Source organism: Cimex lectularius, unplaced genomic scaffold, assembly GCF_000648675.2.
Source record: "Cimex lectularius strain Harlan isolate CLEC.00 unplaced genomic scaffold, Clec_2.1 scaffold5, whole genome shotgun sequence".
NCBI classification, from domain to species: domain Eukaryota; kingdom Metazoa; phylum Arthropoda; class Insecta; order Hemiptera; family Cimicidae; genus Cimex; species Cimex lectularius.
This window is the reverse complement of record NW_019392993.1, coordinates 348,609-492,787: the sequence shown is the minus strand read 5'-3', so window position 1 is coordinate 492,787 and position 144,179 is coordinate 348,609. Positions and strand designations below refer to the sequence as shown.

At 35.4% G+C, this 144,179-nt stretch overlaps 9 protein-coding genes, 1 long non-coding RNA gene and 1 other non-coding gene across 22 annotated transcripts in view; 7 read left to right on the top strand and 4 right to left on the bottom strand.

Moving 5' to 3' along the window:
• The window catches only part of LOC106663517 (proton-coupled amino acid transporter-like protein CG1139), a 31,318-nt gene extending 26,177 nt beyond the window's left edge, over window positions 1-5,141 (top strand). For all 3 annotated transcript variants that reach the window (XM_014388399.2, XM_014388401.2, XM_024229665.1), the window contains one exon: window positions 4,179-5,141. In XM_014388399.2, coding sequence (XP_014243885.1) covers window positions 4,179-4,420 — 242 coding nt within the window. In that variant the 3' untranslated portion in view covers window positions 4,421-5,141. The remainder of the gene's footprint in view (window positions 1-4,178) is intronic.
• A 2,005-nt stretch (window positions 5,142-7,146) lies between these two features.
• Window positions 7,147-26,931, top strand: LOC106663448 (proton-coupled amino acid transporter-like protein CG1139). 4 transcript variants are annotated; one of them, XM_014388287.2, is made up of 9 exons: window positions 7,147-7,208; window positions 24,537-24,621; window positions 24,682-24,765; window positions 24,845-24,995; window positions 25,067-25,188; window positions 25,272-25,356; window positions 25,449-25,903; window positions 25,969-26,141; window positions 26,204-26,445. In XM_014388287.2, the coding sequence occupies exons 2-9, from the start codon at window positions 24,572-24,574 to the stop codon at window positions 26,443-26,445; spliced, it is 1,362 nt and encodes a 453-aa protein (XP_014243773.1). In that variant the 5' UTR covers window positions 7,147-7,208; window positions 24,537-24,571. The 4 variants fall into 4 exon arrangements, with proteins under 4 accessions (XP_014243773.1, XP_014243774.1, XP_014243772.1 ...); XM_014388288.2 differs by having other exon boundaries at window positions 7,166-7,208; window positions 24,540-24,621; XM_014388286.2 differs by lacking the exon at window positions 7,147-7,208 and adding an exon at window positions 14,908-14,996 and having other exon boundaries at window positions 26,204-26,931.
• On the bottom strand, window positions 14,516-29,918 carry LOC112127972. Its single transcript, XR_002910806.1, has 2 exons — window positions 29,813-29,918; window positions 14,516-15,055 (listed from the first exon to the last, which is right to left on the bottom strand). It is a non-coding gene; the product is annotated as an uncharacterized LOC112127972 (long non-coding RNA).
• LOC106663449 (proton-coupled amino acid transporter-like protein CG1139) lies at window positions 28,711-35,539 on the top strand. Of its 4 annotated transcripts, none has more exons than XM_014388290.2 (8): window positions 28,711-28,877; window positions 29,841-29,991; window positions 30,050-30,171; window positions 33,094-33,178; window positions 34,415-34,690; window positions 34,758-34,936; window positions 34,996-35,168; window positions 35,233-35,539. In XM_014388290.2, exons 1-8 carry the CDS (start codon window positions 28,828-28,830, stop codon window positions 35,490-35,492), a joined length of 1,296 nt encoding a protein of 431 aa, XP_014243776.1. In that variant the 5' UTR covers window positions 28,711-28,827; the 3' UTR covers window positions 35,493-35,539. The 4 variants fall into 4 exon arrangements, with proteins under 4 accessions (XP_014243776.1, XP_014243779.1, XP_014243778.1 ...); XM_014388293.2 differs by having other exon boundaries at window positions 35,323-35,486; XM_014388292.2 differs by lacking the exon at window positions 33,094-33,178.
• Window positions 35,540-42,158: 6,619 nt separating this feature from the next.
• Window positions 42,159-48,204, top strand: LOC106663483. Of its 2 annotated transcripts, none has more exons than XM_014388345.2 (9): window positions 42,159-42,297; window positions 42,371-42,591; window positions 45,007-45,157; window positions 45,222-45,340; window positions 45,473-45,557; window positions 45,615-45,887; window positions 45,953-46,125; window positions 46,184-46,353; window positions 47,658-48,204. In XM_014388345.2, exons 1-9 carry the CDS (start codon window positions 42,265-42,267, stop codon window positions 47,939-47,941), a joined length of 1,509 nt encoding a protein of 502 aa, XP_014243831.1. In that variant the 5' UTR covers window positions 42,159-42,264; the 3' UTR covers window positions 47,942-48,204. The 2 variants fall into 2 exon arrangements, with proteins under 2 accessions (XP_014243831.1, XP_014243832.1); XM_014388346.2 differs by having other exon boundaries at window positions 42,160-42,311.
• LOC106663484 (probable proline--tRNA ligase, mitochondrial) lies at window positions 46,984-51,829 on the bottom strand. The gene is made up of 7 exons (XM_014388347.2): window positions 51,586-51,829; window positions 51,343-51,520; window positions 51,214-51,287; window positions 49,634-49,895; window positions 49,385-49,563; window positions 48,323-48,538; window positions 46,984-48,261 (listed from the first exon to the last, which is right to left on the bottom strand). The coding sequence occupies exons 1-7, from the start codon at window positions 51,700-51,702 to the stop codon at window positions 47,947-47,949; spliced, it is 1,341 nt and encodes a 446-aa protein (XP_014243833.1). The 5' UTR covers window positions 51,703-51,829; the 3' UTR covers window positions 46,984-47,946.
• Window positions 51,830-57,092: 5,263 nt separating this feature from the next.
• LOC106663511 (palmitoyltransferase ZDHHC3) lies at window positions 57,093-63,054 on the bottom strand. The gene is made up of 6 exons (XM_014388392.2): window positions 62,469-63,054; window positions 60,088-60,273; window positions 59,889-60,025; window positions 59,633-59,717; window positions 59,344-59,556; window positions 57,093-57,355 (listed from the first exon to the last, which is right to left on the bottom strand). The coding sequence occupies exons 1-6, from the start codon at window positions 62,544-62,546 to the stop codon at window positions 57,197-57,199; spliced, it is 858 nt and encodes a 285-aa protein (XP_014243878.1). The 5' UTR covers window positions 62,547-63,054; the 3' UTR covers window positions 57,093-57,196.
• Window positions 63,055-65,324: 2,270 nt separating this feature from the next.
• Window positions 65,325-69,683, top strand: LOC106663531 (transmembrane protein 208). Its single transcript, XM_014388424.2, has 5 exons — window positions 65,325-65,502; window positions 65,621-65,776; window positions 68,964-69,100; window positions 69,168-69,252; window positions 69,315-69,683. The coding sequence occupies exons 1-5, from the start codon at window positions 65,497-65,499 to the stop codon at window positions 69,447-69,449; spliced, it is 519 nt and encodes a 172-aa protein (XP_014243910.1). The 5' UTR covers window positions 65,325-65,496; the 3' UTR covers window positions 69,450-69,683.
• A 1,474-nt stretch (window positions 69,684-71,157) lies between these two features.
• Window positions 71,158-92,721, bottom strand: LOC106663487 (carboxypeptidase B-like). Of its 3 annotated transcripts, XM_014388352.1 has the most exons (8): window positions 92,478-92,720; window positions 81,685-81,757; window positions 81,319-81,627; window positions 80,783-80,870; window positions 79,485-79,693; window positions 72,454-72,538; window positions 72,202-72,393; window positions 72,006-72,124 (listed from the first exon to the last, which is right to left on the bottom strand). In XM_014388352.1, the coding sequence occupies exons 1-8, from the start codon at window positions 92,504-92,506 to the stop codon at window positions 72,078-72,080; spliced, it is 1,032 nt and encodes a 343-aa protein (XP_014243838.1). In that variant the 5' UTR covers window positions 92,507-92,720; the 3' UTR covers window positions 72,006-72,077. The 3 variants fall into 3 exon arrangements, with proteins under 3 accessions (XP_014243836.1, XP_014243837.1, XP_014243838.1); XM_014388350.2 differs by having other exon boundaries at window positions 71,158-72,393; window positions 92,478-92,721; XM_014388351.2 differs by having other exon boundaries at window positions 71,158-72,393; window positions 92,474-92,715.
• A 21,569-nt stretch (window positions 92,722-114,290) lies between these two features.
• On the top strand, window positions 114,291-139,310 carry LOC106663543 (clavesin-2). Its single transcript, XM_014388441.2, has 8 exons — window positions 114,291-114,429; window positions 128,209-128,454; window positions 131,997-132,156; window positions 132,219-132,280; window positions 135,791-135,984; window positions 138,434-138,550; window positions 138,613-138,706; window positions 138,776-139,310. The coding sequence occupies exons 2-8, from the start codon at window positions 128,220-128,222 to the stop codon at window positions 138,931-138,933; spliced, it is 1,020 nt and encodes a 339-aa protein (XP_014243927.1). The 5' UTR covers window positions 114,291-114,429; window positions 128,209-128,219; the 3' UTR covers window positions 138,934-139,310.
• On the top strand, window positions 138,019-138,091 carry Trnas-acu. The gene has a single exon. It is a non-coding gene; the product is annotated as a tRNA-Ser (tRNA).
• Window positions 139,311-144,179: the final 4,869 nt, after the last annotated feature.

Sequence of the window (144,179 nt, the reverse complement as noted above, 5' to 3'; positions counted from 1 at the left end):
GCACTAAAAGGTCCATTCAAATCCTTCAAAAGAATCCCACAGGGAGGAATCCTCAGCCCCCTGTTGTACGCAGTATAAGTTGCGGACTTACCAGGTATTGTTCCTCCCAACATCCGGATAGTTCAGTATGCAGACGACATTTATTTGCATGCAAGAGGGAAAAACATTCTGGAATAAGTTAGCCGAGTTCATTCCCGAATTTAAGAAATGGCTAGATATCAAAGGCCTGGACATCTCACAGGAAAAATCGTACTTATGCCCATTCACGCGAAAGCGAGAGCACAGTTAAAACAGGCGGGTACAGTTTTCCAGTTAAGTCGTCAGCTAAGTTTCTAGGTCTTAACTTTGACTCCAAATTAAACTGGTCAGGCCAAATTCAGTCAATCCTGGCAAAGGGGGAAAAGCTGTTCAATATTCTCCGTTGTTTCACAAGCTATCAATGGGGGGCTGATCCATACACAGGCCTTCTATTTTTTAGATCATCTATCAGATCAATGATAGATTTTGGAGCAGTGTTTTACGGACAAGCGGCAGATACCCACATAAATAAGATCCAAACTTTCATTAATAAATGTTTGAGACGAATACTGGGTTGCCTTCAAAGCTCTCCCCGTATAGCTATATACGCCGAGGCGGCCGAGCCTCCCCTTAAGATTCGTATTAAGAAACTCGCCATTAATAGGATAATAACTTTACATAGAACAGATAGCGCAATTCTTCCAAAGATATCTTCACTGGCCGAGTTAGTTCTAACCACAAACTACTGGCTCCACAAAAAAGCCCCACCAATTGTCTCAGCATTTGTAGATACCGTACCTGAAATATATTCTATCCACAAAAGTAAAATAGACCGGTCCCATCAGCATTTGTCTCCCCCACTTGCTTATATCTAGATGACTACTCCATGGTACCAGGCTGGATAGCCAATAAAATGTTTCGAGCAGACCTTAGAGCGAATTTGGCCAATTATTACTTGCTTTTTACTGATGGCTCGAAAGTAGACGGAAAGGTCGGATTCGCCATATACGACCCAGTACGCGATACAAACGAAGGGTACTCTCTCCCAGGGTGGGCTTCGATATTCTCCGCGGAATCGATGGGGGTACTCAAGGCCCTAGAATACACCCAGTATAAGCTTCAGAACGTAACCCAAATCGCAATACTAACTGACTCCAGGAGCGTGGTTTCGCATTTGGAGAATATAAACACGTATTCCAAATGCGATCACGTTACAATGGAAATTTTATTGAGATACAGAGACTTGGTTAGTGACGGTAAATCAGTCACCCTGTGCTGGATTAAAGGACACTCGGGCATCCGAGAAAATGAAATTGTGGATAGGTTCGCGAAGGAAGCCGTAGTAAACGGCTCTTTCTTCGATTACAAAATGACCAAGTGCGATGCCAAAAGGGCATTAAATAGAGTGTGGCTACGCGATTGGCAACTGCTACATGACGGCTCCCAGGGAGGGCAATTGAACAGGCTAAGGTTTCCCATGGTGCCTAAGAAGCCGTGGTTTCAAGGGTGTACGGGTTCGAGGCGTTTTTTCTCCACGATGGTGCGAATACGTACAAATCACGGGTTATGGGGCGCACATAGATTCAGAATAGGAGTGAGAGACAGTCCAAATTGCGCGACTTGTGATAAACCAGAAGACCTCAATCACTTGATTATGGAATGCCCGGAACACGAGGAGAGGAGAAAAATTTTCCTGGAGAGGATCTATTCCTTGCAGTGTGTAGCAAAACCATTCAGTTTGGAGTCCCTAATTTCAGAAGGTAGAGACACTGTTTACATGCTTCTATATCAATTCACCAAGGGGGGTAAAATAGATATTTGAACAGTCAACGCTCCGGGGGGCGGGGTCTTGGGGACCTCAGTGCTTTGAGGCTTACAGCAGACCAATTGTCTAAAGACATTCTCGAGCAAATGCGAGTCCTGCAACTATGTGTGTCCTGGTCAATTCTGGTCCTCTTACGGGGCGAAAAGCCATCAGTCCATACTGATTTAATCTTCTTCGAGCAGTGCGTTCAGAAATTTGGACACCACGAACTTCCTGGTGCTGATGAATCGCTTGAAAAACAGTAAGGTGCAGGTTTAGCAAAATTCTCAACATCACAAAACGTCATCCTGTGGTTCTGTTACTCTAGGGCGTCCAGGGGTATTACGTCTAGGGGTAGGACCAACTTCTAGAAAAAGTCTAACGGCGTCTTGCAGTGTTTCTTAATGAATTCCGATTGTCAATAGCCGCATACCTGATGGAACGTCCATCATCAATAAGTGCGCTACACCACGCGCAACATCCTGAGCACTATGTGGCATTTTTAAGTTTAAAAATTGAATTAAGAAAACAAAGTTGAAAACTGAACCGTTTATTTCTTCAGAATTCAAAAAGAGATTGAATAAACATTTTATATTCCGTAAAAAGTAAACATTAAAAAATCCTTTATCCTTTTTTTGGATTAAGCATTAAGTATGTTTACTTCTAATGAATATTCCCAATTTAAAACATAGTATAAACAAATATTTATTGTAAAAACAATGAGACAAATTAAGGACATAATTTTCTTTTATCGAGAAAATAAATAAAAAAATCAATTGGGTGGAATTTTTGCCTGTCAGCTTATACTGAACCAAGTAATAAGATTTAAGAAAGACATTAAGAAAAGATAAGAGATTAAAATATATGTAAAATATGACATTAATTGGTCTATCTTTAATTTTATTTTACAATTAATATAAACTGACTAAACGTAAGAATTTGTTTGTTCATAATTAAAAATTTATAATTTGAAAATAAATTGACTAAAGTAAATCAAAGCTCGGATCGGATGGACATAGCGCACGAAATTTAAACCAAGTCCAAGCAAAATTATCCCAAATCTTCTTCTTATTAGGGATTAAACACTCTTGGTACCAGAGTGAAACGAGACGCAGTGACAGAAATCACAAATCAGTAAAGACAAACAACGTGAGGCAGAACAACGTGAGAGTCTTATTTCTTCAAGCTCAGCATAAAGGAGGAGTTCATAAAAGGATTCACCGGAAAAGGAGGATTTAACAGAAATGGCGGCCATTCCAACCAGAGAAGGTTCATAATAATGTACTCCTGAATAGGCCGTGTGACGCGCAGAGAGATTTTCATGAAAGGCAATGTGCTTCCATGCGGATGGTGGGAGGACTTGAGGATTTCAACCACTCTGTGGGAAAAGAATGGTTTTAGTTGATAAGGTGTCGGTTGTGAAGCAAGCACAATTCGATGAAGCTAAACATATTTCCAACTAGGATAGGGTTTTTTTACCAAGCTTGAAAGAAGCAGCGAGTCGAAGTACTGCTGCGTAACCTCTTTCCGATAGCAAGATTCCGATCTCTGACACAAAGCTCTACCAAAATTGAGATTGGTTTGTCATAAACAACATATTACGTAGCCAACTCGAACACTCCATCCTGACCACGCAAGGGGATGATGCATAAACAAAGATTTGAGGATGATAACCACTTTAAAAAATAACCAGAAATTACGAAGTTTTATTAAAATTAGACCTCGACGATCAATGCTGTCAAAAAAGCAATCAACATAAAATCCGTTTATGCTTTAAAATTCTCAGACTTATTAGATTCGACAAAACAAATAAATTGTCTCTAGTTGAGAAACATTTTCTAAACCACATTTGGTTTTCACTTAGTAAACCGTTAACTAAAAGGCTTTCATCCTGTTAAGCAATAAACCATAAAATATCTAGATCATACTATTTTTTTCCAACTTTATGTAAGTTACTATGTAATAATAATTTTTACAATTCGAAAAAATCTTATTGATATATTTCCTCCATTTTTATAAAGATTATAGTTGTTAATTTATTTCTGATGCTTAATTTTCTGGTTCTGGAAAATCAGTTAAGTATAAGCTCTAGAAACAAATTAACAACTCCAATTAAATAATTAATCTTTTTATGTAAGCTTTTGGCTGAAATGAAAAAGCTAGTATCACGAGCGGGATTCGAACCCACGACCTTAGGCTAAATACGCCGCTGCTCTACCACTTGAGCTATCGTGATTTCGATCCACTCGGACACCAACTCCCAGTCTCAACCTACAACCTTTCGAAATGTCCCTCCTTTTTTCTGTTTCTATTTTTTAGCTCAAGATTTATGTAATGAACCAAATGTCGATTACAGTTGGCGTCTCTCTGCTAGTGCCCAACTTGGAGCTGGTCATGTCAATCATAGGCACATTGTCCCAGTGCACCCTCGGAACGATCGTGCCCTGCGTCATACACTTTCTCACTTTTCACAAGCAGCCTCATCACTTCGGCTACGTGACCGCCTTCGCCAAGGACCTCATTGTATCAGTTTTCAGTGTTTTCATACTCTTCTATTCGCTCACCTCAGCGATCAACGGGGCACTCAAAGGAACTTAAAGGGTCCGACCTCGCTCTGCTGGCCAAAGAAGTCGGTTTGGACCTAGTTTGGATCTCTAAATGTACATTATCGAATTCCTGTGTAGTTTTCTTACAATTCATCCTTATTTTTAAACCAAATTTACTCCACAAAGGTGATTTTTTAAATATCTATGTTTAAATAGTCCTTGTTTTATTGGCTGCATTCCACATCACAATTTACTTCAAGCAAGTTTCTATATATTTCATCCAACTGAAGAAAATTGTAATTATTTTAGAATTAGTATTATTTTGTTTTATTTATTAATTTCCTCATTTATTCTTTCATTTAATTGTTCTCGTGTTCCTTATTTTCTAGCACTCTTTAATCCCCCTTTCTTTTTCTTTTCCTTGCTTGTCATTTTCTGTTTATTTTCTTTCACGATTATTTAAAAATGTTTTAAAAAAACGATTTTCAACGTTCTTTGTATCATTTAAATCGCACAAAATTTTGGATTTTTAGACATTCTCTTTTCTGTGATGCTTTTGTAAAATATCTGGCATTTTGATAGATGAGGCTGTTTCTTTTAACGAACTACGACGTAAATAGAATAATTACTAGCATATCAAAATCAGATTAAATAATCTATTATTATTAAATATTTCATTCATATCACTACTAGATTGTATCTAAATTCATTTCAGCAATATTCGCAATATTTTTATCATTTATATTATAAATTTGAAATTACCTTGAAAAATATTTATTATTTTAGTTGTATTAAATTATATTATTTTATTTAATTACGTTTCATAGTTAGTGTCACTAGGGAGTAAACTTGTAAAATAAGACTGTTTTGGAAAGTTTATCATTATTATACCAACCATTCTGTTTATTAGGAAGGGGATATCAGGAAAATAAATAAATTTAAATTTTATTTTATTATTATTATTTTTTTTATTCATCCTGAAACTCACTGAAATGAATTACTCTGGAGTAAACCTCTGGTGGTTCGTGAATATTCTTAAATAAACTGTGAGCATGGTATTTTTTCAAAAGACTTCGCCATGCGATCGGTTCAGCAAGGCTATCCAATACCACAGGTAAGAATTATTCATGTATGTGTGTTTCCTAGTGACCTGCTGTTTCATAATTTGTTGAAGTCGTGAGGAGCGGTCAAGAATGAGGTAGTTTAGAAAAACGCCCTTTTTCTGTGTGTTTTTTTGGATATTTCGACCTTTATTCGAGTCATCTTCAGGGCCTTGATAAATTACAAAACTTATTTTGATTGCAAAAAATGCAATTTAAGATGTAAATATAAATTTTGGATCAAATATTTTATACTCACATAAAGTGTGGCGCTATTCTTGCGGTGTTATATTGGTTTTATGTGAAACTTTCACACTTCAATAGCACCACAATTTATGTGCGTATGAATTTTTATATTTACTTCTTAAATTGTATTTTTTCCGATCAACATACATTTTGTAATTTACCCGGACCCTGAAGATGACCCGAATAAAGGTCGAAACGCAGCAAAACAATGGAAAAGGTGTTTTTCTAAAATAACTCATTCTTGATCACTACTCACACATCCAACAAATTATTAAACAACCGATCACTAAGAAACATACACGCTTTTGATAGTGTTGACCATTCCATTCTACTATATAAATTAGAAAAATTCGGCATACATGGTAACTTATTACGTTGATTTGAATCCTATTTAGAAGGTGGAATGCTTAAAGCAAAATTAAAATCTGTATTGTCGCATAGTTTTCTAGCAATCTCTGGAGTTCCTCAAGGGTCGCACATAGGACCTTTTCTGTTTAAAATCTATATAAACGATATCTCTGATTCTCTTCTTCCGTTATGACCTTACTTTTTGCAGATGATTTAAAAATATTCCTAAAAATTAATTCTGTTTCTGACTGTTTACAACTTCAACGTGCCTTAGTAAAAGTTAATAATCGGTGTTCAACTAACAATATTCTTTTAAATTTTGACAAATGTTCAGTTATGGCTTTGCATAAACTTCAACAAATTATTCATAAAGTTCGTCATTTTGGACATTTTGGTCACCCACAGGTTTTTGGCTTCTCGGCTCAATACCAATACAAATCATATTCGAAGACAGAATAAAAAACATATTAAATAAATATTTATAAAAGTTCAAAATTATCTTTTCGCTGAACCCACTTCCGGTACGTAAAGTATTGATAGTTTCCAGTCAGACCTTATTTGGTGTTTTACTAATAAATGATTTTAAAACGACAATGTTGACATCACTGCGAAAACATTCCAAGAAGTGTTCAATCTACGCATAATTACGTCGAATTAACCCATAACATTGCTATCCGCATTTTAAACTTTTATAGTCCTCAATAACTTTCATCGTCATTCATAGAGGTGACAGTATCAATTGACATGAAATAAGAATCAAGATTGATAAATTGATTTCAAGGATGTGTTAGTGTCAATTTATAAATTAGTGTAGTTAGTAAATTAGTGTTTTAAAATAATCCAAAAGAAAAACGTGAAAAATTAGGTACCATTGAATTTTAATCGGTGTTAATTAGTTAATATTCTCTGTTAATAGATTAAACAATAGATTTGAATCGGTAACGCAACTTTATACTCAATAGACATTCAAAAGAACAACTATCTATCAATTAATTAAATAACGTCGATTTTTACATTCTGAATTGTTGAAGGTCCATGTCTGTGGCCAAAATGGACTGTGGCCAACGGATTGGAATTTATTTTAGTTCAGTATTTCCAAGTTGGCCGGCCGGTAGAGTTCGAGTTTCCAGGGTTCGGTCATCAGGGGTAAGTAATTGGCAGTTCGTGTCATAGATTTTACTGACGTTAATGACATTAATCGCATTTTTAAAAAAAAGTGGAGAAATAAAGTTCGAGTGGAACAAATTTTCTTCAATTTGTTTAAATTACGACGTGTTTACAAGTACTCGCTGTAATTTGTCTCTTAAACTTCGTGTAGATATTTATTAGACGTACATCTGTTTCAAAAAATGTTTAGCATTGATCCTGGCGTTTATTTCTTCATTTTCATTCAAAATTGAATACAATTTTCTTCGCTTAATTATTGTAAATTGTTATCGGTATAATAACAATTCGCCAATTCAGAATTTTATATATTTTTTTTAACATCTTAACATTTTATTACGTTAAGTTTTTGTCTATATACCAAAATAGTTATAAAAGATGGGGCCCAACTGTCAAAGCAATGAATAATAGGTTAGATAAAAATACAGACCACACGTCAATTAACATCAACTGAAATAGACGTTCTAACGAAACGCCATCTATGGAGCTCTTCTTAGGACATGAAAACATTATTATGTAAGTACATAAATTTCAGGAATTATTAAATTACTTGTGAAAACACTAAAAAATCAATAATTTTTTCCGCTTAATAACAAACACGTATTTCATGTGATCATGTTAAATGCATTTGACTAGACTTAAAACAGTTTGAACATTTTCATAAGGGGTTTAATAATTAAAAATTACCTACAATCTGTTTGAACAGGCGGCCTATTTGAAATTTTTCAATTTTAGAAAATGTATCAGATATTTTTAAATTGTTCCAGAAAACTAATGCATTAAACATTCTTAGAAACATAGACAATAAATCGCTTTTTTCTAAAAGCTCAGTTTAAAAAAAAAATCAATAAACATGCCTACATCATCTATGCTTTTGGGTAAAAAGTTGAAACAGAACTATATTTATAGTGGTAATAAAAAAATTAAATATATAACATCGATCAAAACAGAAAGTTAAAAACAACATTCAATTCAATTGTAAAGTAATTAAGTTAACGAATAAGATAACAAATAATTTGTGGAGGAAGTGTATTGAAGTAAACAGAAAATGTGTCATATATTAGTTTAAAATTCGTACAATTAAAAAGTTTCATTTCAATTTTTTTTCAAATGGTTTTAATAATTAATTTAAAGGGCGTTTACCGGCTAACGACATTTTGCTCCCTCACTGATCTATTATTAACTTAGCAGTCTGTAGTCGTATTATTAACTTTTTAAAATTATTTCCTTGTCCCATCTGGGCATTATAAAATACACGCTTTGAATAGTTTTTCTATTTAATTTGTAATTATTTTTCGCGGGCACGTGGCAAGGATTTCTCATACCTACGTACAAATAGTATATATGTATGTTCATTAAATACACTACACGTAAAAAATTCCACCCGATTTATATTTTTTATTTTCTACATAAAAGAAAATTTTACCTTTAATTTGTCTAATTGTTTTTATCAATGAATATTTGTTTATGCTTTGTTTTAAATTGGGAATATCAATTAGAGGTAAACATACTAATTATTAATCCAAAACAAGAATAAAGGATTTTTCAATGTTTGCGTTTTACGGAATTTAAAAAGGGTTTCAATCTCATTTGAATTCTGAAGCAATAAACTGTTCAATTTGCATCTTTGTTTTCTTAATTTCAATTTTTAAACTTAAAAATGCCCCTTAGTTGCGCGTGGTGTGGCACTTATTGATGATTGATGTTCAATCAGGTATGCGGCTATTGCCATCGAGTTCGCTATGAAACGCTATGAGACGCCTTGGACGTTTTCGAGAAACTGGGTCCTCCCAGAAAAGGCCCGGTTCTGGATGCCCTGGGGTAACAGAACCACAGACTGAAAATTCTGCGAAACCGGCACGTTACAGTTGTACAAGCGATTCATCAGCTCCAGGAAGTTCGAGGTGTCCAAATTTCTGAACCCACTGCTCGAAGAAGATTAAATCAGTATGGACGGATTGCTTTTCGCCACGTAACAGGACCAGAATTGACCATAACACCCATAGTTGCAGGACTCGCATTTGCTCGAGAACACAGCCATTTGTCTTTAGACAATTGGTCTGCTGTAAGTTTTACAGATGAGTGTAGATTTAAACTCGCTATGTGGATGAAATTTTGGAAATCACACGTTGCCTATCCTCGATGAAATCAGCGACAGTGCTATTCTAATGCACGATACACAGCATAATATCATGGTCTCCTGGCCAGCCCGTTCTCCAGACTTGAAACCCCAACGAACATTTTTGGGAGAACCTCAAAAGACTAATAAGAGGACGTCCATCACTTCCTGATACACTCCACATTCTTCAAAGGACTCTTCGTGAAGAATGGGTTAACCACCAGCAAAGAGACATTTCCAGACTGGCAGAAAGTATGCCGAGGCTTCTTCCAGAAAAAATTAAGTCAAGAGGAGGAAATAAGTAATATTAAATGATAATTAAAAATCTGAAATAAAATTAAAACAAATTTTATCTGTCCGTCTTTTTTTTCCTTAGCAATTTATATTTTTTTTACTTTTTTAGACAAAGGCTCAATTATTAAATTTTAAAAAACGTGAAACTTTAATTAATATATAAGAATATAAAAATCAAGTTATATTACAAGTAGGTGGAATGTTTTGCCTGTCAGTGTAGAAACCTTTTCTTCTTTATAACTTTGAATTGTATTCATTAGTTTGCGTCGTTTGCCAAAAATCCATTCTTTAATTATACTCGTCGAATTCTTACTTTGTCTTTCTACGTATAATTAGCCGTTTATTGAGATTGTCTAATTTTAAAATATATAAAAAATTGAATTTCTTTTTCAATAATGTGTTTAGGAAGGGATTGCTTAACTCCCCTTGTAATATCGAGTATTCTGGGAAAATGAATGTAACATCTATGTTTGTGATGATGTATGATTATGTATTGTATGTTTTGTACCTATTCTGTAGTTGACAACGAGAAGTACAAATGAGAAGCTAGCATTTTAGGGTATTGGCTTAGTTGTCATATAAAAGCAAAGTAACAAATCGAGTCGCTGAAATGGCTTCAGGCTGAAAAATACTGAAAGACCGAAAAAAAAAGTTTTAAAAAACGCAGAGGACCGGCGATGACTTCAGCGGATTTTTGGCCCCTAAGTTTCCCCCATTATTATTTTATAAATTTTTTTTAAACAAATAAATTGAATACTTTACAGACTGTTAAATAGAAAAGTGTTAATGTACATAAATAGAGGGTAAAAAGAATATTAAATGGAGTACGTTTCCTGAAATTTGCTCTTCTCAAGGTTTGGAAATAGTAGTTTAGAATCACCACAGTAAGTTTTCAACTTTGAAAAAAAAATTTCAAAGTTCTCGCTACTAAATCGCTTATTTCACCAACATTTACAAGTTTAGTATTGATCACATTTTATTGGAAATTTAACCTTGTTTTCAATGGTCTCGACGGATTTGTACATAACCTTTTAGTTTTGGCGTAATCATTCCATACAGCACGCTTTCGATTAAATGCTGATGTCTGGAAGGTACCAGGAAGCTACAAGTTAAAACGGCAATAAATTCTAAATCGATTGTTGAGGGGATTCTAATAAAAACTAAAGAATGCCTTTTGCGATCAATGAATGGCATAAATTCATGAATGGTGGAAATATTTTCTCCAATGCTTTATGATTTTGTCGATCACTCATCACTCTGATTTTTCAAAATTTTAGTACGAATATTTGAATTTGTAAGATTCAGTTAATACCTAATTCCCTTTTCAGTAGATTAGTATAGAATAATAGATTAGTATATAAATTAATACTTTAATCAATAAATTATTGTTTATTGCCGTTTAACGAAAAAAATTGGTTTTCATTATTACATTTTTACACACGCGTACAAATATTTAAGTTGAGAACTTATGGTTATATTTTATATTTACAAAGTGCAAAAACACAATCAACTTTTGGTAGATAAACCAATTTTACTTTTGAAAATTTAGATACCAAATTTGTAACTATCTTGGGGATGACCTTATAAACAATAACTGTGCAAAACTGCTTTCTTTCTTTCACCTTTAAAGGCAGTTTTTAATTTATTTGTTTTGCATAATGAAAGTCGTTACATCTTCTTCTTACTAAAACAGAGGACATTTTTTTTTTTAATTTTAATAATGGGATTTTGTAAATACGAAACTTTCGATTTTCGTTTGTGAATATGTCGTGTTGGGCCCATTGCTCTAGTTTCTAAACTCGCTCATAATGATGTTTGGTATGCCTTTAATTATTCTGTCCTCGCCGCTTTTATTAAATCGAACCGTTCACTCTTTTTGAAACGTTCAACAACTGACAACTATGATATATCTTTAAAAAACGATCAATCGTTAAGAATCAAATTGAATACGAGAGTTCAGCCATTATTCCCCTCAGCCGAGATCAATTTTAAATTCGAATACTGTAAGCAAAGCGTGGATTTTGTAGGGCATTTATTGAAAATAACAATACAAAGTAAATTAATGACAAGAAAACGACAACAGAGTTCCCCAAACAAAATGAGTCTGAATTTTTTCCAAATATAACCTATGGTACAACCTCAAATCTTGTAATCACACAAAATAAAGTCGGAATAAAAAAACATTTGCAGATAAAAAGACAAACAAAGATCAGATACAAATATTTTATCCAACGAGGATAGGCAGATCAAAAAAAAATCATTTCTTATCTCAACAAAGTAATTAACTACGATATACAAGATTGGTGGATAGTATGAGGAATGCGGCTACCTCGACCTGACTAGATCTATTGTGGTCCCCTGTTATTTTATAACTCAATGACCAGCATCAGGTTGTTAATCACCTTCTTAGCCTTGTCAGCGGCTCCTTAGTGAAGGATCTTGCTTGTGCTTATCCTGTCCTAGTTGCAAGAATCTGCACCTACATAGATCTTCACAAAAACATAAAATGTGTACTGCGGTCTCCTCCTCTTTCTGCCAATATCTTCTGTTGGGTTTCTTCTGTCTGTACTCCTATCCGGTGATGTGCTTTTTTTAAGTGGCAATGTCAGTCAATCCAACCAGAATCCTAGTTCGGTTGCGGTTACTTTATATATTCCTTTGTAAGCTTTGCGGATGGTCCTTCTATGAATATCTTCGCGTGACTCAAGCCTGTGGTATTGTTACACTAGATTTTGGGATCATTAAGAGTCCACATTGAGATGTATCCTCTTTTGTTGCAAGATACTTGGCTCAGTAAGGTTCAAGACTAGGAGAGTCCATTTTGGCTCCCTCTTTGGCCAGCATGTCAAATTTTTCTACTCAAATGCCTCTACGCCCCAATGCCCAGGAACCCATGCCAGGGTCAGGTCATTAGTGGCGCTGACTTCCGCCAGGGTCCAAATATTCTTTGCCTTTACCTCGCATCAGGCTAAGACCTTTAGTGCTGCCTGATTGTTAGAGAAATTGGCTATCTTTTGGGAATGTATTCCTAGCCTTTTTATTTCCCTGGCGTATTGTTAAATCGCTATGATTTCATACTGGAAAACTGTAGCGCATTAAACTAGGTTTACCGTCAGTTCGGTCTTTGGATTAATCTCGAAGACTCCAGCCCCCATGTCCTTGTACCAGTAGGCATTTTCCTTTTGCGGTGTTCCATTAGCCCATTTTTCCCGTTGTGGTGTCAGTACCTGGTACGTTTTAATAGAATTGTATTTTGGAGTAGTGGTATTGATTGGTAGATCTAATATGGCAACTGCCTCTATCTCCTCCCTCAATTTCCGTTGATTATTTACATGGATGGCCTTTCCTTGCAGATGGTTGTCCATTTATGACCCTGCGGGCTGCTGTCTGGCTTCTCCTTAAATATGAAATGGTGCGAGGTTTAACAACACCTCCAGAGCCGCGGTTGACGTAGTGCTCATGTCTCCAGTGACACTGAGACAAGCTTGTCTTTGGATACCACTCAATAGCCTGATTGTTTTAGCCTGCAGAATCTTGGTCCACCACACCACTGATCCATATGTCAACATCGGTCTTAAGTCGCCATATATAGCCGTAGGGTCTTTTTGGGGTTTAATCTCCAGAGCCTTCTGCACCTACCCTAGGCAATTTTGTCTCTCTGAGTGGTTTTAGTTAAATGTTGATTCCATGTAAGTTGCTGGTCTAGTGTGATACCTAGATATTAGGCCTCCTTGGAAAATAAGATCGGGGACCCTTTCAGACTTTGAGTTTTAATCTTCCTATTGTCTTCTTTCATGTGAATGGAATCATTATGGGTTTGTTGTTGTTACTGTTGTTGTTGTTAATAGATAAATCTCACTTTTGCACCACCTGTCAACCAGGATGAGGTCTCATTGTTTTCGATCCATCACGATGTCTTCAGGGCGGCCAACTTTAAGCCAATAAGCAAACTTTACTACTATGACAAGGTATCCGCCTAGACAGTAGAATCCTGTTCCAGGGTTTGTAGGAGTTCATCTAGCAGCGTCGTCCACAGAAGGGGTGAGAGAACCATCCCCTGACTTTCCTAGCACGGATGGTCGCACCGCCCAAGGTGGATGTTATCATCATGTTCATTAAACCCTCTTCCATTCAATGGCACATATTTTCCGAAACTCCCTTGTTTTTGATTGCTCCATGTAAAGAGGTTGTGATGGTTAAAAGCTCTCTCTATATCCATAAAAAAGTGTAGCAGCTATCACCTTAGCTGAGAATAGAATTCTATGTGTGTATTAAATACCTCTCTTATCATTGAAATGCATTGAGTTCACTTATATCTCTCTTTTGCTGATAGTTCTCTACTCTACTTTCCACTTTTTTAACAAAATAAAGTCGTTTTTTCGAGAATATAATAGGTCCCCCCATCTTATGATGGAAGTATATTCTGGGTGTGCTAGGCTAGATGCGAAAACCTTTAAATCTCTAAACATAAAAGTATCGTTTTGCGTCCCCATGGTACACAAGTAGAATTTTACAAAAATTCCCCAAACAATATTCTCGAAGTTTTTTTTTCACTTTTATATATGATTTTAGAATCGTACGCATCTTTTGGCGAATCGATAATTGTAAAGATGTGATAAAAATAAAAAAACTGTCAAAGTAAAAGGTATATCGTGGATAGATTTAGTTCTCACTTTCACAGTAGTTTTTCTGTGCTGTAATATTTTAAATAATAAATCTGTTTTTAATTTTATAACATTACTTTCTTCTTTGCCCTTGCGTGCTTATTTATTAAATTTGCCAGCGAACTAACAGCAGAAAAATCATTCATGCGCGTGATTCACAAACTTATAAAGGAATTTCAAGAAAAATAGGTAGTGAAGAAAAAATTTCAGAGTTTAAATATCAGAAATGCTGTAATAGTTTATTTTATGTTATTTATGCTAGTTGCCATTGGTGTGCTGGATTAGACTTCGGTTCTCAAGTTCGTCAGGTTAGCGGTCATTGGTTCGAATCCCGACGTTGCCGAAAACTGTTCTTTTATGATTATAATCTAGTATAAATGATGTCCTACTCTCCCATCGATCAACTAATACCGTTCATGTTCCTGCGATGTGTTTCTGTTTGCCTGTTAACACTTTTTTTCGCTTTTGTTGACAAATTCGTTCTTTCGAGTGGGGTGGAAGAGAAAATTTGAGCAGAGGAAGAGAATGGATGTCGTCCCCACCACCTTCGACTTTCCGGCTGCTCCCGGATACGACACAAATTGAGGAGATTAACTCGGGCCAGACCTCAGTCGGAGAGGATAGGATCCAGTCGATCATACGATCATAGTCGTCGACACAAGTTCTATCCGTGTTTCACCCTGATCTAGTATTGTGAGTAAATCAGAAATATCTCGTTAGAAGGCGAACACCGGTTGTCAATAAATTGTGTTCTGTAAAATAATTAACAATGTTAAACGAAAAGTTTAAATCTTAAGTATATTTATTAACTATATTTTGCTTATTTATTACATTGTCGTTATGTCTTATTAGAAGTTGAACTTAATTCCATTGTGTTCTTAAACAACTAACATAAACAATTTTTGTAAAGTCCTCGTTCTTTCAACGCGAAAATTGCCGTAAATTGAATTGTGAATTAACCTTCTATTTCCGTCCAAAATCGAAAGAATATTATTGAACATTAGCATCCTCGTGGGAAAACATTTTGACAGCTTATTTATGACTTAAGATTAAATAATAAAATAATTTAGCCAGTATCAATGATCAATTAATTCTGTTCTTCTGCAGCAATCACAATTGAGCTCATTTTTAAACAATATTTTTATTTGTCAACATATTCCAAGGGTCAGATACATTTGTGGTATGTCGAAACGGATCTACATTGCTGTCAAGAAAAATTTTAATTTTAAATTCAAAAAGTTTCTAGGCAAACCAGAAAAAAGTATCATCTGAAGAATATTGGTAAGTTATCTCAGCAATGCATTCTTCCTTTTATTTTACCCTGTATTCAAATAAATATTTTCGATCATGAATATTTTTCATTTTCATTTTTCAATTTTGTAATTTCAATTCTATAAGACGTAAAACAATTAAAATATGACAATCCCTTTTTTCATATTTGTAACATTACAATAAATTAAGGAGCATGAATATTTTTCATCTTAATTTTCAAAGCTATTTCAATTCTGTAAGACGTAAAACAATAAAATGTGACAATCCCTTCTTTTATATTTGTAAGATTAAAACAAATTAAGGTATAAAACATCAAAAAACAATTTGAACAATATGTCGATTTTTACTGAAAGTTTTGATAAGGATATAATTACATTACATATTGGAAAAAAACCACATGGGAATTGATAATAATTAGGGTTGGTTAAGGTTTATTTTATACACTCATTATTACTTGTTATCCAATTGAAAGCAGTTGTAAAATATTGATAATAAATTTTTTTTTAATTGAGGCTGCGTTCTGAGAATGTAGATATCAAAAACTATGATAAACCTCACGACTTCCTTTTTAAAATGAGCTCTTCCTTTTTCCTTAAATAATTAGGTTGGCCTAGATTTTAAATTACAATGGTATTAAGTAGGTAGAAAAACATTCTGGGCGAATTATATAATCCAAAGACTATTAATAATTATAATCTTTACATCAAAACAAATAAACAAAATAGTAGATAGTCAAAATCATAGTCACCGGGATCGTCGTAAATATAGTTCTTGAGTATATTATGTTAATTATTAACGTTTACGGGGGAAATGTGCTTATCCGTTTTTATTGCAACGAAGCTTAAGCGAAATTTGTCCGGTTGGGCCTTTTGAAAATTTGGATCCCGCACCCTGGGTTGAGGTGTTGTTCGAGCCGAGGGGTCGACGCCAGTGATGGAAAACAACTACGACCTCTTTATCGATCTAAAAGAATCGATGATCCCGAAATACCCTCATTCGGATTTAGAGGGGATTTAAAGCATGCCTCGGCCAAAAGAAATAAACTTTTACTGTTCTAACAGACATTTTTCGGGTCGTTGCCATGTCATGTATCAGATATAATATTATAAAAGATAAAATCATGAAGCTTAATTCAATAAAAAAAATCTTTAGGTTTGAATATTTAAAAAATTTTCTAGACCATTAAATCAGGCAGCAGGGTAAAGTTTCTCCCGGACAGCCGACGCCCAATTTGCATTGATTAACAACGTCCCTCAATTGCCCGACATAGCGATACTGTCGTGCACATTAACACGAGCATAAATATCTTCAAGAGAAAAATGATCTTTGACGAAAATGGTATAAGCTTCCGAGCAAGAAGTATTACCATTATTAACCAATTTCCTCTTGGACATGTCAACGACTTAAATTTTCATGGTTAAAATTATTTTTACAAAGCAAGCTAATAAGTCTGGGTTCTTCTGGTTTGTTAATCAAGAAAAATTGAGTCATAAGTGCACAATAACCCTTAAATATATAATTTCAAAACATTTCAATTTCAGATTTAGAGCCGTTTAAGTTTTAACTTTAATAGCCAATTTAAAGTTTTGTTTTTACGAGATATTAAAATTTAACTTTTTCACCAAAATAATATGGTTAAAAAATGGACTTTTTCAACAAAACTAATATTTTTTTACCGTAAAATAAAAGTATATTCAAAAGCCTATTATGCTCCAATATAATTAGTCATTGGTCACTTGCTCTATCACACGATACGGTTAAACTCTTGCGCCGCACTGTCGCACTTTTCAAAATTGTAGCATCGGCCAAATATTCCAATAAATAAGATTACAAAGTTTTCAATCCCACGTTTCTGCCCTTTTTTACGTAAACAGTAATACACTTCACAGAGATTCTCACATGCCTACAGTTTTTTCATCCATCAAAATGTATTACAGACGTTTTCATAGTAAATTACAAAATCGAACTAACACATAAATACGATTACTCCATTCCCCACAATTACTACATAAAGTCTGAAAAGAATATGGATAAGAGACCTCTTAAATGACTACATCATTTCATCATCATTCCAAAATTCAGAGCGGCTGCCAATGGGCAGCTTTCTTTATAACGCACGTAATGCCACAAACATAAATTATCCAATCTGCTGGCAGTATATAACACATGAAAAGTTGTAGATACAAACAAATGAAATTTTTAAAAAAAATTTAACAGAATAAGATATTTGAATTATACTTTCAATATTAGAAAAGATTGTCACTAGTTTCCACCATTTCAGAGGATTGCTGGAAAATGAGTTCATGTTGAACCTCTGTTCTTGTTCATCTTGCTCGTGATGTTTAGTTGGCAACTAATAGTGACTTTCGACACTCCCTGGAATATACGCGAGTACTTATGGCCGATTGTTTTTTCAACAATTTGCTGTAAAATTTTAAAATTTCCTCCTGTGTCCTGCGAGATGATAAACCAATTGATTGGTTGTTATTTTTCAACCCGGTCTACCTGTGCTCGCTGATTGTTGATGGATCCGGACGCGTTTCGTCACTTCGCCATCTTCAATATTTTGACGATATATGTTTCTTTTAATTGCTGTGAACCCCTTCAACATCCCTGAGCCCTTCTTCATTTCGTAGGATGTATCTGCAATGTCCCATTCATTGTTCAAACCAACCGCCGGCCGTGTGACCACTTTCCTTTCCTTGTTAATAAATTTTGATTTGGTACGATATTTTTTCCTACAGAATTAATTGAACTAACCCTTTACTGAGACAGTCAAATATTAATAGATATGCTTAGTGTTCCGTAGGAGCATATTAATTATTTAATTAATTAATTACGCACAATTTTTTCGAAATGAAAAATTTGTGTCACAGGCGGGATTCGAACCCACGACCTTCGTCTAAATACGCCGCTGCTCTACGACTTCATCTACCGTGACTTCGATCGCCCATGCCACAAACTTCTCACTTAGACTCCCCATTTATTCCAATTAATTATTGGTAGATTCTAAAGAGGATTAACATATTTAACGTTCTTGCAATTGGTTCATTTAATAAAATGGTTATTTTTTTATTACTAGCGTATTTTATCGATCAAACTTTACATTAGCAATTAACAATTTTAAAAAGAATGAGTAAAGAATGAGTAAATAGGCATTTATCACCTGACTGGATTACAAATCAATTAAGAAAAAAAACAAGTCTATTTCTTCTCGACGCGGACGACACCGCAATCTTATCAACACACTCCAATCCTATCCTAGCAACAGAAGCACTCCAACAACACCTGAACCTTATTACCAACTGGTGCAATCTGTGGCGGATCAGGTTAAACGAACAAAAAAGCCAACACGTTACATTTACGCTCAAACGACAAACCTGTCCACCAGTGCACATTTACAACAAAATAATACCACCATCGAACCAAGTCCGCTACCTTGGGCTTTACTTAGATAGTAGACTTACTTGGAACCCACATACACGATTAAAACGGCAAGAATTTAACAAAAGATATGGACTACTCATACACCTTCTTGTACCAAAATCAAAACTAAGCATACATAACAAACTAACCGCTTACAAAACACTCATCAGACCTATTTGGACCTACCGAGTCGAGCTGTGCGGCTCGGCCAAATCATCCAATATCCAACGAATTCAGTCTTTTCAATCTAAAGTTCTCCGTCGTATCCTCAATGCTCCCTTCTACGTCACAAATCAAACGATCCATAAAGATCTTAAAATCCCTTTCTTGAAAGATCTTATCCATATACGCTTCTTCACTTTTCACTCTAAACTCTCCCTCCATCCTAACTCACTAGCCCTAACTCTTTCCTCAACATCTCACCCTTACAATCCTCCACGCCGTTTAAAACGACGATGGCCTCGTGACCTTCTATCTAACCCACCAAATTAACTTTTACTCCCCCCCCCCAATTAAATAAAAGTTGGTTTCTCTCCCCACTGCCTCCTGGTCTGACAGGTCTGTCAGATTAGTTTATAACTAACTATTTGCTCAATGTATATTATGTACAAATAGCAATAAATAAAATAAATATCTTAAAAAAAAAAAATGTCTTCTCGATGTTTCCGATCTGGCTTTTACTCGATGGCCTCCTTGTTGCCTTTTGACCTTTTCTTCATGGAAGGAGATTTCATTGTCCAATGCACCCTTCAAATTTTCCAATTGCTGTTTTTACTGTTTGTAAAAATACTTTTCCTCATGGCAACCTCTTTTTTTACCAAAAGATCCTCCTGTGCTACGGATAGCACCACCTCTTCCCCCTCCTTTGCCTGCCCAGGATCCAGTTTGCTCATAAAATGCAGATCCCTCAGAGAGGAAATGCTTTCCAAAAGCTTTCCAGCTTTTCTGGGCGGATGATATTACAAAAGAAATAGTTGGAAAGGAGAAAAGGCGCACTTCAATCCGACAGGGCCACTTAGTTTCGATTTAGAACTATTTTCGTAATACATATGAAGAATTAATGAAGTCTCAATTGTTTTCCGTCTCTTGAGGATCTTTCTACATCTTTCGTCATTGTATTTTTTTAAAGTGTTTGTCAACTACCATAGATTAAAGGACATTCATTTAAGTAAACGTGAAACGGATCATACCAATTTAATAATAAATTTAGAGTCGCTATCTTTAAATTTTTCAGCCAGGCGTAAAATTATTTATCTGTGCTGATTTATTTCACACCCGAAGTTATGTAGTATTGTAAGAAATCCAAGTCAAAAACTTGTAATATTATTCCACAGATTCCATTGATGAATACTTTCAAAAAGCAACCTTTTGGCTATTGCCATTGGAGTTCCCTACGAAACACTGCGAGACGCCGTCAGACGTTTTCGAAAAACTGGGTCCTACCATGGAAGGCCCGGTTCTGCATGCCCTAGGGTAAAAGAACCACAAGACTTTGAGAATTTTGCAAAACCGGCACCTTACAATTGTTTAAACGATTCAGCAGCACCAGGAAGTTCGTGGTGTCCAAATTTCTGAACGCACTGCTCAAAGAAGATTAAATCAGTATGGACTGATGGCTTTTTGCCCCGTAAGAGGACCAGAATTGACCAGGACACGCATAGCAGCACGACTCGCATTTGCTCGAGAATACAGCCATTGGTCTTTAAACGATTGGCCTGCTGTAATTTGTACAGATGACGATAGATTTGCTCTACGATTTTCCGGTTTTGCGTGAAAGAGTGTAAAGAAGGCGATATGAAAGGTACAAAGCTTGTAATTTTAACCAGAGCCTACCTTTTCAACGTAGCTCGGTGATAGTGTGGGCGGGAATTTCAATAGAGAGTCGCACAGAGTTGGTTTTTATTCGTGGAGGGTCTTTGACGACCACTCGCTGTGTGGATGAAATTTTGGAACATCATGCGTTGCCTACCCTCGATGAAATCAGCGACAAACCTATTCCAATGCACGGTATTGCCCGTTCACATGTTGCTCGCATAGTACAAACGAACCTTCATCATCATAACCTCATGGTCTTAGCCTGGCCAGTTCGTTCTCCAGACTTGAATCCGATCGAATTTTTATGGGATAACCTCAAAAGACGAATAATAGGACGTCCATCACTTCCTGATATACTCCACGATCTTGAAAGGACTCTTCGTGAAGAATGGGCTAACCTCTGCAATGAAAAATTTCCAGACTGGTAGAAAGTATGCCGAGGCGTCTTCGAGGTGTAATTACGACAAGTGGAGAAAAACGCGATATTGAAATATTAAAAACTTTTATCTGTCCTTTTTTTTCCTCGACAATTTACTTTTTTTTAACTTTTTTACATACAGACTCAATTATTCGATTAATATATTAACATATATACAAATCAAGTTATATTACAAAGGAAACTGTAGTGGCCACTTGTAGCTACCACAAGTCACCGCTAGATGCCACTACGACTTATGGAATGTTCTCGCCCTCCACACTGCAGCCAATCAGAGTAGACTACTTCCTATATAAGCAGGGGCACTGCCTCTTTGCAGCAGACTCTTCAACCCGACGAGGTCTCACACATCACTAATACACGACTCCAGGAGACTCGTCAACCCGACGAGGTCTCACACATCACTAATACACGACTCCAGGAGACTCGTCAACCCGACGACAACAAGTATTCGATGCATCAGCCTGATCTCGCCTTCTAACAGCCGACTTGGCTATAAACGCCAAACGCTGCTCTCGGCTAATCGCTGCATCTCAGAACCTTCGGCCTCTGTGGAGTCAGCCGACTCACGGCCCCCGGACCTCAGCCAACGGTACTCTCACGGTCACAGACCATCAACCAACGGCGCCATGCATCGGTCGCGGCCTCGATTCGTCGGCCCTCCTACTCCACTACACAACACCGGCCCTTTTCAGGGCCACAAAACTCCCAGTCACTAAAGAAACGAATGAACTTTTATTCCAAATTCTTTTTCATTTTGCTGTGATGAGAACGAACCTAAGACTCACTGACGATGTGGAATGACCGCAACCCACCTGGCCAAAAGTTGTAATAGGCGGACCGTGATAATCGTAGATGCTATATAAATTAAACATGTTTTAATAAATTTTTCCTGAAGAAAAACGTGTTTTTATTTTCGACTTTGTTGGTGTCTTACTAACAAGTCAAACTGGTAACATGGTTCACATGAAAGAATTTTGGTCTATTACAAGGATTTTTCATCATAGATGGCGCGTAAACGCCCATTGTGGTTTCAGACTTACATTTTTCAAGATTTTTCGTTTTTGGTCGTGATATTTTCTTATATAAAAACTGGGTTCAAATATCTAATAAACAATACCAGTCGCTTCCAACAAATGGACTGTACATGTAGATAATCCAAAAGGCCGAGCTGCTTTTATATCGAGCAGTCCGTGGCGCAAGCGCTTTTCACCGAGACCCGTTCGTTAGCTGACAATTCAAGGGAGAAGATGGATGTGGACAGAGTGTGGATCTGAAGAGGCGAGTATACTTTCTACACAAATTCGTCTTCTTTATTTCCTTGCTTCAGAGCGTTTTGCCAGTTTGTTCTATGTGCCTATTTTCACAAAGGGACGATCTGTAGTACAATATGTCGAAGAGAAACTGTCAATGCCTGGAAGAATGAGTAGAGATATTATTTTAAATCATTCCATCAATTCAATCATCTTCCTCACTACCTCCCTGTGTGTGTTGTGTGTGTGTGTGTGAGTGTGTGTGTGTGTGTGTGTGTGTGTGTGTGTGTGTGTTGTGTGTGTGTGTGTGTGTGTGTGAATGTTTCAATAACTGATTTATTTTTGCATGCTCTACATTATAATGTTACAGGCAATTAGCAATACACATTTATGCTTTTAGATCTATATAATCAAATCACACTTTGAATCTCAACAATGAAATTATAAGTAATTTGAAATATAAAATAAATAACTTGTAATTTACAATAAAGTTTTTCTAAATGAATAGTTTATGAAATCGATGAAAATTGTACTCTATTGACTGTGGTTCATTATAGCAATTTTATCGGGAGGCCAACGAACGAGTAATATAAATGGAGCTCTTTCTCTAATAAAGAGTGTACACTAAAACAGGATATGAGCTCATGTCTTCCATGCTAATCATTAAAAAGGACCACGGGATCCTGCAGTACTTAGAAAAACATTTTGTTTATCGTGCCAACGTTTCGATCTTTATTGAGATTATCTTCATGGCTCAAAGTGTTTGTTTTCCGTGTAGATGTGTCATTCTTGTCTGTCGTGTCGAGAGTGCTATGGAGATGACAGTACTTGGTGCATCACATAAGTCAAACGAAGACTACACTTAATTCTGAGCCGTAGTGGGAAAAAAACTTTTGCATGATGAAATTTTTTCAGCGAGCGGCCTGACCCGTTTACCACCGGATCCACTGCGAGGAGCTCCTTGTACCCATAAGAACGCAGGGCACACCCTTTTTGCAGTTCGGGAGGTTTGGGGGTATCCTTTTTGGAACAGTACCTCTACTTCGAACACGTGATAGGCCTGTAATTTTCTGGTCTCGGATGCCCAGACTTCAACTACAAATACATTGTGCATATCAATAGATGGTGAACTTAGCTAGTTTCTTATTACAGTGATAAATTTTTCCACCATTTCAAAATAGCTTTGAAAGGATTCTTCTCGGGAACTCAGATGTAATAACTACAAACTCTATCATTCAACCCTGCACAACTCCTTCTTTCTTATTCCAACCAGCTCGTTCGGGAGCTACTGGGTCAGACCAGATGGACTCCTAGTATCGCTTTTTAATTTAATTTTTTCAACCAGGTTGTCAGGGATATCGACTTGTAACTTGTTGCCAGATTCAGGCCCTTGCTCTCCTTAAAGAAGGAAATATCATGTGTCTCATCATCCACATGCGCTGCCAACGGTTAGGCCGTACGCAAAATGTAGAAGGATTTCAAAAAATCGTGATTCGTACCCTGAAGGTTTCGAAACATTTCATTTCGGATACCGTCACACTATACCATACCAGTTCTCCGACCGTCAGCGGTTAAACATTCTCTTCACAGCCGTCGAAATCAATCGTGATTCTTTCTGTCCCGGTTTTTATCCCACGAAAATAATTTACTGATTTATTCTTTAACATCTCAAGTCGTATCACTGTTCGTGATGAGAAGGTTTTTAAGATTTTTCGCAATCTCAGAATATTGCATTGAGATGATGAAGAAGAACTATTGGCAGAGCATTTATATTTTTTTAAATTAATGAATGTAAGAGGCGAATATTAATGTACAAAATTATGATGAATACATTACTATTTTATGTACAGTTGCTAAAATTAGCCCTGAAATCAAGGTAATTGAGGGACTATGAAATTAATAAATAAAATATTTGTAATATTGGGCCCTGTCGAGAAAGTGGGTAATTGCAGGGTCTCGTTTTGTTGATTAAAGAATTTCAAATTTTATTGAATTGCTCGTCTAGTCACAGTAAGTCAAATTTATTTTCAGTAGGCGGAGAGCTCGCTTGACCCTCGACCACGAAAATGCCGGAGAAAGAAGAGGCGTTCAAGGAAACAATCGCCTTGACATCGCCGTAAGTACGCATCCGACCCGACGTCTGTGTTCGAAATTGTCTAACTGTGTACAATTTCAGAGGTGGTAAAAAGACCACGACGATTGTAGAGAATGGTGAGGAGTACGACCCTCATTTACACCGACAGGTCGAGCACCCGACCACGTAAGAGAGAAATATTAATAGTTTTTTAATCATCAATATTTCAATATTACTATGTTGATTCATTTTTTTTTGTTTATAGTAATTTCGAAACATTGGTCCATTTGCTCAAAGGATGCCTGGGAACTGGAATTCTGGCCATGCCGGACGCCTTCAAGAACTCAGGCCTGGTCGTTGGCACTGTAGGCACGGTATTAATCGGCTTTGTATGTACATATTGCCTTCATGTCCTGGTATGTTTCTAAAGTTAAATACCTATTAGTATTATCTTATGTTTATAATCTCTAAACATTTTTCATCACAGATCAGGTCCCAATACATATTATGCAAGAAACTGCGAGTACCCCTCCTGACCTACCCCGAATCGATGAAAATCGCTCTTGAGCAAGGACCGAACTTCTTGAAGTTTCTCATTCCGATTGCCGCGTAAGGTTTGATGAAATGGTATTTGCTGAAAAGGTACATTCCAGTTTTGTAATGGGGTAATTTTCTTTTTCTGGAATTTCCAGACCTCTTGTGGACATATTCATAACACTGTATCAACTCGGTATCTGCTGCGTCTACGTCGTATTTGTGGCAGAGAGTGTGAAAGAGGTAAATTTTTGCTTGTGTTTATGTAATTATATAATTTCATTGTTTACTTTTTTTTAATTGGAGTAATCATGGTATTTTTTAACAATTGTTAGATCGCAGATTTCTATTGGACTGAACTGGATGTGAGGGTTTGGATGATGATAATACTCATTCCGCTCATCGCAATCAACCTAATAAGGAACTTGAAATTGTTAGCTCCGTTTTCTTCATTGGCCAACGTCATTACTTTCATCGGACTCGCTATCATCTTATACTACATATTTTGGCCGGAGTTTCCATCTCCCTCAACCGTGGAGGCATTCGGGAAGGTCCGCAATTATGCACTTTACTTCGGAACCGTCCTATTTGCGTTGGAGGCTGTTGGAGTGGTCGTCGCACTCGAAAACAACATGAAAAACCCCAAAGCCTTCGGCGGCTACTTCGGCGTATTGAATCAAGGCATGGGCCTGGTAACGTTCATGTACATGTTTGTCGGCTTCGTCGGGTACGTCAAATACGGTGACAAAGCGAGAGGCAGTGTTTCCCTTAACATACCGAACAACGAGATGTGAGCATATCATCAGAGGGAAAGTGGATTCTGAGAAAACTTATAAAACTGATTTATGGTTTCAGCTTGGCGCAGGGTGTCGTTTTAGCGTTTGCCATAGCCATCTACATATCCTACGCCCTCCAGTGTTACGTTCCGGTGCAGATCATATGGAACACATGGCTCAAAAAACATATTGACGAATCGAAACAACTCATGTGGGAATATATTTTGAGAATCTTGGTTGTTATCGCCACACGTAAGTACCAACTTTTAACTATGGTTTCTTCTGCAATTTTTCCATAACTCAATTACTTACAGTATTATTGGCTGCGGCGATACCGAGGCTGGGACTTTTCATATCTCTTTTTGGGGCCCTCTGCCTATCCGTCTTGGGTCTCATATTCCCTGCCGTGATCGAGCTGTGCACTCTCTGGCCCGATCAGCTCGGAAAATACAACTGGATCATCTGGAAAGATGTCCTGCTCGTCATTTTTGGCTTCGTAGGCCTTATCTGCGGGACGGGAATCACTTTAATTGATATCGTCAACTCTTTTAAATAAAGCGAAAAGAGAGCGATAACGAATTTCTGAGTTAAGGAATAGCTGGACGTATCGAGATATGTATTGATTGAGCCATGATTGATTTCCACTTTAAGCCTTATCGTTTGGCAATAACGTCACAGAGAAACTCCAGGCCATGGAAATATATTCACAAACAAAACAGAAAAAAGAAAAAAAAAAAAGAATAACTTCACTGCTCAATCTACTTATGTATACATACAACACAATAAGTGTACATTCAAGTTGTTAACAACGAATGTTAAATAGCAAATTTGAGTAATGTAGTTTACAAAAATTTGAAAAGACAAAGCTAATTTTTACTAACTAGGTACTGTATATTTGTACAAGTCGGTTGGTAGGATAAACATCCGCGGTTCAGTAAGACTTGAACGGAGAGACTCGAGCTAAAAATCATGACTTTTGCCAGATTGTTTACATATCAAATATGCTGTAAGACCAAACTCTATCGATAACTGAACGACTAAAGTTAAAGTAAATTATACACCAAAAACAATTTCGAAAAATAATTGCAAGGATCAGCGGACGGAGAAATTGAACATAACTATTTTTCCAAATGGTGTTATTGTATAGCAAACAACTTAATTAGTTTTTTATTTTATTTTCTCCAGCTTATCTAAATTTTGAGCTGTGGCTCTCTATTTCAATCTCAGTTTCACAAAAAGTCCTTATTTCAACCCTTCAAGTTTTTTATATATGTAATACAGTTTTCTGCGGTCATAATTAAATAGCGAAATCCAATATCTAAACCTAAATTGATAATGTAATAACAAAACGCTTTTTATGCTTTTTAGTCGATTTATAGTATCTATTAGTATCTATTAGGCAATCTCTGATGTCGTCCAGCAAACTAGATTTTAGTTTTAAGAATAAAACTCGTATAAAAGTATAATAAATGTATTTATTGGATGTTATCTATGCCATGCATAGAGTAAAATTGTTTACTTACTTTATAGCTACTTTGAGTAGCCAAACGGTAGATGAAATTTAACCAATTCTGTGTAAATAGAATGTAAAATATTGTTAAATAAATACTGTTATAAAATGGCTTGGTTGTTTATTTATTTCTTTGATCTTCTTGTACAAACCATAAAGAAAGCATGGTAAAGAATGTTCCAAGTGAAAAAGTAATGGTTGGAATTAGACTAAAGTAATTTATAATAAATATTGATTGTTTGCGCCGAAATAAATAGTTTTAAGAACTAAAAAATGTATTTGTTTAATATTAGATTTATTTAAATGTAATTATTATTTTGTTCCGTTTTGTTTATATATTTATTTTCAACATGTATTAAAACAATCATAGATTTAATATAAGTGATATAAGTGGCATTAAAATACGGTTGGCTCTGCAAACAAACAATATCTAGTAGGCCCGTTTTTTCGCTTGGGGTTTGATCTGTGCGCACCTACGCTGTTTTCGTTCCGTTACCTAACCTATTAAATGTTTGTCGCGAAGTGAACACCTATTGGAAAAAACTGATAACCTCGGCGAAGGCATCACGCACGTCACCTGATCCCCGACCATCTGAATCTGACCTCGATACCTACCTCTACCTCGATCTGAACCAGTTCAAATAGATGAAGATTTGCTACCTACCTCAAACCATCAGCTGAGTAAACAAACAAACAAAAAAAAACTTCTGTTTTAGCTTTTAATAATATTGTAATTAATTTACTTTGTTAAGTTTAATATTCCAATTGTTTGTGTTTAAGAATTTAGTTGTAAATGTAACAACATTACAATTTTATGTACAAGTACAATTATAGTATTGATTGTTTATAAACTATATTTTTTTACTTGATTATCTCTCCAATTCACATTCAAATTCCTGGAAACGGATTGGGAGGTACGCTAATAATTGCAGTAAAGCCCCTCCCGCCAACATTGATCTTAATTGCAATTAAACATATTTTTAACACATGTTAAAGTATAATGGATGAAAATCATTATTGTAAATAAATTTCCTTTGGGCTTATTTAAAAGGGGAAATAGTTTAAAAGCATAACTAGATGAAGTAAAGAAATATTAATAGTTAAATTACAATTTTATATGGCCGAGGCGGTAAAAAGTGTAAAGGAAGTTAAATATTAGCATATCAGTTCATTACCAAACTGAATCTTAAGCAACAACCACATTCAAAAATAAAATTTATACATAAAATGTTTGACTTTTGTATATAAAATGACATCGACAAAAAAATTAATCATCTGAGCAGAAAGAATTTCCGAAAATTTAAATAGCCAATTTAGCTCACAGATGTAATATTAACATATGTAACACATTTTTTGAAGGAAAAATCAGTAGTGTACGTTGTTTTTTTTTTAACGTTTATATGCGTTTAACGCATACCCATAGAAGAAATGGACGAATACAATCCATATGATCATCGCAGTATCGCCAATCCCACAACGTAAGTTCTTACGTCCTTTTACTCTACCTACTTTATCTTTTTTTTTATCTTGCTAAGCAATAAACTTGGTACTATCCAATCAATGTTGTATAATTCGACTGACTATAACGACTACTGAATGTGTACAATGATGATATTGACTCTAGTTTAGATGAAGTCGAACACAGGTTCGTCTTATTTTTTTGGTTAAGTCAATCATGAAGGACTCATACATAAGTTTATAAAAGTCCTCCCAGAAAACTAAATGCATCCTCAATGTCTACGTTGCTGACAGGTATTTCAAAATTGAGCAATAAAATGCCTATTTGGAATCCAAGCCGGTCATCGCAGGTTATCACTGAAGTATGTGTCAGGACGAGATCTATTACCTTCTCTACAGTAACGATATAATAGAAAATTAGGTAAATACTACGGTTTCTTTTACTGATCAGGTTGATAGGGAAAGTAGTGCTGGATTGAAATGAAAAAAGTAAGCTTAATCCCCCAGTCTCCAGAATTTGAATCAGGCTGGAGGAAGGAAAATCTGTGTATGCAGACATTGCCAACTGAAAATATAATACTTTCCAACTCATACTTTTCAATACTATTCGCCAATAATGCCATGTATGATGTTGGTACAATAGAAAATGCCAAGAAAAATCGTGACAAACTCAATATTGAGTACTTGGAAGTATTCCCCAACGTTCAAAAAAGCAGTCTTTACCACCAGATGCTCCAGCCCAAATGGCCTTAGACATCCAGCTCTATAGTTATACAACAGATTCGATTGAATGTACTCCTTGGTGACTTCGAACTGAATTGATGACCTCCACCACGAATTTAAGTTGGAAAGAATCGAGGAGCCAAAGCCGACCAGGAACGCCTTAATATGTCAACATTTAACATATAAAAATTATCCTTGTTTAAACTACATTGTAATAATAAAATACGCTAACCTGATTTGAACAATATTCGCCTTTTCAGGAATTTAGAAACTTACATCCATTTGATCAAAGGATGCCTCGGTACAGGAATTTTGGCGATGCCCGACGCTTTCAAAAATGCAGGTCTTCTTATGGGAACCATAGGAACCATTTTAATGGGGTTCATCTGCACATATGGGATCCACGTTTTAGTAATTTCAACCAATCGTCATCATTGTATTATTTCTTTAGTTAATGGTTTTCTAATAGATCAGATGTCAATACATATTGTGCCAGAGGATGGAAATCCCACTATTGACCTTTCCTCAAGCGATGAAAATAGCGTTGGAACAGGGACCATTATGTTTAAGATGGCTGGCTCCCGTTGCATCGTAAGTCTATTAATAAATCTATACATATGTATATACAGGGTGTTCAAGCTAATGCGCCCACCCCATTTTTTTTCTTTGCGGTTCTAGATAGGAAAAAAGTATGTAGAATAATTGAGTGAGACTCCCCTTCATTTTTCATGTAGTTTGTTCATGAAAGTTCGATTTATTTTTTACAGGGTTCTTGAAATAATCCTAGATGGATGTCCGGCACATAATACCAATGCAGTTCGGCACTTACAGTGAATGTTTCCTAACAGGTGGCTTGGTAATCATTCCCCTTTACAGTGACCTCTATGCTCCCCTGACCTTACACCTTTAAACAATTTTTTGTGGGGATATTTCGAGAACCGTGTTCACGGTGGTGTTTTGAAACCCATCACTAGTCGTGAGGAACTGAGGAATAGAGTTGTGAAGGCTCTCTTGACAGGGAAGCCGTACTGTGTGCGATGAATGGTTCAGGCAATCGGGGGCGTGCATCTTTCAACAGGGTCGACATTCATGTTGAACCGGCACACGGGCACTACTGGGTCTGTCTACACTAGCGATTTTTTGTTTTGTTTTTTTAGTTATTCAAACGCGTTTCGGCATTACGCCATCTTCAGTGAAAAACCCGCGAGTGTAGACAGACCCAGTAGTGCGAGAGTTCTCCAACTCGCAGACCAAACCCAGGGTTTTTTTCTACTTTTTATAAGAAATTGAAGTTTGAGTTTTAGGAAATTGAAACTTGAGTTTTTAGTAAATTTTTAACTCAGATAAGAAAGGACTTGTCCCAACAAGAGTCTGGAAACGAAAAATAAACGTTAGTTCCTACCTATTTATGTTTTAGTGGTCAATTGACCACCACCATCCCTAACCAAGTTACATCTTTCAATTAATTATTATTTTTTATGTAAGGTCTTTGGTTGAGATAAAAAGTCAGTATCACGAGCGGGATTCGAACCTACGGACCTTTGGCTAAATACGACGCTGCTCTACCACTTGAGCTATCGTAACTTCGATCCTCTCGGACACCGACTCTCCATCTCAACCTACCTTAGTTCCTACATTCCATTGATTTGCTATCTAATCGTTTTATTCCCAGATAGCAACAGTTACGGTTAATTGTTAATTCCGGTGTGGCTGGTCCCAATCCCGGTTGAGAAAAGAGGTGGGATTTGAACTGCAACTAAGTATTTCGGTGAATGAGTCTTGGGTAAGACCAGGTATTGGTCGAGGAGAAAAACTATACAAAATACGAAATTTATGGGATTTGGCAGGAAATTTAGAAAGCTTTCAGTCTTTTCCATCTTGGGGATTCGAACCCACGACCTTCGGCTAGATACGCCGCTGCTCTACCACCTGAGCTATCGTGATCTCATCCACTCGGACATCAACTCCCCAATTGAAAAATGGCAAAAGGAGTGAAAACTCATAAGGTGGGGTTGAGATGGGGAGTTGATGTCCGAGTGGATCGAGATCACGATAGCTCAGGTGATAGAGCAGCGGCGTATCTAGCCGAAGGTCGTGGGTTCGAATCCCTCTCGTGCCATTAACTTCTTTTTTTCATCTCAACTAAAAACCTTAATTAATTGTTAAGAATTTGAATTCAACTTATGTCGAATCGAGGTAGAAAAAATTAAATCGACCTTACAAACGTGACGTCCCCCTCAAATCTTACAAACATAACTTTGAAATAATTACACTGTTGGACAGATAGTTAAGAACGTCGAAGGTTGTCACAGACCCAGACTGGAACCCCGTCGTTTCCTACGAACCTGGAGAACATAAAGTTGCAATAGTTGGACAACCGATCAAATAAATAACTATCGTCTATTTATTTAGTTGTCACAAGTTCTATTGAAGGGTTGTCACAAGGTCAAAAATATGTAGCGACGTGGAACATCGTAAATTGGGGTCGCGTCAACCATGTGCGCGACAACCGTCTTTACTATCTGTCCAACGGTGTAATTATTTCAAAGTTATGTTTGCCAGATTTGAGGGGGACGTCACGTCGTTCCCGTCTGGGTGATAGCCCCTTCAGATTTACAACCTTTGTTCACTATCATCGTTTACCCTAATTTTTCCTTACTTTACAACCGTTCACCCGCGGCGTAGGAACTCCCTTGACTTTTGATTTTCCTTTCCACCCCTACTCCGGTATAGAAACTGGAATAAAAAGAGAGGACTTGGAAATCAAAAGTCAGTCAAAAACCAGAGACTCATCCCAGTCAGTCAAAACCAGAGACTCACCCTAGGCAGTCAAAACCGGAGACTCACCCTCAGGGAGTGAATAGTCAACTCCAAAAGACGATCCGGAACAGAAGCAACCGCACTCCGTCTGGGACTCAACAAGGGAACTCAGCCAGCCAGAGCCAGCGAGGACCAGCCGTTGCGACCCATCGAACCAAGTCAACGGTCGAGAGAACAGACGGAGTTGGGGATGCTGTGGATACTAATCGTGGCGAGCGTCGTTTGTAGAGTCCCTTTGTTAATAGACTCATCCCAGATTTAGAGTTGTGGCTGACTTTTAGATTGATTAAGATTCTGTTGTTTGGGTACAGTTAAGAGACGGAATTGTGATACTATAAATTTTAAGGAATATACTCTCTGGTTTATTGAATTCTAGAACCTTATCTTCCACTACACAAGAATAAGTAGCGACGCGCTTACGCCGACTCCTCTCTTGTCGCTTAGAGAAAAGCATGCAAATATTGAGAGAGAGCCGCGCCATCGTCCGCTTACAGTTGTTTCTATCTATTGATTATATTCTAAAATTGGCCTTACATAAACAACAATAATATCCCACAATGAAATTGAAAGGACAACAAAGCGAAAATAATAATTTGTCATTTTTATACGAAGATTTATTAAATAAAACGTTAGACAACGCTAAAAGTCTGACTTTTTTGTGTATTTATGTACATGTATACATTCTTTTTCTAGGCTGTTGGTTGACTTCTTTATAGTCATGTACCAATTCGGGATCTGTTGTGTTTACATAGTTTTTGTGTCTAATAGCATCAAAGAGGTAATAAATGATATTAGTACAAAAGAATTATTGTAATGGGACAAATGCTCAAACCGTCCATAAAACCTGAATAGAATGTTTTAAGCTGGGCGCACGCTAGATCGGTGGGGCGGCGCGGCGCGGAATCGTGAAGGTCCGCACACTATGTAGGAAGTTAGGAACTGCTCTCGGCCGCGTTGGTCGAATTTTCCCCCTCTATCTGACCAGCGCGCTGCGGTTTAGTGTTGATTTTGCATTTCCAGGAGTTCCACATCACAATCGTTGGCTTCGTCTTTACAAATATGGCGTCCGAGGGCAACCGAATATACCCGAACTCAACGATTTCCGACCGCCCCGGCGCACACTAGGCCGGTAGCGCGGCGCGTAACCGGGTTCCAGAAGTATGGCAACTTCCTCCGGCTCCGCGCCTCCCTATCGGTCTAGTGTGCGGGATTACAACTCCCGCAGGACACATTCCCTGTGGGCTCAGGCAAAGTCCGACCATCAACCCTGGTGCCTGGAGGTAACCGATGATGGAGGCATTTCCCCCTACCTTCCCTGTCCTTCCTATCCTCTTCCCTCTTCCCTTCCCCTCCCCCCTCTGTCTTTTTGACAGAGGGTTCCTGGGTTACTGAACCCGCACCCCTTAGGCAACGGGTGCGTCAGTAGGGATTTCGTAAGATTTCCTGGGTAGTAGGGCATCCAGGCGGCTCTACTAAATGAGGTTGGACTCGTGGTGGTCGTGGTTTGAAAACAAAATGTACCTCAGCTGGAGGGTACCGGCCAACCGGAGCCGGAGATAGAGTGCCTTCTCTATCTCTCCGGGGGTGGTGAAAGGCGTAGCTGTGGCTATGCTGGAAACCACAAATCTGCCTTTTTCAAGGCACATGTATGGATGTGCCCCTTACGGGAACTTCTGAACTTGGCTAGTATTGCACTACCTCGCTAGCCAAGGGATGTGACAAGTCCATGCATGTAAAATCTTCCTGGTGGTCCTTCGGGGGCATTAGGCGTCTGAGAAGTCCCCTTGGGGATATGTCCGGACGAAAAAGATCCTCATGAGTCTCAACGCTCATGAGTAAAGATGGGAACATCTGTGCGGGATTACATTCATTTCAATGTATTCTTCTTGGGGGTCGGTTCCGCGCCGCGCCGCTCACCGACCTAGTGTGCGCCCAGCTTTAGTCGGCACGAGTTAAACCTTACATGCTTTGTTTCATTGACCGTGATTCATCCTATGAATAATTATTTGAAAAGCTTTCAGATCATTACTGGATTAAAATCGACGTGAGAATTATAATGGTTGTCGTCACATTACCATTCATACTGATAACATTTATAAAGAATCTTAAGGTGCTTTCCCCTGTCTCGACGTTAGCGAACGTGATTACTTTCCTCGGGCTCGGTTTCATTATTTACTATATATTTTGGCCAGATCTTCCAAAAATCAACTCTGTCCCGCTGTTCGGAAATCCGAAAAACTTGGCACTTTTCTTCGGCACAATTTTATTTTCTCTCGAGGCCATTGGGATGGTAAGTTCAGCTTCAAAATACATAATTTTTTTTTAAAGATGGAAAAATAAATTCTTTTTCCGTTCAGGTTGTTGCACTAGAGAATAATATGGAAACACCAGAAGCATTTTTGGGTTATTTCGGTGTTCTCAATCAAGGGATGGGCACGGTGACTTTTCTTTATCTACTATTCGGCTTCATTGGTTACATCAAATACGGTAGTGCTATTAAAGGGAGCATTTCGCTTAATCTACCACACAACGATTAGTAAGTTAAACATATGAACTAATTTATAGACATAGTTTATTCGTTTATCTGTGTTTCAGTTTGGCTCAGGGAGTGATCATAGCATTTGCTATAGCGATTTTCTTATCTTTCTCTCTTCAGTACTACGTAATGTTTGAAATTGTCTGGAATACATGGATAAAACATTTGTTCGACGATTCGAAACACACTCTGTATAACTACATAACGAGGATAATTTTTGTAATCCTTGCTTGTACGAACAGTTGTAACTTGAAATAAGATTTGTATTTTATTATATTTTTTTCTCGTAATTTCAGTACTGGCAGGATTGGCTGTACCTCTCTTGGGCTTGTTTATATCTCTTTTCGGTGCCCTTTGTCTACCAATTTTAGGTTTTTCTTTTCCAGGATTGTTGGAATTCGCTGTCATGTGGAGTGAAGAGGGCAACCATATTCTGACTCTAATTAAAGACATTGCTCTAATAATCTTCGGTGTACTGAGCACTGTGGCAGCCGTTACCATAACTTCTATAGAGATATATGCTGAAATGAATCAACCTGTTCCAGCAACCAGTTAAATTAATTTTGTCTTTTTGTATTAATTATAAAGTTATAGAGTAATATACTCTTTTTATTTTTTGACCCTGTATACAAATATTACGTTTAAATTACGAAATCCATTCATGATTGAATCCCATACGTGAATCGAACGTTAATTATTTATTAATTATAATTTAAAGATCACGAGATGCGATGCGATGTAGGTTAGAAAAATTATTAGAAAATTATTTATCGTGCCAACGTTGGGATCTTTATTGAGATCATCTTCAGGGCTTGGGATTTATAAACACCGTTCAAATTGTACAAATACGTATAAAATATTAATATGAATTTGTACAATGATTTATAGAAATTTTGTGTTTAATCAAAGTATTTGTACTAATACAAAGTGTGTGGTTTCTGTGTAGTCATGTCACTGTTGCGTGTCTTGTTGCGAGTGTTAATGAGATTTTAATGTTTTTTGCTTTTTATAATTTTTTTTATTTGTCGGTCCCTATCACCTCAAAGCCGACTCCTCATAGAAAAATGAATTTCTAACCCTACCTCCTTTCCCACTCCTTCAAAATCAAGCATGTACAAACAAAAAAAACTCACTATCACTCTCAACACAACACACAACAATCACACGACTGCACAGAAAACACTTTGAGTGACTTCAAATACTTCGAATAAACTAAACGTTCTCAATTGTGTACATCATTGTATAAATTCATATTAATATCTTATACTTATTTGTATAATTTAAACAATGTTTATAGACAAGCATTTTTGGGATGATGCTAAGGGCGTTTGTTATAGCAGAAAACGGTTCCATTCCGGATAAGAGCTATGGAAAAAAATGACTAAATGGGTTTACCGAGCTTGAGGTAATTTATAGTGCCATCATCAGGGCCTGTTTTATTACAAATTCAAATAATACAAAACAAAATACAATTAACAATTAATGTAATAAAATGGTATACATACTTTCCCAAGGATGAAGAAACGATTAATATGAAAAACTACATATTGTACAAATATTTGGGATTAAGGCTATGGAGCACATGGCCAGCCTAATACATTTTGACGGTGAAGCAGATATTTATATAAAACTTAAAAGTAATTACTATCCAATAATATTTATATTTGACATTGAAATTGATAAATTATAGTAAAGTCAAAAATACCTTGCTAAAAAACCCATATAACTAAAGGTCTAACTTTTTCTATGTTCTGACTAGCAATTTCTTTCAGGTACTTTTGGGATCTCTCAAATATTTACAAAAATTGCTTTTTTTATTTATTTCAACTAAATTACAGCTATTTTATAGTAATATAGTGCTCCATAGCCTTAACCCCAAACACATGTACAATAGTTTTTCTTTTTTTCAATTTATTATTAAAATATTTTCCTAACAAATTGTAATTTTTAAACGATATATACAGAATACAGGATTAGATTGTAAACTATAGAAGTTCTTCATAAAAACTTTTGAGACGGGAAGAATCTGATTGAGATTTGCCCATAATCGCATTAAGGGCAAAAGTAACTTGTAAGTAAAAAAATTGTTAGTTTTTTTAAGTTTCTCGAAATCATACCTCGCAGGAGTTTTAAAGTCAAGGATGATCAAGCACATTCTAATTCCTACCCAGTGCTTAGCGGAGTTCCGCAAGGATCGGGCTTGGATCTAATTATATTCATTTTTTATATCAGTGAATAAAATTAATACAAATGGCAAAATTCACTGTGAAATCCGTTAGAAGAAACCAAGATATTTGCAAATCTCTTGATTGCATTCAATGAACTGCAAATGAGCACTGATAAGATTTCTGATTGCTCGCTACTTTGGGATCTTAATCTTAATCGTGACTGCTATGTTCTCTTTCTGGACACTAAAAACCCTTGTTTAACCTACTAATAACTACAATAAGACAAGTTTTTATTAAAATTTTATCACCTATTTCCAATTTAATGAATTTGTGTTTTCTGTCATAACTTTTTTTATACTGTTCCTTAGCTTTGTTAATATTTTCTAGGCCTATTTTATATATTTCCGCAGAAGATTCAGAAAAGTTGTCAACCGGTACACCCCACTCCAGGTTCAAGGGCGTATTTATTTTTCGTCCTAGGAAAAGTTCGGATGGTGTAAAACCCATGGATGAACTAACGGCTGTATTTAATGCCAATTGTAAAAATGATAAATCTTGCGACCATTTGGTTTGTTTTTCTCCAAAATAAGCAATGAGTGAAGATTTTAAATTTCTTAATGCCCGCTCTGCTTTACTTGGGTTGGGGTAGTATGGTATTTGGAACTTCTTATCTACTCCATGAGAGAATAGGAAATCTTTATACCATTATCTTGTCCCAATAACCAAAACTGCTGAAAATTCGGTCGCGGAGGCACGCTATGACTGTTGTGGTGTTCGCATTGTACACTGGGAACAAAAAAACAAACCTAGTATATTCATCTACCCCTATCAGAATATTTTTGTAATTATTATTAACCGGAAAAGGGCCTGCAAAGTCTAAAAATAAGGTTTGATTTGGCCTTGTGCATGAATAACTAGACAGTTTGCCCTTAGGTTTTGTTTGTTCCGCTTTCGATTTATGACATATGAGACATCTCTTAACTCGGTCGCTAACAAATTTCCTTAAATTTTTGAAATAAAACGATTCTCTTATTTTCGCGATTGTACGAGAGATTCCCAAATGCGCGCCTATTATCTCCGTATGGTAGTATTTAAAAACCATATTTCTCATGTTTTTTGGATAACGGCTTTAAACTCGCCAGATGATGTCGCGTAATATAATTTACCCCCTCGGATTGTATATTCCTCGACCTTTTCACCGTTTTTAATTTATTAATAATTTCAACTAATTCAGGATCCTCACGTTGGGCATTCTGTTTTCGAAAATTTGGGGAATTTTATGTAATTTCCGTATCGACACTTGATTTGTCGTTTTACATGGGTCGTCAGCTGGATGACGTGACAAATAATCTGCCATCGATTTTTTTTTCCACTTATGTGGTGATCTTTGTAGCGGTAAGCCATGATTTTAGTCGCAAATCTTGCATGTCTTCTCCCCTTTTTTTGCAACGATATCACTGAGGTGAAAGCTTTGTGGTCCGTATGTAGATCAAATTCATTGAACTCTAAATACACTTGACACTTTTCGAGTGCAAAGATAACCGCTTCCAAGTCCAGTCGTCCAGGACGGTATTCGCCGTTACCACGATCTCGTTGGGCCAAGCAAACAGCTATCCCGCGAGACGACGCATCAGTGAATACCGCGAAACGCTCGCTAAAATCTGGCGTTTTGAGTACTGGTGCTGAAGTGACGCGGCGACGGAGCGCGTGCCATGCGTCTTCACATTCAGACGTCCATATCATACTCGAATTCTTTTTGCGGAGGTCATTCAACGGACGGGCGATAACACCTAAGTCTGGAATTTTCACGAAGTCACACGGAAGTCATGGGAAAAAATTTATGGTTCCCAAAAACTGAACTACTTCCTTAGGAATTGTGGGCTTGGGAATTTCTAGGACCGCTCGAATTCGTTCAGGGTTCACTGAGATTTTCCCGTGCTCTATCACTTGTCCTAAAAACTGATTTTGGTTTGGGAACGTTGTACTTTTTCTGGGTTGACAGTTAATTTCGCGTCGTTGAGACGTTGGAGAACAGTTTCTATGTGCTTCTTATGTTCGTCGTAAGTTTCGCTAAATATTAAAAGATCATCGTGATGAAAGAATACAAATTTGAATTGAAGATCCCAAAAAATCGTCTCCATTAAATCTGAAAAACATTGCCAGAAAAGGATAGACGGAAAGGAACCTTTGTATAAGCATAAGTTCCGAATGGAGTAGAAAATGCGGTTAGTTTCCTACTTTCTGGGTTTAATGGAATCTGGTGGTATGCGGCGTTCAGGTCCATAACTGTATAAAATTTGGCTTTGCTCAAGTGTAAAAAAAGCCAATTCGATAGTCGGAATAGGGAAGTAAGTATACTCCAAGTTATCGTTCAACTTACGGTAGTCTATTACTAACCGAAAATCCGACGCTTGGGAGGGTTTATCGTTTTTCGGAACTAAGAAAGCTGGTGAAGTGAAATCAGCGGAAATTTTAATTATGACCCCTCGCTTAAGAAGTTCATCCAACTTCTGACGAAGAAACTCACTTCTGCCCGGGCCCAGGGCGTATGTGACTCTCTGACGTTTTAGGCTAGCGCCCTCCTTTAGTTTCAGGGTGCATTCAATTTGCTTTTTTTGTAAAGACTAAAAGAAACTTGTGAATAGCTTGGGTCTATAGTCCTGCCAGAATAAGTCATAAAATCAAAGCCAAAAATAACATCGATCGGTAAATTTTCGATGATTAAAAAATCAAAAAGCCACGAAAAGGTACCGATTCTTATCTTTAATCTGACCTTTTGATTGCACTTAACTGATTTAGGATTGCCGATTATTATTTTTGATAGTTACAATTGCGAGTTCTGAATTTAATTCTTTTTGGGTTGGCTTTACTATTACATGTCATAGAACCGATATCAATTAGTGTATTAAAAGGTATGTTCTCAATTTCGGTCTGTAAATAATTTTTTATTTCAGAAACTGTGATCTGATCAATTCTGGTTACGTCTTGTCTTTTTTTTAGGTTGCTGTACAATTGGCTAATTATCTTTATTATAATCAATATGCATACAGCATACTTTCTTTATGATGGGAATGTTGGAATTTTCTATTCCACGTTGTATTGTTTTGTTACGGTGGAACTATTTTGGTTCGAAGGATTTTCGTTTATATTTTCGCGTATATGACGATATCGCGATGTTTGTTGTCTTACAGGAGTATATGATGAGGGTTTAAAAAAATTCCCTTTTTTTTAACGTCTATTAAACAAAATTTAACATTGATTAAAATTACTATTCTATGTTTGGGATGAGTTTCTAAATTAATTAAATCCTTTGTAAGGAGGTAAAGGTAATGTGCAAGGCCAAAAAAATATAGAGAGCTAATAAAGTAATCAATCTTACTCTATCCTTAATCAATGAAAAGGCACTTTCCTACACGGATGTCCAGCTTACTCTGTTTATTTTTTCCCTAGAACAATCCGTGTAGGCCAGGCGTCATTGATAAGGGAGAATGTCAGGGGATTATTGAGTCAATCAGTTAATCATGACCCTGACAAAACTTGAGTAGATCTTCGGCCTTAAATCATTTCAAAAAGTCTTGGGGATAATAATATCAGAAGGTTTAAAATAGAATAAAGATGTCCTGGATAACGTTAAAGAAAGGAATCTTTCTTACCAAGTTAAATGCACATTTCCTTCATTTTCTACTAAAATACTTCAAAATTTTTTTAAATACGTTCGTCCCATACTAGAGTTTGTAAATTGTACTGGAGCCCCTACTTCCAAAAAGACTTGTGTTTCTTATTGGCCTGTTGTTTCATAATTTGTTGAAGTCGTTAGGAGCGGTCAAGAATGAGGTAGTTTAGAAAATCACCTTTTTCATTTTTTTGCCGGCGTTTCGACCTTTATTCGGGTCACCTTCAGGGCATAAAGTGTGGTACTATTCTTGTGGTGTCATATTGGTTTTGAACATGACCACCAATCCAATATGACACCACAAGAATAAAGACTGTAAATCATAGAAAAATTTCAAAGACGTTTTATCAAAACCTCCAAAAAATAAAAGCCACACAAGTACGTCGACCGGCTTAAATTCCTAAATTTTATAAATCTTTAAGATCGTAGAGAAAAGCAAGATTTCATCGAAACTTATAAAATTCTTACAGATAAATAGGTCTCTTCCCCTCAACTTTTCTCACTGTATGTATACTCAAAAACATCGAATTTTAATTATAAATTTTATATACATATAATTGTATTGTTTGTTTTATAATATGTTGAGTGTATATCGGCATTTACGCCGTTTACTCATATAATAATAAATTTTTTAAAATAAAAAACTTCGTTTTTGAGAGGAGAAATTCGCACAGTCTTATCTCACCCTGACATCGCTCGGACCCATCATTTTCTTACCAATCGCATTTTGTAAAAGAAAATCACTTAGGAAACCATAAAATAAAAACTAAAAAATCTTGATTGGAGAGTGGTTGCCTCGAAAAATATCTCCCATTTATACCATTACCGAACTGAAATGAAAAATTGTAGAAAACAATGACATACTTTTAGGAAAAATCTTTTTGTGTTATATTTATTGTATCTACTTTTATGCACAAGGGATTTACTAGCACGATTTGATCAACTTTCAATGTTTTCGTGTTTTAGAAAATGAAATGCTAAAAGTTACATGTTGAAGCGACATAGGGTAACTTACTGGGTCCGTCTCCCTCGCTGGTTTTACCAGTAGAGTTGCATAGTTGGTTAGTTTTGCGCACCGTTTAAGTAACGTAGAGACTGTATTAGAGATGATGGGTGTTGGTCGGTTCAAGTTCACCCTCATTCATCCTCGAATGACCCAATAAGTGACCCTTATTCCGGTCCACCGACACCTAACACCCATCATCAAAATAAAATATGGATTCGTTTAAATTCGTACATCTGCCTGCTTATAGTTTACTCACGTGACTATTTTAAAAGTTTGCAAACAATTGTGAACAAATAGACTATTTCATATTTTTTACCAATACATATTTACTTTATATATGCAGGCCTTCTGATTAAATAAAAATAACTTTCACATCTGAATTTGTAATCCATTTTCTAAATTTTGTTAAATTTACGATTTATTATTATTCTAATAAAAAAAACCGTCTTTACTTAAAATGTAGTGACTAAAAGAACAACAAATGTCGTCAATGAAACTAACAAATTCCGTGAACGTACGTTGAGCAATGTATGGATTTCCGTCAATCGAAAATCGTTAAAATGCTGGTTGTTTTTGTTTTTTTTTAGGCAGACGTTCCAAAAAATTATGAATCGCCTCTGGACATGGGCATTTTGCCAAAAAGGAAAAAGGAAAAAGGGGTGAATAAGATGAAGAGAATCGATAACCGAGATTTACTCTCAGACTTCAGCCCGGAACGTAGGAAAAGCTCGGTGAGGAGCATTCTCTCCTCCCTCAGATCTTCGACCCAAAACTTCGTCTCCATCACTCTTGCCAGCAAGCAAATATCGTAAGACACCTATGTGATCTCTAATAGGATTCATTGTATCTTAACGCCTCGGCCTCTATTTAATCTTGTAGAAAAATCTCATTGTCTCAAATTTGAGGGTGATATGCGAATACACAAAAATTAAATTAAGTTGGTCCGTTTGCCGAAGCGACGATTATCTCCATTTGAACCGTTTTTTGTTTTTGTTTAAATACTCTTGGTAACAGTATTTAGGTACAGTCAAGGATAGGAACTAAACAATTCTGGCATACTATCATAATTAATAAAATCAGACACCCATTGTTAGAAATGGGGACTGACTATATGATCCCGGAAACATTCTTTACAACATACTATAAAGTCTCAACGGACTAGAAAGATACAATGATATGGTATAGAGATGGCTCCAAAACAAACGAAGAAACCGGATCTGGCAATTTTTTACAAAGACCAAAACATGAGCAATCAAACTCATTAGGGAGGTACACTTCGGTCTTTCAAGCAGAAATACATGTCATCAACGCTTGTGCCCTGGAAAATTCTAAAAGAGGTTACTGACAAAAAAATCCTCATCAGGTCTAATAGGCAAGCAGCCATTAAAGCATTAGCATGTAAACGGATCACATCAAACGAACCTATTCTTTGAATTAAAAAAAAACAAAAAAACAAATATAGAATCCTCCATCGCAGAATGGATAAAAAAAAACGAAGTGGATAAACTCTAGCAGTGCTAGACACAATAATCATATGATAAAACAACCCTCACCAAGACTGGCAAAATAACTGCTGCAATTGGAGAGGGCTAAACACAGAGGAGTGATATAACTATTAGCCAGTCACTGCCATTTGAGAAAACATCTACGTAACATAGAACACAAGCATATTCAATGATGACCCCATTTGTAGGTCATGCAATGAAGAGGAAGAAACAGCCACCCATATCATCTTATAATGCAAAGCAACGGCTCAATGGAGACTAACCTAGCATACAGAAAGAAACAAATGCAATTGTAGCAGCGACAGCCAATGACCTGATACTTCTAAGAAGAAAGAGTGAGTCTATTGAACTGAACTAAGGAACTAGGAAGGTACAATAAGCCAGAAGGCTGCAGTGCCTGGGGAGCACAAACCCCACACAAATCCTTATCACCACACCATATCATCGGTATTTAGGTAAAAACTACATGTCCACTGTGCGCAGGGGACACAAATGCACTTATTTTATTTCGTTTAAGACTAAAAGCTGGTAATCAACATCAAACCTAAACGAGATATGTACCAAGAAAGAACATTGACAGTGATAATTCAAGAGTCTTCCTCCACTAACATAGTATTGCTGAAATTTACAAAAGGTTGTGTACCAAGCAGGACAAAGGAAAAGCGAACACCTATAGCATGATATACTTACAGAACTTGCAATGGTTTTTTGAAAAAATTATAGTGAATTTATAGACCTAGTACCATACTTGTATCTAGAAAGTAAATTATTAAGGATATCTCTTATCAATAAGGGAGGGCGTCGGTGGCTGCTACGGTTTAGGCATTGACATGGCGCTCATCGCTGTAAGGTAAAGGTCCCGGGTTCAAATCCAGCAGCCCGCATTCGAACCCAACATACTTTCAAATAGGCTTTTTTCAAACCCTGAGGGTTCATATACGTATAACTATACGTATAACCTCGTAGATGAAATATCCTCGTTAAAAAAAATTCAATTTTATTATTTCGATTATCACTAAATGGACAAAAAGATCAATAGATATTTAGAAACTATGACTAAATTGACAGATTAGTACAAGTAGAGATTATTTGATCTGGATTTGACTTTCAAAATTTAAACACTCGATCACAGACCTTTTTGCATTTACCTTCATTTTTCTTGGCATCATACTTATGTGTTTCTTATAGGAAGGTTGGATTGTTTTTTCACACGCATGAAAATACAATCTCTCGTCGATCACCATAAATAATAAGAATATGGAAAGAAAATTATGGAAAGGACAGCAAACTACAGATGGCAAAGAACAAGAAATTCACGAGTTGCGTCCTAGAAAGGAAAGAAGGAGATTTTAAGACCCCAGTCCAGATCTGCTGAAAAATAATCAAATGGGCGAGATAAAGAACCTGAAGAAATTGTCATCTGGAATCTTCTTATATTGACCATTTCTCAGTCATGGCTAGGTATCACCATATGGAGTTCACAGTACTGATCGCCAAAGAAGTCGACTCCAGTCAATTCTAGATATAATCCCATTACTGAGGGCTCTACAAATCATGCCATGACCTCAGCTCAGGTGTAAATTAGCAGTATCATGAAAAACATTAACACATTATAAACGAATTTCTTATTTTTGTCTATTATTTATATTCAATTTATAATGATACATATATATAAACATATCAGTAATTAAATAATAATAAATTAATCATATTAATAGAACTGTCGAAGCAGTAAACCACATGTTTTGTGGTCTGGGTGGAATAAATTTGACATACCTTCCACAAATGTACCTGCAAATTGGTATTGTGCCCTGCCTAGGCATTAGCTTCTTTTACTGCTTACTTCATCCCATTGTAGTATTGAATATAGTAAGTATCAAAAGTATAAATTAAAAAGTACCTGTGTACCAGTGATGCACACTGTTATTTTCAGATAAAAAAGAAAACTGTTTTGTCAAATGAGGCTGAAAAAAACTTAAATACAATTGGTGCAATTGAATATTTAATTGAAGGAAGTTATTTGTGGCTACAATATTGGATGTCATGTATTAGGTAATATTTACATCCAGTGTTTGTCATATATTAAAAATTAAAATTTTAATTCACTTTTCAATAATTTAATCAAAACTTTATCAAAAATAACTTTTTTTGCTGAACTACACCATTAATTGATCATAATTCCAGGAGGTTAATAACGATATTTACAGTTAGCTATCATTTGGCCATCTGTATCTATTTGGTTAATTATTTGACCCAACTTTTGGTGTTGGTGAGGAGAAAGAAAAGCCAAAAATTTACTTCCGTTTAAAACAACATTTATTTCTAGGTAATGGGCTACAAAAATTTCATAGCTGCTTCAGAATTGACACTGATAATGTTTTTAGTGCCGCTGACCATCATAACGAACATAAAAAATTTGCATGGCATAACAATAACATCAGCCATTGCGAACGTTTCAATGTTAGTAGCGGTGATCATATTTTTCTTCAAGTGTGTCACTATTAAACCAGATTGGCAGAAGATTGATTACTTTAAAAATATGAAAGATATTCCTATTTTCATTTACCTTACTGTCACTCACGTATGGCCTACTTGTCTGGTAAGTTAACATTTTATCATTCAAATATTTAAAAAATAATATAATTAAATAAATGTTGCGAACAGTTCTTGGTTATAGAAGAACGGATGTACATGCCTGAACATTTTGGCGGCCTGCGTGGAGTATTCTGCACTAGCTATTTTTTAACAATAATCTCTGACACTGTCGTGAGCATTGCAGCTGCATTTATGTTCAGCACTTTCCAGGATGAGGTTAATCCTGGAGCAACCTTGCCAGAGTAAAAAAAACAACACATTTTTAAAAATTGCAAATTCTTTTTAATCTTCTTGTCCTAGTTATATGCTGACTTGTGCAATCATATCATCATGCCTGTTCAAGTACCCTCTTCATTTCTATGTATGTGTAGTAAGCCTGTGGCAAAATCATCTTCATGCAAGAGTGCCAGCAAATTTACGAGCGGGATGGCCGAACCTCATACTGAGAGTTTTCTTGAATTCAACAGTTGGTATGATTTTATTCCATTTTATTATAGTTATTCCATAAATTGTAGTTAGCTAAACAAACCATTACTGTGAGATTTCTCTACGTGGTATGCAGGGTGTATCATTGTGGTGTGCCTATCCTCATATTTAAGTTTTAAAATTTATTTATTTATTTCTACTTTTGAATGGAGATTTGTGTATCAACACTGTGGCCAATTTGAAAGTACTTTGAGTTTGAATTTGGGACCACATGCATAACAATCCCAATAATAAACAGCTATATATATAAAGTATCTGGGAACCCTGTTTTCACTTTTTACAGAAAAAATAATTATGTCAGTAGTGTGAACAAATTTATTAACTACCCCATTGAATTTGAGTATGGTGCGGTTCGAAATTGAAGTTTGGAGAACATTAAATAAATCAAAAATCCAATCCCTCCAATCAAAAATACTAAGAAAAATATAAAACTGTCTCTTCTACGTTTCAAATTAACAATCCACAATGACCTACGTTTCGATTTGTTAATATTAATTAAGAATAATTAAGTTGGTTCTGGACATTAAGGTAGCTTTGCACCAGCTGGGATTTGGCAGATTTGTTCAGTGTTAGCCAGTGTTTGCTAGCATAAGGTTGGTGAGATTATTGTCTTATAAATATTGATTTTTTTTTTTTTTTTTTTTTTTGTAGTTTTGCCAATATATTTGTGGGGGTTGTATTCAGTAAATATAATTGTTTGTTTGTATTAATTATACATGATTGTGTTTTTATTTCTTTTACTACGGATATACTATAAACCCCGTTCAATATGTCTCAATCTTATTTTCATCACGACTAAATCATAATACCTCCAAATCCAATTTGTATTTTACATTATTGAATCCCGATACAAGAACTTCTACAAAAATTTAAACCTTCACCACAATCCACTTCTCAAATCATTGAAGCAGTTGCGGCCAAGAGATCTCGTGAGAGCTTGATTGACTCAATGTGAGAGATGCTGGGTGACTTTTATTACATGTAACATGCTAGGTTTTCACCTGTCTATTATCTCATTTACTTGTTGCGACTAAAAATCCTACTTGTAAAAATCATAAGAAAAAGAAAAAAGGATTATTTACATGAATAACCACTATTTAATAGTAGATAATGAATGAAGATCGGCTATAAGAAAATTATATTCATAAAATCATGTTTATGATTTTTTAATACTACTTTAATGATACATTACTATTTTCTATTTTGTACTTCAATCTATTTGTTCAACATTTTGGCTATGCGTAAGAGTAAATTTTAAACATATTTATAACAGACTTTTTTTTTTCAGTTGCTTTTGTGCTGTTTTTGCCGTTTACAAACAAAATTTTCCAAATAATTCAGATTATAAGCTGTTGCTGCCTTGGCCTCATATTGCCCGCTATGCTGAATATAGTCCACAACTTAATACGTGATAAGCGCAGCTTAATTTTTTCACTGACACTAAATCTGATTTTGATAGTGACAGGTGTTGTGACGATGATCATCAGCATTATGGGAGAGCTCAGTAATAATAAGCAAACGTTTGTGGCAAACTGGACAACAACTAGTGAAATAATGAAGACACCATTGTGATGTTTTTAACTCTTCATAACAGATTGTTTATTTCGCTGGAACTCGTTCATGTAAAACGAAGTCAATTCATCTAAAGTGAAATCGTAAGATGTATCATTATATACATCAATTACCTCCACAAGGGGTGGATTTTGCAATGACTTGGATCCAATCACTATGATAAAAGGATAACCCGTCATTTTAGCGTGTACAATTCTTTTTCCTATTGTCATCCTTTGTCTATCGTCTATTAAAATATCATCTTTCAAATGATCCTGTGAATTCAAAATGTCGTAAATTTCATATTGGAGATATGCTGACGATGATTCCTTACTTCCCTCCTATAATAAATAATAAATTATTAGAAACCAATCCATTGTTTTTTATGTTAAAGAAAATTACTTTAGGGGGGATGATGACAATACGATAAGGAGCGATAGTATGTGGCCATCTGATTTCTTCTTCATTTGACAGCACTTCTATGGAACTGGCTAAAATCCTTGTAACACCTAAGCCATAACTTCCCATCATTAAATGCTTCATTTGGTTATTTTCCAGTTTAAAAACAGCAGAAAGAGGATCTGAATATGTTGTTCCTAAGAAAAACGTATGTCCGACCTAGAATACAGAATAACCAGATTTTTCTGCTGGAGTATATTATCTATTTACTTATTTATTCTTAAATAGATTAATTTATTGCAAAAACAAAATTCTCTGTTCAAAAATGAATGTAAAACATAAACACAATTTATTTTAAATTTCACAACCTTTATCTTACAATATTAGCCAGAGTTCAAGTTCAGAGAATGATACTTTTTATTATATTTTTTGGGAAAGGGTATCATGAAAAAAGGGCCAGGGCTGACACTGGGAAGCAAACCCACGACCTCAGGGTATATAGAGTTATTACGCTGACCACTCAGCTATTGTAACCCCCAAAACACAAGAATTTAGAGTAAATTCGATTCCCACCGTCGCCTCTGGCCCTTTTTTCCCGATAACCCCCAATTTGAAACACAAAAATTCGTACCATGGCTAATATGCAAGATCATAAGGCCAATAAAAAAAAAAAAAAAAAAAAAAAAAAAAAAAAAAAAAAAAAAAAAAAAAAAAAAAAAAAAAAAAAAAAAAAAAAAAAAAAAAAAAAAAAAAAAAAAAAAAAAAAAAAAAAAAAAAAAAAAAAAAAAAAAAAAAAAAAAAAAAAAAAAAAAAAAAAAAAAAAAAAAAAAAAAAAAAAAAAAAAAAAAAAAAAAAAAAAAAAAAAAAAAAAAAAAAAAAAAAAAAAAAAAAAAAAAAAAAAAAAAAAAAAAAAAAAAAAAAAAAAAAAAAAAAAAAAAAAAAAAAAAAAAAAAAAAAAAAAAAAAAAAAAAAAAAAAAAAAAAAAAAAAAAAAAAAAAAAAAAAAAAAAAAAGTAAATGTGAAAACATAAGAACATTTAAAAATTTAAAAAGCTTTTTCTTTTACCTCGAGTCCATTCAAAACAGAAAATTCTGCATGTTTGCAATTGTTGCACTCTTTCCAGTCATTTTGAATACAAGTAAGCCCACATTTCTTACAAGAGTTTAAAACCTCTTCTCCTTCATTGCATTCTATATGATATTCATGTGAAAAGATTCCTTTAATTTCTCCTGGGTCGGCTGCAACTGTAACCACCCCAATTTAAGATCTTATTAACGATTGTGAACGTTTATATGCAATTTCTCAACTTTTTACCTTTTAAAGTGTTTAAGCCCAAGTCACTGAAAATTTCATCATACACTTTACCCACCATCTGGTAAGTCTCGCGGGCTTTTTTCTCATCGGTGTCAAATGAATATAAATCTTTCATTACAAACTCCCTCGCTCTGATGAGGCCACACCTCGGTCTTAATTCATCTCTGAATTTAGTGTTTATTTGATAAAACAACAACGGAAAGCTTTTGTGCGGAAGCTGTCGAATGGTCGAAATCAGATCAGCTGCAGATTCCTCGTTTGTCTGAAAATATGTTTAAAATGATGACTGATTATACATTAATATCATTATTTTATCATTTTATCAATTGAATAAAATCCGTTAAAGCTTAATTTTATTAATTCTTGATATACTGAGAGGAAAAAATTCCACCTGATTTTTTTTTTCATTTTCTAGATAAAAGAAAATTCTGCCCTTAATTTGTCTCATTGTTTTTATCAATAAATATTTGTTTATGCTATATTGGGAATATCAATTAGATATAAACTCACTTAATCCCAAATAAGGTTAAAGTATTTTTCAATGTTTAATTTTTACGGAATTTAAAATGTTTATTCAGTCTCATTTGAATTCTGAAGCAATAAACTGTTTAGTTTTCATATTAATTTCAATTTTTAAATTTAAAAATGTCACTTAGTGCTAAGGATGGTGCACGTGGTGTGGCACTTATTGATGATGGACATTCCATCACATATACAGCTATTGTCATCGGTGTTCCCTATGAAACACCATTAAACATTTTTCGAGAAACTGGGTCCTACCATAGAAGGCCTGATTTTGGATGCCCTCAGGTAACAGAACCACAGGATGACCGCTTTTTTGACTTTGAGAATTTTTTTTTTTTAATTTTTTGAAACCGGCATCTTACTGTTGTCATCAGCTCCAGGAAGTTCAAGGTGTCATCTAAATTTCTAAATGCACTGCTCGAAAAAGATTAAATCAATATGGACTGATTGCTTTTCGTCCCATAAGAGGACCAGAATTAACCAGAACACACATAGTTGCAGGACTTGCATTTCAAGAACACAGCCAGTCTTTGAACGATTGGTCTGCTGTATTTTTTTTACAGATGAGTGTAGATTTGCTCTATGATCTCCAGATGGGTGAGAAAGAATGTGGGGAAGGCAAAATGAAAGGTACGAACCCTGTAATTTTTCCCAGAACCAACCTTTTTAACGTAGCTCAGTGATGGTGTGGGTGGGAATTTCAGTAGAGAGTTGCACAGATTTGGTTCATGCCACTCGCTATGAGGATGAAATATTGAAACATCACACGTTGCCTATTCTCGATGAAATCAGCGGCAATCCTATTCTAATTTTATGCCCATCCACATGTTGCTTGCATAGTACAAACCTACCTTCAATTTTATCTGTCTTGTGTCTTTTTTAATTTTTTTTACATTTTTAGACAAAGACTCAATTATTAAACATTAAAAACCGTGAAACTTTGATTAATATATAAAAATATATGCAAACCAAGTTATATTGAATGTGGGTGGATATTTTTGCCTGTCAGTGTATTTTAGTTTGGATTAATAGATTAATATTAATGAGAAATTCACCGGGCACAATAAGAAGCTCTTTTTATGTCTATCATTTAGCTTGAATATTTCTTCTCCAGCCGCATCCCACCTTCCTTCAAAATGAAATCGTTAAAAGGGAACATGTTTTCGAGTTATTCCTTTTTTTACCCGATTTCTTCCAAAGGTCAGTGCTGACGATGAGTGGCATCTTGAGCTCTTGGGCCCCAATCTGATTCATGCGACACCTTATGAGGTTTTTAAGCTTGTTTAAGGAGCGCAAGCCAAGGGGTAGCAAGTGGTACACGCCAATGTACGACTGTCTGATTATCCCCATGTCAAGCATCAACTGTAAAGGGAAATTGCGTTAATTTTAAAGAATTTGACACGTCTTATAAAAGTTATATGAATTACCCGATTGCTTTTTGACAAAGCCTGCTGATGCCGTATCGCATCCTTTGGCAGGGCAGAAACCGGCTGGAGCATCCTGCTGACATAATTCACCAGGCTTTTGTTCAGCTTTATAGACATTGCTGTTTCAAGTTTCCTACGGCTCTCTTAGCTTAAAACTTGGCAATTATTATATTAAACTGATGAAAAGTTTGTCAGTTTGTAATAGTACTCGTAACCTCCTTATTGATAAGAGCAAAAATAAACAGGCCTATGCCTGATGTGGATTAGAAAACAACATACACAAATTTATTAAATAATTTAATAAAACGACGTTTCTTAATTAATAAAAATGTTCAAAAATTTAAAACAATTTCATCAACGAATGTGATAAATCAATTAAACTACCGCCTGTCTGTGATCAGCCACGTTTTGGACATCCTTTAAACCGATTTAAATCAAAAGTAAAGACTCATTTCTATACACGGCAGTAAATGACCCAAAATAACCGATAATTAATCTGGCGGACCAATGCTTAACAAAAACTAGCATTAAAAAGGCAGCATAAAAAGATTAGCAAACCTATGTATCACAGGGGCAATGAGAACAACCTCTACAAATGCACTAGAAACTCTGCTAATTCTACCTCAACTGGAAACATTCATACAAGGTGAAGCTAGGAGAAGCTCATTTAAGCTCCAAAAACAATCAATTTGGATGGAAACTAAGTAATTCGGGCACACAACCATAATTAATAAAATCAGACACCCATACTTTAAAGCCAGTCACTGATTCACCACTTAGGTATGGCAGTTAGACCCATGTAACCTATGGTTTACTAATCTCTGGATCAAAACTCAGCAAAAACAAGCTATCCAAACATTAGGTACCATACAAAGATTGGCAAACCTATGGAAGCAACCCATTAATGGCACTAAAACTCTACCACTAATGGAAATATTTATGCAAGGAGAAGCGAAGAAAAGCTCATTTAGGCTTCAAAACTGATAGGAAACTAAACACTTCAGGCACACCACAATAATTAATAAAATCAGACACCCATACTTAGAAATGAGGACTGACTATGTGATCTCGGAAACATTCTTAACAACATCCCATAAAGTCTCAACAGATTATAAAGGAGAAGAAGAATACAGGAGAGCATCAGATAAAATGATATGATATGCAGATGGCTCCAAAACAAATGAAAGAACCGGATCGGGCATATGCCCAAAACACGAGCAATCAAACTCATTAGGGAAATACACTTCATTCTTGCAAGCAGAAATACATGCCATCAATGGTTATGCCCTGAAAAATCTTAAAAGAGGTTACACTAGCAAAAAATCCTCATAAGATCTGATAACTAAGCAGATATTAAAGCATTAGCATGTAAATCAAATCAAAATTAGTCAGTGAATGCATCCAAAATCTGGGGAAACACAACAACCTAATGATATTCTGGGTGCCAGGGCACAAAGGAATTTTGGGTAACAAGAAAGCAAAAAGACTGGCCAGAGGCCCTGAATCTATACTTGGGATAACAAAAACAATATAGAATCCTCATCTTAGAATGAATTCAAATAAAACAAAAGGAGAAGTTAATAAACTGTAGGGGCACTAGACGCAGTAAACATATGCTAAAACAACCCTCACCAAGGCTGGCAAATTTACTGCTGCAGTTGGAGAAGGCTGACTTAGAGCAGTGATATGACTATTAATTAGCCAGTCAGTCATTTGAGAAAACATCTATACAAATTGAACACATATTCAATGATGACCCCCATTTGTAGGTTATACAATGAGGATGGAGAAAGAGCCACCCATATCATCTTAGAATGCAAAGCAACGGCTCAATGGAGACTAACCTAGCATACAGAAAAAAACCTAGGGAATGAAATTGTAGCAGCAACAGTCAATGATCAAAACTTCTGAAAAGAAAAATTGAGTCGATTGCAATGAAGTAGGGAACTAGGAAGGTACAATAAGCCAAAAGGCTGCAATACCTGGGGAGCACAAACCCTGCTTCCTAGTATCCCATCACCATTAAAGACCCATTTCAAATAATACATAAAAAAGGTCTTCAGCACATATATTGATTCTTAATAAATAATTGGAGGGTTATGAACATGATTTAAATTAATGTTAAAACATTTGATATACCTATCCATTTAAATTTTTAATGTAATGTACTCAGTTACCTTAAAAAACAATAACATACATATACAGTAACTCAATTTTAATGGTGATTCGAGAAGATGGTAGTTCTGCCTACCCACCGTGGTTACTACTGAGCATGATAGGCCCTTCGTCGACCCTCTCATTGTGCTTTTGTTGGAGAAATACCATGAATTGGAGTGTCTAGACATAATGGTGGTTTTTGTCTGGGTAATCTGGGCACCTAGGGCTGGTGGGTAACCAAAAGGCAGACAGGTGGCTAAGGCCTAAGTCCCAACCTCCAGGTTTAACCACCCCCGATGTGAGATGTGACCCTCTAAATGCAATAAAAGACATGATTAAAAAATATGAGTTGGTCGGTCGGATTGGTAGAGAAGCTCTCGTGTAACAAGAGCACCATCAATGGTTATGGATGGTTAGGGCCCACTGATGATCTGACTCATAGAAGGGGGTCATCCTCAATTAAGGAAAGGCCATGCGAGGTTGACACACGGACACTTACTTTTAGGTCAAAGACTGCATATGTATCTAGCATGTAGAGAAAGGTTACTTGATGTTCCCTATCTAATTGAAAGATGCAACTCCTTGGCCCTATATAGAGAGGGCATGTACAACCTGATATGAGAATCGTGCTTGAGCATGGCAGTGAGTATCTGGGTCCCCTGTTCCGATTTTTGGAAAGCAAGGTTGTTTTATTGTATCCAGAAATGATAGTTTTGTGTCCCTAGCATGTGTTGAGTGAATGCATTTATTGGTGCAAATGTGTAGTGTAAGAGGGTCAATGGCAGAATATTCAGTACCTGTTGACCTTATTATGTTTTTTATATAATGTATGTAGAGGGTGATCAAGGAATATCGAGTACTCCACCACCATAATTGAATAAAAAATATGTAAATAGGAAAAAATGTATTTAAGAATGGGTGAGTGTTAATAGATTTATTCACATCTACATGCTTTGGGTGCTGAATTAATCTAGTTGTTGACTGCAAGGAGCCCAATCCCAGTGGCTGGATAGATAAAACTTTGGTATACCCCCAGTCTGCCACCCCTGGATTGCCGGTAATTTATTGTAAATCCCCAAAGCTGGAATTGCCGATGGACTGCGATAAGTGATAGGCTCAACTCCATTAATGTTTGTATACATGTGCCTATTTGAGCATATATAAATCAAAATTCAAAAAATAATTACAATAAAAGTATTTAAAGAGTACACTGAATGTAATTATTAAAAAAATGAAAAGGTGTGAAAAAGAGTATAAAGTACACAAATGGATATAAAGAAGGATTGTCAGAGTGAAGATATCAAAGTTTGTATGAATGAGTTAAAATGTATTTTTGTTAAAAAGATGTTTCTTTCTGTTTGGACTATTGAAAAAGTGGTGATGTAGGCTTTTTTTAGTGAATGTGGTTGCTTCTCTAGTATACAAGGAGGCATGTGAAAATTAAAAAAGTGTAGTAAGTCTGCGCAATCAATCCTGCCATGGGGTGTCATGAACAATTAGTAGGTTGGTCCAAAGTCTATGATTAGTAGAGGGTTGTTCACAAATGTCATAACATCCTGATATGGGGCATCGGAGATGTCTCCAATTTTGCAATACCATACAAGAGAAACGAATCTCCTTTGCACCACCACCATTTGTACTTGGTAAGGCGACCATACCAATTAACCATATTCTATTCTGTACTCTTGAGGTGGTTTTAAACTGTTGGCAGAGAGTAGTTTTTTCCTGTCGAACCCATATTTTTATATCAAAAAAATAACATGAGAATATCATAAAACTAGCAATATTACTTTTTAGCCTATTACAAAATTGCAGCATGTACATAGTCAAATTATATGCGATTTGGCACTCTTTTGAAATGGTGCATCCTTGTGGGGTAGACTCATCCTATCTTGTGTGCACAGACTCCCTGAGTCATGGGCTTTAAGGGCAAGTAGTGAGTGCACCTTTTTGTGATTTTTTTAAAGATTTTTTTTACAATATGCTGTTGGAGAACCTCAGAAAAAGGTACTTGTACCCGGACATATTCATAAATCTGCAGAAGTGGTGAAAGCCCCTCCCTCCATGAACTAATCCAACCTACTAATGCTGGACGAGTACCAAACAATGAAAATAGACTGGGCATCAAAAGCAGAACTACTTGATGTACAGAGCATGAAGAAAGCGCTACAATCAGAATATTTTGCAAGGTATAAGAAAATGATACTACAACTATGACTTTACGGCTGTAACAATTATTCATAAAATATATTTTACTAAAAAATATTGAAAATAAATGAAAGTTGAAAGCTTCAGGTGTTGTCATTCGATATCAATGTAAAAAGAAAAATTTGTCTTGAACAAGCCCATTTATACTACAGCTGTTCATAATGTCGACAACATGATTTTTAAGGTTGCTAGATAAGTATTTTCATGATCCATGATTTCAACGAAATTACTAGATAATCGACAGAGAAATACGGGTTAAATTATAATATTGTAGATGCTACCCACGAATGGATATGTAGTTACTTTTTGTGACCAAGAATTAATTTTGTAGTGGCCTTTACACATTAGCCAGCAACAATGATGTATACATATGATATAGTTGTGGGGTCAGAAATTCCAGGTGTGGCAGTAAGAGTCGAATTCATGACCACAGGGTCTACAAGCAGAGAGTGTGACGCCCTAACCACTCAGCTACCGTGGGCCGCATTTGCATAGTCAAATTCTGTTATAAATTTACCATTCAATTAGGTATTACAAAACTTAATAATAATAATTAGTAATAATACTAATAATTACTTAATAGGTATACACTTGAGAATCCAGTAATGATTTAAAAAAAAGTTTTTCCAGGGCTATACAGAATTTGACTTAAATATGAAAAACTCAATATAAAGATAATTTAAAGATTAGCTGATGTGTAAAAATATATAAACAACAAATAAATATAGTAATGGATAAATATTGCAGTTTATTGATTCAAAACATAGATTTGATTTGATCCATTCAGTTGAAAATAAGACAATTTTTACTTTGATTATTTTATATCATATTTTTTTAATGGAGGTTGTTAATTTTTCCTTATTTTATGTTTTATTAAAGAAAATAAATAGATTTTGGTATTTCACATTATTGAACAACATAATAGCATTATTAATTAAATACTTATGTATACAGTCTTTATATTTACAAAACAAAACTTTAACTTAAAAATATTTTTAAAAAATCGTAACAATATTGCAAAGTTTGGGGCAAAAATAAAAAAGTGTTAAAATAAAACAATTAGGAGAGATTTATCACATTATAAAAGTGTTTACAAATTTTAGGGCACTTGAGGAAGATGACTTTCATATTGTCACTGTATAAATTTTTTGTTGTGGGGGGGGGGTCTTAGGAAAGACTAGAAAAAAAGTGAGTGGAAAAAAAAGGAGGGACATCGGGGACACAAAGCGTTACCAGAAGGAATGTTTCAGATGGAATAGAGATAAGAGTCGTATTTCTTTCTTGGAGGAGGGTGGATGAACGGTGAGAACATTGCCAGTGAGAAGCGGCCAAAGACTGCTTGGATGCTTTTCCATCTAGACTTCTTCACCCAACGTGCTTCCTCTTTCTTCAACTGCTCAATACCCTGTAAACAAACAAAATTTTATCTGGACAAATTTCTTTTGCGAAGAAATATTTTATATAATCTTTTTTATTTCTGTTTTTGTTTTTGAACACTTTTTTTACAACGTGCCTTTCTTTCTACGTGCAGTTTCTTGTGCCAATGAATAATACAGAATAAATAAACAGATCACGACTTATATTAAGTTAACAAGTGAATCAAAAAATAAACAAATTAATCACCCAAAGCTTGTGTAAAAGTTTTGAGAGTAGAGAGTTACTGAGAAGTAGCACTTAACTAGTTACTAAAGAACCAATGAACATTTAAATTAAAAAATAATTATTTAGAAATCATGAGATGCGGTCTAGTGTGATGTAGGTTTCAGAAAAACATTTTCTTTTTCGTGCCAACATTTCGATCTTTATTGAGATCATCTTCAGGGCTCAAAGTGTTTGTCTTCTGTGTAATTGTGCCATTCTTGCGTGTAATAAAGTTGCCAATAAAGATCGAAAGATCGAAACGTTGGCACGATAAAGAAAATGTTTTTCTGAAACCTACATCACACTAGACCGCATCTCACGATATCTGAATAATTATCGATTAACGGTCACTAATCACCACACATTTCTACACGAGAAGAACGGATAAATTAAAAAACTTGGGTTGACAAGAAAATAATGACTTTTTTACAGTATATGTTTTTATTTTCTATACCTGGCGTGTTTTTAACTATTCGGACATTTATTGTCCATTTTTTGCAATTACTTTTTGCCATCTTTCAAGTACCACATCCATTCCTTTTACATAAAAATTCCCTTCTTTTAAGTCCAGGAATGTTTGAACAGCTGTTGAACACTTCAGAATTTTTAAAGTTTTGGCATGTAGAAGAAAATAAAAATAAAAATACAGAGAGGTACTGGTCTTGGGCGACTCTTCCACTGCCTTGTCTCCCTGCCCCCTGGATGATGGATGCTGGATCCACCGGCCCTTAGCTCAGCAGACCTCACTTACCTAGTCTAAAATTATTGTGGTTGACCATAACCCATTGTGGTTGACTACCTTAAAAAAAATGTTTTGGCCATTTTAAATTTTTTGTAATGACCGAAAAAAGTAGTAGACATAAAAAATGTCCAGAGAGTTTGGCGGGTGTAATAAAATTTCCAAATTCAGATTATTTAATAATCTTTTGTCCTCAAAGCAGTATGGAGGGCGGGTGTGGTCATGGCAAAAGACTATACCTTTTCTGTTTGCAAGTGTAGGCCATTTTTGCTTTATTTGAAGGTTTAAACAAGCTAGCTGGTGACAGTACAGTTCACTATTAACCATTTGCCCTCGAGAAAAACATAAAAAAACTAAAAGAAAATTATTGTATTGCTCGATGTCAAGCGGACCACGAAATTAGTGAATTGTCTTTTATATACCGACTTCCTTCCCCACCCCTTCAAAACCAAACATATATAAACATAAAATAGCAAAATCTCACTGGCACTGTAAACACGACATGCAAGGATGGCACAGAAGACAAACACTTTGAGTGAGTAGAAATATTTTGTTTGAATATAAAATATATTTTCCATTGTATAAATTCACTTTTCCACATCCTAAATGTATTTGTTAAATGAAAACATTGTTTGTAAATTCCAGGCCCTGAAGATGATCTCAATAAAAGATCGAAACATTGGCACGATAAAGAAAATGTTTTTCTGAAACCTACGTCACACCAGACCGCATCTCCCGATATCTGAATAAAATAAATAATGCCTTAATGTGTTTCATCTAAAGACATGATTACCTATTAAATTATTCGACACAACTAAAGAAGTTGAACATAAAAATTGAGGAGAAATAAAGCATTTTAATTTAGGGATTAAACAAGTGTAATTATAAACAAAATAATATGGAAAAAATGTTAAGCTAATTAATCCTACAATGGAAAAATGACATTACTTTTTTTGTCAAACCAATATAATTCAATTTTTAATAAATTTATATACCAGAAAAAGAATGCTTACAGTTTTGTCATTCCAAATAGCCTGGAGTTGGCTGAAAAGCATTGCAGCTGTGAAGATAGCAAAGAGGAGTGCCTCAAATATGAGGAAAACGAGAAGTATGACAGTTGTTGGGGGGCTATAAGAAGAACAGTCTCTCCATTCGTAATCAATACAAAAAAAGAACTGATGCGCAGCCATGATCAGTGAATGAACTGACATACAAGCTATATACAACTGAAATGAGAATGCAATAATCCAGATTAAATTATGAACATGTAATAATTTGAATATTAATTGACACCCTATTTACCGTGAAAAGAACAAAAAATTTCTGATTATCTTCTCCAACACAATTGTTAACCCATGGGCAATGATGGTCCATTTTTCTTATACACCTTGGTAAAAAAAGAATTTATTAAAACAATGTTGATAATAATAATGATTTTACAGCAATTGTAAGATTTTTGTAAAATACTTGTTAAACAAATAAAAATTTGCTAACTGTTTCATGTCATTTAGAGTTGTGATAAAACTAGATGATATCATTGCATTGTAAAAAAGCAAACCTTTGGCAGACAGAGCAGTGGTGCGCCCTTTCCGGTTTGATACTGCAACACTTCTGACACTTGAAGATGACCTGACCTTCCCTCCATCCCATTTGCTGTATCATTTCTTTTGTCGCATTGCCCTTTGGCACAGAGCCCTGTAAAACTTGGTATTCTAGGTGCTTCTCCACCGATATAAAAAATACAAAACATCTCTTACCGGATCAGTTAGCATTGTCTTGAGGTGAGAGGTGATTGCAAGTATTCCAAAAAATAGAAATATTACACCATTGAATATCGAGTAAAATGTGTATGGGTGCGGGAGGATGATGACAGTCATCACAACGAAGTCAGCATAAAGTATGAGTAGCCATGTCATCACTGCACATACGATTCCACATATGTCCTGAAAATATAAAACAGCAAGTGGTGAAGTGTAACTGTTATACATAGTTTGATCATTTCCAATACGTTTGATCTATCCTCACTGTTTTGGTCTGTAAGACACATTCAGCTTCTTGCCATCTTCAGACACAGTTGAAGATATTCAACAGACCAAAATTATCAGAAATGACTATACAACAGGTTCATCACCCCACAGACCAGACCTCAAGTTTATGAAGGTACTCTCACAGGTTTTATGTATGTTAGGCCATTTCAACGTTTGCACTATACCAACATGTTACAGTTAATAAAATGGTCATCAAAGTATCCACACTACTTAAGATGGCTCCAGAAATGCGGGTTTTGCCAAATGCTGAGCAAAGGTTCGCCGAAGCTCGACTAGTGGAGATGGGTACTTGGATATTAGCAACAATTTTTGGTGCTCACTTGCTCGGCTAATTGTCGGTTTTCTTATCTGCTTCAAAGTGCATGAATATTCGTGAAGCAGCCCAACTCAAGCATCTGTTTCTGTCGGTTAGGAATGGATTGGCCCAATCTGTACTAAGCTGAACCAACAATTTGGAACGCTTCTCTTCCGAATCACAAAAATCGGAACAAGGTTTTCGGTGTGTGGAAATGGATCGAAACTAAGATGGAGCAATAGTACTCTGTGACTGAGTTTGTAGCCCCCGGTGTGCTTCTTCCATCGAAGAAACTCATTTTTGAAGGGAGTTGGGACCAAATTCAGGGTCGCTCAGATCGGATCCCCAGACCTTCCATTGATGAGTGCTGTGTCAATTTCTTTCAATTCCAGCCACAGGTCTCCTTAGGCATCAGAATAAAAAGTCCAGAGGTGGAGGTAGAGATAGAGATAGGGAAAAAAAGAGGCAGCCCACAAGGCCTACTGCACCTGAACCTGAGTAGATTTATTTTGCTCCCCTGTTATTTATAACTCACTGGCCAGCTTCAGATTGTTAATCAGCCTCCATAGCTTTGCCTGCGGCTTCTTATTGTAGGATCTTGCTCGCGGTTTTTCTTGTCCTAGTTGCAAGAACCTGCACCTACATAGACCTTCACAGAAATATAGAATGAGTTCTGCGCTCTCCTCCTCTTCCTGGCAGTATCTGCACAGTGTTTCTTCCGTCTGTACTCCTATCCGGTGCACGTGCTTCCTTAAGTGGCAATGTCAGAAGTCAAACCAGAATCTTGGTTCAGTTGGCTTTGCTTTCCAGTAATTCTTTTGTAAGTTTTACAGATGGTCCTTCTATGAAACTCTTCGCATGCCTCATACCTGTGGTCTTGTTCCACCAGGTGTTGCACTCATTAAGGATCCTTTTAAGATGTCTCCTCTTTCGTAGCAAGATGCTAGGCCACCAGTAGGGTTAAGGACCTAGAGTCCATGTTGGCCAACATGTCAAACTTTTTGTTGCCTCTAACCTAACCATCTCTATGCCCTGAATGCCCAGGGACCCATGCCAAGGTCAGGTCATTAGTGGTGCTGACTTCCGCCCGGGCCTCCATGCAGTTCCAAACACTCTTTGCCTTCACCTCGCATGAGGCTAGGGCCCTTAGTGCTGCCTGACTAGATGGCTATCTTCCAGGAATGTATTCCTAGCCTTTTTATTTCTCTGGTGCATTGTTCAATTGCTGTGATTTCAGACTAGAAAACTGTCGTTTATTTACCGTCAATTTGGTCTTTGGGTTCATCCCGAAGACTCCAGCTCTCATACCCTTGTCGGTTTTGGAGCCGTCATTATACCAGGAGTTTGCCTTTAGCAGACAGTGGGGATCGAACCCATGACTGCAGGAGAGCCATATTTTAGGTTTACTGCCACACCTATCAGGTGACCAAGGTTTCAAAGTTAATAGGTACAGTGTTAATGTCGACCTGGCACTAAAGATGCTGAAATGGGTTAAAACATGTCTGACATGTTCAGGACAGTGAAGATCAAATTATAAAACTAGCCACCTCATACAGGAGGAATGGAGCACTGTTATGATTAAGTTAATAACAAGCTACTTAAGTAGAAGGGAGATATTAAATATATAAACCAATCCATTGTTAGAGTAAATGTGAAAGTAAAATGAATGAACTTAGATTTTTATATTATTGTCGTGATATAGTACAGTATAGATAAAGGGATTTACTATTGTTCATGAGCAAAGCCTAAGTATTGAACAAGACTTCCAATGGATTGGTGATGAGTGGTGACTCACCTTGATGCACCAAAACAAGCCCGAACAGCAGCGATTTGGGTCCGCTTCCCGTCTATACTGGCCGAATTCATAATCCATTTCCTCCTTAATCACGTACCTGGATAGGATTAAAGGTCTTTGGCAAAACCCCGTCACCTAAATCCCGTCAGAAACTCCTTCCTGCATAGCTTAAATGCACCTGTCCAGGGATGCATTTAAATCCGTTTTGGGCCCCCGGTTTCGAAAGTTGGACAACCAAAACAGTAGAAACTGACGTGCGGGTCTGGAGTATAATCAAACTAGAAGGACATGGGGGAAACCTCTCCAGATCCAGAAGCATCGGAGTCAACGACGACATCAACGGATTCCAAATCGAAATGTTTCATTATTGAAGGGCGGGACCGAAAAGTGCCGTGGAAATCAAAAATATGTGTTTTAGTCGTTTTTTGACACACGAAATTACAAAGTACGGGTAAAATTAAGTCGATGCCTAAAAGCAAAAAACGTCACCTGGGTTAACTCTTAATTCTATGTTTTTGACAACTTTCGACCTATAAGCTCCAACAGATAACGGCGCCTTTTTCTAATTCATTTTTAATTTTTTTTTAAATCAATACAACTTGAAAACAATCAATCTCCATAATATTACACGCTTAAACAGTTGTTCTTTCAAGTACAAACAAAAGCAAAGACATGACAAATCAAAAATAAAAATCTCAAGACAACCCCTTTGTCAAATGACCAGTGGAGTCATCATATTTTTTACGAACACTCTAGACCAAGGTATGGCTTTGAAGAAGAAAGCAAATTTAGTTACTACTACCAAGCTTTCCAACTATTGCAAGGTCATCATCAGGGCCTATATTATTTTTACATTGTACAATTGATTTAACAGTCAATGTAACTATATAGAACTTACAGAACAACCTTAAATATCCTTTTTTTTTTTTTTTTAAACCCCTAACCATCCCTAATCTTAAATATGTCTTATGTTTTTACATACTGTTAACAGTCCTTGGCAATGCTGGGACTGAGTCAGTTTGAGAAAATTTGAGATCACCTGAAAAAAGTGAAATATGTCAATCTATAGACATATTTAATGATGTTTTGTAAGTTCTCTATAGTTATATTGATTGTTAAATAAATGCCCTGATGATGTCCTTAAAGTAGGTTGAAAGCTTGGCAGTAGTAACTAAATTTGCTTTCTTCTTGAACATCATACATTGATCCAGAGTGTTTGTAAAAAATATGACTTCAGTATTAGAAGTATTGACCACTTTTTCATTTACAAACACTCTGGATCAAGGCATGGTCTTGAAGAAGAAAGCAAATTTAGTTACTATTGCCAATCTTTCCATCTATTTTAAAGTCATCATCAGGTCATATTATTTTTACAACATATTTGTACAATTGATTTAACAATCAATGTAACTATATAGAACTTACAGAACAACTTTAAACATATCAGCAGATTGATATGTTGTTGGGACTGGGTTAGTTTAAGGAAATTTGAGATTACCTGAAAAAACTGAAATATGTCAATCTATAGACATATTTAATGAAGTTTTGTATAATTATATTGGTTGTTAAATCAATTGTAGAAATATATAATAAAAATAATATGTCATGATGATGACCTTAAAATAGGCTGACAGCTTGGCAGTTACCTTGATCCAGATTGTTCATAAGTGAAAAAGTGGTTGATACTTCTAATATTGAATATTAATCTGTAAATAATATTCCTACACCAGATAACAACATTGTAAAAAATATGATATTATATTAAATATTATGCTGTGTTATAATCTGAGTTAAGATTTATTGCCACCATTGTTCATAATATTTATTTAATATTTTAAATAATAAAACGAATTTAAAAAAGCTTAAATTTTTATCAATTAATTATTCTTTTTATGTCATGTTTTGATTGAGATGAAAAGAATAATTAATTGAAATAATTAATATGGTCAACTAGATGACTAAACATAAATGGCTTAAATTTATTTTTTATATATAGCTAATATGTAAATAATGTCCCTATACCAGTTTACAAAATTGTATAAATATGATAGTATGTTAGATATTATGCTGTGTTATAATCTGAGCTAAGATTTATTACCACCATTGATAATATTTATTTAATATTTTTAAACCATAATTATTATTAAAACTTTAAAAAAATAAGTTTATACAAATTGCTAATATGTGAATAATGTCCTTACACCAGATTACAAAATTGGATAAGTATGATAGTTATTAGATATTATGCTGTGCTATAATCTGTGCTAAGATTTATTGCCACCATTGATAATATTTACCTAATATTTTTAAACCAAAATTATAAAAGCTTAAATAAAAAAATATATTTATACAAATTGCTAATATGTGAATAATGTTCTTAAACCAGATTACAAAATTGTATAAGCATGATAGTACATTAGATCTGAGCTAGGATTTATTGATAACTGTTGATAATATGTATTTATTTAATATTAAAAAAAAAAAAAAAACCAACTTAAATTTATACTTTTATAAATAGCTAATATTTAAATATGGTTCCTACACCAGAATACGAACAGTAAACTTATATGTAAATATGCAACTAAACCAAATCATTAAATTGTTAAAATAAAATAATTTATTAGATATTAAGCCAACTCTGCAGCACAAGGCTATTTGTGTTCAAGTTATTGTCCATTTAGCATTTAACTTTTTTTTGTAAGAAGTTGCGTCTTTTGGAATGCAATAATAATAAACACGTTTCTACGCTATGGTAATAAATTCATCAATATTTATCAATTTTATTTGCTTGTCAAGTCGTAGCGTAGTTGCGTGCCGAAGGATTATTATTGATGATGCCCTCAGCCGGCGAAACCTCCCAAAGATGAAGCCGATTTAACAGATGAAGGTGGTTGTGGGTTTCGGAAGGGTCTCGTAGCTGACCAACGTGGAAATAAATGTCAATCCAAAAACCGAATCAAGCACGAATTAGCACACGTCCTAACACGACGGCCCGTTTTGTTTAATTTCCAAGGAAAATCAAATTAACATGTCTGTGAGTATTGAGTGTTTTGCCTTATCACTTACTACTGTTTATTTATTGACTTAACAGTTCAGTCATGTTTTTTTCCCTACTCTTCTCTGAAATATTTCATGAGTCTATTTGATTTCAGCCTCCAAAAGGAAAGCAAGGGACAAAAGGTCAAAAGCAGATAGTCGAAGAAAATGCGGAAACTATGAACTTCTACCGCACAATGGTGCTTGGTGCGACTGGCATCTACCTGGCCGTAATGTTCATATTCTTTGAGTTTTTCACCTTTTTCAATATAGTAAGTAACATTTGTATTATTTTGGCTGCCGATAATTTGTCTACCTACTTATGCCGTATGTTTAATCTTGCATATTTAAAAAAAAATTGACCGCTTACTACTTTCTTCTAACAACTAAATATGGCTCATCGTGGAGGGCTTCCACCTATTCTCCTGGCTATATACATACATTTATTTAATTAGTTATTTGTTTTTTATTAATTATTATTTCCAATTTTTTTGCAAAAATGGTTGAGAAAAAATAGTGTCATGAGCAGCATTAGAATGTTCTTCTCAACTGTATTTGCATAAAAATTGGAAATAATGATTAATAATAAACAGATAGCCCATTAAATAATTAGAGTTGATGTGTTTTGGCCTGTGAGTTGGTAAACTCATGTTGAACCAGCACGGAGCTTGTCTCTACTCTTTTTATTTTTATTTTATTTATTTATTTATTTTTTTCACTTATTCAATTTGTTTTGGCATTGCACCATCTTCAGTGAGGAACTGTCTGTCACCTTGTATGAGTAGGATTTGTATAGTGTTGGGTCCATTCCTTGTTGCTGGGGGCATTGTGTAAGTTTGTAATGTGTAATGCTATACACGATGTTTGGCTACTCATGTTACAAACATTGCCAGTAGATTCCACATTCAAAATCAAACCAAAAAGTCCTAATTAACTATGGTCTGAATCTCAACAGTTGCGGAGTTATTCCACTTTTTCTGATTTTGTACGATTTCACGACCTTGCTTCAAATAAAACAATGATAACTCCAAAACTAAAAGATTTTGGACAAATCTGTTGATAACCATTGAAAACTACGTTGAATTTCCAATAAGATGTGATCAATACTAAACTTGTATGTGTTTAGTTCGTGAAATAAGTGTTTCAGTAGTGAAAACTTTGAAAAATAATTTTTTTTTTCAAAGTTGAAAAACTTACTATGGTGATTTTAAACTACTAATTCCAAACCTAGAGACCAGCAAATTTCAGAAAACACTCCATTTAATTTCCTTTTTAGTTGTGAAATTGCTTTTTTAATTACTTTTTTCAAAGATGAAGAAATTGATGAAGGAAAGGAAAAAACCGTGTCTGGCTGATCGGTAAGGTGGAAAAAAAAACTTAAAGAAATTTTGAATGAATTTATTAAACTTTTTTTTTTATAATTTTGGTTTGAAACCGAAATAGTGCAAGTGTTTACTTATTTACCAACACGCCTGCAACTTTGATTAAAGGATTATTGAATTATTATTCTCCGGAATAAAAGAGTTTTAAGATTCAAAAATTTTTTTTTATCTATGTGATATCTTGCTAACACCATGGCTACTTTTTCGAATGAAGGATACACTGATATACATCTTATGTACGGGTTTTGCAGGTTTAATGCGACAGCAGCGTGTCGAAAAAACATTGCGGAGGGTGGAGAGCATTTCAAATCAAAATTCATAAACGTTTAATAATTCCATTTAAAATTTCCTTAAGTTTTTTATTTTTTATTATTATTAATATTTTCACCTTACCAATCCTCAATCACGGTTTTTTCCTTTCCTTCATAAATTTCTTCATCTTTGAAAAAAGTAATTAAAAATGGATATTAAATGGAGTGTTTACTAAAATTTGCTGGTCTCTAGGTTTGGAATTAGTAGTTTAAAATCACCATAGTAAGTTTTTCAACTTTGAAAAAGAAATATTTTTCAAAGTTCTCACTACTAAAACGTTTATTTCAAAAACTAAACACATACAAGTTTAGTATTGATCACATCTTATTGGAAATCTAACATATTTTTCAATAATATTGACGGATTTGTCCAAAACCTTTTAGTTTTGGTGTTATCATTGTTTATTTGAAGCAAGGTCCTGAAAATTTAAAAAATCAGAAAAAGTGGAATAACTCTGAAACTGTTGAGATTCGGACCATAGTTAATTAGGACTTTTTGTCCCATTTTTAATGTAGAATCTACTGGCAAAATTTGTAACATGAGTAGCCGAACACCTTGTATAAGCCCAACTCAGACAAAGTGACAGACCATTCCTCATGGAAGATGGCGCAATGCCACAATGCATTTGGATAACGAAAAAAAAATGAAAGTGGAGAGAGACCCAGTAAGTCAGCCAGTTCAACATAATTAAATAAGTGTGTGGTGTTTAGTGACTGTTAATTAATGATTATTTGGAGATTGTGAGATGCGGTCTGGTGTGACATAGGTTTATAAAAACATTTTCTTTATCATGCCAACGTTTTGATTTTTATTGAGATCATCTTCACGGCCTGGGATTTATAAATATTGTTTAAATTATACAGATACATGTATGATGTGAAAAAATGAATTTATACAATGATAGAAATTTTAGACTCAATCCAAGTCTTTCTACTCACTCAAAGTGTTTGTTTTCTGTGTAGATCTCACAATCTCCAAATAATCTAATTAAATAATTATAATCAATGGATGTTGCCCTTACATCAAAACTAATCATTGCTAATCATATATTGTAATGCATCTAAATGATGCTACGAGGTTTGAATATTAGTGGTGAAGGGGAAATTTAAATAATAGCCGGTTGAGAGGAGAAGTTGGTGTCTCAGGTGATTAAGGTTCAGATAGTCCAAGTGATTACAGCACCGGCAGATTAAAGTCGTGGGTTTGAATCCCTTCCCCCCCTTGAATCCCCCACTAATTTTTGTTCTCAACTGTCTTTGCATAAGAACTGGAAATATAGATTAAATATATTTATTATATAAATATATAGATATGTATGCATTTGTGTGTGTGTGTGTGTGTGTGTGTGTGCGCGTGTGTGTGCGTGTGTGCATGCGCTTTTTCCAACTTATGGTGTCAAAAACTTTCTTCAAGACTGTCCTGTTGCAAATATAAATTCGTCACCATTTTCATCAGTACATGAATTTTCGCAATGTCTTCTGGATTTTGAATAGAAAATATTTTTTGTGACACCATTTTATCTCTGGGAAAAATATGAAAATTATTTATAAAATAGAAAAAAAATTATATGCCCTTTAATAAACATATTAGAGGGCAAGAAAAGGGAATCTAACAGTTTTTTGAGCCTATAAAACAGTAAAACACAATAACATGTCTTACTTAACAAAAGTTATAATTAAACCTTAGTAAAAAAAATCATGTATAGATACATACATACATAGCCATATAAAAATGTGAATAAAACTTACAGATACAATTGTTGCAGGTTATGTTTATAATTTCATCTGTGGCTTATTTAGGGAGCCTGCAATTTATGGCACATATGGCTAAACCAACTCTGGGTGACAAAGGCCAGGTTGTTGATTCTGGCATAGATCTTAACATGGTCGGCGGAATTGCCGAGTATGCTTTACGTCTATCAATATTATGTTTTTGTTGATTCTGATGAGTAACTAAAGCTTTTTTTTAGGCATTTGAAGGATATGATTATATTGACTTCAGGATCACAACTTCTTTCCCTTATATCTAATTATTTTTGGCTTCTGATGTTATTGGTAGGCCTCTTAAAACACACAAACAAAAATGTGCATTTGGCATTAATTTAATTTTGTCTTAGGCACCGGGGAGAGCGCTGTACTTTGTTTGGGTGAACATTTTGTCAGTGTACTTCTTCCAAGAAGCACCGTCACAGGAGATGGACGAGAAAAAACAGAAGAAACTAGAAAGGAGGATGAAAAGGCAACAGCACTGACTTTCTTGAAAGGAAATAAACTAGGTCAGAAACAAAATGGTTGATATTTAAAAACACAAATGTCAAGCCGTTCACTGTGTCCTCTGCCAGAGTTTGTCCCTCACAGTTTTATTTTATTCGCTCGAGCTCTCCCTACGAGGAAACAAAAAACAAAAAAAATGAAAAGATCGAAGGAGGAACATTAGTGAGCTGATTTTATATATAATATTTTACTGAGGTTTTATTGAGAAACAATAGATTTTATTATATATTTTTTATTCGTAAGTTTGGAATTGGAACATCTATTTGTAAGTATTTAATTTTATTTCATTAGAAAAACAAAACAAAAAAACATTTAAGTGAGTTTATTTTTCAATTCAACTATATACTCACATTCAAGTAAAAAGTTTTCATGTACTTATCAATGATAAATATATAATTAAAGTGTTATGAATAAAAATATACATTTATTTCCAAAATGTTCTCATGCCTCCATAAACATATCAATGTTAATAAAAGCATTTTATTTTCTAATTTAAACAGAAAATATAAGAATAATAAGAAATATGCCATAATTAATTTTAATAAGTCAATTGCTCTAATTATACTTTTAATTAAAATATACTTTACTTAAATTATACTTTTGTCTTTTTGGGTAAAGACGCAATTTTTAGACATTGTTTTCAAAACTAAGAAAACAAGAATGATAAATTTAAAAAAGTACTTAATTTATTGCAGATTGTACAGTTACGCTGATATCAAACCAGTCATCCATATTTTAAACCAGCTTGAACATTTAAACGAATTTTAGAACAAAGGTTGGTTAGATTGTGATTAAAATTTATACATTCGTTTGACCAATGCATTCAATCCTAATTTCAGGTTTATTTTGTTTTTGATTGGTTATTAGTAAAATTTTAAATTACTTAGGTTTATAAAATATTTCACAATTAAGAAATTGCAATGGCTGACCAAACTTACCAATGTAATGCAACCTACAAAGAGGGAAACGTATTGATTTATGAAGCAAATTAGGTTTAAAATTTTTAATTGGGAACAGTTAATAATATAGTTTCCTCAACAGACAGGATACAGAAAACTTTGGTTTATTTATAGATATAACAAATACTTCCAATATTTCTTTATGTCTCTTCTGAATATTGATAATCTTAAAATTTTGTGAACTTAGGTGTGGAAATATGATTCTTTTGTTGATTTTTTCCAATGCATTTTTTGTGTATCTGTTTTGTCAAATATATTTATTTGTTGTTTAGCATTTTATAACTGTACTAACCCCCTTCTGTACTAGCTTATATTTTTACCTTCATTCATCCAAATGGATCAAATTAGAAAATTAGAGCAGTCAAAGATTTTATTCATTTCATTGCAGTTCAAACGGGTCAAAAATGACCCACAATTGGACAGTTAAGAGTACAAAAAACATACATAAAAATTTAGAATTTAAAAACATTAGATAAAAATAATAAATGAATAATAACTGCAATAGATAATATTTACTAATCTATTTAATATTTCATTCTGTTATAAACTGTATAATTTTTAGTCTTAAATTATTTGAAAAATTGCAGTTCGTTCATCTCATTTGTTTAAAAATATAAGGGATGGTCTAATTAATAAATTAAATTGTGTTTCTCAAAGATTACTATCTGAAGTGGGACAATAATTAACTTATCAATTATGATTTTTTTAGTTAGCAAAAAAAATGAAGTAAATTCAAAACATTTATTTTTGCTTAGTAAAATCTGTTTAGCCATCCATTTATTCTACCGATCTTTAGGAGCTTTTTTTGATACTTTCTTTTGCTTAGTTCCATCTTTTTTAACAGCCATTTTTATCGTATCTTTAATCCATGTTTTGTTTGGGCCGGTATTTTTTTCTGCCTTTTTCGGTTTTTTCCCCATTTTTTTACTGACCTTTTTGATTGCTTCTTTTATCCACACTTCATTTTTCTCTTCGTCTTTTGTTTCTTTTGATGCTTCTTGTTTAATAACTGTTTTACAAGGTTCGTCCTTTTTTATTTCCACTTTGTTACCCTTCATTTTACTCATGTTAATTCCTTCTTTTATATCACGTGTTATATATTGTGACTTTTTTCTCATGGCTTCAGCTGTTGGCCGGTCTCTAATTACTATAACATCTCTTTTCAAGTTAAGTTTTTGTTTATTTTTAACCTCTTGTTTAACCTGTTGTGCTTTATTCTCTTCAGATTTTTCTGTAGTTTTTCTTGTTTTGTTATCTGCTATTGTTGTTATCTGATTTTCTTTCTGAATGTTTATTTTTACTTCTTTAGGTTCTTTTTTTAGGTCAAATATACTTTCTAAAAGATTGTTTTCTTTATGTTCTGCTGCTTCTTTTGGATTCTCTTTATTTGTTAAAATATCTTCCAAAGCTTGGTTAATACTCGGAGTCGGTTGTTCAACAACTGTCGTTCCTTTAGTTTCTTTGTTGTTTTTATCAGATGTATTAAAAATTTCATCAGCAGATTTGGTTTCCACACTGTTTGCCAATTTGGCTTCTTGTTTAGTATCTTTCGGTATTTCCTGTTCTTCATTTTTATTTTTGTTTTCTGTAGGTGTTTCCTTGTCTTTCAATTGAATTTCTTCTGTTTCCCCTTTTACAGCATTGTTTTTATTCTGTTCTACACTGTCTTTGTTCTCTACAGATCCATCGGTGCCCTTCATTTGTAAAATGGAACGTTTTGATTTTGGACCCTCATTTGAATTTTTATCCCCTTTGTCTTTTGTACATTTACCTTCTCCATTCTGCCTGGGCGTAAATATTTGAACGAAAGTACCTATCATTTCCAGAAGCATATGTCCAAAATGAGGTATGAGCTCAGGTGGCATGTTGTAGCCATATTGCGGACCTGGCAAGTAGATACTATAGCAGTATTTTACATTGGCAATGGCCTTTGCCCAGTCGAGACTTGTCCCTGCCGTACGACCTGCAAAAATAAATTGGCATTTATTATTGAGTAAAATCTATATTTTAATTTGTAGTTCACCTATGAGAGATGAAGACTGCCCAACATCAAATTCTGTGTAAAATTTTTCTCTGATTTTGTCACTTACATTCCAAGCTAGAAGTTCCTATGGATAAAAGATATGTATAAACATTAAAAAAACCTAAATACTTGTAATTTCTTTTTAGTAATAATTAAAAGGTAATAAAGTAAACAAACCACCCATATTATTAATTGAAACCATTTGAAGCATAATTAATGGTTTTTGAGAAATTTTCCCATAAAGTGATTCTAATTTAAGATTACCTGGATGGTCAAAAGTTTCTTATGAAAACTAAAGAAAAATTATAGTTATACAAGCTGAAAAACTGAATTAAAGTAAAGTAATTACTGTCATACAATAGAGCTTAATGTCCAACTATGCTTTTAGGTGACAGTAGTTGCAGCAGGGGACATTTTTTTTCTCTAATAATTATAATATAATCTAATATACTACAATCTAATATACAAAGTTGAACCCAGAACAACTAAAATAACAAATACGAGAATCAGACTCCCTAACAACTCAACCACAAGTCCCCAATGACTGAATCCGATGAAAGGGACCATGTCAGAAAACGTGGAGAACGATTTGCTTCATGTGCCATGCGTGAGTCACGTCCTTTTCAAAGACAGTCAGTTATGGTGTCCATGTCGTACCGAACCGATTATCGTGTAGAATGGATCTTTGCTTGCCATAAAGTACATCGAGGAATTTTTTCTGTAAGCTGTGGACCCTTTCGCTCCATTTATTGGAGACAACTTCGTGTTAATGCATGATAATGCTCGATCGCATGTAGCTCACCCATTACTTGAAGGACATAAGATTTACCACAATGAATCGGCCAGGACGTTCTCCTGACATGAATCATAAAGAACTCTTATGTGATATGATAAAGAGACAGGCTAGACATCGTTCGACGCCTGCAACAAGCGTTGAATAGCATAAAACCTGTTGAAGAATGGGTTTATTTTTCACAAGATGAAATCTGGTCACTTATTTACTAGATGGCCAAAATACTTAAGGTCCTTCGCGAGGCCAGAGAAGATAATTAAGAGCAAAACCAGGCAATAAATTTGAGGCCAGAAAAGATAATTAAGAGCAAAACCAGGCAATAAATTTAAGTTAAATTTTGATCTATAACTAACCGATTTTCCGTGTTTTGGTGAATTTTCTTTCAAACCGTCATAATTAAATGGTTTTTGTTACTTACTAATAAATTAAAATGTTTAGGCGTGGTTTTGATTCTAATTTAATTTTTAAATTCCCTATTGATTTAATTATTCGTAGAATCCGCAAACTTTTTCGTAAATTTTGAATTTTGAGAAATTTCACGTCTATAAATCAATTTATTATAAATAAAATCACTTCAGCGGCCCTGGATCCCTGCATGCACCCTGAGGGTTGATATATGACCTCTGCTGTTGCGAACCCNGATCAGGGAATGTAATAAAAGAATAAATAATGAAATAAATTAAAATAAAACACAATATTGAATATTGTACCAAATATAAAAAAATAGTACCAATAATAAGATTAGCTTTATCTTAATTTATCGAAGTCGTGAGGAGCGGTCAATAACAAGGTAGTTTAGAAAAAAACCTTCTTCAATTTTAGCCGAAATTGTGGCGTAAAGTGTTATGCTATTCTTGTGTTGTCATATTGGTTTTGTATGAAAGTGTTGTGAACACTTTACCTTGCAACACTTTCACACAAAACCTATATGACACCACAAGAATAGAACCACACTTTATCTACTGAAGATGACCCGACTAAAGGTCGAAACGCCGGCGAAAAATGAAAAAGGTGTTTTTCAAAACTACCTCATTCTTGAGCGCCCTCACGACTTCAACAAATTATGAAACAACAAGTCACTAAGAAACACACTTCTTTACCTAAAGTTAATGCATCGAGTTATTGTAATTTTTCATTAATTGTTACTCTTAGTTTTGTATAATCATAAAGCAAGGATTTATTACAATTGTACAAACTTTCTTGAATTTAAAAAAAATATTTCTAAAAAGATTGTACCTGTTTGGTAATTTATTATTTTAGAATTACATACATCTAGAAATGTATGTTAGTATGTATTTTATATTTACATTGTGTTAGAAGGTTCTATTTTCGTTTTATTATGTTAAACTATTTTGTATAATTTATTTTTTGTGGCTCTGAACAACAACTTGCTGTCAAGCAAATTATTCACTTAATTATTCAGATATCGATTAACGGTCACTAATCTCTACACATATTCACTTAATGCAGGTTAAATAAAAGGATTTATTTATTATTAAAACTCATGAATTTCTGATCTCGTTTAATTTGGTTTACATGAAAATAAGAATTTTTTAATAAAATACGTGGTCCGGGTTTTTGTTTTTGAGTGTCAATGCAACTTTGAAGAGCTATTGTATACTCCTGAAAAGTGCCGGTTCCAGCGGATATTAGCTGGAAGATAAGGAGCGTTGTTTCCAATTGAGGATGTTCCCTTATTTCAAACCGCATGCTTTGTACAAAAATATTGCCCCAAATGCAATCACACAGCTAAAAGAGCTAGAAAGGGGTTGCTTTAAGTGACGTTAAGCTTCAGTGGGGTGAATTTCCATCGAACCACAGATAAAGGGTTATTGGAAGAAGAGACCAGAGACCACGTGGGGGGTCTGTCCAAAGTAAAAACGCCTTGTTGTTTTTGCGAAAACAATATACAAACGTTCCAAATTAAAATTATTGCATTTTTCCGTCATTGCAACGGATTTTTGCATACACGCTTAAAAGATTCTTTGAGCGCAATTAGAAGTGTCAACAACCCGTGAAAAGGCGTTTCGTTACTAAATGAACGATTGGTCAATTGGTCAATTTATTATTGGCCAAAATCCTTGAGGTTCATCGGAACGAAGTGGACACGCTTAGGAAAACGTCGTTATTGGATCCAATCTTTAGACCGGCTAAATTGCAAATTTCCGTTTTCTATTTGGAAAAAACCCACAGCTTATTAACGACAAAAACAAAAATGACAATTGCGTCCTGAATAAGAAAATAGGCAAAACTGAATCGTATTAAAAATATTTTATAAAAGTTCTTTAGCAAAGATGGTTGATGAGAAATGTTACAGTACAATATACTTTTTGAAAAATTACTCTCTTAATTACTATAGAATTTTTGTTTTAAGACGATTAAGAAAAACGTAAAAATATAAAAAGTTGATTTAATATTTGGGAATTACTAATATCATTTATTGGATCGCATTTTCTTGTATTACTTAACTCCCGAAAGTTTCTTTTTCCTCTCGCTCTCTTCCACTCTTTCACTTTCTAACTGTGTCAACGATAGTTTTTTTGTATACCCCCCTCCCTCTTTCTCACCCCCATCTCTCTCTCACTCCCTCCCCCTCTCTCTCCCTCTCCCCTCTCTCCACNTCTCTCTCCCTCCCTCCCTCCCTCCCTCCCTCTCTCCCTCTCTGATGATAATCTGATGTCCTGAGCAGAATTGGCCTGTACTTCTGAACGTCGCAGGTGAAAACGATCGGGTGACGACGAAAATTTAGAATACTACTATGACTATCCTTTTGAGCCTTGTGACCGGCACAAAGTCGTTGCAGTTGCGAGAAAGACTAGATAAAATTGAAAACGACACGGAGTTTCAACTTGTTTTAACGACGCAATTGTATGGTGTAAGCACCCTGATTGACTGAACAAGACATATGCTTTAAGCCTGTGTATTTTTCCATGAACTTGTGATATTCGATTTTCAAGTCTGGGGATTTATCTAATTTTCTTTTTATGTTGTGGAAACGTGTGAAAGCCCTGGAGCGAGAACTCTCAAGCTATGGTGGGATTCAGCTAAACGGCAGTCCTACGACATATCGTCCGGATTCGGTTCGATAATGATTCTTTACAAAAAATGCGATCGCAATGTAAATCTTCTTTATATAAGAAAATTTGTATAGTCAACAAAACTTGGTTATACTTCAAATTAATCGATAAATAAAAAATCAATTCCGCCTGTAAAAAGTTCATTGCAAATGGACGGATGTACTTTTACCAACTTAGATAAAAATTAATCTTTATGTAAGGAATTGGTTGAGATGAAAAAGTCAGTGTCACGAGCGGGATTCGAACCCACGACGGCTGCTCTGCAACTTGAGCTATCGTGACTTCGACCCACAAGGACACCAACTTCCCATCTCAACCTACCTTTCGAATTTTCCCTCCTTTTTGCAATTGTTCAAATGTAGTGTAATCAGGATTCGATTCTCGGCGACAAATAAAATGGCCACGGAGAGCTTTAGTAAAGATATGCTTCGTTTTACTTATTAAATCCATTCTTTTTCGTGGTCCGTTTGACCAATAACTTCTTTCAATTAATTAATATTTATGTAAAAGGTTGAATGGTTGAAATGAAAAAGTTAGTGTCACGATCGGGATTAATCCCGATCGTGACGCAGACTTTTTCATTTTAACCAATGCCTTACATAAAGATTAATTAACTGAAAGAAGTTATTTGGTCAATCGGACTACGAAACATAATGGATTTAGATAAAAATTTTAATTTAAAGGAAACATAATAATTTCGAACCCTGGTTGTTTAAAACTTCAGGTGGCCGAATCTTTGGAATATAAGCAGGCCGGGTCAAAAAGTGTATGTCCATTTCCGCGAATTTAGCCTGAGAAACGCTTTAGCAAGTTGTCTAGTTGATTTTCTTCGTTCCAGTTGATCACTGGGGGGGCTAAAACTCCATATTTGTACTTCAAAAGTTGTTTCATAACAACTTAGAGTAATTAGCATTGCGGAACAATTTTAAAACTATCTTAGTTCGACCAAACGCATAGCATAAACATTCTGAAGACATGCTATACTGTCTTACACTCTATCACTAAATCGAGGATGACACGAACTCCGTCAAGTCTAGAGTCATCAGTGCTACAACTTTCCTTTCATCAGATATAAATAAATAAGGTAGTTTACAGTTTATGTAATTTTTAAAAAGAAAGTTTTTTTGTACCGACGAGGGATAGAAGGGCGTTATGTAAGATAACAAGTACTATTCAGCCGTGGGCTAATTGCCCTTCAAATAAAATGGTATGTAGTATATAATTGTTTTAAAATAAACCAGTTCTTTCCTGTCTAGTTAAATATTATGTTTGGTGCTTTTTTTTTTTCTGAGTTTAAAAATGTGTTTTAACTACTACGTTTTGGGATTACATTATCCAACCTTATAAAAACTTAACAAAGATAAAAATGTTAACTTATATCAATTTGACAATGTTTCTTTCAATCACGAAGTTATTTTTGTATAGTGTAATTTTGATTAAGAGAGAAAAAACCTTTATTTAGGGAGTAGAGACCCCTAAGAAAATCAATAAGGTCACAAAGTTTTTTTTGTAAATCTGGCACTTGAATTAATAAAGTTTGACGTTTATATATATTGAAATAAATTGACATAAAACACACAATATTGTACCAAATATAAAAAATAGTACCAATAATAAGATTGGGGGCGTCGGTGGCCGCAACGGTTTAGGCGGTGACACGGCGCTCATCAAGTAAGGTAAATTTTATTAACGTCCCGGATTCGAATCCGACATACTTACAAATGGTCTTTTTTTCAAAAACACCGGCACTCCGAGGATTGATCTGCTGTTGCGAACCCGATTTGTAGGGCAAATAGTAATAATAAAGAATACTATCATAACTACTATAAAAGTCGAGAAAAGGAAAGAAACAAACTTTCTTATTTGTTAAAAGGACCTGAAAATAATGTGGACTAAGTTGGCTCTATTTGGAGGGAGATGAGATGTTTGTACAGGAGGGATTTAAAAGAGGTAAGGGAAGTTTCTTTGCGGATTGGCAAAGTAAGAGAATTCCAGATATTTGTGGCTCGAGCAAGGAAGGACCTCTTAAATGTAGAGGTTTTATGACGAGGAAGGTATAGGTCCCTGGGAGATGAGCGGGCGTTAAGAGAATGGATAAAAGATTTGAATTAGCTGGAAAATATAGTGAGGTCGACGAGAATTTATTGATTGGTAAAGAAAGTGGCCTAGGAAATATTTCCTACCGAAGGAGGTATGAAACCAGAATAGGTCTGAATATAGGTGTAATACTCTGGATATTCGGGTGGTGCAGAAAATAAATCTGACCCAACAGTACATTTTCCAGACGCTTATCTTGTTCCTCCGAAAGCTCACTTTAGTGACTGGGAGTTTTGGTGGCCGTAAAAAGGGCCGGTGTTGTTTCGTAGCATCGAGCCCGGAGCAGTGTGCGTATGCCGTTGGTGGTGATCGGTGACCGAGTGAACCGTTAGCTGAGGTCTGGGGGCCGTGAGTCGGTTGACTCCACATAGGCCGAAGGGACTCGAGTGCAGCAATTAGCCGAGAGCAGCAGTTGGCGTTTATAGCCAACTCGGCTGTGTTGAGAAAGCGAGAATCAGGCTAATGTTGTGAGTACCCTTGCTGTTGTCGTTGTCGATTTCAATGTTCCATTAGTGACAGGTAAGACCTCGTCGGGTTGACGAGTCTGCTGTCGTTGTTGATTAGTGATGGGTAAGAACTCGTCGGGCTGACGAGTCTGAGGTCTGCAGGCAGTGTCCCTGCTTATATTCGGAAGGGCTCTATTCTGATTGGCTGCAGAGTGGAGGGCGAGAACATTCCATAAGCGGTAGTGGCCGGTAACTGTATATAGCCACTACACCCACCATAAGGTGTAGTCGAAGAGGCACGTGTGCATGTTAACAAGCATTACACACTAAATACCCCTAGTATACGGGGGGGGGTTGATATGATCGCTCAATTCCAAATCCCCGTAAACAATATTATTTAAAAAAAATTATATAGAGCCAGCGATACCATACGATCCCACATCCTAACAATACTTATACCTACTTCTTCATTTCCTACAAACGTATAGACATTGTATTATTAATAGTAGGCTTCAAATTAATCACTACCATCGGTATTCGTTCAGATAAAAAGTTGGAACCGCTAATTGTGCCGATCCACAGACAAACATTTGTTATTACTTTTAAATAGTTTCTTACTAGCTGTTCACGATCTTCAGGTTGAGTCAGGTCGTAGGACCAAGGATAGACGATACTCTGGTCGGGGCTGTGGAGGCTAAGGTACATCTTCACCCTTGGTTCGAAGCAGAGAAAGAAGTCCCTAAGGGCGCAGGACTCTGCTTCGGAAAAGGGCTCGCTTCCGCAGTAAAACTGGGAACAGGGGTCACGAATCCTTTCTGCTCCGCCCTCTGGAAAAAATACAATAAAAAGGCTTAGAAAATAGTAGTTTTATGAATAAAAGTTAATAAAGTTTTAAATTTACATATGTGTCAACACCGTACACTTGTTGACTAATGATACCTTAGGGGGAAAATAAATTCAGTATTCTTTCAGGAAAAGACATGGGCATATATTATTATTTATTTTATACAAAACGTAACAATAAACATATTGCAATATGATAAAAAATTAATCAATTGTTTTTATTTCTTATTATCAGCTAGCGTTAAATTAAATTAGATTTTTTTTCTAGACCACTGAAAATAATGAAAAAAATGGTCTACTAGTTAAATACCTAATTTGAAGTTTTATTTAAGCTATTTAATTAATAATTTTCTCGCCTTACTTCACTATACTTTTTGGCAACAAGAAAAAAGACGTGTGATGGCCACGCCATATTTATTAATAATCTTTGTGTGAGGTATTGGTTGAAATGAAAAAGTTAGTGTCAAGAGCGGGATTCGAAATCATGATAGCTCAAGTGGTCCAGTGGCGTATTTGGCCGGTCGTGGGTTGGAATCCCGCTCGTGACACTAACTTTTTCATTTCACCCAATAAAAAGCTTTTAAAGTACATATATGAAGTTTTAGCCCCTCCCCCAATGATCAACTGGAACGAAGAAAAGCATCTAGACAACTTGCTTTTCTTCGAACCCAACATACTTCCGAATGGAATTTTTTTATACACGAATCTCGGGGGTTGATATGATCGCGCAGTTGCAAATCTCGGTAAAAAATATATTTTTTAAAAATACAGCTTTATATATTAATTTAAGAAGTTTAAGTTAGGCGTAAAACATTTGATAGAACTATGGTATGAAATGAAACATCGTGAGAAATACTTAGAGAAAGGGTGAAAAAAAAAATATTTTGAGTAAGTACATAGATCATTGCATGACTTCAACGGATTTTGACTGATTACACAAATTTAAAGGTGTATAAATTATACGGCAAATACGAACAGAAATATTAGCTTTGATAGTTTTCCCTTTCGTTTCTGTAAAAACGATTTTAAGAGAAAACAAATGTTTGATGTCAAGATTTAAAAGAAAAACTTACCTTTCCATTTGTAGGAGAAATTTCTGTTGATGTCAATACCTCGGCAGTGGTTGATGAAAGTGTTGTTCCTGTTCTTCCTCCAGTTTTCCTTAAATGAGTTAACGTTATCATTTTTATGTGTAACTTTGATGTGACCATCAGATAATGTGCTGCATTATATTTTGCAAACGTGTACAAGTAAGCATGAGTCCAGATTTACAATGATTTTCGGGTCAAAACAGCAATCATCGGGGACATTGCTTCATCGAATTTTATTTTTGCAAATTGTATAGGCTAGTTAAATGATTCGCGGATTTGAGATTTGGTAAATTTCTTATAAAGTTATATAATGGCGGCGTCGGTAGTCGCTGGTCGCAAGGGTTTAGGCGATGACGCGGCGCTCATCACTGTAAGGTAAAGGTACCGGGTTCGAATCCAGTGGCCCTGCATTCGAACCCGATTGTTAAATTACCTAATTAATTAGGGTCATTAGATTTTCCGACGCTAATTAAAAATGATAAACCTTTATTCGGAAAACTGGCAAATCTGATACTCACATCGGTTTCAATGGCGAACAGATAACCGTCAGGATTGAGTAGTGGTGCGATGGCCAAGTCGACAGTCTCCAATATCTTAGTCAGTATTTTGTCCTTTTTCTCTTTGGCCAATTGGCCGATGGCGTAAATAGCCGCCGCGGCGGCCACTTTCTCCCTGGGATGGCACCCGGCTTCAATGAGTACGACGGGCTTATTGCCGTTTTCTTCGCCTACGAATACCCCCGGTATTTCTTGTCCTCCGGCTGTTTCCCCGATTGACATGTACTTGAGCTTTTCTTCTTTGCATATGAGCTTGAGCAAACTTACTATCTGTAAAAAAATTCAACAGTTAAAACCGAATCACAATCCGAGTTTCAGGATTACGACCTCTTTTGAAGATAGGTAGCCCTTGTTTATCATAGAATAGGTCGCTTCCCAAAAAGGGTTGTTTTTGCATACTCTGCGCATACAATTGCAAAAATATATAATTCCACATAACAGCATGATTATGTCATAATCTAACTTAAAGATAAAATTTATTAAATAATATTTAAAAAAATTAATACATCGTTATGAAACTTTGTGTATGTGTTGGTGTTTATGGTTAATTTGTGTATATGGATGGTACGAATGGGACAGAACTTTAGAGAAAAAGAAGTTTAATATTCAATATGCCCCATTATATGTATTAAGCCAGAAAAAATAGCAAAAAATAGTGAAATATTTGAATACTCCAAAGTGAACAATAACAGACCAACTAATCAGCATATATGGCAGTTTCTAAACACTTCATTGAAAAAAGGCGTAACGCAATACATAATAATCTAGAATGAATCGACCATTCAAAAGACACATGAAATAACTCTTTTAAAAGACAGACGATGACTTATAAAAGGGAGTAGTCAGATATTCCCCCAACTAAAAGGACCTTTTTACCGGATCCCTCAAGGAAGTGTATTTTCCAGAAATTTGGAAAAAAGTTAGGGTGAAAACTTCTTTAGACAGGAAACGGAACGGACGTACTCTAAAAGTAAATTCATTATGTTTAGAGGTCTATTGACCAAATTACACGACATTTGAAAAACGGCAAAAAGGAGGGAAAATTCAAAAGGTGGGTTGAGATGGGAAGTTGGTGTCCGAGTGGATCGAAGCCACGATAGCTCAAGTGGTAGAGCAGCGGCGTATTTAGCCGAAGGTCGTAGGTTCGAATCCCGCTCGTGGCACTGACTTTTTCGTTTCAACCAAAACCTTACCTAAAATTAAAGTTGAGTAAAGTTTCAGAAAAGCTGATATTGTCCAAACTCAAATCACCTTATAGAGGAGAAATGCTCGGAAATACAGTTGTAAGGAAGATCTCGGTACTGACAATTCTAACACTAATAACTGATGTAAAACAAAGCAAAGGGATTTACTCGTTAGCAGTGTTCTTCGACATACATAGAGAACCTGTGACAACAAAGAATGGTGTCTCGTACTGGAAGAAATCTAAAAGGAAAACTGCCCAAGAAACCTCTTCTCACCAACAAGGAATTATTTTGAAAATCTAAAGGCTCTAAAGGGACTGAATTAAAACGTTCAGTAACCGAGCACAAGGTAGCAAAAGGGTGCCCCCAGGGGTCTATACTTGGACTTATTTGCTGGAACGCCGTTATCGACACCCTCATAACCAAACTAAAAAGACTCGAGAACCTCGTAGACGACCTGGCTTGAACGATCGCCGCAAATACCAAGAAAAAACTAGAAGAAAAGACAAACGTTCTTACCCTAGTAATATCGGAGTGGTGCAAACAAATAAAATTGCAACTAGCATCGGGAAAATGCTAAATTTTATTTCAAGGGACACTTCAAAATGATCCAAAAGTGATAGTAAGCAACAAGCGCATTAATTGCGGCTTCACGCAACATACGGAATACTAAGGGGAAAATTAAATGCATTTTTCAGAACTAAGGCAGTTCTCCGAAGTAGTGTGGGGCTTCGTTGGTACAGCAATGGCTATCATATATAAAAGTGTTTTATCCCGATAGCAGCTTACCCAATACTAAACTCCAAAGGAAAAATGATGCTCGAATTAGCACGGATAGCGTTACTGAGGACGACAAAGGAGTATCGCATTATAACAAATGATGCCCCGCAAATGATCGTAAAAGCCTCACCGACTGATTTGCGCCTGAAGATGCAGGTATAAAATGTTCCTCAAGGATAAAAAGAGGTGGGAAATCGAAAGCTAAGAAATTGGCTAGGAATAAACGAATTAGATGGGAATCGGCAAAAAGATGCTCCAGAACTGGATAAATGAACAGTGGTACGTTAGATGACCATTGCTTCCCGTATTTACTCAGAGCCCTTAAAAGAACAAGAGGATCTTTTACGTCCGTACCTAGCCTTTTCGGCCCTACCGGACGTTTTAATTCTCAAGATGAGAGATGACGCACCTCCGATCACGACCGGATGGGTGTTACAGCGTACAGGTGTTGAGGGGCCAAGACGGACCTCACTCCCCGCTTGTCCATTCCGAGTGGATGGGGCTGTATTAAGCACCAGACAGTGTGCCGCACGGCAAAGGGAAACCTCATATGGCTGAAATGCATCAGCCAGGGCCGACCCGCCGGCTCCCTAGATAGAAAAGGCGACTCTATCTCCCAGAGTATTGGGGCTCCTTCAGCGTAAGAACTTCCGGATCCGCTCCGGCCGCGGTTTTGTTTAAAGTGGAATTTCTAACCCCCTAGAGGAACACTGCCCTCGGAAGAAAACCGCAAACGGTTTCACACTAAGTTCTCGCCAGGAGTATCGCCAAAAAGCCACTATGAGTCCACTCCCATGTGGCAGGGTTGGACTTGGAACATTTTCTGCTACCCCGTAGTCCTGGAACCCTAACCCTCGTGTGCCTCTGATAAAGCACCCATTCCCCTGCCGACCCGGAGGCCGACACGAATCCAGCTTGTGCTTTAGAGAGGTTGCCACGCTCCCAAGGCTACAACATTATGTTGTGCCTGGATACCCCCCTTGCATCCAAGGGTTGGGAGTGGTCTCAAGGAAGTATGCCGATCGACCTGGATTATTGAGAAAAAGAAGTGACCGAGGACACGACGCTCACCTTTTCAGGTTGCGCCCCCCCCCCCGCCTCGGCCACTTTGTAACACCCATTGTCGCCGTAGTTCCACATTAAGTGGGCTGTGATTCCTCTGGATGAATAAAACAGATGAGATTGCCGTTCAAGTGCCGAACGAGTCGACACCATCCCGACCAGTTTTCTCGAGGGGTGAATCTGAGACTGTGTGGCCTCACGGCCCACAGCTCGGATTAAAGCTGTTCATTCTCAGATACCCTTCCCCACATGTGAAAAAAGACAGGGCGACCTTTAATTTCCCAAGCGTAACAGCAAGGATAAAAGGTCCTTGGATTAAGCCCGACTTCTGGGTCCTCCAGTTTTTGAGCTCGAACGGGAATTTAAAGGTCATGAAAATATTCTGCATCTCGGATTCGGCAGATTGCATGGAATGCGATAAAGAGGAAACCTTGGAGCGTGTATTCTCTGAGTGAGAAAACTTCCACATTAAAGAGAACCACTGCAAACAAAAATCCGTAAATGGCCCCAACAGCTTAAAAAATAAACCGATAACGTGGAAAATTATCAAGTTTTTCACAACGCCATAGTGGAGATAGGAAGGAAAAAGCCGGTTATTTTCCCTCAATTTAAAAAAAGCTTTACTATAGACCATGCATTTCAAAAATTGTTATAATGTTTAATGTTAAATTGTTCGAACCCAAATTTGATCATTTATAAATTATTAAATGTATAAACTTTCCTATTTATATTTTTTTAAATGTTTATTTATTTTAATGTTTTATTTTCTGAAATGATTTTTTGTATATGTATGTTAATTTTATGTTTTGTGTTTGTTAAAAATTGTATAAAACAAGAGGAAAGACAAGAAGGGAATCTTTTAAATTCCGATTGGTAAATTAAATTAAATATTAAAAAGTTTTGCCTCCATTTTATCCCTTAGCCACTGAGGAATAGGAGAGATGTTAAAGTAAAATCTTCCCACTTTAGGTCACTTTTTCAAAATTCCATTATGGTGGTCTGCCGGTATGGCTTATCCTAAAGTACGGCGAGGAAGGTGGAGGGCAAAGAAAACAAAATAAGAAAGCAGGAAGTTAAGAATAAAAACAAAGGTTGGAAACAAAAATACGTAAAAGGAATGGAATTGTCGCATAAACATGGCCAGTAAACGCTGTGGGAAATCGATTTCATTATTATGGCAATTTAGAAATTAAAAATAATTCAACAAAGACCAAGAAATATTCGGTTTAATAAGTAACCTGTACGACTCTTTGTTTTTGGACATTAGCCGGTTATTTTTAAACATCCGGCCAATAGATTACCTACCTTTGACGTATTCTCAAAATTTTTCCGTCACATTATGTTTAACGTCAAATGAGTTTTAATAATAATTTTCCGGGTATTATCATTGATTTTGATTAAAAAAACGACACACGCATGTCTTTATCGAGTTTTGAGAGTGCCCAAGTGCCCCCCCCCCGGAGGGCACTCTCAAGACGACACAAAGAATGGCACAATTACGCAGAAAACAATCACTTTGAAACCTGAAGATGATCTCAATAAAGATCGAAACGTTGGCACGATAAAGAAAATGTTTTTCTACGTCACACCAAACCGCATCACACGATCTCCCAATAATCATTGATTAATGGTCAATAAACACCACACATAAATCAGTACATTTAAAACGAAGGGGCTAGGTGGCGCTAATCACTGCAAGGTAAAAGTCCCGGGTTCGAATCCTGCTTCCCTGAATACTTACAAATTTTTTGTTTTTTCAAAAACACCGACACCCCAAGGGTTCATAGTTTGTTTTTAGCACTTTACATTAGCAATTTATCATTTATACTATGTAATCTTAATTTTCGTTTAGTATTAGATAAAGAGTTGATTGATAATTAGGGTACTAGGCTGGCTTAGGCAGGGTCCATTGATTATATTATTATCCACATACTCAAGTAAAGCTGAGTTATTGCTTGTAATAACCATTTTCTAAATAATTCATGGTTTTAATTACATTAAGCTGAACAAAAAGGATAATTTGATGTTAATCTCTGGTGGTCCAGTTATATAGGAGGGCATATAGCATTTTCTTCGTTCCTATAATAAACAATAATATATTTGTCCTAGGCCATTATAAACACATTAACCTTGTATACAATTTTCAAAACCATTCTATCATCTGATAACCATTTTCTTTATTTGAACTAGATTGGCAGTTAATTATCTGATTCATTAGATTATATGGATGTTTACTTGTGGTTCCGATTACTGATATTTTAAAAATATTTTATAATGTATAACGTCCTTTAGGATCTAGGGCAACTGGTTTGGACTCGGGAATTATACTGACGTCAGATGTAGGCGTCTTTAAGGTCGTTTTTTCTCGAGCATGTTTCTCCCTAAGAAATCAATGGGTGTCTGGAGAAGACGTCAGGACGTAACGAATACTGAGACCTCCTCGTTCGTTACGTCATTGTCGCCTAGTCGGAAGGACATTTTGTCCGCTCTTATTCGGGCATTGTAAAAAAAAACCCATTATCATCGTCCGTGAACGGTAGAAAGTACTTCCGACTCCTAGAACGACTTGCACAACACGGCTTTATTGTAAACGGGAGAAAATAAATTCGGATTATGTTATTTCCGGTCAGTTTGCCAAGGATAGATACTTGGCCCGGGTTTATTGCTGAGTTAACTCGAAAATTGATGTACACTAGTCCAAGAAAATGATGTTTTCCTTGCGTGTACTACTTTTCAGGGGGGTAGTGTTTAATGCCTGGTTCAACCTCATTTTTACAATGGTTAATAATGAAGACAAAATTCTTCCATCATCAGTCAAGATTATTTCAAGAAATGTTTCGTACTGTTCATTATATTCTGTATTTAATCAGTAGTTAAATTTAGTTTTCAAACGTTAAGCTAGACTTGTAATGAACTATTTTAAGACAACCTCACGGATGCAGTTTTATCATTACAATTATTATTGTCGTTTAGTGAAGAAAACAGTAAACAGATTATGGGAAATTGATCGATTTAGCAATTTTGATATTTTTTAAATTTAACATTCTTCTCCTGCTAAGCTTAAGCTCGACTTGTAATAAACTATTTTATGAAACCCTCACGGATGTAGTTTAATTATTACAAACGATTATTATTGTCGTTTAGTGAAGAAAACAGTAAACAGATGTATGGGAAATTGATCGACTTAGCAATTTTGTTATTTTTAATTTAAATTGTTTTTCTCTTACGAATACATTACGAGGTGTCAGCTTCCTACAGTACCCCTGATTTTTCAAAAATTACTCAACTTATAACAAATATTTAAACAGGTTTTCATTAGTTCTGATTCCGAATATCGCAATAATTATTTGTTTTATCAATTTCTTTAAAAAAATGTTTAAAAAGTGAACCTTTTCGATTCAAATAGTAAGCTGCATGTTCATTTGGAGATGCATCAAGTTCATTCCATTTTATAAATATTGGCGAAAACGTTAGATACTGCAAAAATAATAGGTTAAATCAGATACGGCAAAAACTTCGTCATTATTTTTAGGTCAAAATACTTTTTTGAAGATTTTAGTATCTGGTTTAATGCAACATTTATTTGAAATTTAAAAATAACTTAGGTAAGTAAAGAATTCTTTAGATTACTGATAAGGGAAAAAACAAAAAAATGAATTATCTGTATTTGTTGGAAGTTTTTGCCTTCAATTATGATGCAGTAACCCGATTTTTTTACTAAGGTTCGCAACAGCAGAGGTTATATCAACCCTCGGGGTGCCGGTTTTTTAAATATTTTTTTAAACTCATTTGTAAGTCTACAAGATCAACTATTTAAACTGTCCGGCAACTTACGTCGGTCTTACATCCCAATATCTGAACAAGAGAGTAAAGCAACATATCTATGATTGCAAAAACCAAAAAAAACTTCTACAGCACTGGCTACTCACCATTTTGAAGACCAACACAATTTCAAAAATCCAAATATACATACAGAACAAAACAAATATAAACGTAATTTCTTAGAAATAGTTTATATCAACCGAGATAAACACAACATCAATTACAGAACAGATACATGTAAACTCAGTCGCAGCTACGCCAATATCATTAATCTCATTCAATACAGATAACAAACCTATATCATCACATTACATTCCACATATCAAATATATTTTTCACATAGTCTAATTTCCCGACAATTCAGCTTTCCTTTTCCTATTTATCCCTTTCTATATAATCCTGAAAGGATAATCTGGCCGAACCATTATCAACACATTTTTTCCCTTCGTCGGCTCTTTTCACCTCAAAGAAGCCGACGCCTTATACAAAAATATCTTTTCTATACCGACATCCTTCCCCATCCCTTCAAAATCCAACGTATATAAACACAAAATAGCAAAATCTCACTGGCACTCTCGACCCGACACGCAAGAATGGCACAATTGCACAGAAGACAAACACTTTGAGTGAGTAGAAATACTTTGATTGAATATATAAAATATATTTTGCATTGTATAAACTCACTTTTCCACATCCAAAATGTAATTGTAATATGTAAATAATGTTTGTAAATCCCAGGCCCTGAAGATGATCTCAATAAAGATTGAAAAGTTGGCACGACAAAGAAAATGTTTTTCTGAAACCTACATCACACCAGACCGCATCTCACGTTTTCTAAATAAATATCGATTAACGGTCACTAATCACCACTCATTTGTAAGTATGTCGGATTCGAATGCAGGGCTTCTTCCAACTTCGTTATGGGAGTAACATTTTTATTTACTATTTAAAAAAACTGCCAAAAAATATTTCAGCGATACAAATCAAATAACCAAACCTAAACAAAAATTCATTTTTAATTTAAAACAATGGTGCTTTTGGTTTGCAGTATCTGATTTTACATGTTATTCTGGCAATATCTGAACTGATTTTGAAATGGATTTCGCCGTTTTTACTCGAATCCACTTGAATCTGTGAATAAAAATGTTGGTTACCATTTGGAAAAAAGGTCATTTTTCTAACTTTTTTACGAGGGTTCGGAACACAAAGGTCATATAAACCCACAGGGTGCCGGTTTTTTAATTTTAGTTTTTAATTTTTAATTTTGAATATTTATTTTTTTAAGCCCATTGTGTAAGTATGTCGGTTCCGAATACGCCTAAACCGTTGCGGTCACCGACGCCCCATCTAGTTCATTCAAGAAACTGAAAAAAAGACAACTTTAATTATTGAAATGTTCGAATGTGTAGAGCTTATACAAAAAAAAAAATCTATTTACGGTTAGCAGTTTTTGATAAAACAATTTACTTTAGCTGGATCCACATGGCACCACGCGTAGCAATGGGATTTCTTAAAAAAATCAGGGTGGATGTCTTTTAAAAGACGCGCGGTGAAACAACCATTTACTATTTACATTTTAATCATAATTGTACAGTGCTGTGAGCATATCCTTTATTAACCCGCAACATACATTTATTGACAAAATTGTTTGGTGGTGATTCTCAACTAAGGCAATTCCACCTGTTCCGTACCCCATTTTCTGTAAATTTAAATTTTATCAGTCTATAAACAAGATAACAATAAAGTGAAAGAAACATTATTTTTTGTGGGTTCGCAACAGAGGTTAAGTACCGGGTGATATCAACACCTTGGTCAATTTAGCACACAACGCATGCAGTTTCTAAATCCATTAACACTCTCACTCAACCTTAAATACACTCTTACCTACGTGCCATTCATTCAATTAGAATGGTGGAGTACTTGATACTCTTCCATCATCCCTCATACCTATTATATAACTAACCGAATTGAAGGTCCGATCGTGAACTCTGTATTCTGCCATCAGCCCTCTCACATTACACTTTCACGCCAATAAATAAATTCTCAACACACAAAACTATCATTACTGTATGGAATAAAACAACCATTCTCCATGAATCGAAACAGAGGACTCAGATACTCGCCGTCGTGCTCAAGCACGATTCTCATATCGGGTGTTACACGCTCTCTATATAGAGCCAAGGAGTTGCACCCTTAAATTAGGTGCGACACATCGAGTAAACTTTCTCTGCACGACGGACACATGCGTGAACGTTGCCCAAAAGTAAGTGTCCGTGTGTCAACCTCGCAAGGCCCATTCTTACAGATGAGGATCACCTTTCTTCTACAAGTCGGATCAAGGCTTTAAGCCGGCCTGTGGCTTGACGAGCACATTCACAGACTTCTGATCTGCACCGTTCCCAGGCTCATGGCTCGGCGAATCTCGAGTGGCATCCCATACCTTCCCCATGGGCCTAGGCAAGCTCTACCATCAGCTCCGGTGCCAAGAGTAACCAATGATAGAGGCAAAATGTGCCCCTTACCTTCCTTATCCTTCCTTACCCCTTTTCTTTTCCTTCTCCTCCCCCCTGCTTTGGCAGAGCCTTCCTGGCTTACTGAACTCGAACCCTCCGGCAACGGGTGCATCAGTAGGGAGTTCGTACGAACCCCCTGGTGGGCGATCGGTCCCACCTTATAAATAATACTGAACCACATGAGTAGAATATCCAAGCGACCTAATCTGTCCCTTAGTTTTTATTGTGAAAAAAATATTTTAAGACCACAAATTTTCTTTAAATCATATTCACCTTTCTTATTTGAATGGTGTACAGAATTTAGTTACCGTAATTTAGTCGTATGTGATCTGAACTAAAATGGCTCACTTTTCACATTTCTGACAACACTGCGATTCAAAAGGTTCACCATTTCACAAAATCATTAAGTTTACGTTAGTAGGGATTTCTACGGGCCGAAATGCTTCAAATAAATTAAATGACAATGATTTACGATGTCCCACCGTTTGACCTTTAAATCTTCTTAGTATGGGGAACCAAGCCTATGTTATTTTCCAACACAGAGATTTTTAGAATTTCTTTTACTTTATTTGACTTAGTATACGACCTTTTCTTTTATTTAGTACCGATCCCACTTCTGTTCAATAATAAACTGGTTCGATATAAGTTCAAGGATGACAATTTTACTAAGTATACAGTTCGTCTTTGTAGAGAGACGACTCAGATACTCAGATACTCTTTATTTGAGTTTGTGTACGTTGGCTGGCACGATCCTTTGAATGGGCATTCGTTTGATTGCGTCTTTGCTATTTTAATACATACAAATACATATTGTTAATCGTTTCAGTTACAGTATTTGTATTAAATTAAATTATTTCTATTTTGTATTTGTGTGTACGTGTGTGTGGTTGATTAAGTGAATATGTGTGTAATGTTTTAGAGAACTTTGATAATAATTATATTACATATTACCCCATTATATTTAGTGCCCTATTGGCCAAATTACTTCTTTCAGTTAATTAATCTTTTTATGTAAGGTTTTGGTCGGAATGAAAACGTTAGTGTCACGAGCCGGATTCGAACCCACGATCTTCGGGTCAATACGCCGCTGTTCTAACCACTTGAGCTATCGTGAAGTGGTAGAGCAACGGCGTATTTAGCCGTGGGTTTATTTCGTGGGCTCGAATCTCGCTCGTGACTCTAACTTTTTCATTTCAACCATTACCTTACATAAAGATTAATTAACTGAAAGAAGTTTGGTCTGTCGAACCACGAAATATAATGGGTTGAATATAACAGTGAAAAATTCGACGATTGATTTTTAATGTTTTCCTCATTTATTGGTCTAAAAACTCCTTTTATTCTCTGGTTCATTACAATTTCATTACACCATTGTGGGGTACAAATTATCAAAATATAAACTTTCAAATACAACAGCTGACCGGTTTTAAAAACAAATTCCCGGTTTCTGGTCGGGACATGGGGTACCTCGAGAGTTACAAGGTGTGGCTGAAAGCTTGGTCTGGGTACATCTTTGGAAAGTGTCAGTTGGAGCTGAACGAGATACAGAAGAATTTGGTGACCGTCCTTGGCCTCGTTCTGCTCTGGGACGTGGTTCTTATCGCGAGGTATTGGAGGGTGTACAAGAACAAAATCTGGGGGCTTTGCCTCTGTTCTAGGAAGAAAATGGAAAGGTTGAAAAGATCGTTGGAAATGCTCAAGCTTCCGAAAATCCACTCGCCCCGGATATGATAAAGACTAATTTTAGAGGTTTACCAACTTATTCATGAGATGGGTAAAAGTCTTCATTATTCCTTGTCTTCGGTCCTTTCTTAAATCAACACCGTATTTCAGTCGCACACTCACTGTATCTACACTAATCAAAACAACAGATGATTTGAGAACTTGGTTTTTCCATGTTTGTCGTTTAATCTGTCTGAATGTTCAACATCTACTTTTGTTAATAAAACGAAAATTGTGACTATTTCATTATTTTATTAATGAAAATAGATTATTATCATATAAACACATGATTAACAGATTGGAGCGTCATCTATGTTTAAAGATAATATTTAAAAATGTATTGTTCTATGGTTTTAACCGGATGCTTATAAAAACAATAATAAAAATTCTGGTAAGGTTTTATGAACATTTTCCTGTATGAATGCTAACCTGTCTCTTCATCATGCCCCATAAGTGTTCCATGGGATTTATATCAGGAGGACGTGCTAGACTCTGTCGCTACAGACTCCAATTAATGGGGGTCAACTGTAGCTACATTAGGTCGAGGATTATCATTAACAAGACGTTGTTGGATGGGGGCCGAATCATTCCACCCCATACCCATAACGGGTAAAAGTGATTGTCTTTGAATAAGGTGTAACTCACGCATGGCACATTAAGCAAAGCGTTCTCGATGTCTTCCGTGCAAGGTCTCGGTCATCAGAATGCCACAAAACCAAACCGGCACTCACCTGTGAAGAGAACAGCCCCACGTTCAAGTGTCCATGCAAGACGATATTGGCGAATAGTCGCCTTTCTACTCGATTGCTCTCCAGTAGTAGAGAAACTGATACGATACTAGGCTATTTTCACGAAGACTTCTGATGAACGGTTTAGAGCTACCCCTTACATTACGTACCGTTTGGAGTTGACTACCTATCAAGGAAGCTGGTGGGGATGACGGTCCCATAGTGCGGTAAGAGCGCCTCTAACTCGATCGAGACTTCTGGTGGCCCTAAACCGCTGTAGATCATCGTGGATGGTAGAGGTCTCAAAACTTGCAATTTATGAAAAAGTTTGTGGATTCAACATATAATTAAATCCATCTGGATATGGGGCAACACTGCTCAAGAGCACGTGGCGACAAAAAAATAAGTGGCGGTTAGAAGTGCTTTGGCTGTTGTAAAACTTGTAACGTATAAACAAATAAATCGTTTACCACGTGAAGTGTGTACTTATTAAAAACATTGAAAACCTACATTGGTGACCCCGGATTTGGACATGTAAAGTGTATATAAACTTTTAGTTATTAATCGTCAATTAAGTTTTCTTGTCTTCATCTTGGTGAGTTTCTTTTTTTCTTTCCCATCTTTTCTTTCTTCAGCATTCAATTTGACCAGCACGAAACAAAATGGCTAACAACGAAAACGCAATTGATAATCTGGATCAAACTACCGCACAACCCAATTTCGTAGAAAGGGTCAGCGTCAAAATACCTCCATTCTGGGCAAATAAACCAGAAATATGGTTCTACCAGGTGGAAACGCAGTTTGAATTATCTGGCGTAACTCAGGAGCTAACTAAATTTAATTATCTTATAGCCCAATTAGATTTGAAAGTGGTCGAAAATATTTGGGACATCGTTTCGTCAACTGACGAAAACAAATATACATTAGCTAAAAACCGCTTGTTAACAATTTTCAAAGAGAGTGAAGAGAGGAAAAAAAACAGTTAGCGAGCTTGATCTAGGGGATATGAAACCTAGCCAGCTCCTAAGAAAAATGAAAGCCCTTGCAGGCAAAGAAATTTCCGACAAATTGTTACAAACTTTATGGTTAGATAAATTACCCACGCAGATAAGAGGAATTACCTCAATCACGGATGGAGAATTAGAAAAAATGGCCGAAATCAGCGATAAGATATGGGAAATGACCTGTCACAATAACCAAGTCAACGCAGTATCCTCTCATGTCCCTCATGTAGATAGAGATATAAAACAATTGTGAAACAGAAGTACATGAATTAAAAAAACATTCAAGATCTCGTTCTAGATCGCATTCGCGTTACAACCCTGAAGGGAAATATTGTTATGGTCACTTCCGATATGGGACAATGTGTAAGCCGGAAAAATGTACACCACCTTGTAAGTGGAAAAAAGAATGTAAGTCTTCGAATTTAGTGAATCAGACCTATCAAGGAAACCCCGATTGGCAGGCACAGTAACGGCCGAGTGCGCTGCCTGTAATGTCTCATCAGGCCGTCACCATAGACTATTCGTAAAGGATCGCCGCTCAGGCATACAATTTCTTGTGGACAGTGGTGCGGACGTCTCAGTAATTCCAGTTACTAAGCAGAAGACGCCAACTGACTTCAAATTATATGCCGCTAATGGTGCCGAGATACCGACTTATGGTCCCAAATACTTAACATTGATTTAGGATTCCGGCGCAATCAATGTTATTACGGCCTTTCTTTATAGCCAAAACATCAAAGGCAATATTAGGTGCGGATTTTCTCCGTAAGTTTGGATTATTAATAGATTTAAAAAATAAAAAATTAATAGATAATAATACGAAATTAACTGTCGTTGCTTCAGTTGACATACATTTTGCTGAAGACACAGTTTGTTCTATAAAAACAACCAATTCATTTTCTCAGTTATTACAAAGTTATCCAGATCTTACAAAAGCTAATTTAATGCCTTCCAAAGTGACACATAATATTAAACATTATATCTGTACGTCTAGTGGACCCCCTGTTTACTGTAAACCACGTCGACTAGACTCTCAAAAATTAAAAATGAATTCCAATTCCTATTAATCACGGTATACTGAGACCATCTAAATCACAGTGGGCCAGTCCTCTTTTACTTACAATCAGTAAAACGGACAATGGCGCGCATGTGGCGATTATCGGGCCCTCAATGCTCGCACAATACCAGACCGTTATCCAGTGCCTAGAGCTTAAGATGTTAGTGAAATCCTAGAGCATAAAAATATTTTTTCTAAAATAGATTTACACGCTGCCTTTTACCAGATTCCTCTTGCTGAAGAGGATAGACATAAAACAGCAATTATAACTCCATTTGGCCTGTACGAATTCTATGTTATGCCTTTTGGCTTACGAAATGCTCCTAGCACTTTTCAAAGGTTTATTCATAACGTCTTATCTGAACTACCCTACTGTTTCGTTTATATAGATGTATATTTATATATTAATAGCCTCAAATTGTCACCGATCTGGGAACCCAGTTTCGTTCAGAATTATTTATATCACTGACTAAACTTTATGGGTCTAAACTCACCCATACCGTAGCCTATCATCCACAAAGTAATGGTAAAATAGAGCGACTACACCGAACAGCTGAAAGTTGTTTTTGAAAGACTGAATTCGTACGGACTTCGAATCAATATCAGCAAATCTGTTTTTGGAGTGGAAGAGGTGACTTTCTTAGGTTTTCTTATCTCAGGTGATGGTATCCGTCCGGATCCTGATCGCGTCAAGTTGATTGCAAATGTCAAAAGACCGGTCACAGTCAAAGATCTCAGACAATTTCTGGGCTTCATTAATTTTTATCGACGTTTCCTTCCACATGCAGCAGAACAACAAGGCTTACTATATGAATACTTGAAACATGCCAAGAAAAATGACAAGCGTGAAATACATTGGACTGACGAATCTAATGAGCAATTTGAAAGTGCAAAAGAAGCATTGGTAGAAGCTACTCTCCTTACTTGCCCCAGTACAGATTATAGACTCGCTTTATATGTGGATGCTTCTAACTTTGCTGCAGGTGCTGTAATTCAACAATTTGAAAACAATGATTGGAGACCAATCAGTTTCTTTTCAAAGAAATTTTCAGAAACACAACAGCGTTACTCAACGTATGACCGTGAACTCTTAAGTATTTACCTGGCTATAAAGCATTTTAGACATTATTTGGAAGGCAGGAATTTTACAATTTTTACTGACCATGCCCCATTAACTTACGCATTTCAACAAAAGCATGACAATGCTCCAGCCAGACGTCTTCGTCAACTTCAATATATTTCACAATTCATTACAGATTTACAGCATATCTCCGGTAAAAGCAACATAGTAGCAGATCACCTATCACGCATTGAAGAAATTGTTCCTATTGATTACGAAGAGAGAGCATTAGAACAAATGGCAGATACCGAGCTTCAAGAGCTTCGACAGAACCCCTCGACAACATTGAAATTTCAAGAATTTAATACTCCCGGTGGAAAAGCTCTTTGGTGTGATATTTCCAAAAATATTCGCCCGTATATCCCAAATAAATTTCGTTACATAGTATTTCAACATTACCACAATATGGCTCACCCCGGAATAAAAAAAACCTTAAATCTGATACTAGCCAAAATAATTTGGACCAACATTAAAAAGGATATCAAAATGTGGACGAAATCTTGCCTACACTGTCAGGGCAGCAAAGTTACTAAACATAATAAAGCAGCGTTACAACGCTTTCCTGATGACATAGAATGATTCTCGATCATCCACATTGACACAGTGGGACCACTTCCAACGTCTAACGACTACCGCTATTGTTTAACTTGCATTGACCGCTACACTAACTGGATGGAAGTGCTACCATTGCGCAACCAAACCGCTGAATGCATTGCACAAACCTTTTTTGAAGGCTGGATTGCGAGATTCGGAAGCCCGCATCAAATTGTCACCGATCTGGGAACACAGTTTTGGTCAGAATTATTTATATCACTAACTAAACTTTGTAGGTCTAAACTCAGCCATACCGTAGCCTATGATCCACAAAGTAATGGTAAAATAGAGCGACTACACCGAACATTAAAGTCAGCCTTCATGGCTCACAACTCAAAAGATTGGACGACCGTCTTACCTACGGTTTTATTGGGTCTACGATGTTCGTTCAATGATACAGCACAAGCGTCCATTGCAGAACTAGTATATGGTACCCCATTACGTATTCCTGGTGATTTTTTTGAGGAGCCCTACTCTAAACCTAACTCAGATCTTCTAGCCTAGTCAGTCAATTACGCTTTGCATTCAATAATCTTAAACCAAGACAATCAGAGCACTAACAACAGCCGAAAACCTTTATACCAAGGACCTTCACAGCAGTTCTCATGTCTTCGTCCGAGTGGATCGTATACGAGCTTCCTTGGATAGACCATACGAAGGACCTGTCTTGGAAAGGCACCCTAAATTCTTCGTGGTGGAAATTAAAGGGAAGAAGTCTAATGTTTCGATAGATAGGCTTAAACCTGCATATGTATTAGCCGACCCTAAGAATCCACATATTGACCCAGCTGCACTGACAAACACACCATTGGTTGAAGAACCTCCATCATTATCAAGAAGTACAAGATCAGAACGCCAAGTTCGCTTTCCCGGACGCTATACCCAGTTCGTCAGCTGACCTGGCCGCTGAGAGGGGAGTGGTGTGGGGCAACACTGCTCAAGAGCACGTGGCGGCAAAAAAGTAAGTGGCGGTTAGAAGTGCTTTGGCTGTTGTAAAACTTGTAACGTATAAACAAATAAATCGTTTACAACGTGAAGTGCGTACTTATTAAAAACATTGAAAACCTACATGGAATTTAAATATTAAATTAGGATCAAAATCACGCCTAAATATTTTAACTTATTAGTAAGTAATAAAAATTATTTAATTAAGATAGTTTAAAAGAAAATCCACCAAATCACCGGAAAATCAGTAAGTTATGGATCAAAATTTATACAAGGTAAACTGATAATTTTTTACCTCTTTTTGCACTTAATTATCTTCTCTGGCCTCGCGGAATACCTTAAGTATTTTGGCCATCAAGTGATACGAATAAGTGCCAATAAGTGACTAGATTTCATCTTGTCAAAAATAAACCCATTCTTCAACAGGTTTTATGCTGTTCAACGCTGTTGGGGGCATCGAACGATGTCTAACCCGTCTTTTTATCATAATTTATGATTCATGACAGGAGAATGTCCTGGCCGATTCACTGTGGTAAATCCTATATGCTTCAAGTTGTAATGGATGTCAACGTGAGCTACATGCCGTCGAGCATTATCTTGCATTAACACGGAGTTGTCTCCAATAAATGGAGCGAAATGGTCCACAGCTAACAGAAGATATTCCTCGATGTACATTATGGCAAGCAAAGATCCATTCGGTATGATAATTAGTTTGGTACGACATGGGCACCATAACTGACTGTCTTTGAAAAGGACGTGACGCACGCAGGGCACATGAAGCAAATCGTTCTCCACGTCTTCTTACACCTTCCCTTTCATCTGATGGCCACAAACCAGATTTAAAGGGTAAAGCCCCATATTGTTCAATAGTCCACGCGAGATGCTGATTTGCGAATAGTCGCCTTTCCTCGATGCTTCTCTAGTAGTAGAGAACGGAGTCGGGACGTCTAGAGACTAGTTTATTTTCTCACTAAGACTTCTGATTAGCGGTTTAGAGCTCACCCTTACATTATGTACCGTTTGGAGTTGACTATCAAGTTAAATAACCATCTCGTAATGCGTAAGAGCAATAAAATGATCGTCTCTAGACGTCGTACATCACTGTCCACCACTACCTTTCTCTTCGATCGAGACTTCTGGTGGCTCTAAACTGCTGTAGAACATTGTGGATGGTAGAGCTTGGCATTCCCACGACTTGAGCTAGGTAACGCCCGCTTTATTATTGTTAAATCAACGAAATCGATTTAAAAAAAAAGACAAGTTGGCTTTGAAGGATGAAATTGAACTAATATTCTTAGTTTTTAATCTATAGATTGTAAAAGAATTAGTAACTTTCTATAAAGGTAAACAAGACGTTATAAATATCGTGTTTACGCTTTAAGTCAATTAAAAATTTTTATATCTAGTTATTATTGAAAATAAACATTTTTTTTGTTTTTATTTCGAAGTTTCTTATAATTTCCAGTGCGCTTCAGGAATCTGACAAAATGCTCTTTTCCAACGTTGAGCTTAGTTCTCGAAAGTACTGCAACACTTTTAGAATAGCCACTAGTTCTGCTGAGTACATAGCCATTTTTGAGGGTTTTGAATTTTTTTTCCAAGCTGTTCATAAAAAGCTATCAAGTCTGTCTCCCTGCACCAGAACAAATAGTGAACTTTGAAATAAACATAGGTATTATGTCATTCAGTCATTGAGGACTTGTGGTTGAGTCGTTAGGGCGTCTGATTCTCGTATTTGTTATTTTAGTTGTTCAGGGTTCAACTTTGCATAATAGATTGTATACTATATTATATTATAATTATTAGGGGAAAAAATGCAGACCGCTCCTGCATCTATTGTCACCTAAAAACAGTTGGACATTAGGCTCTATTGTATGACAGTAATTACTTTACTCTTTGCTTTAATTGTTATTTAGCTTGTATAATTTTTATATATGCCTCTGATTTTTCATTAGTTTGCATTAGAAACTTTTGACCATCCAGGTTTATCTTAAATTAGAATCACTTTATCATGGAAAATTTGTACTCAAAAACCATTAATTATGCTTCAAATGGTTTCAATTAATAATATGGGTTGTTTGTTTACTTTATTTGTTTTCTAAAAAGAAATTACAATTATTTAGGCTTTTTTAAATGTTTATACATACCTTTTTCTCATAGGAACTTCTAGCTCGGAATGTAAGTGAAAAAATTGGAGAAAACTTTAAAACAGAATTTGATGTTGGGCAGTCTTCATTTCTGACAGCTGAACTACAATTAAAAATAAAAATAAATTTTATTCAATAATATTTTGTTTGTCATTTTGTTTTTGCAGGTCGAATGCAGGGACAAGTCTCGACTGGGGAAAGGCTATTGCCAAAGTGAAATACTGAAAGCCTTTTTATTACGGTTCCGTAGAGCGGTAAGAGCAATAAAACGATCGTCCCAAGGCATCGTACAACAGGGTCGACAATTACCTTCATTTTGATAGAGAATTCCGTTACGTCTTCCGTTGGCAAAAAAAAAAAATCAAATTATTGTTTCATCAAAGAAAACAATTTAAAAAACCAATTAACTCTCTCAACAAGTTGGCTCTGGAAATAATGAAATTGAACTGATTTTCTTTGTTTTTAAACTAGAGTGTAAAAAGACTATCGTTCTTTAAAAGTAAACATGAAGTCATTAATGTTGTTTTTACGTTTTAGTTAACCATTTATCTTATTACCTAGTAGTTAATTTATCTTATTTAGTAGTTTCAGAAAATAAACAAATAAATACAAGTGTGTTGTGTCTGTCTTTCTTGTCTCGAAATTGCGCGACCGCTTTTTTAGATCTTTACCGTACTTACATAAGTTGACAGACCCAATTACTTAGAAAAAGGAACAGCTACCGAACTTATACAAGTTTCGAACTATACATAGTTGCAAAATGATTTACAATAAATATTATTTTAGTGAGCTGAGTAAACAAGACTTTTTCCGTCAACTGTACATCTCCTGAAAATGGCTGCTGTCTTTAAGCAGTCGATGCAGCTAGCTAGTGGAATATTTTAAGTTGTAAAGTTTTAGATTTCCTGTAAATAAACTATACATTCTCGATGTATTCATTGTATTAATTTATCGGATTTTTGCTAACATTTTGTTAGCAACTATGCTAAATCGTTAAGTATTGCAAGGTCTGAGTTTCGTTGTGCACTTATCAGTAGGTTCATTGTCCTGTTAACTTTGACCCGTCTGTGTATTCGTAATATTTTCTTCAAATTAGGCTCGCTGAAAATGGATTTTATAACCGGGTATGTTTTTCTTCAACCCCAAGTTGGTTACCTGTTTTTTCCCCATTATGTTACATTATCTTTTCATAACATATTCTTTAGTCTGGGGTTAGGCTACACCTTAATCTATAATTAATTAATCTTTATGTAAGGTATTGGTTGAAATGAAAAAGCCAGTGTCGGACCATCGTATAATGTATTTAATAAGTAAAACGAAGAATATCTTCACTAAAGTTCTCCGTGGCCATTCCATTTGTCGCCGAGAATCGAATCCTGATTACATGACATTTGAAAAATAGCAAAAAGGAGGAGAAAAAGTGTAGATTTGTCATTCTTGTGTGTCGTGTTGAAGTGCCACTGAACAACATGACACATAAGAATGACACATCTACACGGAAAACATACATTTTGAGCCCTGAAGATGATCTCAATAAAGATCCAAACGTTGGCACGATAAAGAAAATGTTTTTCTAAAACGTACGTCACACCAGACCGCATCTCACGATCTACGAATAATCATTAACTAATGATTAACGGTCACTAAACACTACACTTTCTTCTATATTTATATTTCTCATTTTTCTACGTCCGCTGAACTGTCTGCCGTTCTGTCGTGTCTGGTTGCTGCCGCTCGTTTTGCCGCCTTGTCCGTATTTTCATGTAATTTTATTGTGGGGTGTAACGTGTATAAAAAAAGCGAGTTTTATCAACCTGTGTTCGTAAGGTATTATATTGACTATTTCATCAGCAGTGCAACATCATGTTTTTCGCCGTGGTACCAACGCTTTTATTCGAAATGTTTGGGAACAGCCCCGGCATGTTTTTCTCCTTCACTGTGAAATAATAATCCTTACAATTCAATAATTTGCCATGGTATAACAAAAAATCTACGGATTACATATTTGAAGTTGGTAACTAATAGAGAGGTTACCCAATCGTATTATTTGAGCAAAAGCAATTGTGCTGCTTTTATACCGTTGAATGTTGTAGGAGGGCGGACGTCTGTCTGTATCACGTTTGCATGGGAAAAGAAAACGTAACATGTTCGTTTCGGACGTGACACACCGTGGCGCACGTTTGTATGCGTGCTTGAGTTTGGAGTGGATTTGCTTTTTCTTTCCGCTATTTGTCGCAGATCGTCGCACGATATCGGATTTTTGCCGATCCGTCAGTTGTCCTTCGGGGATTTCGATACTGGCGTTTATTTTTTTTTATTTTTTTTACAGAGCCTTTCGATACTCCTTTTTGATATGCTTTTCCCAAAATCGATGAGTTCCGGCAATATGTTTTATCGGTAAATGTGTTAGATAAAAGATACTTCTTCCTGGCGAAGACAGCTGTCCTTTTGGGGGTAGAGGTCGTCGATTTTTTTCTACACGAGATTTCTATAAACGCTACATACGGTTAAGTTGATTTTAACATGTCTATTAAAGTTGTGGTTTACAGAGGATAGAAGTAAAAAACAAAATGAATCGACTTTTATAGTAATAGTAATAATAACAGCACTTCAAAAAAAAAAAAAAAAATCTCGAAGCATTATATTTTTAAAAAGTAATTTTCAACAAGGCCTTCCGGAGGTCGAGTTCGATACATAAACCACATAGTTAAAAAAGTAAAATTGAAAATCTATAAATAATAAGACAATAAAATTTCACAAATACAAAAATAATATTGTCTTTTTTGTTGCTACTAAAGAAATGTTATTATTATTATGTTTAATATCTTTCAATTAATTAAAGTTTTTAGTTGAGATAAAAAAGTCAGTGTCACGAGCGGGATTCGAACCCACGACCTTCGGCTAGATACGCCGCTACTCTACCACTTGAGCTATCGTGATTTCGTTCCTCTCGGACACTAACTTCCCATTTCAACCCCACCTTTTAAATTTTCCCTCCTTTTTGCCATTTTTCAAACGTCGTATAATCTATTTGATTCTCGGCGACAAATGAAATGGCCACGGAGATCTTTAGTGAAGTGTAGTTCATTTTAACTTACTAAATTTACTAGTTTTCGTGGTTTTATCACAACTAAAACTTTAATTAATTGAAAGATATTAATTGGTCCAGCGGAGGGAAAGGAGGGAAAATTCAAACCGAGGAACCGCACCTTCTCCACGTACCTCACAGGTGTGCCCCTCAGGCCGAGTTGAAGGGGGCTATGGGCCCTCCTCAATCTGCAGAAGTGAACACACACCGTTTTCGAAGTGGAAAAGGTAAACCCGGTTTCCTCGGCTACATCGTTTATCGCCGTCTGCATCCTACCGCCGACCTCCGCCAGCTCCGAATGGTAGAAGCAGAGGTCGTAGACAAAGAGAATTTTCTTTATCTGCGGGGGGACACCGTCAGTGATACCGTTCACCGCCACCAAGAAAAGCGCAACGCTCATCACAGAACCCTGAGGGAACGTGATCCCTGGAGAGCACAGTTCCCAGCCTGACTCGGAACCTACGGTTTTTTGGAAACCCTGGAGGAACCGTGGCAATTTGCCTCTTAGACCGAAATCGTGCCATTTCCGTTGTATCGCGTATCATACGCCTTCTCAAGGTCGAAGAACACGGCCAGAGCGTCTCTCTGTTCAAGAACGTGTCCTGAAGGTCACCCTCGAGAAGACATGCACGATCCACCGCAGAGCGATTCCTACGGAATCCCGCCTGATACTGGTTGTAAAATCCCTTTGTCTCCAGGTGCCAGGTCAGACGACCGTTACCATAGACACCAGGACTTTGCTCAAGCAGGTTGTCAACGAAATCGGTTTGTAACTCATATCCAGGCTTGGGTTCCTACCCTCTTTAAGGATATGTATGATAAGCGCTGCTCGCCAACTGTCGGGGTAAGACCCCGAATCCCATATGTTGATGAACAAGTCCAACAAGCGCCTCTTCTCACCCTGGGGAAGGTGGCGAAGCATCTCATATGGGATACCGTCACACCCGGGGATTGAATTCCGGGCGTGCCTTAACGCGGACTCGAACTTTCTCATCGACAGAGGCTTGTTGTACGCTTCACTGGTGCCGCTGCCGAAATCGATCTCAGTGCGTTCCGTCTCGGTTTTCCTTTGTCGGAAGGTATCGGAATATGCCTCGGAACTAGACACCGCGGCGAAGTGCCGCGCCAGTTCTTCGGCAACTTCCGAGGCTTCCGTCACACTCCCATGATCGGTGGTCAGTATCGGTACCGACGGAGGTTTGGATTGGCCAGAGAGTGCTCTGACCCTGTGCCATATTTCCTTGGCGGAGGTCTGGCAAGTCATTTAAGAGACATACCTCGCCAGGCCATCCTTTTTGGCTTGGGACAAGATACGCCTCTCTCTAAACCTTTCTACTTTAAAATTTGCAAGGTTCTCCTCCGTCGGATGTCTTCTGAAGCGCCGGACTGCTCGCTTCTTCTCCGCATGTGCACGGCCGCAGGCATCGCTCCACCAAGGAACCGGTGACCTACAAGTAGACCCGCCGGTTCTGGGGATGGATCTGCCCGCAGCGCGGTTGATCTCCCGGTCAAAGAGGAGGAGATCAGTGTCGACATCCCCTGTTAACCGAAGAGCCGACACCGTCGCAGAGAAAAGCTCCCAATCCACACTCTTCAGGCTCCACTTCGCAGGAGTGTGATACACTCCTCTTGAGACGGAAGTCCTCAACACTATCGGAAAGTGGTCACTCAGGTGGGGGTCCCCTAATGGAGCCCATTCGAACCGGGTGGCCAGGGATGGTGAGGCTAACGACAGGTCGATCGCGCTAAATCGGCCTGTACTAAAATCAATATGTGTAGCAGCGCCGGTGTTAAGAAGGACCAGGTCGGACTCGCCTATTAGGTCCCCCATCTCTCTGCCCCTAGCGTCTGTTCGCATCGACCCCCACCATGTGTTGTGCGAATTAAAATCGCCCAACACCAAAACTGGCGGGGGGGAGCTGCTCGAGCAGGGCAGTGACCTCACAGCTGTGCCACGATCTATCTGGAGGGAAATAAACGGAACACGGAGTGAGGTTCATCGGCGCCGCTATCCTCGCTGTGATCGTCTGTATTTCAGTGTCCTCACCTTACTACTTTCTGTTATAAAGATGGCTACTCCTCCATGCGCCCTACCACCCGGATCCGGCTGCCCCTCTCTAGAGAAGGTTTTGTACCTCATCAGTTCGAGACGCGCCCCCGGGCGGGTTCGGGTCTCTTGTAGGAGTATCGCCATCGGTACATGTTCCCTGACCATTAACTGCAGCATGTGTCTCTTATTGTTTATACCCCTGCAGTTCCATTGCAGAATAGACTCCATTAGTCGCTTTCTGTCGGTTTCTTTTTTCTCAAATTCGATCTGGGTCGACCTTTCTGTCACCCTTTCTTCCTCTCAGGAACTCAATCCCGCAGGTCGGATTGGGAAGCTCAATCGCAAGTATCCACTCTTCACAATCAGCGCGCTCGAGGTGGGCGACCGGTTCCTCAGACTTTCGCAGTTTCCTTTTTGCTTCCCTGCTACTCCCCGAAGGCCGAGTGTCGCTCACACCTGGGCTTGAGAGACTCTTCCTCAGCGATTCGAACCCTGAATTGCACATGGAGGCAAGGGAGAGGTGTTAAATTCTCCTCCAGCGTCAGAAACGGGAACAGTCGAACTCATATAACGTGAGCTACGCCTTTCGCTGCCTCTCATGAGACCCAGAGCAGCCAGATAGCCGAACCGAGCGCGGGGGCACCCCTCGATACTACCCGCCGTCATAGGTTCTCTTTCTTCGCAATTGCTTCTCATGGGCCCGGAACCCCAACAGAAGCCTCACAGGTTCCTGTAGGTGCATGCTTCTACTCAAGAGTTATTCCAACACTCCTGTATTCGGGTTCCGAGGCCCTTGGTCGCGTGCATCGGCCTGTGTACTAGTGGTGGCATGCTGACGGAGGCCCAGACACCGATCAAGTCCCCCGCCCTCACTCCACCTAGGGTTAGGTGTGGCGTAGTTATGTACATACCGGGTCGCCAATCCCAGGATGTGAGATTTTTAGTTCGTCTCAAGAACCTTCCTAGGGACGGTAGTCCTAGGATGTGTACTTATGTCAGTGTAAGTGTAGGTAGGGGGGTGTGTAATATGTGTGGGTGGACGCAGTTTACCCTCATTCCCGGAACGGGTTTAGATTATTCGGTCACTTTTTGTTCTTATATTTGTACTCTATAAAATATTACGTTTTACAATTTAACAAATAAATGATATAATAAGTAAATAAATAATCTATTTAATAAATATTATTTACAATAAATTGTAACGGTGACTAGATGTAATTTCGTAAAGGAGATAACCTTCCTCCTATTTAGTTATTAAGTTATTTATTTGTTAAATTGTAAAAATTTAATATTGTATAATGTACAAACATTAGAACAACAAATGACCGAAGTATGTGCCGCTTTTATTTTTATTTATGTATTTTAATTAAGAATCAAGCCCGCCCGCCTATTGGCTATACACATTAGTATTACAACCAAAAATGGACCTATGGATCATTAATCTGGTGGACCAAAGCTCAACAAAAAGTAGTTACTCAAACATTGGGCAGAATACAAAGACTAGAAAACTTATGTATCACAAGTTCAATGAGAACCACCCCTACAAGTGCATTAGAAATTCTGCTAAGCCTACCTCCTTGAAAATTTCATTTAGGCACCAAAAACAAGATCTGATAGACAAGCAGCCGTTAAAGTAGCATGTAAAAAATCACATCAAAATAAGTCAGTGTATGCATCCAAAATCTACAAAACCTAGGGAAATCCAACAACCTGATGATGTCTTGCGTGCCACGGCAGAGAGGAATTTCGGGTAACGAGAAAGCAGACAGACTGGCCAGAGGAGGATCTGCAAGACCATACTTCAGATAACAAAAACAAATATAGAATCCTCCATCGCAGAATGGATCCAAACAAAACAAACGAAGTGGATAAACTCTAGAGACGCTAGACACAGTTGTGAAAGAACCCTTACCAAGACTGGTAAAATCACTGCTGCAATTGGAGAGGGCTAAACTCAGAGGAGTGGTAGGACTACTAACTGGTCACTGGTATCTGAGAAAATATCTACACAACATGGGCATATACAACGATGATCCCATCTGCAGATTATGTAATGAGGAGGAGGAAACATCCACCCAAATCATCTTCAAATGTGATGCAATAGCTCAATGGAGATTTAACCTAACCTACGAACAAATTCGAGGGAATGAAATTGTCGCAGCGACAATAAATGCCATGATACTTCTAAGAAGAAGGATTGAATCTATTGAACTGAACCAAGTAACTAGGAAGGTACAATAAGCCAGAAGGCTGCAGTGCCTGGGGAGCATAAACTCAGACCTTCACGAATAAAACCTCGTGGTATAGGTGTAAATATACATATTTGTCAGGGACTGAAGATAAGGAAAGGAACTGTAGTAATAATCCTATTTCCAATAACTTCCAGCTTACAGACTATAGTTCCTATACCTATCTACAGTCCCTGACGAATATATGTATTTACACCTATACCACGATGTTTGGAAAATTTTTTTAATAAGTGCACCAAGAAGGAGGTAAAAGGTGTTTCTTTTTCGGCTGAATTTTTACAAAATCAGAGCTAGATGTTATTATCTTCCGGTCAATTTCACATCAGATGAAAGTGGTAGAAAAGGCAGAAATCACGTTTAATCACTAGTTTCGTTACGAGGCCCTCGGGTGAAAATGTTTCTGCTGTTTTGCATGACGACACACAGAGGAAGGACGTCCGCGGTCCGTTGGCTGTATTAAAGGGTCAAGATGCGCCCCAATTACCAGCCCATCCTGTCGCTATAATCACGATACAATTACTTTCAAGCTACATCTTTATTCTTGGTGCGTTTAACGCTCATGTAACTGTAAGTTTTCAGCAGCCGTTTGACGCTTGTGAACTCTGTGAAAAGGGTGTCGCACAAATTACTCCATTTCATGAAGCAGTTGAACCATAATTTCCTGATTTAAAGATTCGTTATGTATTTTCTCCTAAACTTATTTTACAATATTTATAGTTGTTTTATTAGACATTTTCCTCTTTACATCTTATTTTTGTCTCAATTCATAAATAATAACATTGTGCTATTAAAATAGCGTTGACTGTGTTAAAATTTAGATTTTATAAATATGAAAAAACATTAATAAAGTCTATATTATCATATATTAATAACAATTTTTTTACGAGGGTTCACAACAACGAACCCTCAGGGTGCCGGTGTTTTTGAAAAACAGCTCATTTGTAAGTATGTAGGGCCGCTGGATTCGAACCCTGGACCTTTTCCTCAAAGTGATGAGGGCCGTGTCAACGCCTAAACCGGTGCGGCCATCGACATTATTGTTATTTTATTCTGTAGGTTGTTGTTGTTAAAATTAATTTTTTATCTTGATCAACTCTATTTCTATAGTCAACCAAAAATACGCTTTCATAAAAAGTAGTCTTTATTTATTTAAAAAAAAGAAGTATTGATTTCGGGGTGGTTCGCGCTCTCCCTCTTCAGCTGTTATGGATGCCCAATGAAAATGAAAACTACACCGAAATCGGTACTTGTTAAAAAATAAATAAATAAAGATGGAAGGACAACTTTAAGAATAAAGTGGAACATTGTTTCCGAACAAATAATTTTCCAAAATAATCTTAATCTTTTCTGTATAATTCGAATATTTTTCTAATCATTATAAAGAAATTAATTATACGTTTCCATTAAGGTCTGCGTTGAGATAAAAAAGCTAGTGTCACGAGCGGGATTCGAACCCACGACCTTCGGCTCAAGGTAGCTTTTTCGTCTCAACCAAGACCTTAGATCAAACGTATAATTCATTCAAATAATTAATGGGGTCAATTATTACTGAAATACACATATGGATTATAAAGAAATAATATTATACTATATTGTTTAATTGCATTGTATCAATTTTCGGCGATTTGTCTAGGGTTTGCATAGGTTTTTTGGTTTCTTCAAGTTTGCCAGATACCTTGTAGTCTGCGAGTTATAACCTTTCTGTAATAAAACTACAATTCTATGGGTATTTCTTTAAGGATTATTTTCGTTCATCAAATCCCTAAAACGGTAAACATTGTCCGGAAAATGACAGGAATGAAAAAATCATACATTTTAGAAATATATTAGTACAAACAAAAGTTAAATTGAAAGATAAACTGTAAATAATAAAAAAAGAATATTTTCGCGAGAAACAAAAATTAAACTACTTCAAAAATGATATTGTTTATTGTGGTTTTAAAGCAATCACAATGAAATATGCTGTAGTGTTAATATCATGTGATTGCTAAAATACTTCATGTTTAAAAGTTACTGATAATTCTATATTTTTGTACAATGGATTAACCTCAATTGGTGGTTATGAAGCAAATATTCATATGGTCCGATTTTCAATGTTAGCAGAAACAATAATTTTTTAAAACTAACTAGACAAATTAAAACATCTCAATGGTTATGAAATAGACCTTTTAATTCAAATGATCCTTTTTTAGCTTTGTGCTTTATTTGCTAATCCCATAACAAGATGTTATTTAGATATTTATGGGAATTCATGGTTAAACAAGCGATTATCTGCGTGTGATTTTTTTGGAATGAATTTATAATTTTTAAATAAAGATTTTGATTATAGACCCAATTAAACTACTGACCTACTTATGGTAACCTCTGTTTCTGGGATGCAGCTGTCATTAGCAAAATGAAGCGGAAGTTATAACAATATTGCCGTCTAGGATAACCAAGGACAGTCAAACTCAGGACATAATATATAATTATTAATGTATAATAGAGTTGGTGAACACTTAAAACACAAGCTATTGCATTGTTTTAATTGTATGATAATGTTGCCGTAGGTATCGACTTGAATTATGTGCCTTGTGTTGTTACACTTGTTTTCTGGAAAGACTAGCGATATTAGGCGGACCACGATGATCAAGATCGATCAAATATTGTTGTAAGAACCTTAGAATAATTTTATCTTAAATAATTAATATTCTAGTTAATTACTGATTACTGACTTTCTATAATTTCAATTCTGCAAATCTCGTAGCCCACCGCAATTCCAGCTTTTTGTAATTTATTATAAATAAATAAATTTATAGAATAAATTACCGGCAGACCTCGAAAACCACCCCACCCAGTGTATTGGCAGTCCGGGGTCAGACCTTCGGTCCCTAGTCAGTTCCTGAAACCAAACCCATCCACACCTTCGCTCATTCTTAAATAATTCTTTTTTATTTACACACCTAATTAGTAATAATAAATTATATAATTTTTGTAATTATTATTTATTACGATATTATAAGCTTGGAAGTATTTCTTCTTCTTCTTATTTATTATTCTTTATTTATATAATGAATGTGTTTGGGATCTGGTGTCAGGTCAATGGCTAGGAGGTGGTTTCTGTTGAAATGTAGGTCCAGTAATATTTTCCCATCGTTCATTATTAATAACATTAAATCGATATTCCACTGTGTTGAAGGGGGTGATTGCCCGTTAAACTCTGAAAAAGATTTGTTAAACCTTAAAAAGTGCGACTGGAAATTGAAAATGTTGGAAAATCAAATCGAACGGTGTAACGTTATCATTAGGAACAAACTGCCAGATCACATTGTAAAAAGCTTTCTATATAATCAAAACAGATTTTATATATATATATATATATATATATATATATACTAGAAACCAGATCCCAAACACATTACTCGTCGTGGTCGATTTCTTCTTCATCAATGTATTATAATTCTTAATATTATAATTATTCTCTGGGTCCTGAACCATGCCACATAAGAGGATACATTTTAAAATGGATCCTTAATTAGTCCAAAACCTGGTGGAACATTACCCCAGGTATGAGGCACGCGAAAAGATTCATAGAAGGACCATCCCCAAAATTTACAAAAGAATTACTGGAAGGCAACCGCAACCGGACCAGGATTCTGGTTGGACTCCTGACCTTGCCACTTAAGAAAGCACATGCACCGGATAGTCGTACAGACAGATGAAACACTGCGCAGATACTGCAAGGAAGAGGAGAATACCGCAAAACACATTTTATGTTTTTGCGAAGGTTGATGCAGGTTCTTGCAACAAGGGCAAGAAAAACCAAAGCAAGATCCTACAACAACAAGCCGCTGTCAAAGCTGTGGAGACTGATTAACAACCTTTAGCTGGCCAGTGAGTTATAAATAACAAGGGAGCACAATAGATCTGTTCAGGTCGAGGTGCAGAAATCCTTATCCCTATAATTAAGTGTTATAAAAATTATATGAAATTTTTTAATATTTAGTTAAAATAATGAACTTAGCAGGACTGTTCTAGGATGTTTTAGTTTCTTGAAAAATTTCTTATAGACATGAACGAATGTACTTGGGTCTTTTGCTGTAACTTCTATCACAACAAAAACCTAACTGTGAAAAAAGGGCCAAATTCCCCCCTTCCAAAAAAAAAAAATTAGCTTATCAATGTAATGATATCTACACTGTGGCCAAGTCCGTTCTTTTTTAGTCCTTAACATCATCCTCCTTACATTGATAATCTAATATTTTTGGAGGTGGTCTGGAACTTGGCCCTTTTTTTGCAGTGAGGTTTTTGTTGGATTATCATACTTTTTGATCGCTTTAGCATCGTGGACGTCCTCTTGGTTTTTTTTCAAAGCACAGGAGCGATTATGTATGTCGTAGATTTTATCTTATAAGATCGTTTGGGCCTCTGCTGAGGTGTTAAGAGGTGGGCGATGCTACTTCTATTTATATTGTATTTTTAATAAGTAGGCATTTTCAATAAATCAGCTCGTACAGATCATAGATGTGTTTACAATTTATTATATGTATTTTTAGTTTTCATTAAATACGATTTTAAAAAAAAATCACTCCCGGGGCCGTTTGGGCCACCAAAACCTAAATCTAATCAAGCAATTGAACTCACAAAAATTTGAACTTGGAATGAAATGAATTGTAATGAAAGTTAATTTTTTGTTTTAAATCGTAGGATGCGTGTGACCACGCGTTTAGAACTACCATCCTAGTGAAGTATACTTCACTAAAGCTCTCCGTGGCCATTTCATTTGTCGCCGAGAATCAAATAGATTACACGACATTTGAAAAATGGCAAAAAGAAGGGAGAATTCAAAAGGTGTGGTTGAGATGGGAAGTTAGTGCCTAGTGATCCACCCGAGTGGATCGAAGTCACGATAGCTTAAATGGTAGAGTAGCGGCGTATCAAGCCGAAGGTCGTAGGTTCGAATCCCGCTCGTGACACTGTCATTTTTATCTCAACTAAAAACCTTAATTAATTGAATGATATTAATTGGTCAAGCGGAGCACGAAAAATAGTGATTTTCGATTTTTATTGAGATCATCTTCAAAGCTCAAAGTGTTTATTTTCAGTGTAGATGTGTTGTCTGTCGTGTTGGGCACTCTCAACATTTTGTAGCATTGTAGAAATTCTTTTTTTTCTTCACATCCTACATTTATTTGTAAAATTTAAACAATGTTTATAAATACCTGAAGATGATATCAATAAAGATCGAAACGTTGGCACGATAAAGAAAATGTTTTTCTAAAACCTACGTCACACCAGACCGCATCTCACGACCTCCAAATAATCAGTTTTAAGAAAGTTGCAATTTTCCGATTTTTCCCTTTACTTCCAATATAAATCAATCTTTTTACCAAATTTGATGTTTCTATCTATACAGGAAGTGCCTTATACGACAATTTTGATGAAAATAGTAAACTCTCATCGGTGGCCGAAACGGTTTATGCGTTGACACGGCGCTCTCACTATAAGGTAAAAGCAGGGCCGCTGGATTCGAACCCGACATACTTCCGGCACCCTGAGGGTTTATATTACCCCCTGGTGTTACATACCCTCGTAAAAATAAGTAAACCCTCTCCTCTAAAGTGGCACTAATATTGAGAAAATTGCAATTTTCAAATTCTTACCTTTTTTTTACAATATAAGACCTGCATTTGTACCCAAATATCACATTTCTATTTACACGGGAAATGCCTTATAATTTTTTGATAATGAGACTACCCCCTAAAGTGGGCTTAATTTGGGGAAAATTGCAAGTTTCACTTTCTTGCTGTTTTTTTACAATATAAGACCTACGCTTGTAAACATATATTTCTACCTGTACGGGAAGTGCCATATAATTTTGAAGGTGAGACTACACTCTCCCCCACTAAGGCTGAATTAATTTTTAGAAAATTGCAATTTTCAGATCGCTTATAATTTTGATGGTGAGCGCCACTGATTTCGAGAAAATTGGAAATATCAGATTTTTAAGATTTTTTCCTTTACTTGCTATATACAACATACCTTTCAAAAAATTTTACGTCTCTAGCTATTCGGGATGTACGTTATAATTATGCGCCCCCCCCCCAATGCGGCACCAATTTTGTGAAAATTAGAAATTTCAGATTTTTTCTTTTACTTGCTATATATATANATAATATTATAATATATATATGAACGAATTTTTCGTTTCTAGTTATTCGGGAAGTGTTTTATAATTTTGATGGTGAGACTACGCCCCCCTCCCAAAAGTGGCACTTTTTTGAGAAAATTGCAAATTTTTCCTTTTTATGCTATATACAACCTACCTTTTAAATAAGCTTACGTTTCTAGCTATTCGGGAAGTAGAATTTTGAATATAAGTGAGTCAGTCAGTAATAAACCAGTAAATTTTGAAATTATCTCCTTTCGAAAAGGCTTAATTTTTTACAATGTCCTAAGCGACCTAAGATTAATTTAGGCTTCATATTTCAAAGGCCTATCAAGCAGGAAGCAAAGATATGAGGGTGAGAAAAACCGGGTGAATTGGTTCGTGTAAAGATACACATAGCGGCTTGCTGGAACTGTCTTGCGCTCAGATTTCTGTAAAAAAAACTAAAATAATGAAAGGGAATTCTTTAGCTACAATCTTGTGAGATTGCTCAACCTTTTTTTCATGGACTGATCAAGTTGAACTTAAAAGCATGTTTGTCGAATGATCTTCCCTGTATAAAATTCCTCGTGCAATCAAGCTTTGATGACCGGGGGAAATCCCTTTTTTCCTCGATGGGTTTGCATTCCCCTGGGATCCAGGTAGATCGTACCGCCAACACCATATCACACCCCTCTACTTGCCGCTCACCGAGAGGGGGCACCTCAACTTTCCATATTAACAGACTGACCGTCGGACTATCATAGTCGTTTTTGACCTCCAGGGATACGTTAACGACCCTCCTGGGCATCGACCAAAACACATTTCACACAATTCCTGTAGAAATTTTTGGATTAAACTTTTTCCATTGTGTATATATGTAAGTAGTCGCATTTTATACTAAAAACATTAAGTTTACAAAAACACTGAAAAGTTAGTTTTAAATAATCGGAGGGTGGTTCAATACATTTCGTTTGTTCCTCGTTCTTTAATCAAACAATGTAATAAAAAAAATATTGTCAGCATTTGTTCAGTAGTGGTTCATCTGCTGAAAGTGTGTCATCCTATCAATAACATCACATCGCTTATATTAGTTTCGTTGGATTATTTCATTTTCTACAATGTTGTTGAGGACGAATTTTATCCCGGTTCATGGTGCAGGGATTTAATGATATTAATAATAACATGAAAAATTTGGGGACTTTTAATATAAAAACGTAAGCACATAGACACAACTATTGAAAAAAATGAATATTTAGATTCTACATATTGGTTTAAAAAATAATGGAAATTTTGGTTTCAATAAAATAACATGTAAATATAATTCTTATAAATTAAGATACTATTACTGACTGAGTTAAAATGATATAGGCTTTGTTGCTTTAAAAATGAACCAAAAATTACTGCAGATGGAGATATCGAATATTATGATGATTTGTACTGATACAAATGTTTTCAAGTCGTGAATGATCTATTTTGATTTTTACCATTTTTTTAATGAACTTAATTTTTGAAAAAAATAATTTAAACTTTACCGTTTCAATTTACAAATAATCCCTGAAAAATCTGATCCAAAGTATGTCAATTATTTAACTGAACACGTTTTGTTGGGACCTTTATATTCTATATAAATGAAAATAAAAATGGTCCCGTTACCTGAGTCCTTGAAAGTTAAAAATATTTATTTCCGTATTAAAAAAAATTAACCATGAAAGGAATGCGCTGAGAATGTGATTAAAATCGAAATTTGAATTTCCTGGGTTTACTTTTTGCTATGAGACAGGAAATTTTTTTCCCTCGTGTAATGACATTGTGAATTGGCATTTTTAATGTTTGAGTAAAAAACGCCTGGAAATTAACGAACGGTCATATTCGAGGACTGCAAACTTCGAACGAATGAATAATTCAAAGGCGGTAAACTAAAACTCAGGGAAAAGAAAACATTTTAAAATTAACTAAACAAAACGAGTGAAAAAGACGACTTTTCTACAAGGCTGAAGACTGACGACATTGGAAGATCGATGTAGAACTGTTTTTGTTTTGATTGACATAGCCGATGCAGCAAAAATCGAAAGTTCGTTGATCTCCTTTTCCGTCAGTATTTTGCAATTCTTCACGACGGATCAAGGTTGAAAATTTCGCCTTTGAAAAAACGGGAAAAACCATTTTCAACAGTACATTACAATAAACTAATATGGCAAATTATAAAGATTCGCTGAATCACACAGGATTCGCTGTGAGGAATATTTCAATCCTTAAGAATTTAAGGTCTACAGGAGTTTCGTGTTTTTGAACTGTAGATATACAAGGTCCTTGTATAAAAATGCGTCCTATCAGTTGAATTAATGCAAATCGATTGAAAGAAGAGAAGAATACAAAAGGCACCATTGCCTCCTCCTTCGAGGCTGAGAGCAGGATGCCATTCTCTAATCGTTTATCCTTTTCACTATTTTTTCTCCCATTATTTTCCATTCCTTCAAAGTGCCAGATTCTTCTTTTTTTACATATCAGGGAGTAAATATTGAAAGAAAAGAAGTACGTTGTCTTTCGTTCCGCGTGGTTTTACACGCTTTGCACAATTCCGTATAGTCAGTTTTGGTTTTAGCACACACTTACTTTGATAAAATATAAGTTCGTAAGAACTCATTATTTTATCACTAATAAAGGACTTACAGCCGTCCTCTCTTAAATAGTAATATGTAAGATATTATTTACTATTACTAATGTTGAAACACAAAAATCCATGTTATTTCCAGTGTGGGCGGTTTAATTGTTTTAAATCTTTAATATCTGTACATACTATCCACAAAACCTTGAACTTTAAGGGAAAATTGAACAATTTATTGTAAATTTATCATAAAAGCGCGCAAAATTAGGTCTCATGGACTTTCTTACATATAACGAGCATTCGTACATACAAGTAAAGTTCACATAATTCAAAATACGTATGATACAAATATAATTCTTTTACTGTCTAAATTATTTTTAATAATGTTGATGTACAGAGCATGATTGAACATAATCTAATTTTAAAAAGCAAGAAACAAATTTATTAGAAATATGTTTAGATTTACATGATGTTAAAACCTTAAGAGAGAGAGCGTGAGAGAGAGAGAGAGAGAGAGAGAGAGAGAGAGAGAGAGAGAGAGAGAGAGAGAGNTAGAAAGATAAAAATACATAGATAGAAAGGTAGGAATAGAGAGAGAGAGAGAGAGAGAGAATGAGAGAGTGAGAGAGAGAGTGAGAAAGAGAGTGGGAGAGAGAGAGATAGAGAGATAGAGAGAGAGAGAGAGCAGTGAGAGAGAAAGTGATATCTTTTTTCTGTAGAATCCTTAGGTTTTTATATATTTTTTACATGAGTACTTCGTAGGGAGTTTTGTGTATGTGTGTGAGAGAGAGAGAGAGAGAGAGAGAGAGAGAGAGAGAGAGAGAGAGAGAGAGAGAGAGAATAAGAATAATACCACTTAACGTGAATAATACGTTTTACATCACATCATTACATATCATCTTTTTTACGTAGAATCGTTTGGTTTTTACAATATTGTTTTACAAGAGTACTTCGTAAGGATGAGCATCAATAGAAAAACATCGATGATCACCAACGATAATCATAGGAACTTCACCATCGATAATGGTACACCCACGATACGGTTTTTAAGTACTCATTACTCAAACCACATAAAATATTTTCATGTGCATTAATTTTTTAATTAATTTAAAAAAGTCACCATTTCTGATCCTTTGTTAGAAATTCTTTTAATAAAAGTCATGTATTAGTATTTTAATTACATTTATCAGGAATTAATTTTGATTTGTATTGCGTCTGGATCTGTTTATTGTTATATAAATATAGATCTCTCGGTTTAAAAATTTGCCTTAAAAATATGGATTTTTTGAAATAAAAGACTTCCATTGTTAAAGTATTATGTGCCTGTGAATTTTATTCATAATTCATCCCTGTTTTTCCTTCGCCCGACGTTATTTTGGACCCCAACCATGATAAAAAAATATTGGTACAGAAACATCGATGTTGAAAACGTCGAACATCAGCTGCCTACCATCGATGTTTTCTAAACGATGCTCATCCTTAGTACTTCGTGAATAAATGCACAATTTAACAATGTAAAATTAGGTATATTTCTAACTTAGAACAATGAATCGTCGTGCTACTAAACATTTAACAATCGTAACATGATTATACAAAACTTAATTTGGGATAGTTGTATTCTTGCAGATAATCTAACCTAAATCTAGTTAAGTAGACCCTTTTGGTGGGTGAGTCTTGTTATAAAAATGAGCTTATTTGAGGCGCGTAAGTTAAAATTTTTGAGAATCATGTGCTTCTAAACTTGCTAAATTATAAATTCATTGCTGAGCCAAAAAAGCAGATTTGGTAATTAAAAATAACGAGGAAGGGAACCAAGGACTATGTGACAAAAACAGAACTGACGTCCTAAAGGTCATGGCCTTGGTCAAAAAATTAAATTATATATCAATTTTGGTGCAGAGTAAGTATTAAATAAGTTTAAAATAAATAAAATTAACTAAATATTCAATATATTATTGACCTATGAATATGCAAACTGTATATCAAAATACATATTTTTGGGTTAAAAAAATCGAAAAAAAGATGTACCCTCGAAAACGGCTTAAGTTATACCTGCAACATTATAAAAACACATTCAGAAATCAAAGATAATAAATACAATAGAATTTATGGCCAAGTTTAAACATGCTCAATTTTGGTACAGAGTAAATAGAGTGACAGAGAGAGAGAGAGATAGAGAGAGAGAGAGAGAGAGAGAGAGAGAGAGAGAGAGAGAGTGAGAGAGAGAGTGTGAGAGAGAGATATATAGAGAGAGAGAGAAAGTGATATCTTGTTTTATGTAGAATCCTTAGGTTTTTAAATATTTTTTACATGAGTACTTCGTAGGGAGTTTTGTGTGAGTGTGTGGGTGTGTGTGTGAGAGAGAGAGAGAGAGAGAGAGAGAGAGAGAGAGAAAGAGGGAGAGAGAGATAGTGAGAGAAAGTGTTATCTTTTTTATGTAGAATCCTTAGGTTTTTAAATATTTTTTACATGAGTACTTCGTAGGGAGTGTGTGTGAGAGAAAGAGAGGCAAGTTAAAACAACCTGCCATATAATAAAAACACGTTCAAAAGTTTTAAAGATATAAATTCAATAGAATTTATGACTACTTTTAAACCGACGCACGTAAGGCAATCCCTTGGCGGTTAAAGTCATAGCCAGACGGCCGGAGTACGTTTCACATTCGATAAAGAGTTGTTCAGCAACATTGAATTCTCAAGGTTCAGCTATTTTGCAAGCATTAATCAGCTCAATTTCTAAACTTCCAAAAAAGTGTTTCAAGGTTTACAACAGTTGTGGAAATTTCGTTGCATCAAAATACTTACTAGGCTTTATTACATTTATTTACTGTTTAGTGGTCAATTAGTTGTTTTTAATTAAAAAATTGGAGACCAAAGAATCAACACACAATTACCTAACTAGACAATAATAAACAGTCTTTAAAAACATACCTAAACGAGATTTATGACCAAAAGTATAACAAGGGGTCGAAAACAGGTTTATTTAAAATTCAAGTTGTCTAAATTTTGGTCAATATGCAAAATTCTTTTATGCTTCATTAGTTTCATTATATATTTAAACCCCACGGATAAATTTGACAAACATTAATCGATTATGAAAAGTTTTTTAAGAACCAGGTATCAAGTATTAGAAAGTTCTTTTCGGCACCATTACTGTCCTTAATTTAAGTTAATGTAGTTTTCTAGAGTCCGTGATTTTTTTAGGCTGACCAACACCGATAACTATCTTGCCTTTCGCATTGGGCAACCTTAGTTTAAAAACTGTGTAATGGCCCTTACTTAAACCTTAAAACGCCTTGTTACGTTCAATTATGGGCAAAAGTACATAGTAAAAGTGTCTCGCCAGTCAAGTAGTGCAAGTCTAATGTAAGTTTAAGGACGTTTTACGCCTTACGTGTTTAGAAGCTTCGTTACAACTGTACTTCAGTCATATTCAAAAGAATCAAATTTGTGAAAAATGTTCGGAATTGATGTCAAACTTCGTCGTCGAGTCAAAAAGAAAATGAAATGAAATTATAGGCAATTATTCTAAAAATTTGTCCATTCTCTGGTAAATTTCTCCCACACGCTCGCATTCTTCGTCTCATGGAAAAATATTGAATCATCGATATGTAAACTAACGCTACCATGACCCTTGTAGCTATAATCTATCGATAGATAGATATATAATGCACCTGAAGACTTCAAATTACATGTATTTTTATTGTTATTTTTAATTACAACATACTTATTTTAATATTAAAGCCTTATATGATATCCCGGTCGAGCACATAGAACCAATGTCCTTTTCTGACATCGACGGCCATCCAAAAATCTTAGGTTTGAAATGGGTCCCGATTTCTGATAAGCTCTCTTACTTGGTGCATCCATTTGAAGGGTTAATTAGCAAAAGAAATGTGTTGTCCTTCGTAGCCCAACTCTTTGATCCTCTTGGATGGTTATCTCCACTAGTGTGCCAGGCTAAGTATTTCATCCAGCCTTTGTGGAAACACAAATTGGATTGGGATGATGTCTCCGCAGGCCCCCTGTAAAGTTTGGGAACGATTCACATCTCATGTCCTGTGTACAGCACCTTCAAATGCCCATGGCGTTGATGCTTGTTATATCAACCCTGGTCATTTTCTAACGGGAACTTCTCTCCTGTCTCCCCCTGAAACTGTTTTTTCAGATTCAGATAACCCTCTCACTCGCTGGCGTCGGCTAAGCGCACTCCACCCAGGTTTTGGCGTAATTGGTCGTCTTCTTACTTGATTACCTCGATGCAAAGGCAAAACTGGCAATTTCGCGTAATTGATTTTAAAGTTGTCCTGACCTATTGGTAGAATCCGTGAGATTCATCCTGGGGCCGACGGTGGTGGGCACCCGCCCCATCCAGTGTCTCCTCCACCTATCTACCTTCTCATAGTCTTTACAGCTCATTTCATTTTGTACATATTTAATCAAAAGTTAATTGCTTTAGTTTATAACTTACCTGATTGTTTTAATTTTTGTTTAAATAGTTTTAGAAAACCTTCTGTAAAATTTTGGCGGGCGGTATGTTTTGGCCAGAGTAAAATAGGCCCAGCACATTGACTCTTTGAGTCCTCTTCTAAAACTCTCCATTCGTCTTTTTTTTCAGCAGTTCTGATTTCTCTGTTTCCCAGTGCGAATCTATTGTGAACGAAAAACCTCTTCTAGGCTAACCTCCTCTTTATTAAAAACCCTCTCCCGTGAGCACCTCTCATATTCCCCTTCAATTTTCCTTTAATATTTCCCAAATTTCCCATCCTATTCTTCACTTCCTGAACTATAAGTCGTTCCTAACCTCGCTATGATCCTTAAGTGAGTGATTCCTTTTTTCTTTTATACAGTCCAAATCGTAGGTTTTTTCTTTATTTGCTTTTTTAATTTCCTTTTAGTATCCAGTCAAAACATTTTTGGTTTACATGCTAATAACAGGTGACATACTGTAAACTAAATTAAACGAGATAGAAATTCATTAGTTGAAATAAAAAATATTTAATTGGTTTTAACATTCATTCATTAGTTAAATTTTCATCTATTACTAAACGTGTCTGATTTTTTTCGTTAACCAATAAGTTCATAATAGTTTGAAAGAAAATTCACCAAAAAATCGGAAATGTGTAGTACTAGATGAAAATTTAACTAATGATTATGCCGTTATTATATCTAGTTTTGCAAAGCCTCGCGGAAGGTCTTAAGTCTGTTAACCATCGAGAAAATAAAAACCGGATTTAGTCTTGTGAAACAGGTCACATTCTTCCACAAGAGCGGTTTGAGGCTATTCAACGACGGCGATGAACGATGTGTAGTCTCTTTATCATGTCCAATAAGTGTTCTATGGGAAGACTTGGGTTGTTTACAACGTCCTCCAAGTAATGGGTGACAACAAGAGCTACATGGAGTCGAGCATTATCATGCATTAAGACGAAGTTGTCAAAAGTAAATAAAATAAAGTTGTACAATTTAGCCAATTGGTCAAAACGACATACAAACTGGAGGAATAGTACTATAGATTGTATGGTTCTAACTTTATCTTTGAATTTGAGATCAAGCCCGTAGGCATCGATTGCCAATCATGCATGTCTACTCGAGGCCGACCTTCTTGGCGTTCATGTTCTTTGACCTCGAGAAGTCGAGAAGGCGTTCGATACGACGTGGAGATACACGATATTGCGGAAATGTCACGATTTCAGCTCAAGAAGCAAATTGCCACGGTTTTTCAGGCGTTTCCGGTAGAAACGTAGGCTCCGTGTCAAGCTGGGAACCGCGCTCTCCAGGGATCACGTTCCCTCAGGGTTCTGTGATGAGCGTTTTTTCTCTTTTTTTTTGCGCCGGTAAACGTTATCGCTGAGGGCATCCCCTCGCAGATAAGGAAGACGCTCTTCTGCACAGATCATCATAGTCTCTATTATTCTATAAGGCCAGATCTTTGATAATTGTGGCAGTAATGACCACGGTGAATATCTAGCAATTTAAAACCTTCAACCGCTGGCTGTTATTTATTTTAATTTTTTTTTGTCCAACTTGTTATGGTTATTGAATAACTTAATTTGTTTAATACATAATGGCTTTTGTCGGATGTGTCCGGATATCGTGAAGAAGCCGTCTAGGCTGAGTAATTTTTAAACAAGAAAATTGTCATTCTATGTTGCGTTGTTACCCATGTGTTTAGACACATTATGATGAAAAATGAAATTGGTTCATTCATTTGACTTTCGTTATTGCCACTTGTTAATTTTCTTTTTATTCTTGACGGTTAGGGTTGCCAAATTCATATTTAACTGCTTTGATATTTTCACGTTGCTTTATGTTAAACATTGTCAGACATTTGCGTTTTCAGCCAAGGCCGTCTGGACTAAATGCAGGTTGTTTCAACGCCCGGCACGCAATCTTTAAGGAAAACATTCGTAACAAAAAAAATGATACCAAGATAATTCCGCCTTAATTAAACCCTTGAGGGTATTTACCAAACGGGCAGTACAGAAAAGTATTAAAAAATATTAAGAAGCATTTGAAACAATGCTTAAACGGAAAGAATAGAAAAAATTGATATAGTTAACTTATTTAGATTAGAATAGACATTTTATTTATTATAGTCACATATTACATATAATAGGAGGTTTTATCAGCCAGTTATCATTACAATTTATAAATATGAAGTTTATCGATTTCTTCCATATGACTCAATGCCCATAGCTCAGCACAATAGAAAGCAGAGACTTAATGGAATCGAAGAGCTTTTCGTTTCCAGTCACTGACATTTACCTTGGATAAAAATTACCTTGGCTTTGCTGCCTTTGATGAGAGGTACGAATTCGTGTACTCAATGATGTTCTCTTCATATCGCAGTATTCTCAAATATTTAAATCTGGGCGTGTTTCTGGACACCACTGCCTTATTATTTTGAATTTTGACTTTTAGGTTTCTTACGGAGATTCAAACAGAACATCGAACATGAGAATTAGTAAATAAAATTATGTCGCCTGTGAACTGAAGGCGCAAGTGTTTATAGCATTGTCAACTTGCCCCCTAGAACATCGCGAGGTCTAAAAAGAAGAGAGAAAGAGAAAAAATCAGAAAGAAATGCATAAAACAGTAGGGGAGTCGATGTTTCGCCTTGCAACACGCCCTTGGTTGTAGGTACATCCTCGTCATTTATTTTGGTACTTACTTTCAGTTCGAAATACGCTGAATAGTACAAGGACTTGATCAACCGGATATTTTGCTACTAACGCCAAGATTATGTAGTTTACACCAGAGCCTGTTGAATTGTATCATTTTTTTTTCTTTTTTTAAAAAGATTTATTCGTAATAAATTTACATAGATCACATTCCTACATCCCCTTACAATAATTGATCTATTTGACCCCTAGTGTAAATATAGAAATTTTAACAATATTTTCCTTGTGGAAAATTACAAAAAAAACCCCACAAGAATAGGATATCAGCAAAATGAAATTAGGTACATATTTAAGTAGCTTTAGCTTGAGTAGCTTTACAGGAGTAAATGATATGTGCAAATATAATAAAAACATAAAAATAATAAAATATAACAGTAAATTGGCATAATAAATAGGATAATCAATTTAAGTATAATCGAATTAAATGAATAAGTAAATAAATGAAGAAATAAATAACAAATAAGATAAATACATTAATAAATTAAAAAATTAATAATCAAACAAATATGTAAGGTATGTACATTTATACACACGTTCTTACACATAATTTACAAAATTGCAGTGTGCATGCACGCACACATCTTTACCCATATATTAGCCTGATTATTTCCAAATGGTATTCGTAGGGTACCTCCCAATTTCTTGGCATGTAGGATTTTTTTTTAAACGAGGATTCGCAACAACAGAGGTCATATCAACCCCCATGATGTTGGTGGGTCGGTGTTTTTGAAAAAAAAAACAAAAACAAATATTTGTTTGTATGTCGGGTTTGAATGCAGGGCTTCTGGATTCGAACCCTGGACCTTTACCTTACAGTGATGAGCGCCGTGTCAACGCATGAACCTTTGCGGCCACCGACGCCCCCTCGTAGGTTATCCCCCGTAGATATGATATACAAACCCTACTTTATAACAAAGAAAATAGAAACAATCCTGAAAATTATAGGTGTATGGCATATATAGAGCATCATTCATGATGAACAATAATGAATTTTAGGAAAGGCAAGTTCAGTATTGATAGTTAACTTATTTCAATTCAACAAAATACAATTCACGATATCAACTGATTTTCAGCCACAACTAAAATAGTATAAATCAGGTAAGCTGATTATCCTAGATTTAGGGACCGGGGATTACTAGCTGTAAATATAAATTCAATAGGTCTCGAAATGATAGTTTAAAAAATTATTAATAGAATGGAAGTGTAAGGAGAAATTTGGGAAAACATTCTTCTTTAGTTGCACAATTCCGTACCACTTGAGATCCGACGTCTCGTGCATAGCAAATAGCCTGTAGCTTAAAAAATCTGCTTTCTTTTCCATTAGTCCATCTTGTATGATAAGCCAATTTGTCCAAATTTACGACGGAAATGGTCATTGATTTACACTGTTTAATTAGTAATTAAAAACCACACCATCCATTCTACTTTGTCTATCTCCTTGTTACATTCGCTGGAAATGTTCTATTTGCTCAGTATAAAGTACTTTTTTAGTTATCTTTTCTTGTATTTGTAGCAGTAAAAGGGAAAAGGGATCATATCGCACGTTATAAAGGTTTCTAAGGTTAAAACGAGTTAGAAAATTCAAATTATGATTTTTAAATTTGAGTTATTCTTTGATGGCTATTTTTACATACATTTAAAATAGTGATAGTATACAATGCCCGTTAATTAATATAATGTGCATAATCGATGTATGTATCTGTCTATTTGTGTTGTCTTCGTATTTTTGTGTAGTGCCGTTTTTTTATTCTTTTCTGTTTCTACTTGTCTTTATCTTTCCATATAGCTTCATATCACACATGTATAACTTTAAGTATTTATGTGTGTTTTGTGTTCGTTCGTTTTTCAGTGTGTATGTTCATTTGCTTGTTTCAAATTATTTTCAGGAATTAACTCAAAATATTTACTATTTATTTATTGAATTTCTTCTAAAACATGAAAACAACAATATTATCTTTAATCTGCTTTAAGATGAATAGTTTTTTGCATGGATCTTAGTTTTTTGAAGTAAATTTTTAATGTACAAGAATATTTTTTAATGGGGTTCGCAACAGCAGAGGTTATATTAATCCCATGGGTTTCAGTGCTTAAAAAAACACCTTGTAACTTATAAAAAGATATTGTAACTTATATCTTGCCTACTCCCAACTTATTTTCTTTCTGTATTTCACTAGGTGTGTTTTCTTGTGAAAGAAGCATGAATGGAAGGAAGATTTCGCCCATGGGAAGCATGGAACGATCAGTTCACTGCCTACTTATAATTCGCCGTTGCGGCCACCGACGCCCCTATTTTTATAAATTTATTATGGCCATTAAAATTTAATGAAAAAAATGAAATTTTTGACAAGGAAGTGATTTTCATATATGATACGCTCCTTTCTTACCAAGCGAATTGAATTATATAGTGATATTATATAGAATAGTTATGGTATTTATGGTACCGCACGATTGCAATCCAAATAAACGATTATGAACATAAACCTTTCTATTTTAAGAAAAAATGTAAATTTACATATGTAAATCATTATGGACACCTTGCATAAAATAGAATTCGGCAAGGATCGCGTCGTGCGGTACGAGATGATGTAGCGTAGTTTTTGTCGTTTTAACCTACGGCAGTCCTCGCAAGAGCACTCGAAATTTTCATCCTATGAATAATTCAAAATATTTACAAAAGAAGAAAGTCCTCCCTACAAGACCATAACTCTAAACTGTCTTATCGTGCAAAAGAGAAGAAAAATTTGGACGGCATTCTTTCGTTCATCTTGTTATATTTTTGTGTAATAGATTTACATAAGAAGAAAGTTTTTTTTTCTTCGATCCTTTATTTGGTGTATCTACATCTATCTAGAGGACCGCGGTAGCCGAGTGGTTAGCATGAGAGACTCTCACGCCGCGGTCGTGGGTTCGATACCCACCATCGCATCTGGCCCTTTTTTCCCGATAACCCCCAATTTGAACACACAAGAAATTCGTACTATGGCTAATATGCAAGATCATAAGGCAAAAAAAAAAAAAAAAAGCACAAATATGGAATAAAAAATAAGACACTGATTAATTAATTGATAGAGGTTATTTGGTTAATCGGACCACGAAATCTAATGGATTTAATAAGGAAAATGAGGTATATCTTCACTAAAGCTCTCCGTGGCCATTTCATTTGTCGCCGAGAATCAAGTGTTTTCAATGGCTTCCATATTGCACAGTACACGCTTCTGTCGATCCTGAGGTCCACCTACTGAAGATTTAAGTTGCAATAATTCACCCCTAATCTCAAATGTGTGGTGTTTAGTGACTGTTAGTTAATGATTTGCAGAGAGAGTGAACTGTCAACAAGACACACAAGAATGACACAATTACGCAGAAAACAAACACTCTGAGCTCTGAAGATGATCTCAATAAAGATCGAAACTTGGCACGATAAAGAAAATCCTTTTCTAAAACCTACGACAAACCAGACCGCATCTCACGATCTCCGAATAATCCTTGTCTCAAATATTGTAGCCATAAAATATCTCCTATTTATATTATTCGTACAATTATGTCCGCAAAGTATATAACATGGATTTTGGCTGCACTTCTTGCATTATATAAATTTTCCATAAAACTTAAATATTTTCTTTGGTGATTGATCAGCCTTCTCAGTTTAAATACATTTTTTTTCTTTCCAAAAGGTAGATTGGGGATGAGGCCAGGAAGACAGAAACAACATTTATTTTCTTGTCAAGCTTTCGGCAGAATATATCGCCTTCATCAGGACTCTGTACTAACAAATGAACATAAGTAAATTTTCAAATATACAATTTTTAAATTTTCCTTAATGACTAACTCGAAAAAAATTGTTATACTATATGAACAGATGATATATTCTGCCGAAAGCTCGACAAGAAAATAAATGCTGTTTCTGTCTTCCTGGCCTCATCCCCAACCTACCTTTTGGAAAGAAAAAAAAATGTAAACAAAACTTTAACTTTTCCTAGCAAATCAATTTGCATAATTACTATCTTTTTCATAGATAAGGTCCATGCTGAAATCGATATTATAAATAGTTAAAATTTAAATTTGTTAAACTTGTAAATTATTAACAATGGTTTCAAAGTACTGACGATAGGGATTTCTTCGAAGGCTTGACGAAGGAACTGAGTGTTTTTCTTTTCGTTCAAAATGGCCTTATCAATTTTGTTTAAATTAATATTAGCGATATTAATAAGATCATCCAGCCATCTGCGACAAAAAGTGTTACAGTTTTTTACGATGGCCTCACTTCATTCTGAAAATTGATCACAATACAGCTTGAACATTGTGTAGACATGTAATACAATGAATACATTTTATTAGGTTTCGTGGTCCGCTTGACCAAATAAATTCTTTTCAACTAATTAAGGTTTTGGTTGAGATAAGAAAGTCAGTGTCACAAGGGCGATTCGAATTCATAAAGGTCTTGGGTTCGAATCCCGCTTGTGTCACTGACTCTTTTATCTCAACCAAAACCTTAATTAATTGAAAACAATGAATACATTTTTATGTCTCTGTTAATAATTTATTTTTTGATATTTATTATCAACTGCGATGTAATTATTTTAAAAATTATGCTTAGCAAACCTTTGCTGATGTTAATCAGACACAATACACCCATCAATAATTCAAATTTTCAAAGTTTTTAAGACTTTTTATATTTGAATTTTTATTTTTACTAGTGAGTTTTGAAAACAAATCTATAATTAAACATATTCAAATTTTTTTCAGGACGAAATCGCTTAACGTAGTTTCGATTTTGTTTTGTTTTTAATTTAAATTCAGATCTTTTATGATATGATAGTTGAAAACACATACAGATAATTTTTAAAAAAAACCTCTTTTATTCTCAGTTTCAGAAACGATGGCTGCAACGAGGGTGATGGTGGTGCGGCCATGGGAAGGCCTAGGAAGCAACAGTACAAACAATAGCACAAACAAAAACAAGAACAACGACAAGGGATCAAACGAGTTGAGCGAAGAGGTGATGTGTGTTGCCAGAAAGGAACTGAGAGAGGATGAAAAGACACGGACCCATGCCCTCGACAACTTCAGAGACTGGATCCTTAAAAATAGGGATCTTAAGGACATCAGGACCGGTGAGTCTTCTAACTTTTATACAGGGTGGTCAGCTGTTCGTGTTAAATTATTTTTGTGATCTAAGGAGGAGTATAATGGCGTAAACCCGATGGTTTTATCTCCATTTCGACTTTTTTAAAATGTTTTGTAGTTATTTTGTAAGTAGACTGGCAATTTTTAAAAGAAATGTGAATTAATCTAAAAGTTGGACAAAGTTACGTGATAATGAAGTAAATTCAGTTTTTATGTAAAGAAACGTGTTTTTCTTAAATAAACACTAAAAATCGTAATTTTTGAATAGATTGAGATAAAGCTGTCCATCCTGTATAATTTAAAGTTAATTTATAGATCCATTTCCTCTAAAACTAACTATTCTAAAACTTATTTTTCCCAGTGGAAATCCAACCGTTGTATCACAAGATTATATTTAAGATAACAGTTAAGTAACTAATTACTTAATGACAACTGGGAAAAAACGGTTTGGAATTGTGTGATAAAGGATGTCGTTCCGCAGAAGAAGTTGCACAACAGCCCTATTATCAGGGTTTAATGATTTCGGTTTTCCTAATTTTGTTGTTTTACCTCTCCAAAAAAGAAAAAAAAGAAAGAAAGAAAGCTTCTTAGCATCTACTCTTTAATACCAACAGAAAAACAGCAAAGATAATAATCAATTTTTATATGTGATGAATAATATGTCTTAGTATAAGAAAATTAGAAGTGCGTACGTTTTCCAATTTTGTGTATTCGTATGTTATCAAGTTATACACAGAAACGAAGCACTTTTTTACAAAATATAAAGTGCCATGAGGTTCACGAACAAGGAAAACACTTCTGAAATAATCTTCGAATTGTTTTATGTTCGCCGTTGTTGTCGGTTCACGCCATCTTATGAGAAGAACTCTCTGGAGGAAGGAAGTGTATTTTTTATTTATTTAAAATTGACTTGAAACTGTTTAATTGTTTTCGTTTGAAAATGGTTAACCGACGCAACACGGCCTGAATTTCTTCACAGTGTCTAAGTGGTAAAACAATCGTGTAAAAACGTTTTGGTCGCTAATGTGTTAAGAACCTTAAATTTGTGCCTTGTCGTTATGGTAGTGGTGAGGGGCTTTAAAAATTGAGATATGTTGTATAATGAGAGAGTTAATTAGGTATGTATTCAAATTTCAACTCTGCCTGACATTAAAATTGTCTGACAAATAGTTTAATTACAGCTTTATGTTCTTCCTCTATGTATATTTAATTGATGTTTTATTTTCGAGGCTTTTCAAGGTGAGTCACTAATGGTCATATATTGTATCTCGCTTTATTTATCACAAATCAATGAAGGCATCGATAATTATTTAAAAAACATAACCACTAGTTTATAAGCAATTTACGGTCATATGTGCAGTATTTAGTAACCGTTAATTAATGATTATTTGGAGATCGTGCGATGCGGTCTTGTATGATGTTGGTTTAGAAAAACATTTACCTTATCGTGCCAACGTTTCTATCTTTTTTCAATTAATTTTTTATGTAAGGTCTTTGTTGAAATCAAAAAGTTATTGTCACGAGCGTGATTCGAACCCACGACCATCGGCTCAGTACGCCGCTGCTCTAACAACTTGTCACAATAGCTCAAAATTCAAATTCCGCTTGTAACAATAAATTTTTCATCTCAACCAAGGCCTTACATAAAAAGAATAATTGAAAGAAGTAATTTGGTCAATTAGACCATTAAACATAAATGGGTTTTGATGATTATTGAGACCATCTTCAGGGCCTGGAATTTACAATTGTTTTTATATTAATTATTTGTAATTTGATGTATCCCAGGCTCTGAAGAAGATCTCAACAAAATTCGAAACGTTATCACGATAGAGTAAATGTTATTCTGAACCTACTTCACACAAGACCGCATTTCACGATCTCCAAATAAATACTATCACTATTTTAATGTTCTCATTGTTCATAAAGAATTTAACGAATAAAACAAGGTATCAAAAGATTTTTAAATTGAAAACTTTTGCTGTAAAGATATGAAAGTAAACTTAGTTATTGTACTGGGATTAACATTATAAAAGCATGTATTATTACTTTGTAAATTCATGCTTTCCTGTTGTACTGAATATTCTAGTTTCCTGTGTTTCCAAACATTCAGGACAAATAAACGAAAAATATGTGACAATAAATATTAAAAGTTGGATATAGGAAACAGCGGACCTTGTTACCTATATTTCCCTGTTATTTAACTAAATTGTCAGTAGTTTTTGTTTGTATTTCAATACAAAAAAAAAAATTAGTAGTAGTTTGCATATAGAATATTGAAGAATTTTCCTATCAAAAATGACTAAAATAAGTTCCCTGAAAATAAACGAAATCACTATCAGTTGACTGAAGGATTCATAAAATTTGTATAAACCTATATACAGATTTTATAGTTAAACTACATATTCATGCAGAACAAACTGATTGTAGTTATTATAGTCATAGTTATTCGTCCGCTTACTTTCTGGATACGTCAAAAAGGATTTGAATGTTTGAAAATTGTATTGTCTTGCTTTTTAAATAGTATATAAAAAAAATATATTTTTGAATCCTTGTTGTGTAGTCTACGATTTTTATGGATAAAAGGGATATGGATAAAAGAGGCGGCGTCAAGGCCTTCTGCACCCGCCTCGACCTGAGAAGATCCACTGTGCTCCGATTTTACGAGTTTAAGTTCATCAAATGTTACCTGCTTACACAAATATAAAAGTATGAAAATGTGAGATATTAGAAAATGAACCTTTTTACCTATCACTTCTCACTGCTCAAACAATGAGAGTTTTGTTTTGGTTAACATAGCCGAACTTTTGATTGAAAAAAAAAAGATTGAAAACTAACAAACAACAGACTTACAAAGACAAGATTATATTATATATGTATTATACATTTGTTTTCATGCAAATGAAATTGATTAAACTTTTACCTTTACTTGTAATGATTAATTGGCAAGTTGTATTTATCTGCAGGCATTTCTCGAGAAAATATTTCTGAACAATACGCTCTCGTAGTGGAAACAGAACATTTAGAATTAGAATAGGATGTTTTATCGTAATATCCAACCGTACTCGACATATGTACATGCTGTTCTATATTCGTTGCACAACCATCTTGGCTAATGTTAGTAGCAATAGAATAATTAAAAAGGGTTTAAAGCGTTGTTACGGATACAGAGGTAATTGTTTTTACAATAAGTTCCTAAGCCGCAAAACAAAAAATCAAAAAGCTGCACATCCAAAGCTATTGCGACGACTTTAGAAATTATGTAAGAGCATAGTTTTTTCCCCCAAGACATTCAAAGCCTTGGTAATTGCCACCAACTGCTTCCATATATTTGGTTTTATTTTTGATTAATATCACAATAAGATTACATTACCACAATCGAAGGTTATTATATAATTGTTATAACAATCATTTATGTACTGGTAATCCCATCACGGTTGATTGCTCATATTATATCAATCATTTTAAATAATAACAATGAAATATGTTTGAAATATGTTTGAAATATGTTTTGTCCTTTTTCTCCTTATAGACGACAATTTCCTTCTGAGATTCCTTCGTGTGAAGAAGTTCAGCTTGCCAATGGCGCAGGACATGCTGCTTAAGTTTTTGAACATGAAGCAGATGTACGCCCACCTCTGCGGCAACCTGGATTACCTCGATCCTCCAATTTTGGAATTGATTAACAAAGGGTGAGTGTTTTTGTTTGTCTGTTTTATATTTATCATTATATATCATTTTCCTGTGTTTTTAGGTTTTACTTCGTTTCACCGGTGAGAGATCAACATGGAAGGAGAGTGACCATTGGAATCGCAAGTAAGAACTGTTTAATCATTGCAAATAGGCTAATATATAATTAAATATAATAAAAGTTTGTTCCTTTGTATAAAGTATTATAACGTTGGATATTAAAAAATCCAAGATTTTGGATTTTTGATGCTCTCCATCACTATAAACCTGGATTAACGAAATATTATAATTTATTATTAATCGTAAACATTGATACATGAATCATGGAAGAGACCATCTTCGTAATTATTTATCGATTTAACTAAATTATCTAACAAATTGATATTAGACCACTTTTTTACCTATTACTATCAAACTGGTCGATTATTATAAAAAATATATGTTTAACCAAATAAACTAATTAAATAATTACGTTAATACATAATTGGTCAAGCGGACCACAAAAAATAGTGAATTTAATACATAATATTGTTTAACTTAAATTTTAGACAAAAGTTATTATTTTGCGTGTTTATCCAGATGTTAAAATATTATATTTAATTTAATAGTTAATAACTTTTTGATTTGTTTTTACTAATCTAAATTTCTCTTTTACATTTAAAGTTTGAATTGTAGTTAATCCAGTTCTTTTTGGCTTTTAAGTTGACAATAAATAATTCGTGTGAATTACAGGCCTTTTTTCCCACAAAATGTATTATAAATTTACAAAGTGCAATATACGAAGGAGTGTGTAATTCATTTAAAGGTTTAATATGATTACAATTTAGAGAAAAAATATTGAAATCTTTGATAAGTTATTGCATATTTGACGTTTTGTCACGGATCAAAATTTGACGAGACTTCTAAAAAAAGCTTTTTCACGATTTAACTTTTGGACAAAATCTATCATGAGAACTTTCAGTTCAAGACCCAACTTTTGTATTTCAAGTCATGGTTCATTCTTTTCGAGTGGAAACAAAACAAAACCCCGTTTTTATGTGTAAAATAGATAAGAAACAAAAATAAACTCAAGTAGACTTGAAGTGTGATGCTAACATTTTTAGAAATAGAACTGCCTTTGGACTCACCCACCAACTTATATAATTTATATTGAATTTTTGAGAGAAAATGCTTTTTGTTTCACAGAAATGGAAATTTTCGGTTTTATTATTGCAAAATTTATACGTTTAGCTTTTGACTCGGATCATCAAGTAATGCTATGTGGCGTCTTTGACATACAATACGTTGACAAGTTGACGAAATGTATTATTACGAACCTCGCGTCTTTATAATGGCTTGATGAGTATTCAAAGAAAGATGTAAGAGAAAATGCGTGTTCTTCTCTATTGTTTTGTATAATCTGTTTTGGAATAGTGAAATACTTTAAAGTTTAACAAAGAATTTATGTACTTATTAAAGTCCTCCTTTTGTACGGTATTCTTTCAAAGTCGTGTTTGGATTCAAACATCAAACAGGTTTTTTCTCAATAAAATATAGATCCAATGAATTCGAGACTGTACGGGGCTCATAACTAAGTCCATAACTAACACTTCATTGGGTCTAAGATTATAATAAATTAAACGTATTCTTCTAAATTAATTTCAATCAGGCAAAATAATTGTAAAAAATCTTCGTATTTATCTGCAAGATGAACTTTCCCAAGAACGTAATGATTTTTCGATGGTTCTGACGCAATGGTCGACCTTTTTTTCCTGTATTGCCCTATAACATTGGATGATATCGGTTGCACAACGAGGCGATAATTTTACTAATAAACAACTTTATTTGTTGAAACTTTATCAGGACGAGCCCCTCGTATTATGTCATAATGTTTGATCGAGCGTAAATTAAAAAAATACCCTGATCCTTTCCTTCATTACAGATATTTAATTTTTTGTGGTAGTAAATAAATTACAGCTAGATAATTTGCATAAATATAAATCAGACCATAGATGAGCATTTAATTATTATCAACAAATCATGACTGACAATGATCCAAACATACAAATAAACTTAAGACTCAGAAGGAAAAAAGCCTTTTGTTATCTTCTGCATTATATTTCATAAAATCAATTTTCTTCTTGCTATTCTGTTGTCTACTATCTTCATTATATATTGAATTACTTTAGCCTTAGATTACCTTTTCCAAAAAAATGAATAACAAGTTTAAGTCGATTGATTGTTTTTGAAAATGGTTTGCATATTGTCACTTTTTTGTACTTTATCAGTAGTGTGCTGCTCTAAATTTGCACAAATGAGACAGACTAACACCTGAAGACGGGAAAATACCGACCAGAGTCAGTTGAAGACCATCAAGCTGAAGGTAAAACACCGCACAGCTTCAACGCCATTTAAAGTCATAGGCAGTTAATTGGATTAAGTATTCGATATATGGACCAGTTTTCTACTCACAAATAGTCAGTAACAATTGAATTTGCTTTTTTCAAAAAGGCCATGGTATGGTAATAAGGGTACTAGGAAGCGGGGTTTGTGCTCCCAGGCACTGCAGCCTTATGGCTTATTGTACTTTCCTACTATCTTAGTTCAGTGCAATAGACTCAATCCTTCTTCTTAGAAGTATCAGGTCATTGACTGTCGCTGCTACAATTTGATTCCCTAAGCTTTTTCGTATGTTAGATTAAAGCTCTATTAGGCTGTTGCTTCGCATTCCAAGATGATATGGCTGACTATTTCCTCCTCGTCATTACATAATCTGCAGATGGGATCATGGTTATATATGCCCATGTTGTGTAGATATTTTCTCAGATGCTAGTGACCGGTTAGTAGTCCTACCACTCCTCTGAGTTTAACCCTCTCCAATTGCAGCAGTGATTTTGCCAGTCTTAGTAAGGGTTCTTTCATCATAACTGTGTCTAGCGCCGCTAGCGTTTATCCAGTTCGTTTGTTTTGTTTGGATCCATTCTGCGATGGAGGATTCTATATTTGTTTTTGTTACCTCAAGTATAGGTTCGGGCCTATGTATGGTCTTGCAGAACCTCCTCTGGCCAGTACTGTCTGCTTTCTCGTTACCCGAAATGCCTCTGACCACTGGCACCCAAATATCATCAGGTTGTTGTGTTTCCGCAGGTTTCGAATATTTTGGATGCATTCACTGACTAATTTTGATGTGATTCTTTTACATGCTAATGCTTTAATAGCTGCTTGGCTATCAGATCTTATGAAGATTTTTTTTTGCAAAGAGACCCTACTATTCCATAAAGATCCATAATATTCGATATTGGATAGACAATTGTACAAATTTCGAAGATGATTTAGGATTTTAGGTAATTCGAAATATTTTTGACAAATAAAGGACTTCATTTTCTTAACAGTAGTAATTTTGTTTGTAGTATACTGAAGTAAGAAACTACCTATTTTGACGTGGTTTAGTTGGGCTCAATATATTATAATTAATATATTACAATTAATTAGGTTCAAAGTTTGAGATATTAAATTAAACTTACCATTTAAGATATTGTACTACAAAACGTTACTAGTTGAATTAATTAATTACTAATTAGGGTTAAAAACTTAACAATTAATAAATTTCAGAGCGAAAAATGAAGAATTAAAATCAATTTGTCCTCACATTTTCAGACAACTTTGACCCTCACAAGTATACGAACGTACACATGGCGAAAGTGATGCTTCTCACCTTCGAGACCCTGCTTGAAGATGAGGAAACACAAATAATGGGCTTTACTCACTTCGTTGACGTTAAAAATGCTTCTACTGCACATGTCACACTCTGGAATGTCACTGAATTCGCCACCATGTTTAAGTGGGGAGAGGTAAATTGATGAAACTGTACTATTAATTTTGTTTTCAATATTCTATTATTTTTTTAAATTTTATAGAACATAAACCTTTAAAGAAATCAAAATCAAAATTATAATTAGAATACGGGTAAGTTGGCAGGTTTAAAATCAGTAGTGTCACAGTCAGTGAAGTTTCTTTTAAGTGAATTAAACTATTTGCCATTTTTAATCATTATTACAATTTGGGTGTTAAGGATTTTTTAGTAGAGGAAATACCACAAAAATTGATACATTCAGAATGTCAACGACAACTTTTATGTTTGATTGGATTTAATAATAAAAATGAAATAAGTAATTCCTGTCATACCGGAGGGCTGTCCAACTACCTGTTGGGTGGCGCGGACGAGGGGTGAAACCACTTTAAAAACACATTTCGTAGTGTAATCCTTTAAAAACCATGGACTGGGATTTGAACCCTGAACTGCTAGAGTGACGAATCGGTTACCCTAACATCTCGTCCACCGCAGTCGAGTTAATGATGACTAACGATTGTATTATATCCCTTCCCAATGGCCTTACTTCCTCCTTTCTCCCATTAAACTCTGGGGTGCCCCAAGGCTCTGGCATCTCTCCTATCCTTTTTTCCATTTATATTAACGACTTGCCTGACTTGATCCAGTCCTGTGACTACCACCTCCGATGACTCCCAAATATACATATCTTTTCACCCTTCCGATCATCACTCGGCCCGTCTCAAAATCCAAAAAAGACCTAAATTTCATCAACGAACATAAAAATTCCCTAGTCCTCAATCCGTCCAAATCCACCGCCATAAATATATCCCAGGCCCTGAAGATGATCTCAATTAAGATCGAAACGATAAAGAAAATGTTTTTCTAAAATCTATGTCACACCAGACCGCATTTCACGATCTCCGAATAATCATTAAAAAAACTTATCTTTAAAGCCAATTTATCCTCTAAGCGATTTCTGGTTTTTGAAATAATCTGTCCTGCTTTGGAAAATTATCGTTCAGAGGGAACAGATGTGCCACTAAGGCAACAAATTGAACAACTCCTGACAGGTTCTGATAGGTCACTTTCATATAAGAAGAATGTGGGTCATTCCCTATTCACAAACGTAGAAATTAGGGAAAACGGAAAACGTTTACAAAACATCGACAGCCCACCATCGATAGTCACAAAACATCGACTCAGTAAGATCGATGTTGAAAACATCGAACATTGGTCGTCTACCATCTTGATGTTTTCAAAACATCGACCATCGATGCTCATCCCTAGGTTGCTTTCTTTTCCAGTTCATCCACACTCGTCTTCCTTCTTACATCACCCAATCCCTCCAATTCAACTCCTCACATCACACTCGTAACACGCGCTCATACCCAATTAACCTTATCCTTCCGCAACATACAACCCATATCCGAGCCTCCTTTTTCTCCTTTAAATCCACCTGTATAACTGCCTCCTTTCCCTCCAAACAGAGTCCTTACGTTAATATTTGATATTTTTGTTTATTCTTGTTATTTTTCTTATGGCTTGCTTTACTTGTATAGCTTGTGCCAAGATTTTTATTTCATTTTATTTTTAATTTCATAGAAGGTACTTCCTTCATTTATTTTATGTGTATTATTCTTAGGGGCCACCAATCCCAGATTAAAGTTATTTTTCTTCTTCTTCTTCTTATTATTATTATTATGTATATTTCTATTAATAAAATGTATTAAATGGTTTAAGGAAAAACCGAATCCATTATAGATCGTGGTCTGATTGACCAAATAACTTCTTTCTGTCTTATGTAATGTATTGGTTGAAATGAAAAAGTTATTGTCACTAGTGGGATTCGAACTAAATACGCCGCTGCTCTACCAATTGAGCTATCCTGACTTCGATCCACGCGGATACCAACTTCCCATCTCAACCTACTTTTCGAATTTTTATTTGTCGCCGAGAATCGAATCCTGATTACACGACATTTGAAAAATTACCAAAAGGAGAGAAATTTCGAAAGGTAGGTTGAGATGGGGAGTTGGTGTCCGAGTGGATCGAAGTCACGATAGCTCAAGTGGTAGAGCAGCAGCGTACTTAGCCGAAGGTCGTGGGTTCGAATCCCACTCGTGACATTAACTTTTTCATTTCAAACAATACCTTACATAAAGATTAATTAATTGATAAACCGAATATTCACAAAACCTCAATAATAAATATTGCATGCGAAAAATGAATGAATCATTGTAAAATCGTGCACCAAAAATTACTTTATTAATTTAATTTTACTATTCTCAAATTAACAATAAATTTTTATTATTTCATCTCAACCATGACCTTAAATACAAAGTATAATTATGACTACTAAGTACATGTCTTGATTAAAAATAAATAATCATTTTCTTATTATTAGATTAGCCAGGAATTTAATGTCATAAAGTAAAATAACGTAATAATTCGAGTAATTGTAATTTCAGCATTCATACCCTATGAGGCACAAATCAGTTCATCTCCTGAACGTTCACCCCGCCTTAAAGTATGTCTACGACTTTGCCAAATCAAGGGTGACCCAGAAGATAAAAGACCGTTTTAAGGTATCTAATAGTAATTTGACAATAAATTGTCAGGCAGACGGTCTTACCATCTAATTTTTCAGATACACAACAGTCTAAGCGAAGTGCACGCTGACATTGATCCAAGCGCCCTGCCAAAAGAGTACGGAGGTGTGATTCCAATGGCGGACATGATCGGTGAGATTATTTATTAAATTCAACTAGAATATTTATATTTGTTTATTTATGTATATTGTTTTTAAATAGAATCTTGGAAGCTTGAATTGGGTAAGCAGCATCAGAAAATTCTTTATGGTGACAAGATGAAGCTTCTTGACAACAGCTGTGTTATGAAGAAAAAGTCTGCCCAGAACAACAATATCGGTGATATATCGGGGAGTTTTAGGAAACTAGAAGTTGATTAAATAATAGTGACAATATGAAACTTGTTAATATACTTTTTATTTCTTGTTTTAGAAAAAAGTGAAGAATTTTTTGCCAATAAAAGATACATTTCTGATACTATTGTTATAGTATCTATCGTGATATTTCAAAAATTTTATAGTATTATTCTTCAAAGTGATTAATAGTTTCTTATTTGTTACTAAATGTGCAAGTATTGGAAAACAAAAACTCTTATTATATACATCAAACAATAACTCTTAAAAAAAATTAAATGATAAACCAAGATTTACTGTTTTTAATTCAATTTTCTTACTAGCAGAACAATCAATCAACACTAATTATATTAAATTTTTTTGCAGTAATAACTACATTTCGGTTTAAATATTTTGTTATTTTAATTAGTTAATATAATTATTATTATTTTCTTACAATAGGCCTAGATTTCCTAACTAAAGGTATTTTTTAATTGTGATACTCTTTTAATTAGAATTATAAATTTTGAGACGTAGATTTTAATGTAGATTTTATAATTGTTACCTAAAATTTGTGTGCGTACTGCTTCCTCATTTATGTCAAAATATACATTTACATCTTTTGTTTTAAATTATTTTAGCAACCACTTTATAATTATTTATTTGTACATATTTTTTCTTTGTTGCAAAGCTATTGCATCATAGGGCAAAATGTAATTTTTGAATGTTTTATAAATTCATTCAGAAAATAAGATATTAAAATTGAAATTTTTGAATTATTGCCTCTCAAATAATAAAATATTTCAGTAATAAATTTAGAATTAACTATCACTCTTTATAGCCAATGCTGGGCACAAATTCAAGGATGAAAATGAAATTTATTTCAAAAATTTTTTGTTGCAATTATGTTTGTTAAAATACTTGTTTCAATGGTTTTATATTGATTATATATTTATATTCATGTTAAAAATTATGACTAAAATTTTCAATTAATTATTATTTTTATCTAAGGTCTTGGTAGAGATCAAAACACTCTTGACACTAACTTTTTCTTCTCAACCAAGACCTTAGATTAAAAAAATTAATTGAAATAATTAATATGGTAAATTATCGTGACTAAATATGAAGCACACATATTACATTTTAAACTAAAAATGAAAATTAAACTATAAAATATGATAATGTATAATATGATCATTTCATCTTTTCCTGTCAGATTAATTTGGCAAAGTTTGAGAAATCAGTTAATACCAGGAGATCAATGATGGTGATCATGAGAAATTGACAAACAATTTTATTCAAATTAGACTGGGCAAAATAAATAAAATAAAAATTGTTTTATTTGCAAATGAGAGAAGAGTGAATGATTGTGTTGGGCTTCCTTGAATGGATTTTCTTTGCTTGAGCAGGTCGATCTTGCCATGTCTGTGTACGACCTCTACTCCATCTTATTCAGTTAATACCTGTATGTTGTTTTATACCCAAAACTAAAATTTGAAGAATATATACAATCCTTTATTGGAATATGGAGTAAACTATTGTATAATTTTAAAATATTCATTATCACTTAAAGATTTTATTTTGCTCTGGCTGTCTATCTTGTCCTATGTTATAATTTCAAGGTGTAGTTTAACTAAACGTGCTCTCCGACCTCAACGTTTTGTAAAATTGTTTTCTTAAAATATTTTTGAAGAAAATTCCTCGATTTGAATCGATAGAAATTTATGAGGAATTTAGAGTTATGAGTATCATGCAAATTTTTTTTGAAGGGGTCTTTACATCTTTACATATTTCTACTAGTCGGGGCAATAGTCCCATTCAATAGTCGGGTCATGGATCGATATGATTCATGAATGTGGGAAAACGGATTGCGAATAGCAAGTCAATAGCAAGCATACTATAACAATGTTAATTGTTCCCGATGGTTATGTTTTCTCATAACGTTATGGGCACTGGCCCTCCGGTATATGTTCCGATGTATGAGTCTTATTCCGAAGGCTTCGAACGTTGACGCAACAAACAATAAAAGTAAACACATTTACATCTTTGTCGGGGCAAAATAAACAATCATCCAAACCAAGAGACACAAAGTTGTTATTACTCGGTCAAAAAAATTGGTTAGATGTAAGAGAACATTCTTAAATGTTGTAAAAATCCCTTAAGAGAACTCCCCTGAATTAGAGAAGGGAGAGAAATAAATATAAAGGAAAAGTATAAAAGACAGAAGAAAGAAAGACTAGCAACAAGATCATGCTAGCATGATCAAATCGAGGATTTTAAAAGGTAGAAAGCTTCACGCCTGAAAGGCCTAAGGGGTGGACCGACCTAACATGCTGTAAAAGGGAATTCCACAGACGATATAAAAATCATCAAAAAATCATAAATTTTGTACCAAACAAGCGATTAAAACTAATATTGAATTACTCGTGTTTTCCACATCCCTATTTCGCCTAATGGCACAATTACACAGAAGACAAACACTTTGAGTGAGTAGAAATATTTTGATTGAATATAAAAAATATATTTTGCATTGTATAAATTCACTTTTCCACATCCTAAATGTATTTGTTAAATGTAAACAATGTTTGTAAATCCCAGGCCCTGAAGATGATCTCAATAAAGATCGAAACGTTGGCACGATAAAGAAAATGTTTTTCTGAAACCTACGTCACACCAGACCGCATCTCACGATTTCTGAATAATTATCGATTAACGGTCACTAATCACCACACACGTTTGTAAAAATGTATGATTAACGAAATTCCTGCAACCAATCACAGGTATTGCTTATTGGGTGCAATTTAATTTGTTGGCATAAAATTTATTTGAGTATTTAGTTACTAAATATTTATTTTTGCAATTAAATGTAACAAATGCTCATCAAATATAAATTTCTTCTAATCTATTCTAAAAAAATGTGTTTTCAGGTATAAATAATACAATTTGTATTAACATTTTTATTATCTAACATGGGTTTTTTAAAGGCATTGTCTATAATAAAAACGAAAAAAATGAGATGCTGATGATGAATGTTAATTGCGTAACGTCTAAAACAGTTAAGTAAAAATAAAACAAACAAAAAATATAAAAAACTACATGGAAAAGTTTAAAAAAATTATTACTTAATTAATTGATACAATTGTACAAAGAATATTTTGACAAAAAGTTGTGGGAGCTTCTTGCTATGATAAATTATGAAACTATGCTAAAATCCTTTGGTTTTGAGTGTATTAATACAAATTAGATTTTACAAAATAGTTTTTATTTTATTTCAGTTATAATAAGTAATAAAAATATATATATAACTAAAATCAAATAAAAATGATAAAATTTAAATCATACTATTTTTTCAAAGATTTAACTCATTTTACAGATGTAAATATAAAACAATAAGTACATTATAATATACTTACGAATGATACAAGCTTAATTTTCTAAAATGATAGCAAATAATTCTACATGAAAGATGTATAGATAAAGTGAAAGCTGGAAAAAAAATTGCTCAGAATAGAAAATAATGTTGTACTGCAGTGTGTGAGACATATTTGATGAATGTTTAATCAATAACGATTTTTTAAAAATTTTACTTTAGGTATCCACCAATTGTGGGAACAGGTATAACAATAAAACACATGTAAAAATAAATAATATAAATATAAATACATATTAACTTGATAAATTAACCTATCAGTCTATTTATGTAAATAAATAAACAGAAAAATGAATACAGATAAACAGACTAACTAACAAATATTTAACAAGTAATATGTAAAAACGCTCCAGACAGAGAGCGTGTAGGTATACCGCCGGATTTAAGAATGGTTCTTGGACATGGTAGCGAGTCACAGGGTCGCATGTTCCGCTTTTTAGGGGAATTGGGAATTTTTTATTGCGCTGGCCGTCAAAATATGAGTTTTGTGTTTCTGCGTTTTATATGAGTGGGCGAATTTATTACAGTGAATGAGGAGGGGCTGATGGTGGATGTTATGGTATGATAAAAAAGGATACTAGGACTCCCCACGCACTGCAGCCTTTTGGCTTATTGTACCTTCCTAGTTCCTTCGTTCAGTGCAATAGACTCAATCTTTCTCTTTAGAAGTATCAGGTCATTGACTGTTGCTGCTGCAATTTGATTTCCTAAGGTTTTTCCGTACGTTAGTTAAAGCTCCATTGAGCTGTGGCTTTGCATTTGAAGTTGATACGAGTAGCCGAATCCTCCTCCTCATTACATAATCTGCAAATGGGATCATCGTTGTATATGCCCATGTTGTGTAGATGTTTTCTCCTATGCCAGTGACCGGCTAGTCTTGGTGAGGGTTGTTTCATCATAAGTTTACTATGTCTAGCGCCGCTAGAGTATATCCACTTCTCCTTTTGTTTTGTTTGGATCCATTCTGCGATGGAGGATTTTATATTTGTTTTTGTTATCCCAAGTATAGGTTCAGGGCCTAAGTATGGTTTTGCAGATCCTCCTCTGGCCAGACTGTCTGCTTTATCATTACCCAAAATTCCCCTGTGCCCTGGCACCCAAGGTATCATCATGTTGTTGTGTTTCCCCAGGTTTTGGAGATTTTGGATGCATTCACTGACTAATTTTGATGTGATTCTTTTACATGCTAATGCTTTAATGCCTGCTTGGCTATCAGATCTTATGAGGATTTTTTTGCCAGTGTAACCTCTTTTGAGATGGCATATATTTCTGCTTGAAAGACCGAAGTGTACTTCCCTAATGAGTTTGATTGCTCATGTTTTGGGCTTGTACAGAAAACTCCCGATCCGGTTCCTTCGTTTGTTTTGGAGCCATCTGTATACCACGTCATTGTATCTGATGCTCTCCAGTGTTCTTCCTCTCCTTTATAGTCCGTTGAGACTTTATAGGAAGTTGTAAAGAATGTTTTCACGATCATGTAGTCAGTCCCCATTTCTCATAATGGGTGTCTGATTTTGTTGATTATGGTTGTATTCCCGAATTGTTTAGTTCCTATCCAATTTTATTATTTCTGGAGCCTAAGTGAGCTTTTTCTAGCCCCTCCTTGTATAAATCTTTCCATTGGAGGTAGGTTTAGCAGAGTTTCTAATGCATTTATAGGGGTTGTTCTATTCCCTTGCCTAATGTTTGAGTAGCTACTTTTTGTTGAGCTTTGTTCCACCAGATTAGTGATCCATAGGTTATTCAGGGTCTTATTACTGCCGTGTATAGCCAATAGGCCATTTTCGGTGTTAATCCCCAAGATTTGCCTAGGGTTCTTCTTGTGGTCATTAGAGATATTTTACTTTTTGCTATAGTATGCTGC

Excerpts from the sequence above, each read along its gene's own strand:
- LOC106663487 (XM_014388350.2), bottom strand. The coding sequence starts at position 92,506 with ATGAAGACTTTTACCCATCTCATGAATAA. Across the intron at positions 81,628-81,684 it reads GCTACCTATCTTCAAAAGAG|ATAGTAAGTTTGCTCAAGCT; the intron begins GTCGTAATCCTG and ends ATTTTTTTACAG. Across the intron at positions 80,871-81,318 it reads TGTTCGCCATTGAAACCGAT|GAAAACTGGAGGAAGAACAG; the intron begins GTGAGTATCAGA and ends AACTCATTTAAG.
- LOC106663484 (XM_014388347.2), bottom strand. The coding sequence starts at position 51,702 with ATGTCTATAAAGCTGAACAAAAGCCTGGTGAATTATGTCAGCAGGATG. Across the intron at positions 49,564-49,633 it reads GGGCTTAAACACTTTAAAAG|TTGCAGCCGACCCAGGAGAA; the intron begins GTAAAAAGTTGA and ends GGGTGGTTACAG. Across the intron at positions 48,539-49,384 it reads CTGTTTTGAATGGACTCGAG|GTCGGACATACGTTTTTCTT; the intron begins GTAAAAGAAAAA and ends TCTGTATTCTAG.
- LOC106663543 (XM_014388441.2), top strand. The coding sequence starts at position 128,220 with ATGGCTGCAACGAGGGTGATGGTGGTGCGGCCATGGGAAGGCCTAGGA. Across the intron at positions 128,455-131,996 it reads TCTTAAGGACATCAGGACCG|ACGACAATTTCCTTCTGAGA; the intron begins GTGAGTCTTCTA and ends TTCTCCTTATAG. Across the intron at positions 138,707-138,775 it reads TCCAATGGCGGACATGATCG|AATCTTGGAAGCTTGAATTG; the intron begins GTGAGATTATTT and ends GTTTTTAAATAG.
- LOC106663483 (XM_014388345.2), top strand. The coding sequence starts at position 42,265 with ATGTCGTCAATGAAACTAACAAATTCCGTGAAC. Across the intron at positions 45,888-45,952 it reads ACGTATGGCCTACTTGTCTG|TTCTTGGTTATAGAAGAACG; the intron begins GTAAGTTAACAT and ends TGTTGCGAACAG. Across the intron at positions 46,354-47,657 it reads TTTCTTGAATTCAACAGTTG|TTGCTTTTGTGCTGTTTTTG; the intron begins GTATGATTTTAT and ends TTTTTTTTTCAG.
- LOC106663448 (XM_014388286.2), top strand. The coding sequence starts at position 24,572 with ATGCCGGAGAAAGAAGAGGCGTTCAAGGAAACAATCGCCTTGACATCG. Across the intron at positions 24,996-25,066 it reads CATATTGCCTTCATGTCCTG|ATCAGGTCCCAATACATATT; the intron begins GTATGTTTCTAA and ends TTTTCATCACAG. Across the intron at positions 26,142-26,203 it reads CTTGGTTGTTATCGCCACAC|TATTATTGGCTGCGGCGATA; the intron begins GTAAGTACCAAC and ends AATTACTTACAG.
- LOC106663531 (XM_014388424.2), top strand. Across the intron at positions 65,777-68,963 it reads TTTTCACCTTTTTCAATATA|GTTATGTTTATAATTTCATC; the intron begins GTAAGTAACATT and ends CAATTGTTGCAG. Across the intron at positions 69,253-69,314 it reads TTTGGCTTCTGATGTTATTG|GCACCGGGGAGAGCGCTGTA; the intron begins GTAGGCCTCTTA and ends ATTTTGTCTTAG.
- LOC106663511 (XM_014388392.2), bottom strand. The coding sequence starts at position 62,546 with ATGGATTATGAATTCGGCCAGTATAGACGGGAAGCGGACCCAAATCGC. Across the intron at positions 59,557-59,632 it reads AATTTTTTGTTCTTTTCACG|TTGTATATAGCTTGTATGTC; the intron begins GTAAATAGGGTG and ends TTCTCATTTCAG. Across the intron at positions 57,356-59,343 it reads CTATTTGGAATGACAAAACT|GGTATTGAGCAGTTGAAGAA; the intron begins GTAAGCATTCTT and ends GTTTGTTTACAG.
- LOC106663449 (XM_014388290.2), top strand. The coding sequence starts at position 28,828 with ATGGACGAATACAATCCATATGATCATCGCAGTATCGCCAATCCCACA. Across the intron at positions 33,179-34,414 it reads TGTCTAATAGCATCAAAGAG|CTTTCAGATCATTACTGGAT; the intron begins GTAATAAATGAT and ends TTATTTGAAAAG. Across the intron at positions 35,169-35,232 it reads AATTTTTGTAATCCTTGCTT|TACTGGCAGGATTGGCTGTA; the intron begins GTACGAACAGTT and ends TCGTAATTTCAG.